Raw genomic sequence first — 144,179 nt, 5'->3', positions numbered from 1 at the left:
CGCATCTAGGCATTAGAAAGACTAGTGATAGAATCCAAGCAAGATTTTACTGGCCTGGGATGGGCAAAGACATCAAAGAGTATTGCAAGTCCTGTGTGATCTGCCAAAAAGCAGGCAAAAGAGCGGACAAAACGCGAGGCTTGTTACAGTCTATTCCCGTAATTACTGAGCCCTTTTCCAGAGTAGGAGTGGACATCCTCGGGCCTATATCCAGAGTTACAAAAAGGGGGAATAAATTTATTTTATGCCTCGTGGATTATGCTACGCGCTATCCAGAAGCAATACCTCTAAAGGACATTGACTCAAAGACTGTAGCAAAAGCCCTCATGTCGGTGTTCTTAAGGCTGGGATTCCCCAAAGAAATTATAACAGATTTAGGGACATCCTTCACGTCCAAGACCATGGAAGAGCTTTTAACCCTTTGTGGGATTAAGCATGTTAAAACTACGGCTTACCATCCGCAGTCGAATGGCTTGACGGAGAAATTTAATTCGACCCTGAGCCGGATGCTAAAAACCTATTCCATCAATCATCCTAACGACTGGGATGAGAGGCTGCAACACTTCCTATTTGGTTATCGCGAAGTGCCGCAGGAGAGCACAGGGTTCTGTCCTTTTGAACTCCTATTTGGACGACAGCCACGAGGACCCCTAGACTTGATGAAAGCAGCGTGGTCAGGGGAGGAGCAGATCGACAGCCCTGATGTTGTGACGTATCTACAGGAGCTACAGAGCGACCTTCAAGAGCTACGGGAGCAAGCTGCTCACAACTTGCAGCAGGCACAGCGTCGACAGAAGCAGTGGTATGATGCACACGCAAGAGACAGATCTTTCCAGCCTGGTGACAGTGTGCTCGTGTTAAGAACAAGACGTCGAAAGAAGTTGGAGATGTCGTGGGACGGTCCCTTCAAAGTGGTCGAGAGGATATCAGCGGTGAACTATTTGGTAGAGTTAGATGGGGAAGGGAACCGATGTAAAAACTTTCATGTAAATTTACTTAAGCCTTATTTTGACAGAAATAAGTTGGTGTTGCAAGTAAAGGGGAAGGTGACACAAGGAATTCATTTAACTGGGTGGGGAGAACTAAGTAAGGGCACAACTCTAGCAGAGGTGTCATTCGATGAAAGTCTGACCCCAGAGCAAAAGGAGCAGTTAAAATTAGTCCTTGCTCAGTTTGCTCAGATCTTCTCAAACATCCCAGGGAGGACCAGCCTAGCAACTCATAAAATAGATACGGGGGAAGCAAGACCCATAGCTACCCCTCCTTACAGAGTGACGGGGGAGCACGCCGACTTGGTCTCTTCAGAGATCAGGGAGATGCTTGCACTGGGATTGATTGAGCCCTCTTACAGCCCCTGGTCATCGCCCCTGCTCTTGGTCAGGAAGCCAGACAATACCTTTCGTCCCTGTGTAGACTTCAGTAAGTTGAACCAGGTGACCGTGCCGGATGTTTACCCCATGCCACGGGTGGACGACTTGGTTGAGACCATAGGAAAAGCGAATTATATATCTACACTGGACTTAACAAAAGGGTACTGGCAAGTGGAAATGGATCCCTTAGATAAGCCCAAAACCGCTTTCATCACTAGAGATGGGTTATTTGAATTTAAAGTGCTGCCTTTTGGGTTAAAGAACGCGGCAGCCACGTTCCAGCGACTCATCGATAGGATGCTAAGGGGTCTGAATACGTTCGCCCTTGCTTACATTGACGACATAGCGGTATTTAGCCCATCGTGGAGAGATCACTTACAACACCTAAGTGTGGTTTTCCAGAGGATAAAAGCGGCAGGTTTAACAGTAAAAGCGGCTAAGTGTCAGATGGGGAAAAGACAGGTTAAATACTTAGGCCATGTTCTCGGAGGGGGAGTGATCAGGCCAGATACTAACAAAGTGGAAGCCATCAGAAGCTGGCCGGCTCCCAAAACTAAGAAGCAGGTGCGTGCCTTTATAGGAGCTATAGGTTATTATAGGCGTTTTATCCCCCAGTTCAGCACTCACGCGGCTGTGTTGAGTGACTGTACGAAGAAAAGCCGCCCGGACAAGATTATCTGGACATCACAGTGTCAACAAGCTTTTGAACTTTTAAAGGCTGCTCTGATGACAGAGCCCATTTTAAAAGCACCTGATTTCTTTTGCCCTTTTGCCCTTTTAATTTAATGACGGACGCTTCAGGTGTTGGTTTAGGTGCAGTGCTGGCACAGGAGGGAGAAGGAGGGTTTTTACACCCAGTATTATATATCAGCCGGAAGCTATTTCCCTCTCCACCATAGAACTCGAATGCTTTTCCCTCTCCACCATAGAACTCGAATGCCTAGCGATTTTGTGGTCCGTAGGTAAACTGAAGCCTTACCTGTGGGGCCGAAAGTTTACCCTATATACCGATCACTCACCGCTGAAATGGCTAAACCAAATGAAGGGTAACAACAGCAAGTTAATCAGGTGGAGCATGCAGTTACAGGATTACACCTTTGATGTCAAGCACATAAGTGGGAAGGAAAACATCATAGCGGACGCTTTATCCAGGTATTTTTGAGAGGTATAGAATGGTGCAAATGATTATATGAAACGGTGATAACCCTAGCAGAACATTTGTGCTTAGGCGTTATAATCTGACACATGCCAAACATGGTTTATCTGTGTACAAGTTTATGAGATGTTAATTTAGTTGACTTTGTAATATGAATGTTATAGAATGCATTGAAGTATTTTGGACCCCAAGCCCATTGCTTTGGCATTGCTCTAGTTAATTAAGAGCAAGCCGACGCAATGTCTTTGTGGTGGGGGAGATAGGAGGCCTTAGTCTAGCAATTGCCTCTTAGCTTAGACCACCTCTGCCACAAAGAAAAGATGAAACTATTTCTGGCGATGGAGGTTATTTGTTTTATTTTGAGGAATTAATAGACGCTGCACATGCTAGGGTAGCGCAACGTCCTACCTTAAATCCATTCCCTCCCCCATTTTTTTTTAAATGTCAGCGAAGTAGTTATCATATTGTTGTTATTATATCAGGTAGAATATGAAGCAGCCTCTCCCTTCCCACAATGCCAACAGACTCATGACTATGACTGTTAGCAATTCTAATTTAAAATTTAAAAACCTTGACACACCCCATGCTCTCTAACATGCAGAAAATGGTGGGGCCAACGGGCCATTGCTGCAGTACAGGTATTTGGGAACTTCTGGCCTGTGGGCCAAATTAGTCATTTCCACCCACTCCCCAGCCATGCCCATTTGCCCCACACCAGCCATCAGATATGGGGCTGGTAATAATAATAATAATAATAATAATAATAATAATAATAATAATTTATTTATACCCTGCCCTCCCCGGTTTAAATACCGGGCTCAGGGCGGCTAACAGCAAATATAAAACATTGATTAAAACACAACTTAAAAACAGCACAAAACAGCATAAAATACAACATGAAATGCAGCATCAATATCAATAAAATTCAAAAATTCAGGGGTCATTTTCAGGAAGGAAAAAAACAACAACCAGTCAGTAGACATCAAATGATCACCAGCCAGCAAGGAGACCAGGGAAGAATTTAAATGTGGGGTCCCAGAAAGGGTTTCTTAATAGAAGAGGAAAGGGGAAAGGGAATAGAGGATCAGGCTAATTCAAATTGAAGGCCAGGTGGCAGTGGTGTTGCAATGGGGGGCAGTGGGGGTGGTGCGCACCCGGTGCCACGTCTCCGGGGGTGGCAAGGCGGTGCCCCACTGCGACAGTGCGAGCAGCCATCACTCCACCGCAGCTGCATGTGGAGGGTCCTCCGCGGCTACAGCCACAAGCAGAGGATCCAGGCACCGCGCTGCCGGCAAACTGCTATGTAGCGCATTTGTGGGGTGTTGCTACGTACGCCGCAGGCATCGTACGTAGCGATGCCGCACATGCACGCTATGTAGCAACGCCCTGCCCCCCAGGTGCACGTCATGTTTGCCGCTCCGGGTGCCCGAGCGACTTCCTCCGCCACTGCCAGGCGGAATAGCTCTGTCCTACAGGCCCTGCGGAAGGAGATCAAGTCCTCCAGGGCCCTAGTCTTGTGGGGCAGAGCGTTCCACCAGGTCGGAGCCATCACTGAAAAAGCCCTGGCCCTGCTGGAGGATAGTCTGGCTTCCTTAGGGCCCAGGACCTTTAAGATACAGTGGTACCTTGGTTTACAAACAGTCCCATTTACGAACACTGCGGACCCGGAAGTGTTTGCATCCGGGTTCCACAGCGACGGATGCGCAGACGTGATCTGCGCAGCTCGCGCATGCGCAGAAGTGAATTGCGCAGCGCATGAGTGCGTAGAAGCGCTCTATCAGCACTTTGCGCACGCACAGAAGCATGCCTTTGGGGAGCGAATGCCTCTGTTTACGAACGCCTCCGTGGAATGGATCGCGTTCGTAAACCGAGGTTCCACTGTATTATTATTCATGGATCTTAGGGTCCTCTGAGGGACATACCAGGAGAGGTGGTCCCGTAAGTACAAAGGTCCTAGGCCGCATAGGGCTTTAAAGGTAAAGCCACAACTGCAAGGAACAATCTGAAGTGTTAGAGTGAGTGGTCAGTTGTTCTTCTGTGAGTGGGACTTGGGTTCAGTGCTGTTAAAATTCAGCACCTAATGCAAGTCTGTTGATTGGAGCTCAAGTGCAGTCAATCTCTCTTGCACGCCAGGCAATACAGAATTTAAATTCAGTGCCAAGCGCAAGCCCAACTTGTGACAGGAATCTTTATTTGCAGATGCAGCTTAATATATTTAAAAAGTTCCTTTGTGAGTGTGGCTTGAATCCTAGCTACAACTGCAAAGGAAAAAAAGGGGGGGGTCAGGAATATACTCCCAATCTTTTCCCTTTAAGTTAAGTCACTTGACAGCATGCTTTAAGCAGAAGTCTTAACTACAAAATAACAAAATATTTTGTCAAAAAAATAAAATAAATAGAGATTTTAAAAAATTGGCTCAAGGGGCAAATAAATTCTTCTATAATGTTTCTATTGTGATGAATCTGGAGATACGATAATCTCTGCTAAAGTAATCTGTTGACACACACACACAAAAATGAGTTGTGAGGAGCCAGCAACCACAGTTATAAAACACTCTTTAAAAATATCTTAATAGTATATCTGTTGATTCAGTAGCACTAGAGTCGGAGCCAGTCTAAGAAACTGAGTCAAATTTCAGCCTTGCTAATTATTCAAGGGGTGGGATGTTAAGCTGTGTCAAAATGTGAACTGCAGAAAACCTCACGAACTGCAAACTCAATAATAAAAGTATTCATTTCAAAAATAAACCACTTTTAATTTTGTTTTATTATGTGTCCCTTTGCATCCCACTTTTTTCTTTTTAATATTCACACATAGGCTTACTTTAGTACTTTATTTAAAGTTACATCTATGAGGTATCATTTGAAGACATTCAGGGGAAGTGGGTGGTTGGTTTTTTTTTACACATTCAAAAACAAATTGACCGCTAGGACAGCATATATATAAGGCAGCACAAAAGCACTATTCTCAAGGTAATATGAGTTCACCACTGGCAGGACATTTTCTACTCCATATAAACAAAATATCTCTTGTCTGTGGTTTCTTGGGATAGAAAGTCTATGGTTACATCCTGGAGCAGAAATATAGGCAACATCCTGCTTTAGGAAAAAGAGAATTGTCCTGATATGTTAAACATTTTCTTATACCTGATCCTCTGAGCAGTTGAACTGGCCCAGAAACAGAGATGGCAATGGTGGAGCATCCCAAGGGCCTTCCGAGAACCTAAGAAACTGAATCCATATTGAAGACCTACATGAGTTTGTTTCTGTAAATGTCTTGTTTCTCTCCCCCCCCATACAATTTGTTTCATACAATTTATACACTGTTTGACTGCAAAAACAAAACTCAGTTTTAAAAACCAGAATAGGGAGTTTGTCATAGGGCTCGTCCACACTTTTGCTCGACTCGCATTTTGATCGTGTTGTAAATTGATTAATTCCCCTGTGTCCAAGAGCTTTTCTCATTCCGAAGCTGTGCCTTGCGAAAATTTGATCTCACCCACTGAACCAGAGCTTGCTTCAGCAAAATATCTCTTTGGGTTTTCCGCACATACAACGGGTAAAATTGGATTTTTACAAGGCACAGCAGCAGAACAATAAGAAAAGCTCCAGGGGAATTAATTGGTACATGATATGATCATAACATAGGTTAGGTGAAAATTTGGATGAGCCCATAGCAAGTGGCTTCATTCTCTTCAGTGTAAACAGCTGATTGTGAAGTCCTAAAGCTGTTGGGGATGGCGGAAATCTGAATGTGGTTTAACCTGTCATCAAAAGCCCTGCTGGGTTTCCAAAAGTTAAACAGGAGAGTGAGCTTGGACTCAGGGCCAGCCCAATACAGCTGGGCACCTGAGGTGAACGCCAAAATAGCACCCCCTCCCTGCCAGGGCAGAAGGGGTCAGTGAAGATTTACATCTGAGACAAGGGGCGGGGGATAAAGTTTGACATCAGGATCTACAGCTGCTGGCAATCCTTTCCCCTGAGGCAGTCACCTCACCTAGCCTCGTGGGTGGGCCAGTCCTGCTCAAACTCCTCAATTCTTTTATGTCCCCCCCCCCTTTCTTAAATAATGGATGGATTTAAATCTCTCCTGAGCTCTAGGGCCTGTCGGTGGACTGCAGTAGCTTTGGATCCTTTGGGTCCAAGCTGTTTCCCATTCCTCCCTTAGCATGTTCCCCTTTTGACCCTACCAATTTTGTAGATCCAGCATTGCTTGGTCCAGGGTGCTGAACATTTCTGTGGCAGTAGGGAGTGGGGCACTGGAAGGACAGATCGTGAAGCTGAGGCTCCAATACTTTGGCCACCTCATGAGAAGAGAAGACTCCCTGGAAAAGACCCTGATGTTGGGAAAGATGGAGGGCACTAGGAGAAGGGGACGACAGAGGACAAGATGGTTGGACAGTGTTCTCGAAGCTACCAACATGAGTTTGACCAAGCTGCGGGAGGAAGTGGAAGACAGGAGTGCCTGGTGTGCTATGGTCCATGGGGTCACGAAGAGTCGGACACGTCTAAATGACTAAACAACAACAACAACAACAGGGCGTGGGGCTACAACACCACAGCTTCTTTGGTTTCCCCCCTTTCTCAGCCACGCCAGGGTATTACACCCTTAATGTTTTATATATTTATTATTAAATTTATACTGTGCTTTGAATTCAAAACATAAGGCTGGCTTGGAATAATAATATTGGTGTTATTTCTGGTTTCTATGGAACTGGAAGAACCATTAGCTTAATAACAGGAGATCTCCAGTGATAATTGACTCCACTGAGAACCCATTAAAGCCAACCTATTAATTTGTAGGCTGCTGCTGCTGCTGTTGTTGTATGGCAACCAAAGAGGGTTGTGATGGAAAAGTTTGTCTTTGCTGGGCAGGTTGGGTCAACAAGTGCTTTCTTTTTCTTTTTCCCTGCCAGCAAATGGTTAACGAATGGCAGCTTATGATTGGCTGGGGTTCCAGGAGGGGGAGGATTTGGAGAGAGGGTTTTTTTAGGTTGAGATAGAGGTTGGGAGAATAGGTTGGGAGATAGGGAGTGAGAGGAGAGGGAGTTGGTTCTGGGTGGAAACATCCACTCTGAGGAATATATCAAAAGCTAGAGAAGGAAGTCTCTGAGCTTAGTCTGAAGTGTGTGGTGTCCTGTAAGAGTAATAAGTCAGGAATTAACTGGGAGGCTGAGCCTGGAGAAGTAGAAGCTGTGAGGATACAGTCTACAGTCATACCTCGGTTTAAGTATGCCTCAGTTTGCGTATTTTCAGTTTAAGTACTCCGCGGACCCTTCTGGAATGGATTAATCCACTTTCCATTACTTTCAATGGGAAGGTTCGCTTCAGGTTAAGTACGCTTCAGGTTAAATACAGACTTCTGGAACCAATTGTGTTTGTAAACCGAGGTACCACTGTACTTAGGTCTCATTCCAGCCAGGAGGGGAGAGATTCTTCTACAAAAAGAGAAGACTCCCAAACCAGTTAAGAGGGGTGTGGAGATACCTTGGGTCTGTTACATGGAGTACCTCAGGAGTAGGGTTGTCTAGGGGTGTGTAACTGACAGGAAATGCCACCTTGTTTAAGAACCAAAGTATTAAGCGGCAACAGCTGTGCAACAACTGAGAAAGAACTGAAGTGAAATTGCATTATAATCTGAAGTATCCTATGTTTTACCCACTTGTGTCATAAACTTCCTAGGTTTAATAAAATCTTTATTTGATCAAATCCTGCCTGAGACTCCAAATTATTAAGTTTTCCCTCACACAAATCCCCCACAAGATAATCTGGGGTAGTTAGTAGGAATTCGTGGAATTTGTATTCTGTGAGGTGGGCGCACTATAGTTCAGTGAGGGCGGGCCCAATGGCGCCAGGGGAAAAAGTGCCGCCACACCATCGCAAGGGCCATGACGACCTCATGCCTGCACTTGCAGTCTGTAACTGATCATTCTGCTTTGAGCATGTACACCTTGTGCTCCATAATACTGCAGAAAACCTCTAAACGGAAAGTGACAGGGCAGGATACAAGCACCACTAACGCAAGCACAAAATGAATGGTATCCTCCCCATTTCTCAGTATGATTGCCTGGAAAAAAATGCAGAGCCCTTCAAAGCACAATGCTTGAGCAGGAGGAACCAGGTGATAGGGAGGGGGGAATTCAATTCCGTTTGCATTTAAAGGTGAACTTACCTAACTAGCACTTCCTGAGACCAGAAGAACAGCAGTCATTCAAAACTGCTACTTCTCACAATTTTGCAACGCATCCTCCCGCCAAGTAATGTGTACCAAAAAAATGCATACACTGAGGTAAAGTTTGCATATAAATACGTATATTAGTGAAAGCAGCATACCAAAACCACATTGTACTAGGGAAACCTGCTTTGCAAAAAATGTGTACATTAGAGGAAATTGCATTTAAAAAAACCACGTGTATTAGGAGAAATTCACAATCAAATGCTACCGAATTTTCACGAGGACTTAAAAGAAACCACAGACTGCAGTGAAAATGTAGAGAACCAAACTTAAAATGGGGAAAATGAGAAACTGAAATATTTGCCCACCTGGTGCTGACAGTGTTTCCTAGTTTACTGGCACAAGCTATTCCTGCAACATCCCATCCTGTTTATTATTTTGTATCCCACCTTTCCTCCATGGTGCTTCACATGTCCCATCCTCCTGATTTCATATTCGGAATAACTCTGTGAGGTAGCTACTAGTGACTTGTTCAACTGACCCAGTGAACTTCAGGTTTTAACAGGGATTTGATCTCCCAAGTTTCCCCAATCTATGCCCAGCAGTTTATTCACCCAGGTTCTCTATTTTGCTTGCAATCTCAGTATACTGCCACTGGTTATATGATTAATAAAATCAGGGTCATTGTGTCCCATCCTAAGAATTTATTGCTGGTTTGGTGATTCTAGGATTGGACCTGTATCCAAATTCAGTCCAAAAGCTTATTCATACTCAAAAGCAAAGTGGCTCAAAAAGAGAGGAACTGGGAGCTGAAAGTATGGTTTCAAATGCTCTAATTCTCCAGGAGGGCAAAGAAATCAGGTGAGAGATAGAGAACATTCTCAGGAAAAATTCCAATGGTTTCAGAGCATCAAAATAGTTGCAGATAAATTTGTTGCGTACCACGGGAATGTGGTAAAGTCTAACCTAGAAAATGGTTTAGTTTCATTTTTGTCCAGGTTCATTTTAATGAGGGAAGGCCAGTTTTGGAAACCTGAGTTTATTTTTTAATTTCCATTTAGAATATGTGGCTTTGCATAATACATGGGGTTCTTGGCTGCTGTAAAACACTCAGAAGAAAGCTCTGCTTGAATATAGGAATCGTTAACTGAGGTGTAGAATTTCTGGTTGCGCAACACAGAAGGAACCGGAATGTGACTTGTATTTTGAAAACACACTCGTTTATTTTAAATGCTAATGTGAGGATCCTGCAAAGATTTGCCATGTTTGCTCAAGTAATTAAATGAAAGTGAACAGTCAGAAAAGCAAGCAGGCAGTTGAAGTCTTTCTTTAGATTGTTGATGAATTATTCCCCCCCCCCCCCCGGTAATATAGACTTTTAAAAACTAGATCACAATATGGTTGAACTAATACCTGTTCTTGTTTACTCCAAAGACCTATTTCTCTCTTCCTGTTGTTGTTGATATTGGCTTGTAAAGTATCAACCTTCGAAAAGAAAAATGTTTTATGGAAACACTACTGGATCCCTGAGAAAACATTTAAAACGAGTTCTGAGGTATTATTTGAATTCCACTGAGCTCACTCTGCTCTTTTAAAATCAATATGGGGTAAACATATCCAGTAAGATACAATCTGAATCAAATCTGGGCCAGTAAGATACAATCTGAATCAAATCCCTTATGAATACACAGTGGAAGTGAGGAACAGGTTTAAGGATTTAGATTTGGTGGACAGAGTGCCTGAAGAACTATGGATGGAGGCTCGTAACATTATACAGGAGGCAGCAACGAAAACCATCCCAAGGAAAAGGAAATGCAAGAAAGCAAAATGGCTGTCCAACGAGGCCTTACAAATAGCGGAGGAGAGGAGGCAAGCAAAATGCAAGGGAGATAGGGAAAGATACAGGAAACTGAATGCAGATTTCCAAAAAACAGCAAGGAGAGACAAGAGGGTCTTCTTAAATGAGCAATGCAAAGAAATAGAGGAAAACAATAGAATGGGGAAATCCAGAGATCTGTTCAAGAAAATTGGAGATATGAAAGGAACATTTCGTACAAAGATTACCATAATCAAGGACAAAAGTGGTAAGGACCTAACAGAAGCAGAAGACATCAAGAAGAGGTGGCAGGAATACACAGAGGAATTATACCAGAAAGACATGGAGGTTTCGTACACCCCAGGTAGTGTGGTTGCTGACCTTGAGCCAGACATCTTGGAGAGTGAAGTCAAATGGGCCTTAGAAAGCACTGCTAATAACAAGGCCAGTGGAAGTGATGATATTCCAGCTGAACTATTTAAAATTTTAAAAGATGATGCTGTTAAGGTGCTACACCCAATATGCCAGCAAGTTTGGAAAACTCAGCAATGGCCAGAGGATTGGAGAAGATCAGTCTACATCCCAATTCCAAAGAAGGGCAGTGCCAAAGAATGCTCCAACTACCGCACTATTGCGCTCATTTCACACGCTAGCAAGGTTATGCTTAAAATTCTACAAGGCAGGCTTAGGCAGTATGTGGACCGAGAACTCCCAGAAGTGCAAGCTGGATTTCGAAAGGGCAGAGGAGCCAGAGACCAAATAGCAAACATGCGCTGGATTATGGAGAAAGCTAGAGAGTTCCAGAAAAACATCTACTTCTGCTTCATTGACTATGCAAAAGCCTTTGACTGTGTCGACCACAGCAAACTATGGCAAGTTCTTAAAGAAATGGGAGTGCCTGATCACCTCATCTGTCTCCTGAGAAATCTCTATGTGGGACAAGAAGCTACAGTTAGAACTGGATATGGAACAACTGAGTGGTTCAAAATTGGGAAAGGAGTACGACAAGGTTGTATATTGTCTCCCTGCTTATTTAACTTATATGCAGAATTCATCATGCGAAAGGCTGGACTAGATGAATCCCAAGCCGGAATTAAGATTGCCGGAAGAAATATCAACAACCTCAGATATGCAGATGACACAACCTTGATGGCAGAAAGCGAGGAGGAATTAAAGAACCTTTTAATGAGGGTGAAAGAGGAGAGCGCAAAATATGGTCTGAAGCTCAACATCAAAAAAACCAAGATCATGGCCACTGGTCCCATCACCTCCTGGCAAATAGAAGGGGAAGAAATGGAGGCAGTGAGAGATTTTACTTTCTTGGGCTCCTTGATTACTGCAGATGGTGACAGCAGTCACGAAATTAAAAGACGCCTGCTTCTTGGGAGAAAAGCAATGACAAACCTAGACAGCATCTTAAAAAGCAGAGACATCACCTTGCCGACAAAGGTCCGTATAGTTAAAGCTATGGTTTTCCCAGTAGTGATGTATGGAAGTGAGAGCTGGACCATAAAGAAGGCTGATCGCCAAAGAATTGATGCTTTTGAATTATGGTGCTGGAGGAGACTCTTGAGAGTCCCATGGACTGCTAGAAGATCAAACCTATCCATTCTTAAGGAAATCAGCCCTGAGTGCTCCCTGGAAGGACAGATCGTGAAGCTGAGGCTCCAATACTTTGGCCACCTCATGAGAAGAGAAGAATCCTTGGAAAAGACCCTGATGTTGGGAAAGATGGAGGGCACTAGGAGAAGGGGACGTCAGAGGACAAGATGGGTGGACAGTGTTCTCGAAGCTACGAACATGAGTTTGACCAAACTGCGGGAGGCAGTGCAAGACAGGAGTGCCTGGCGTGCTATGGTCCATGGGGTCACGAAGAGTCGGACACGACTAAACGACTAAACAACAACAACAAACATATCCAGCTGGCCACCTCATGTGGATATTGGCCATTAACTGTTCTCAAGTGTTTGCAGTCAGATTATTATTTTTTTGCCAACTGAAGATTTAATGAGCTCACTTTTTGTCCCCTGTACCCATGTTATTAATCAAAATATTGCACAGACCCATGGCCAACCTTTGAAAGAGTCAACTTCATCTCCCTCCTTTCTCTTATTATTGATTGCTGCTAGCATGGGGAATTTGCATTTTCATCTAATGTTTTTTTTTTTAATTCCCACATCCTCTAATGATAGGATCTTCCAACATGGTGTCCTTGGAACCCCTTGCCACCTAGCCAAACCTCCTGCCCTCCTCAATTTATATATTTAAGATAAAAAAATTCAAAATGGTTCTGTTGGCTGTTTGGTTGGTGGGTTTCAGCTTTTTGGTGGTGAGGTAGGAGTATTGCCTGTTTTTTTTGTCCATGTTTAATTTGCTGAGGGAAGATATCAGTGTTCTTCCTGTTTTGGATTGGAGAACTGAGCATCACCGCTTTTTCTTCTGTGAAATGGGTTCTTTTGTGGTGCCCACGACTATTTTTTAGATTTCCGAATGTTACCCGGGACTCAGAAGGGTCAGGGACACCCACTCTAGGGCAAACTAAGAATTCTGTTAAAAATCAAATGCCCAGGTCAAGATCCCTTAAGTTAACATGTGCAATATTTGCATGCTTTAATGTTTTTATTGCATTTTTTTAATCTTCTCTTTTCCTCTAAGGAGTTCAAAACAACATGAATAAGTTTTCTCTCCTTGGCCCCTGAATGTTATTTTCACAACAACCCTATGAGGAAGGCTAGGCTGATAGACAATAATTAGCCCAAGATTACTCAGTGACTTTCAAGACTGGGGGGGGGGGGGAGAGATTTGAACTTGGTTTGCCCTGGTCCTATGCTGATACCTAACCACTGTGAAACACTGCCATATATGGGCTACTCCTTTTGGAGCTACTTTCTCTGTTGAAATCAGTGTGGCTTGGGGGACCTGTCTGTGGAGCCTGAAGGTCTCATTTCCTGCACAAATTTCTAGATTGAGGCACAAGGACCTTATGTCTTTTTCTTGGGTTGTTTCTGGTGCCTATATTGTGCAGAGCAGCTGTATGCCACACATTTATTTGGATTAATTCATATTTACAGGACCACCTCTCCTGGTATACAGTATACTGTATTTTATGCTGCTTTTATGTTGTACAGTGGTACCTCGGTTTACAAACACAATTGGTTCCGGAAGTCTGTACTTAACCTGACACGAACTTTCCCATTGAAAGTAATGGAAAGTGGATTAATCCGTTCCAGACAGGTCCGCGGAATACTTAAACTGAAAATACTCAAACCGAAGCGTACTTAAACCGAGGTATGACTGTATTACAATTGTTTTAAATTTGTTGTTAGCTGCCCTGAGCCCGGGTTCCTGAACCGGGAAGGGTGGGGTATAAATAAATATTATTATCTTTTTTATCACCACCACCACCATCATCATTCCCTGCTTTACTCTTTAAGACTGACAAGCAGATGTGTCTTCATTCTCTTTCTGTCAAGTTCTTCTTTAATGGGTCTTAGGTGTAGCTGCATCAACAAAACATTCCTTTTTCAATTGTTTTAGATACATCTAAAGCTAAGTAACGAAAAATCTTAGTTCATATTGTGCTTGTCATGCAGCACTTGATATAAAAACCCAGGAATTTTTCATGGAAGCGTACCAAGTGGAGATAGGGTTTCTTTGGACATTTTCCCCCAAGAGCTACCAGGAAAGAACAAGCATGGCAGACCCAAAGTGACAGGTCAATGTGAAGGTTTGCCATTATGTTGGCCTCTGCAGCGCTCTGTGGTCTGGAAAGAAGCAGTACTTAAATGTTTATAGTAGGTCGCTTAGATCTTGCTGCATCCAAGTGTGGACGTACCTTATTACTCAAATTAGACACAATTTGCAAAGCACCACACCATGCTGTGCCAGTTGTCACATATCTAGGGCCTTGGTGATGGAGTAAAAAGAATCAATCTGGTTTTCATCTCAACGAGAATGCGCTATGATTCATACTCACATGGTAAATAGGCTGTTGTGCTTAAAGTTCAAGAATGAGACCCATATGGCGATGGGTGTAGCTTCCCATCCCATGCCAAATAAATCACTTTAATTCCCCCAGTTCTCACATCTTTAAACTAGGACATACACATGTGAATGAAGACAATTAAATATATATATTAAAGTGGCTGGTTTCATGGTCTGCATAGAGTTGCACCGAATTGGCAAGGATTCATTTGCAGCCAGCTTAAAATTGTCTATTTTGTTTTGGTTGCATTTCTGGCAGGGAGCAAGATTATTTTGTTGGCGACGAGAATCAAATCAGCTGCCATTTTGTCTTTCTCAGAAAGCCCTGGCCTGAAGACCTTTTTGAATTGTGCCATAAAACGATGGCTCCCTTCTTCGCCACTCAGTGGGGGTTGGAGCCATTGTATTGCCGTGATTCCACTCTAACTTGCAGGGCCGCTCTAGGGAACTACTGCTCAGAAGTAATACATTTATGCTGCTTAACATCTATATGGAGCTATTGGGATGGCACCCAGATCTAGCTCTTCATGTGAATTAAGAGAGGCTGTTCAGGTGCTGAACCAATGTCTTGGAGCAGTGATGGGTTGGGTGACATCCGATAAACTGAAGCTAAATCCTGATATGATGATGGTCTTGTGGGTCAACAGTGCTCAGGTCTTGGAATTGAGATGTCAGCCTGTTCTTAGATGGGGCATCACTCCACCTGAGAGAACAGGTATGCAGCTTGGGGTACTCCTTGATCCTATGTGTCTCTTGAGGCAGTCTCAGTGACGAGGAGTGTTCACTTAGTAAACTGGCAAAGTACAGTGAAACTCGTATGATTTTACCCCAGATCCAATGGTTTATGGGTTGCTATCTAAATACAAAATAACATAAGAAACTGACTGTCTACAGAAACACAACATTGATTAGATGATCAAGGCAACCAGAGACTGGCTGTCACCATTCTAACTTGCGTATAGTCTTCCAATAAGCAGTTCATTGACCACTGTGGATCTCGACATAGACTGTTCTGGTCTGTTCCAACAAGATATTCCTTGGGAGGTGAACAAAATGACTGTGAGTGTTTGGGAAACAAGTGGAGTGCAGCAACAACACATGTTTTGGCTGCTTGATATGCTTTTATATGTTTCCTATGACAATATTTTTTGTTTCTCTTTTACAGCCAAAGTGCTGAAATCCTAAGATTCTTTGCTTCTAATCAGTTGGATCTCTGTAAAGATTTTTAAGGTGAAAAGTTCCATCTAAAGTTTCCCTAGCCGTCTGATGCTCCTGTTTCATCATTTGTTATTCATATGCAAACACTGCACTATTAGTTCATTGAAATGGTATGTGATTAAAACGAAAATTTTCTTAGTATACTGGCTGGAACCCCAAAGACTTTAAGCTTTTCGAAAAGGCTCTAATTTTACTGGCTGAGCAGAATCGACCTTTTCTTTGAGGTCAAAGCTTCAGGGTTTTTATTTGGGGGGGCTGGGGCCGGGGCTGGGAAAGGTGCCTTCAGGGGGCCCACCGCTTTTTCACTGTTGTCCATTTGCTTGCCTTTCTCTTTGGATCCATTTCACACAGCGGGAGAGTGCAAGGTGAACAGAAGCTGCTCCTTCTCTTTGCTCCGGTCACTCCCCACTTGTTTAGGAGAAGCAGATGAAGATATAGTGAATATCAAGCAGCAATTGGCCAAGAACTTCCAATGGCGCCGCTGCTGGGATGTGGGTCTTAGCAGGTGTTCTACAATACAGACCCTTGACATGAGCTCTTGCCTTGGACACCTGATTCCCCCTTGCCATCAATTCCCTTTCCCAAATGTCTGTAGCTCTGTGAGGGGTAAACTAAAGTTCAGATGATTTTGGTGGGGATGCCATGACTGTTTAACTGATACACATGTGCTTGAAATGTATGACGGGAATGTGTCCTTTCTTCATCTACACTCCAGATACTTTGCTTAAGGGGGTTTTAAAATGGAAGGGAAACAAAGGGCCTTTAAGTTATTGAGATAAAATTGAGGATGGAAAGCAGAGCAATAAAGGGCTTGGAAACATACATAAAACTAGAATGGGTAGGAAAGTGTCAATCAGGGATAGGGAACCTGTGGGTCTCCAGCTATTTTTGGATTACAATTCCCACAGTCCCTGATCAGTTGCCAGGCTGGCTACCTGGACTTCAGCAATATCTGGAGGGCCACAAACTTCCCAGCACCCTTGTGCAAATGATTAATTCATCACGATATAAAGGGAAGTCTTCTTCTGCCTGCAGAAAAGTGGCTTTGTGGATGTAGTTATTCTGCTGGATTAAATTATTGCTAGCAATATTTTAGCATTCCTCTTCAATATTAGACTAACTTTCTTTGGGTAGGTGGACAAAGCGTTTTATTCAATAAGCAAAGAAAACAGCTCCAGAGAATTCCTATCAAGCGTCACCAATAACAAGGGCTAAAAGTGATGGGCAGGGAGGAGATAGTATGGTCCCATTTTACTTATGGATAGCTATTTTGGCAAGCTTACAGGAAACATTCTTATGCCATTTGGAAGATTACAGGCTTAAAGGCTTAACAGATTCTATTAGAATGGGGACAATTCTAGAAAGTACCTAGCAGGCAATCAGTTCATTTCTTGAGGAGACCCCCCCTACCCTTTTTGGCTATATATAGGAAACTGCTGTAGTCAGTGGTCCTTCACTCCCAGTTTTATCTACTGTAAGGCTGTGGCGGCAGCTTGCACCTGACTCTACATGGCACAAAGTTTGACTTGACTAGATGTAGACCCAGGAAAGTGCAACATGGTGTTGTGTGGCGATGGCTGGTCATTGTCGGTGCTCTTGCCTCCCATACCAGCATATTAAAGGCCAATGAGCTCTCCAGAGTAGCAGCTCTCCAGGCTTTCATGCAGGTTTCTCTGCCACCTGAAGAGGCTTGGGATTGAAGCTCAGACCTTTTGAGTCAAGCATGTGCTCTGATACTGAGCTAAGGCCCTTCACCTAACATATATCCAAAGAAAATGGCAGTAGTAAGAAAAGAACTAAAGCCGCAAAGGACCATGTTGGGCAACAGGAAGTTTTGTATCAGATCTTCTTCCCATATATCTAATTTTCTGTGGAGTAGGAAAATCCTAATTTGTGGGCTGCAGCTGTGGATGTGTGCTTTAAAATGGAAGGGAAATGAAGGGCCTTCGTATTAAGACATTGCCCTTAGAGATAAAATTGAGGGTAGGAAGCAGAGTAATAAAGGGGTTGGAAACAAAGGCAGAACTAGAATGGGTAGGAGGGTGTTGATCAGGGACTGTGAGCCTCCAGATGTTGATGATTAAAACTCCCACATTCCCATACCATTTGCTAGGCTGGCTGGCTGGAGTTCAACAATAACCAGATGCACCAGGGTATATGCCACCTTCAAAACAAATAGCTCAGTGACAGAGCATCTGCAATGTCTGCTGAAGGTCCCTGGAATCTCCCAGGTACAGCTGGGAGAGTACATTGGCTAATATCTTAGAGAACCACTGCCGGTCAGTATACTGAGTTAGATTGCCCAATGGTTTAACTCCGTTTTCTATGTAATATCTCAGTTATACTCAGGTCCTTAGTACTGAGTAGCTTAAGTACACTATCATCTTTTTTTATTTAAAACTCACAAGAGGCGACTCTCCTGCCCCAATTATATAATTCACAGCTCCTTAGAAAATATCCTAAAGTTTGTCCACCAGCTTCTGGGCTCTGTTGTTGTTGTTGTTGTTGTTGTTCTAAACTCTCCAGATCATCTTTTGCAGGCTTCAGGGCTTGATGCCTCTACCAAGCTGATAAGATGGCCTGCTGTACTGTTAAATAATACCCTATGCTGCTGTGTGCTCTTATGGCTTGCCAAGAAAAGCACTGTTGCTTACCAAAATATCCAGCGAGTCAACATAAACATATCTCTGGCCAGCCTAATATGCTGCTACCTTCTTCTACTAAGAATACATTTAACTTTTATTTTTGTTTTAAAAAGCTATTAGCATCTTCCCACAAATCATTCTAATAAATACAGTTCAGACCACCAGTGAAAAGCAGTCCAGGAAAATGCCATCTAATTATTATGATTTCTAAAACACATTTAAATCCAAGGCAGGCTGTCCCTGCAGCTTACAGACTAACAGACCTGAACAGAATCTGCTGGTAGAATCTAGAGTGAGGAGATAAAAGCTAAGATGTTTGCATTGAAAATTTATTTGAAAGAGCAGGGGCATCTTACCCAGGGCCGGCTCTACATAGCCCCCCGGTGGCGCAGTGCACCATGGCGGGGGGCTGGTAAGCTGGGCGCCGGCCTGGCAAGGAGGGCGCCGCGCGGCAAAGCCGCGCGGAAACAAATTGCGCCCTGCAAGGGCGGGGCGGGCGGCGGAGCGATCTCCGCCCCTCAGCACCAGGGCGCGCAATCTGCTCAAGACGGCCCTGATCTTACCCATAGAGGCTAGTGGTGCGGGGCGCCAGGGCGCCAAGTTCTGGAGGGCACCAGGGAAGAGGCGGAGGCTGGACGCAGCGCCTCCCGGCAGCAGCTCGCCATCCTCGCTTGCCTCCGTCATGCCGCGCCAAAGCAGCGCCGTGCCCGGAGCCTCTATCTGCCATGGCCACCGCGGCATGAAGCAGCCAGATGAGCCGGGAGGCGCCATGTCAGCCTCCACCTCTTCCCTGCCAGAGGAGCCCTCCTCCAGTCCTGCCGGCAGCACCGTCCTCCCTAAAAAACTCTGGGAAATTGGGGGGGGGGGTAGAGCGCCAGAGGGAGCTTTGCACCACAGCACCAGATATGCTTAAGACGGCCCTGTTAAAGAGAGATTGTTCACTGCAAAATTCCCTGTTGTCCTCTGACCTTATTCTCACATGCAGAACCTCTACAATCCACTCACTTTATCCTCCCTCCTTGGAAGGGTTCCCAGGTCTCCTGCTTTGGCCCAGTGCATCTAGACCTGGGGCCCAATCTTTGGGCTATCAAGGCTACAGCTCAAATGTGAAGATTGTAGGGGCTGTCCTGGAAGACTGAGGGATGGGGGAAGGTGGTAAATGGGTGCCACGCCATGCCGTTTCCCTCTCTTCCCTTTCCCGTTTGCCAGCATCACATTGTTCCTCCTCAATCCACATGAACTGTTTGCCACTGTTTTGGAAAGAGAAGAGGAAGTGGCTTGACACACTGTCAGCAGTTGTAAAGGAGAAGGGGTACAGTGGTACACGTGAGCGTTCTGCACACCAGTGCATAGCCAAACCAGTGCCGGATTTATGTATAAGCTAAACAAACTTTAGCTTAGGGTCCCACTCTCTTGGGGCCCCAAAAAATATTTCAAGGAAAAAAACCCAGATGTACATTTCCAAAATATAAGATAAAAAACAAATAAAATAAAACCTACATACAGCAACAGTGTTTTGTGTTGTGTAGGCTCCTATGGTGTAAGTAATGCTAGCCTGCTAGCCTGCTCCCTAAAATATCACTGGTTTGCTCATTTCTATATACAATGGTACCTCGACTTACTAATTAAATGCGTTCTGAACGCACATTCGTAAGTCGAAAAAATTTGTAAGTCGAATACCATAGGAATGCATTGGGAGAAAAAATTCGTAGGTCAAAAAAATCCTATCTAAACCGCATCCAAGATGGCGGACGGAGCTCCGTTTGTAAGTAGAAACATTCGTAAGTAGAGTTATTCGTTTATTAGGTCCATAAATTACCATATAGCATATATTCAACACAAAAAACTGACAATTTGTTGTTGACAAAGGACAGCTAGACATATAAAGGGCCCCATTACCTTCAGTAGCTTGGGGCCTCATCAAACCTAAATCCGGCCCTGAGCTAAACTATGAAATTCACTTCCACAAAATGTAAAGGATCACACAAACTCATGGTGAACAAGGCTATCAATTATTATTATTACTGCTGCTATAACCATAACTGGATCATTTTAAAAGAAATCACAAACTGATGTGTAGATGTGAACTCAACTCAATACTGGAAAAAGGGGAAACAGAGAGAAGCCAAAACCAAGAGACCTCCCCATTCCTAATCGCTATACACAATTATACACACAATAGAATGAATCATATAAGCTTCCTGACTTTGCTGCTCAGTTCAACCTCATGGCATGGTCTTTATATGTACTGTGGTGTTTTACGTATTATGATCTTTCTGCTTTTTGGTGATTTTAGTTTAGTAATGATTTATTGCAATTGTTGAGAGTAAATTATTTTAAATTATTATTTTCTGATATTTTGAGAGTTAATTTTATTGTGCAATATATTCAAAGTGGATTATCAAAGATGACCTTATTTCATATAAGTTGCTTCTTTTAAAGTAATATGTTTTATTGTGACTTACTTGTATTGGGTCAGATTGTCAGAGGACGTGTGATCCTTGTTGTGTATTTTGTTGCTGCTACAGCTTGTAAACGGCTTTGTGTATAGCAGGCATGTCCAACAGGTAGATCATGATCTACCAGTAGATCACTGGATGTCTGTGGTAGATCACTGGTAGATCACCGGCTCCCCCCCCCCAAGAAGCCCTGCACCCCTAAAAAACCGGGCTTTCCTCCCTAAAAAAAGCTCAATAACTTTATCCTGAACCACCCAAAACAGGGTTTTCCTTCCTAAAAAAAAAGCTCAGCATCGCTTTCCTACTCCCTAAAGAAGCTCCACAACTTTGACCTGAATCCCCAAAAAGGGGGTAGATCACTGTCAGTTTTTAACTCTGTGAGTAGATCGCAGTCTCTTGGAAGTTGGCCACCCCTGGTGTATAGAAAGGCAGTATACGAATTAAAAGTGAAATGAAATGAATGCAGGGGCTGAGACCGTATTTGCATGCATTCACTCCACCAGCATCCGATCGCAGAGATTTCATTTCTGAAGACTCGGAGATAGAACTGAAGCCTGAAGCCTGGCAGCTGAAACAAACAATGGCAAGACTGGTGACTCAAACCAGTGGAAGGTGAGAAGGCTTTCCCCCACTCCTTCCTTTTCTTGTCAGGCTTTTTCCTTGCCCTCCTGTTGGTTACAGACTGGTGTAGTTTTCTCCATGTTCTGGGCAAATGAGGGGGCCTTGAATCCAGAAGATCAAAAGTCTGCCCCTGACACGCTCCCCAAATAACTCATTCTTGCCTTTATTGCCTCCAGAGCAGCTTGGCAACAGCACAGCTTCCCATTACCTATCATGGCAACTGGCAAAAAGGCCATTGCCGTTTATTAAAACTTAAGCTCTCAAATACATAGATGTGAACCTAGGATGCATATTTTAGAAGTTGTTATGTTCTGTTTGAATAAAAGTACATTGTCGTGATTTTTTTTAAAAAAGAAATGCTTTTTCTTTTCTTTTTTCTTTTTAAAAATGTCACCGATGTATTGACTTACTGTAGATATGGAAAACGTTAGGTGTACATTGTGATTAGAAGGCTGTAAGCCACAGCAGTCTTATTCAGAGGAGGAAAATCCAAAGGCGAGTGCTGTAAATTCATACAAATAATTAGGCTTGGCAGATCTTTTGTTTTCGTTCTGTAGGTAAGACAAATTGATCCAATTGAATATTATACCTCTCTTAAGAATGCAAAACTCTTGAGAGAGTAAATTGCTTTTATAATACAGTAGTCTGTTGTTATTTTCTTAATGATTCTGGAGATTGGCAATCAAGTTGCACCAAAACGAAGCATTCATCTAGGATATTTGAAAGGCATCATTTATGCCCATGTACATTTCTCCTGGAAATTTAAAGCAAATTAGAGTAGACAACACAGAACTTTTCGGAATAAAGAAACAAAGGAAATATTCAAGTTGTGTGGTCATTTTTGGCTCATCAGGGTAGCACTGTAGAATTGTTTAGTTACAGACTTCAGATGGAAGCATGGATTTTAATTCTGTTGGTTATGGCAAGGCTTGTGCTTTTGAACAGATTTATTTTTACATATAAAAAAATAACAGTTGGTGGTGGGGGGGGGAAGAGACTTTCTTTTAAAAAAACATCCCATGCTGCAATGAATCAGCTTGATGGGTATATACCTCCTAAAATGATTTATGTCAAAGGAACATAAGCAGAACAAGCTGAATACCTATTTAAACACAGAACTAAAATGAAAGTACGGTATTGGCCCGAATATAAGCTGCACCCGAATATAAGCTGCACCTTTAAAATTCAAGGGGGAAAAAGAAGAAAAGACTACCTGAATATAAGCCGCTCCCTTAAAATTCCACAGGCACTCACCCCCGTTTCGTTTTACCATATGTCTGTTTCAGCAGCGATATCATAAAAGCCAATTTTTGTAAGGTCGCGAATTTAAGCCGCACTTTAACTTTTCACAGTCAGAATTTGGGGGGAAAGTGAGGCTTATATTAAGACCAATACAGTAATTAACGTCTATTCATAGGGAGAAATGGTGGTAGGACTTCTGCAGCACAATATATTTTATTTATAAGAATAGGCAAGCTCATAAAAAGCATCATGGTGGTATACAATAACACCATTAAAACATCATAAAATTCTAAAATAATACAAAGTAATCCCCCCTGAGGAATGGGTAGATTTGGGCTCCGTATCGGGCCAGGACTGCTTATGAAATCCATTTTAAGCACAAAAACTAAAGATTGCTAAAGAAGCCACAGTGTGTTGGCAAATAACATGGGTGTTTTCATTTTTAGTGCAAATGCAAAAACATACTACCAGCTCTGTCCATACATCCTCGGAGGAATCCAAACAGAAATGCAGCTGGAGAAAACCTTGGAAGAAAGAGCTTCATGGAACAGCACAGTCCCACCCCAGAGACCATTGTTTTGTAGTTGTGTTCCTGGGTGCTTTTTGCAACTGGTCCTGGTGCTTGCTGCCAAAGAGAAGGAGTCCAGTCTCCCCAAATGTTCCCATGGCAAATGTTAGGTAACTCTTAACGACAAAGAGTCCTATTGCTTCAGTGCTGGCATGATTCAATAGATCCCAGAAAACTTGAGGTCAGTGATAGTTCATAGCATCATAATTCGCCTTCATGAGCGCCAGGCCTACAGGAAGCGCATTCAGGCACCTGATTGTTGCAAAAATATTTTTGTAAACCAAAGGCTTCTCTATTCATTGTCCCAGAAATGTTGTTTTGGAGTTCAAAAGGAATGTATCTGATCGCAAGGCTACAGAGCCAGGTATTAGGGGGTGGGGAGAGGCGTAGATTAAACTATGTATTTCAGATGCCAAATTTGAACCTTTTAGAAAGATGCTTCCATGTGTCTGTATTAAAAAAAAAGATAATCTAAGTGCTCAGGGTAGCCAATGTTCCGGAAAAGCTCTCAGCAGGAACTGTAATATGGAACTCACTGTTGCTTCGTTGCTCAGCGTCACCTCAAGACATCTGCTAAAAATAAAGCTATAATGGGTACACTGTTCTTGGACTTTTGTTGTTGTTAAATAGCCTGTTACTACACTATGGACAAATAAGGTTCTTCTTGGCCATCAGTCCATTTCAGCTATTACTTCTTTTTACCCCACTGAAACGCTGATTACCAAGCTTCCCAGCAACTTTTCGCTCAAGAAGCCCAAGGAGCCCATGCTATTTTTGATATCTTTAGCAACTATTCAACCCATCTACCCCTTAACTTCCCCCCCTGGGTTGGTTGCCACCAGCTATTTCTCTCTCTGTCTCCTTTCTTCTGTATCTTCTGCACCCCATAGTGGTCATTCTGGTTGCCATTCTTAGTCCCTTACCTTTCTCATAGGAAGGTGCCTTTACTAAGTCAGACCATTGGTCCATCCAGCTCTGTCTTGTCTACACTGACTGTAGTAGCCTCCAGAGTTTCATGCAGGGGTCTTCCCTAATGCTGAGGTCTGAACCTGGGACTTTCTTCATGCACAGCAGATGCTCTGCTGCTGATTTATCACCCTTCCTATTGGCTGTATATTCTTTCCATTCAACTTTCTGTTGTGTTAGCTACACCCTTATTCTACACCTGACCTTTCCTCAGCTGCTATGTTTTGTGAGTCTGCTTCACCAGTATTTCAAGCTGAGCCCAAAACAAAACCCAAAGGTCCCAAATCTTACCATATTAATCCTCTGTGTCCAACTTCTCTGTGTCATTGCCAAAGTGACACAAAGCCCAGGATGAGAGAGTCCATGGAAGGCTTGGAGTTGTCACCGACCATCTGGTAATTCCTCACTGGCCTCCATCTGACACTTTCAAAACTGTGATGGTAAGGCACTGGCAACTCTAGTAAGATGGACTGTAAATGTGAAAATTAATGCTAATGTAGAAAGATAAGATGAATATTAAGACTCGGTTGATTTTTTAACTACAGTAAATGAGAATCCCCTGTAAACAGAATGGGTAAACAGTACAGTATATCTGCTTGAAGTTTCAAAGTGTTTCTTTGCACTCTAATGGATGTTCAAGGTGTTAGACTGTCCTGAGTGTTTGTGAGATACAGTCAAACCTCGCTTCCCGAAAGGCTCCTGAATGCCGATAACCCAGAAGTAAATGCTTCGGTTTTCGAATGTTTTTCAGAAGCTGAACGTCCAAATTAGCTTCTGCTTGAGTGCAGGAAGCTCTTGCAACTAATCAGAAGCCGCGCCTCGGTTGTTGAATGTTTCAGAAGCTGAATGGGCTTCCGGAACTGATTACATTTGACAACCAAGGTTTGACTGTACAGTGGTACCTTGGGTTACAGATGCTGCGGGTTACAAACTCTGCTACCCAGGAAGTGGTTGCTCCAGGTTAAGAACTTTGCCCCAGGATAAGAATGGAAATCGCACGCCAGTGGCGCAGCAGCAGCAGCAACAGCAGGGGGCCCCATTAGCAAAAGCACGCCTCAGGTTAAGAACCATTTCAGGTTAAGAACAGACCTCTGAAACGAATTAAGTTCTTAACCCAAGGTACCACTGTATTGTATTTGAAAATGGTAGTCATGAATGGTGCAGGGTTTTGCAAATAAAAGAAAAGGAATTGGCCTAGGCAGGAAATGGAAAACAAAATAAATGCTATATATAACATCATAAACAGGAAGCATCTATCTATAATTTTAACTGGACGAATATATTTCATTATTAGTAAGTGTAACATGCACTTTACAAAAAGCTTCTAGGAAAAAAGCCTGTCTCCTTCTTAGAAAGACAGTTTCCACCAATGAATTTTAAGGCATAGTAAAATTATACTTTTTAAAAAAATAATAATACAAAATTTATTAATAAATTAAGGACAAAAACTGTTGCTGGGGAATTTAATTGCCAGGGTATTTATTTCTTCAGCCCAAGGTCAGAGTCAGACTGTCTTTTATACCTTGGAATTGTTTTAGCGACTAGAACAATAAGTTTATTAGAAACAAGAGAACAAATGTAGGTCCTTCTGAAGCCAAAGGATGGTGTCTCTGGACACTCAATTAATTTCTACGCCTGGCATTTTATCCTCAGGAACTTTGGACACCAAATACTGCTGTCAGTTTGGACAGACTGCTGGCTCGTGCCTTTTATCAAGCACCAACATAGGCATTTGCATGGCTGACTCCTTGTCTCTTTTGAGGCCACAAAAGAAAGTTACTATGTCCTTACGGAATTTAGAAGTCATGCCAGTATAGATGAATGGGTTGTAAAAACTGGCAGATTTGGCAAAAAGGCTGGCTAGGCCACTGGTGAGTGCAGGCACCTGAAAGCCACATGCTGACCACATGGAGATGACCGCATAAGGAGACTATGCCATGAGACAGGCTGAACAAATTACAAATGACACCTAGAGGAATAGAAAAGAGGTTGAGGGCACCAAATCTGTAAATACCACATTTCATTTCACATCATATGGCTATTCTAGAATTACTGCAGCTTTTGGAAGAACATCTTAGTTTTATAACTACGGAAATATCCACTCTAAAGGAAGGAAAGCTTTTCAAAAAACCTCCATGCATTAACTGACTAAATGAAAGGCAGATTTGTTCTCCCTCTCTCTGTTCAAAAAAATCATATGAAAAATAAGAAAAAAATGGTGTATGTGGCAGCAAAGTTGGCATCTGGGTTTATTGCAGGCTCTGGTACCAGTGTCCATGTTAAGTCTGTTTGCTGTATTATTGTGGGTGAGGAGTTGTTTAAGATTGGGTGGTTGTCTGTGGGCAATGAAAGGTCATCCTCCCAGAGATTGATGCCAACTTCGCTGCCACATACACTCAGACAACACCATCACTGGACCCAACAACATCAAACATACCATCTCAGGCCTATTCAATTGCTCATCTTCTAACATTGTGTATGCCATCAAATGCCAACAGTGCCCTTCAGCTCTCTATATTGGACAAACAGGCCAAACCCTACCCCAAAGGATAAATGGACATAAATCTGACATCAGGAATCACAAGACAGAGAAGCCAGTAGGAGAACACTTCAATCTCCCAGGACATTCGGTACAGGATCTCAAAGCAGCTCTCTTATTTCAAAAGAATTTCAGAAATAGACTTGAAAGAGAAGTTGCTGAATTACAACATATTACTAAATTGAAAACTACAGAGAGAACTTGTCGGAATAGAGATATTGGATTCTTGTCTCATTACATATGCTAAAGCTATTTTTGGTCACCTGCATACTATCACCTGCTTTTTCCTTTAGGACTAATTGTCTTACAGGTTTACCATACCCATTGAGTCAATTACCCATCTCCTACTATCCTTCTGAGAAAAACCCCATCCCACCCTCCCACTATATATAAGGGTCTGGTGACTTCTGTTTCAGTGTATCTGAAGAAGTGTGCACGCACACGAAAGCTTATACCAAGAACAAACTTAGTTGGTCTCTAGGTGCTATTGGACAATTTTTGTTTTTTTGTTTTTATTTAGTCTGCGTCAGACCAACACAGCTACCTACCTGAATCAAGAAAAAATTGTGTTTTTTAAAATTTATTTCATTGCATATGTATGTTGTACTGATCCTCTATCCACTATTTAAGGGATAGAGGTTAACAAGTGAAGGACGTCTAGGTGAGATTTTTCTTCTCTTCCACCTACCCACCATCAGATGGGGAAAGTGCTCCTTATTTAATCTTTGTTAACTAAGTGTGGCAATTCCAGTTATTTATTTGCAACACATGTATCAAACTCTTCATCAAGGACTTCAGAGTGATATGGCTGGGATTTCCAGAAAGCCTTCCCTCTAGGTACTTGCAAGACCAGCATAATATCATGGACAGAATTAAATGAGGAGGTTTCAGAACAACCTCAGATAAAATTAGGGTTGCCATATTTCAAATAGTAAAATTCCTGACACCCACAAAGTTGTTGAGCATTTTTTGGGATCAAACCCAAATTGGTGAACTTTTGGGGGGAAACCAAATGTGTGTGTGTGTGTGTGAATTCAGTGGTTGGCTTTGCACCATACAAACTGGTATTCTACAAATCTGAATGGGATTTGACCTAAGCAGAATGCAAGCAATGCATGACAGGTAAATGAAAAAATAGGATAATTTCATCTAGTTCAGTCATGTCAGGCAAAATTGATGTGAACAATATGCCACTTTTAGGACATGAGAAAAACACCTATCTTAAGTTGATTATTCAGAACTGTACCCCCAAAAGGTCATCCTTTTATTTTTGAATGAAACTCTCTAATGATAAAATCCTTAGTGTAAAGTATGCTTAGGTGAATGTTCGCCTGCATCTCAGCTATTTGTACAAAGCCTACTAATTCTGTTCAAAGTCAGCCTAAATATTTCCCAAAACACTTGATGAAATCTGCAAAGCAGCTGGAAATGTGATAAATATATTATTCCATGCTTCTGAAATATCTGTAATTATAATTCTATTTCTAAGCCTAAAAAAACAAAAACAGAGTGTGAAGTTTTCATAAACTGGATGAAATGAATTCAACTCTTTCTTGAGGCAAAGGCTTCCTTGAATTCTAAATAATTTTGTGTTTTGGCACTTGATCATGGATGATGGGAGGTGCAGTTCAATAGCATCTAGAAGGCCACAGCTAAACCATGCCTGTTTTGATAAAAAAAAAAGGATCAACTTCTATGTACTCCTATCTTTTGGGGAAGCTCTGTATTAGTTTTGGACATTTTGGGGGTCCTTTTCACAAAATGGCTGCAGTCTGGAAGCCACTTGGAAATGTTCTCACAAGGCAGTTTCCTCATGGAGTAAGCCAACAATCCACACCTGGGTAAGGTTGCTTCCTATGGGCCTCTAGCAAGCAACATTGCAAAGGAGACGTCTCTGTGCTAGAGGTTCTTAATCAATTTAGACAAAGGTCATGGGAATTTAAAAGGCGAGGTGTGTATGTTACGTCCTTATAACTTTCACCAGAGAGTCCTTCTCTACACAGAATCAAATTATCTCCCGTTATTAACTGTTTCTGATCCCATAAATCACTTCAGTGCAATTTGTTTGAAAGGCATATAAGGCACACCTCAGGGACCTTGGCACAAAAAGTTTCCTTTGTGATCAAAATGTCACACCCTAAGCTTCCCCTCAAACTTATTTCTGTCCTTATTCTCCCATAGCCCCATACATAGGGGAAAATGAAACTGAGTAACAAATCGGAGCATTTAGATCTTGATTTCTGAATATATATATATATATATATATATATATATATATATATATATTCCATTGAATTCATAACCTGGAAAATCATGGTCCAGATTTTCTAGAACCCCCCTTTCTTTTGAGCAAAGTCAAATATGCCTTGTATGACTACTCAGGAAAACACAACAGGAACGAACTGTCTTCTTACCTAGACAGCCTTCCAGTCTTCTAAGACTTCAAAACGAGACCTGTTACTCTGCAACAGGCGGGAGCTGTCCATCAGCACTACCTACTGTCTGTAGCAGCACACCTACAAGTCAGTGAATGAAGCACCTATTGCAACTATGGTATGCTATAACTGCCTATCTGAGGGGATGGATGATGCAATGGCACATTCTGACAGTTGCTCTACATGACTCTAGAGTAATTAGTAGCACCATAAATGCTGGAGGCATTAGAAGTTTCGAGGTCTTGACGTTCACAACTGTCTCTGCGACCCAGATCTGTCTTGCAGGGCAAGCAAAACAAGGTGCTTAGGCGAAAGTGAAGCAGCCATTCCAAAAGAACTTGCCCTTGCCCCCAGCCTCAATTTGTATTTAGACTAACATAATCCAAGTCTGGAAGGGGCAAAGATAATCTAATGCCTTGAGCGACCTTCCTCACCAGCCAGCATTTTGCTTCTTCCTCTTCAATATACCAAATCTTTTTGCATGCAGCAGCCAGAGAACATTAGTGAAGAATATTCCCAGTGCTTGAGGTAGGCCTGCTCAAATGCTAAAACAGCTTTAGATAGCTCAGTGCATTGTGCGATTTCATACATGGGAAATCCCCCCTTGGCAAAAGGATACAAATAGACTGACATGCAGGGGAATCAACTTGATTGGGGTGAGGATTGCTTTTCCAGCCCAAGAGCTGCATTCCCTTATGGGCAGCCTTCAGGGGCCTGCATGCCAGCATTGGGCAAAAATTTGCAGAGGCAAAAGTGGGTGGCAAAAGAGACAATTCTTACCCTTCTACAATGAGCTACATTCTAGCCATACAGTAGTCAGAGGTTTCTACCTTTCCCATTCTCGCCCTCTTTCTAGAGAAGCAAAAGGTATTGATACGATGGTTCGAGGATCCGTTCTAGCCATGCAAAAGAAACCCAGGAGGTTGCAGAGTGTCGCTGGCGAGAGGCGTGGCCTTGGAAAGTTCCAAAGGCTGGGTAGAGCGCCCTGGAAAACCACATTTGACCCTAGGGCCTGAGGTTCACCATCCCTGGACTACATGCTTATCTTAAAGCAAGATTGTCTCAAAATTATGGCACCAGTCCATCTAACCTACTTCTGAATAACTTGGAACCAGGTTACCTTCAAGCTTATATTGTACTAGTATCTCGAAGCCCGTTAAATTAATGGGTGCTGGAACATGCAATTCCCCCCGCCCATTCCCCCCTCTCCCCCTCCCTTCTTTTCTCCACCCACACGTGCCAGGACTCTCCTGGGCTGCCACCGGCGCTGCTGTCGCTGCTCCGCCTCCTCCTCCTCCGCTGCTGTGGTCCATGCCTAGGCAGGGGAGGGGGGAAGGTAGGGGCGGCCAGGGCCCTCTTTCCTTCCTGCCCTCCCCCTGGGCTCGAGCCTGCTTTTGCGAAGGGTTAGCGGGGAAGAATGAGCAGCATCCCTCCACTGCCACCGGCTTCTCGCTGAACGCAGCGGAGGCACGGGGTAGCAGAGGAGATGCTTCACGGAGCAGGGAAAGAGGGGCGGGCGGCTGCCACCCGCCCCTCCTTCCCTGCTCCCTGTCAAACATCTCCTCCCCCCCCCCGGGCTGCTCTTCCTCCCCATGTGCTGTCCCCGCTTCTGTCTGCCTCTGACCCTGCACCGCGAGGGAAATGGTAGGCAGAGGGGTGGGGGGGAGAGCGAGCGCGTGTGCGTGACGCCCGCTTGCTGCTGGTTGTCTGGGGGGAGCGTAGGAGAGAAAAAAAGGGGAAAAAGCAGCCTCCTTCTCCTCGCCTTTCCCAACCCACCCAGAGCTGAGCCCGCCACACGCTGGGTGGGGGGAGGGGTTGGGGTGCGGCGATGGGGTGGGGGTGGGGAACGGCGGCGGGGACATGAACGCGGCGGCGGCGGGGAACGCACGCTCGTGTCTCAATCCCTCATGGTCCCTTCCCCTCTTCCCCTCGCGCCATTAATCGGGAGGCGAGGCGCGGAATGGCAGTTTGGAGGGGAAGCCGTTGAGGGAGAGAGAACCGCATTCCGCCCCCCCCCGGCTCTGTGTGCGTCCAGTCTCTGTGTCCAATCCCTGTGTCCTTGGGACACATGCTCAGTAGCGCGGAAAATGGGACACACGGAATCTGGATGCAGAGACACAGGGACTTTATTATATAGGATAGCCCTACCTGGTTAATTTGATCCTTGGGAGACACACTTTTGGGCTCTATACTTCTGAGGTTTATTTTATGCCCACTAAGACCAGAACCTGTAGTGTGACAGTATCTGCCTTTTGATATGCACTTCCAATTAACACAAGGCAGGCAATTACTGTATAGGCATTTATTTACCGGCATAAAACCCACCTGTTCACCCAGGCTTTCCCTGAAGGATTCACAGAATCATAGAATTGTAGAGTTGGAAGGGATCCATAGGGTCATCTAGTCCAACACTCTGCAATGCAGAAATCTCAACACAGAGTCCCCCATCCAGTTTGAAACCATGCTGGACTCTGCTTAACTTTGCAAATGTGCTGGTTTTTATTATTGCTGGACAGATTCAGCTATGTTGTAGTAATTTAATTGACTTGTGATGTATTTTAATTTCTTTTATAAATGTAATCTTGTTGGTGATTTTATGCTGGCTCTGATAGCTTTCTTGATGCTGGTACAGAAAATCTTGGAAATAACAGCTTCATTTTCAAAATGCAAATTGTGATACCTAATTTCCCCAGGTTGATGAGTGGCCTATGAAATCTGGATGTACCTTTGTTTGAAATCTGGATTATCATTGCCTGTGATGGTAGGAGCATTTGGGGGGAGAGGGCAGTGAAAGATTTGAAGAAAATGGCAGGGGCATATACACACTATAAGGGTTATTTTATAGCCTTGGTAAAATGCTTGATATATGTTTGATCATACTTTACTCCCCAATTTTAGAAAGAGTGTCTGAATGGATTTTCATTCAAGTTTATATTGGAGTAAGAGATGTGTACATTGCAATTAGAGATGCTGCAAGTTGTGGTGTACTGGTCTGGAAATGATCTTGGTAATTTGGGATTAGAATTCTCCTGAATCTGGGGCTTGGATTAAAATCCCAGTTTATTTTCCACTCATCACCAAAATGGCTGGTGGGGGGGGGCAAAGAGCAGTTACTTCTTGTCCCAAGAATTTTTAGTGGCAGGTTGCTATTTGCCCCCCCCCCCTCTCCAGCCTGCCATTTTCAAGGCTGCAGAGCCCTTAAATGTGTTAAAACCATGCCCTTGGATAAATTTCACCTACATCTGTAATCAATAAAGTTGTGGTCATTTTTAATCCAGATCATTGTCTGTCTGAGTTATTAACCATATATTACATATAGACACTGACCGGGGAAGTGGGGCAACACTGAGACTGGGCCTGCAACTAACACTCCAATGGCACAATGGACTTCTGTGCGTGCAAATGAACTTCCTCTACTGTTCCCTCCAGCCCCTGCACACATTCAAAATCAGCTTCAGAGTGCTGGAGGATTGTTTGGAGCAGATTTGGGGGGCAGATAGGTGTAGGAGAAGAAATGGCAGTCCCATTGCACCTGGGGAACTACTGTATGTGTGTGGGGCATCGGCAATAACTCATAGGTTATTATAGGAATATATGGTAAATGTTCACAATCAAGACTCATTAGGCTGGTACAAAAGTCTCCCCCCGCCCCGACTAACCCCATGCAAAATGAAGTGTTTCCCATATCAAAGGCTTTCGAAGGTAAGAGAAGAACTGAAAAGCCACCTTGTACAAGAAAGATGAATGATTAATAATCTATGCACACACAACTGAATGCCTTCACAGCTAGATAAAATTACACAGCTGAGCTAAAATGGAACATGTTCCTTAGGAGGGATCTGAGCTTAATTTATTCCAACAAATTAAATGAGAAATATTAGTACAAATTACATTCCAGATGGAATAGCCTACCGATAAATTATCACTTGAATCTAACAACATATAAACAAATTGAAGAAATATCACAGCAGGCAGAATCCAAGTGTTGTGGTTTATTTGATATCATTCTGCATGTAGTATGTCTTATATATATAGAAGTACAGAATATCCTTTAATAAAAATTATCAGTTTAAGGGATCAGTTGAGGTTTAAATACTATGCACAGGTTAAGCTGTTACATGTTGCCATGATCTTTTCTTCACATTTTGTCAAAAGGCCAGATAATCTTTTCCTATTTCTGTCCAAGCTGGGAAAGCTAAATATAAAAAGATAAGAAAAACATTAGATTACCCATTATATTCCAGTTTATAAGGAGAAAACTGACTTAATCCAAATATTGTGTACTAATGTATTACTAAAGAGAAACAAAATAGGCAATATTTTCAGACTGAAAATAATTTATTTTCTCAAGAATGTTTCATAAAATAGAGCAGGGTTGAGGAATCTGTGGCTCTGCAGATGTTGCTGGACTCTCATCCTTAGACAGGATGTCCAATAGTCAGGGATGATAGGAATTATAGCAGTATTTGGAGGACCGTAAATTCCCCACTCCTGAAACAAAGCAATATTTTTAGTTAAGGGATCATTCTTTCCTGTGGATGCACAGTCTTGTGCATGGAGAGAGGGATCCCTGCAGGATTTAAGAGAATCCCATTTGCCCTTCTCTCTTGAGCATGACACGAGACAGCACAACTGTCTGAATGGGAGACCCGGATGTGTGTCATATCCACATCATACTCCATCTCTCCACTTAGACAAGTTGCCTGGGACAGATCTTCCATTTCCAAGATTTCCAGGGGATTAAGGCAAACAGATTTATTTTAAGTGCTACAGGGATTCATCTGCATGTAGGGTACTGTGTGCCCACAGACAAAAGGCTCACGGGGGGAAAACCCCAAAATAAACACCTAGTACTGTAAAGGAAAGCGGGTGGCACTGTGGGTTAAACCACTGAGCCTAGGGCTTGTCATTCAGAAGGTTGGCGGTTCGAATCCCCGCAACGGGGTGAGCTCCCGTTGCTCTCTCCCAGCTCCTGCCAACCTAGCAGTTTGAAAGCACGTCAGAGTGCAAGTAGATAAATAGGTACTGCTACAAGTGGGAAGGTAAACGGTGTTTTTGTGTGCTGTTCTGGTTCACCAGAAGTGGCTTTGTCATGCTGGCCACATGACCTGGAATTTGTACGCTGGCTCCCTCGGCCAATAAAGCTAGATGAGTGCCGCAACCCCAGAGTTGGTCACGACTGGACCTTATGGTCAGGGGTCCCTTTACCTTTTTACTGTATAGGAGTGAATCATGCTCTCATGTCTTTGCAGAAGAACTCCATTATGGCTACTTGTTATGTAATAATGATGATAATAATAATAATAATAATAATCAATTAAATTTATATACCACCCTTCTTCCAAAGATCACAGCGTGGTTTAAAACATCAAAACTTAATACTCAGATATTACTTTGCTCTAATACTACCACAAAAAGATTTAATATGCACAAAACATCTGGAAGGGGAAGTATGACCACCAATGCTAAATAAGCTAAGCAGTTAAACCTTCTGACAATCAGGAGAGGAAGTTATTTTAGCACTGCTACATAGTGGAGGGAAAATCACTTGAATAGGGTCACCACTTTTACTCGCTCCTGGTTTTTCTAAGGTGCTGTACTTCACACTGCCCTCCCTTCACACTGGATGAGCAGGCTGCTGTTGAGGAAACAAGTAGCAGCAGGGTAAGTGGAAACAAATTTTAGAGGCTTGTTCTACACCGAGTTTCTGGTTCACTTGGGAAACATGCCAATAGGTTGGAAAAGAATTTGCAAATTCATTGGAGTCGGTGCTGGCCCGCCCAAAGCAACATCTGAGAGACTTGCACAAATAACCCCACATTAATAAAAACATGCCTCAGAGAGCTGTGAAGTGTGCATGCCAAGTGTGTATTCTGCCCCCTCTCCCTCCCTGCCAGCTCTTGTTCCCTCTATAGCACTCCTGTGAGCAGAGAACATCTTGCCAAGCGCAATGAACCAACAAACTTGATGGGCCTTTCCCGGGTTTACGATGAATACCACAAATAAAAATACTTGTTGAGAAAAACTGCGTTATCATTTAAATTCTTACCTGTTTTAAAAACTGTGCAGCATTAAAGAGTTCACTGCAGCCATATAAGACATGTTTACCCTGCTTGCCCTATGTGAGACAACACAGATTTCATCAAAACATTGCTCAATTTTATATTAAGAAGGCCATTCTATAACTTCGGAGAACAGAGGTGTTTTTTTTAAAGAACTGCAGTGTAGCAGGAAGAGAGCTCAGTTTCCCCCCATTCTAGTTACAGGTAGGTAGCCGTGTTGGTCTGAGTCGAAGCAAAATAAAAAAATTCCTTCAGTAGCACCTTAAAGACCAACTAAGTTTATATTTTGGTATGAGCTTTCGTGTGCATGCACACTTCTTCAGATACATCTGTATCTGAAGAAGTGTGCATGCACACGAAAGCTCATACCAAAATATAAACTTAGTTGGTCTTTAAGGTGCTACTGAAGGAATTTTTTTATTCCCCCCCCCATTGTTTTATATAAGCAATTAACAACTATGCTGCCCATCTGACTGGGTTGCCCCAGCCACTTTGGATGGCTTCCAACAAATTAAAACACAGTAAGACCTCAAACATTAAAAGCTTCCCTACACGGGGCTTCCCTATTTAGCCTGTCTTTCTGTTAAAACATTTTCAAAGCATTTTTTAAAATGAACAATATAAATAAAACCATAAAATCTATTCACAATCTAAATTTTTGAACCTGCATTTCAACCCTCACTTATGTTTTAAACATACCACAAGGAAACGTGATTCTTTGTGGTGAAAAGTTAAAAGAAACTGAAGAAATAAATCACTGATGTTACTATGATATAAATGACCCGATGTATTTATTTCATTCCCCCCCCATTTTTTTATTCATTTTATAACAACACAAGTACAAATTACAAGTACAAATACAAAAAACAACAAACAAAACAAATACAAATAAACTCTTATCATTCCATCTCTATCTCTAACCATTGTCATGTGGACTTCCCCAAGTCCCCTCTATCTGATTCTCATTTCAACTCATCTTTAGCAGTTTCATAAATCATAAACTTAAACATTTTTTACAACTTAACCATTACTATAAATCTGATGTATTAATTTCATGTGTGTGCTGCTACCTTCCCATTTACTTCAATGGAGGGGGAAGCTTTATCTGTGTACACATATATCTGTGTACACATGTCTATACTTGTGATTAAAATGAAAAAGGAAGTCCACTTGTGTAGCCCAGAGAGCCCCCCCCCAGCATGTAAAAAATGCAAGAAGAGATATAATCATAAAAGAAACTCATAATGTGGTCACATACCTTTACATAATCAATAAGATTTTGGTATTCGATGTAATTGCCTCCTCCAACTACAAAAACAATTGCCTACAATGCAAAAACAAATGAAACAAGTAACATTCTGTAGCTACTGCTGCATGCTAAGCTTACTGCAGAAAGAAGATACAATTTTTTTGTATCATACTTTTTTATGTATGCATATTTTTAAAACGGCTGAATTTTTGTTATTTGGATGAATTTCAGGGCATCAAAAAGCAAAGCAATGAAGGTACTCTGCTTGTGATGGTAGAGACAGAACTTTTCAGTTGTATAAACCTTTAGACTGCATCTCAAAACATGGACACAGCAATCCTATAACCCTGCCAAATCCTTTTGGGGAGTGTAAAGGTAAAGGGACCCCTGACCATTAGGTCCAGTCATGACCGACTCTGGGGTTGAGGCACTCATCTCACATTATTGGCCGAGGGAGCCGGCGTACAGCTTCCAGGTCATGTGGCCAGCAGGACAAACCAGAGCAGCACACGGAAATGCCGTTTACCTCCCCACTGGAGCAGTACCTATTTATCTACTTGCACTTTGACGTGCTTTCAAACTGCTAGGTTGGCAGGAGCTGGGACCAAGCAACGGGAGCTCACCCCGTCGCGGGGATTTGAACCGCCGACCTTCTGATCGGCAAGCCCTAGGCTCAGTGGTTTAACCCACAGTGCCACCCGCGTCCCTATTTTGGGGAGGGCAAGATGGGGCACAAATGTGGATCCACTAACTCAATGATCCACCTGCCATGGGGGCCTTGGTATGCCCATGGAAAAGCTCCGTGGGTATAGATATACTGCTGGAAGTAGATCTCAATCAGGGACTGATCTTGAATCTGTTAAATCTAAAGCTGCTTTGCTACTGTGGACAGTCCCCTGGATTTGGCTCATTGGCTATGCCAGCCGGAAGCAGTGCAGTTAAGTTCCCTTTCATTGGCTTTAATAGGAAGGCTTTAAAAAGCAACACCAACAGTGAGAAATAAGAGGAAAAAAACCCCTCCTCTTCTTTTGCTGGAGTGAGCCAGCAGGGCTTTGGAGGTGGGGTAGCTTCTATCACCAAACCTCCACCTCCAGCTTAGAGAATCTTTTATTAACAACATTAATTTGTGTGTGTGTGTGTGTGTGTGTGTGTGTGTGTGTGTCCGTGTGTATCCCCCTCCGTGTGTGTGTGTGTTTATTATAAAGACAGAATAATCCCAGGCCTCTTTAAAATTTTTGGGGTCAATGGACCCTTAATATAATGTAAGATTAGCCACTCCTGTTCTAGAAAATGATTGATTACAGTGGATAAACAGTCAAATTATCTTTTAGTTCTCCAAGGCACAAAAGGCCCTTTTAGTAACAAAATGTCAGTTTAAACATTTATTGTGATTTTAATTACTTTTTTATTTATTTAAGGTATTACTATATTTCCCTTCATAATATTTATCTCAGGACAGAATGTGTTTTGATTTACGCCTTATGGGACTTTTTATAGTGGAAATGCAGCATCACATTAAAACTAGATAAATATACAAACATATAAATCACGGGCTTCATCCAATGCTGTCCACCCATGAAGAGAACGGACTTCCAATTGCACAACGTGACTTCACCTACCTCTCTTCCTTTCCTTGTAGTCTCCTTCATGCCGTCAAATCTGCTCTGAAGGGCTGAAGGGCCCTCTAGAGTGGATTTTATTTGGCAGGATAGGTTTCTAAGGGTCCCCACACAACGACAGATTGTGCCCCGTGTATTTTGCCAAAGGCAGCTAATTATCCACACAACAATTTATTTCGCCATAGGGTTTAAAATTTTTATTTTTACAATTAAGAGCATTGAACTATTTATATTTGATCCAATTCTAATTTAAAATAGCAGTTTCATGACAAAATAGTCATTTAACAGGAAAGTATTGAATCATATTTATTTCTTAAGTATCTGCAGGGAAATACTTGACACCAATCAACATCAAAATAATAAACTTCATCTAAAAAAATGATAACCACACCAATGATAAAACCTCACCAATAAATCAAAATTTACATTAGATAACATTTTAAAACACTGCAATTTTACTGCGTGCTGGAAGAAGAGCAGAGAAGAAGCCCGGCAGGGCTCCCCTGGAAAGGGCATTCCATAACCTTGGCACCACAACACAGAAGGCCTTGTCCTCATGCCCACACTTCTGGAAGTGAAGGAGCATAGAGGATGTAATATTCAATTAACTTCATTCTGTTTGACCATAATATTGGAGCTGTATAGCAACATATTTAAGCTTAACCATTTCTACATTCTATTACAAAATATGACCAGAGAAGTCAAAACTGTTTTTTGTTCTTAGCAACTGCAATATAACATTTCCCTGTAAAGATAGGGATTTTGTAGGAAAGATATATAAGCAGTAGGAATCAGAAACCTAGTCTTCTGTTTGAGAACTACTTCTGAACTGTGCATTTCATGTGTTTTTCATGTGCTTTGCTTCATGTGTAATTCTCTATAGAGGAAAACCAGTTACTGTTCAAACAAGACCTTCAACTCCAATATTGTACCTGGGAAAGACTGGGAAGAGACTTTTAAGCTTGCTCGCAGCTCTTTTCCCCAAAACAGAGAAGTGAATGACCAGACCAGGGCCAACATTAAAAACAAATACTGATATCTCCCTTGTGCAATGTTGTTTGCACAGGGCTATTACGCTGGGACTGCGTCAAAGTTAGGAGAGAGAAAAATGGTGCAGAATGTGTATTTTTAGTGTTTGCTATTTTCAGCAAAATGGTGAAATGTTTTTTTGAAGTTATACTTCACATTGCTCCTTAGAAGTGACATTTTACATTCTAAATTGCTCATCAAGCAAGAACTTAAACACATGTCTTTACAATTAATTTCTCCCAATATCTTAAGTAAATGTGCTTAAGGCCAGGGTGTTAAGAATGTTGGAAAAGATTAGCTTATGCTTACTTGACTCTTTGAAGATGAAAGGAGCTTACAATCTCTGTTGGATATCATTTAACAAAACTGTAATCAAACTAATGATTTCATATAACGGGATCCAATTTTCTCTAAGGAGTGACCAACATCTATTACATTTAAAGCAAATGCTCATACCACTGATTTGGAGAAGTACGATCTGTTCTTACCTCCTGAAATGGATTTTTGTTTCTTGGAACTGAGCTGAAATAAATAAATAAAAACTTTATCGAAAGCTCAGTTAACTTTTAAACATCAAGCATTCAATATTCATAAACACCTTGAACTATAAAACAGGAGTGTTTGTCTTACCGACAAGGTGTTTGTGACTGGGTATTAATATTCCTCTAAGTGGGACTGTTTTCCTTCTCCTGCTTTGAAGCTCTCCTTAACCTTGCCAGGTTAAGGGCTCAGGGCATTTGTGTAAGGGCTTACTCTTTGGTGACGACGCAATTAGAGAACCTGCTGCTCTAGAGAGCTTCAGTTGACCTTTAGTGGTTCACAAGGCAGAAATTGCCACTGTTCAAGCTTCTAAAAAAAGTCTAAAGATGACTACTGTACAGGTCATCTTTAAAATCAAGCACATATTCTCAAAGTAACCATTTCAGGGTTTTTCAGGAACAGAACTTTCAGCCACCAAATGCTTGGATTAACAGGAATGTTTTAAAATTTCTCCTAAAAGTTCATAGTGAGGAAGATGGACACAGCTTATTAGGGAGGGCATTCCACAAATGAGGGAATGTCAAAGGCCCTGTCATTGGTCACTGCCAACCAGGGAACCCTTAGTAGTGGCTCTTCTGCTGATCATAGGGCCCAAGATGGTTGATATTGAGAATGGCACTCGGTCACCTAAACTTAAACGTTAGAAAAGCACATCCCCAAACACATGAGCTGTAGTGGAGCTCTGTTCAGACAAGAGGACTTTATCTTTTTCTCCTCCTTGTGAACTCTCAAAAACTTGGGCCAAGTGCAGATTTTGGCATGTGTACAGGAGGCTCCAGATAAGAGAATGGTTTCTTTACTCTTTTATTTAATGTTACATAGACTGCATATTAACTATATTTCAAACGGCAGGCATTACACTTACGGTAACTAAAATTGCATGGTAAACTCACCTGTCACTGCCTCGCAACATCTTAGGGTCAAAATACCTGTAGTCATCTGTTTCCTATTCAACAAGAGAAATCTTTGTAACAATTTATTGCTATGTTCAGTCCCACAAGTTTGACTACTGTGGCTTCTATTAATCCATTTCCCAACTTACAAATATGATAGTATTCATACAGTCACATAAAAACAAGCAAGCAAACATGTATGCTAGCTGCCACCAGTATTCATTCAGTCACATTAGTAAAATACCTATGCTAGCTGCTGCCACCAGCTGGTGGGTGGGTGGGTGGGTGGGTGGGGAGAAGAGGAGGCTCACAGGAAATTTACAACTCCCAAACTTTTCAAAATATACTATTTGCGTAATATGTTCTAGCTGTGAAGCAATATATTAATGTAAAGATGTCACTAGTTTTAGATCTCACACTAGGTCCCCCAACAGTTTGTTTTTTTCACATAGTAACCAAGATTGCCTGCTTTCTTTTCAATAATGTAACGGCAATGAATGTTGAAATGATGCACCAGTCAAATTTACTGTACCGTGTTTCCCCCTTTTTAAGCCGTAGTCATAAAATAAGCCAGGGCAGGATTTTAAAACTTTGTAAAATATAAGACATACCCCGAAAATAAGCCATAGGTCTACCTGCAGGGTCGGCGCCCAGCAGTGCTGCGCCGCATCGAGGAGGTTCTTCTATCCTACTGCCTTTTAGACTGTGGCCTGCTGGCAGCCTGCCGGGTCAGCACCGATCAGCGTCGCGCTGAGCACCGGATCGAGCAAGTGGCCTGCAGGGTCGGCGCCCAGCAGCGCCGCACGGAACACCACCTCCTCTATCCAGCACGGCGCTGCTGGACGCTGACTCTGCAGACCCGATCGAGAAGGCGGCCTGCTGGATTGAGGAGGTGGTGTTCCGTGCGACGCTGCTGCTTCCTCAATCCAGTGCTCAGCGCGGCGCTGATTGGCGCCGACCCGGCAGGCCGCCCGATCAAGGAAGGTGCGCCGCCGGGGCGACTGGCGGCGGCGGGAGCCCTGCTGCCGTAATATTGTGGGCCGCATGGCCCGAGGCAAAGGAATCCGTCCTCTCGCTTTTTTGGAAAAGGAATCCGTCCTCTCGCTTTTTTTTCAGCAAGGCATCCCAATGCAACGGCTTGAGTATCTCCTCTTTTACGTTGCAATCTGTGCCAGCTTTTGCAACTGATAGGGCTCCAGTGCCGGCACCCAGAGCGGATCTATCTATAGACAGTTCTTGCTTCATAAAACCCAAGTCTTGTAGTGCCGTAAATAAAAAAATAAGACATCCCCTGAAAATAAGACACCGTGTGGTTTTTTGAGGGAAAAAAGTTATAAGACGGTGTCTTAAAAAAGGGGAAACACGGTATTTCAGCCCATGATTTACTAGTACTATTAAAGCAAAATAAGTTTGTTTTTAGAAATTGTGAGGCATTACATTGTTTTTTCTGTTGACATCATTATGATATGAAGGATTTTTTCCTCTCTCAAAGACACTCAATATTTTTATTGGCAAATGGCATCAGTTTTTCTGTCTCTACTTTTGCAGTTACTTTTATCAAGAAGGTTGAACAAGAAGTAACTCTCATTAGGCTATATTTCCCATATTATATCTGTAGAATTAAAAAAAACTCTCCTTCCAAATGAATCCACAACAATTTTCAGGAAATTAGTTTATTCTTGTGCATACCAATGTACAAATTTTTTGAATGGAATTATCTCATAGATAATTCCACATACACCAAAATTTATGTGTCCTCAGTTGTGTTTGGGAACTGTTTTTCATGATACAACCTCATAGATGTTGGTATTCCTATGGAATTTACCATCATGATGGCATATTTGTGTATATATCTACACCCACACAAATAAGGTAATGAGATATTGAAATACTTGTTGAACTTCTATGTTTTGGTCAGCTTCATCATTCTGTTAAACTATAAAGTGGTGCATGCAGATTTACAGATATGATATGAAAAACAATTTCTTCCTATAATGTTAAAATTAGTAGTAGTTCATGGCACCAAAATTGTGTATATCAGTATTTTAAATAATATTAAATTTATTGCACACCCTTCATTAGCAGGACCCAGAGTGGGTTACAACAATTCAGTATTAAAGAACTTAAAACAAATTACAGTCACAGGTATAGGGTGGACCTGGAAAACACACCTCAGGTTTCAAAGGCTGGCGTAAAGGGACTTTATAAATAAAGTCTAATGTGCAAGTTTGTTTGCTGTACTTACAGGATTGGACTTCATCTCCATAAGGTTGTCCAAAATGCGGGTGACAGGAAGATTCTATAGAAGAGAGTACTTAATTCAAGTAAACTGCAGAAATTGTTGTTCAATGTAGCTTAGGAAAGAAACAGGCACAGACACAATTGGATCACTTTCCACATTGCTATTGGAGCCCTTCCTCATTTGAAAAGGAATACAGTTGGTCTGCTATATATGCCTCTGCCATACTAAAATAAACACACACTATCTGAGTGTTTATTCCCAGGATAAAAAAGAAAAAAAGAGGCGATTCAGATATTGCATTTATTTATTTATTTGGTCATTACCCACCCTTCACTCTGATGGAATAGCATTGGACATACCAGGTAGAATGGCACACAGGCGGTCTGGATATTAAGACTGCCGGAACTGCGCCTAAGTTAATAGCTACTGAACTTTGAGCCTCAATATTGGGGAAAGCAGCTTCAATCAGTTAGCCTGCAGCTTGTCTTAAACCACCTTTTTTTTTTCTTGCAAAGCTCTCACTGGGTGCCAACTCACCTGCCACCCTCCTTCCTCGAGAAACAGTCAAGAAAGAGGAGATAGAATAATAGGTAGTAGTATGGAGACCAATGGGAACACACAAGTCTTCAGAGATATTATGGAACTGTAGTAGATTATTCTTTTAATTGTATCACTTATCAATTTCTTTAAAATTCTAGGTGTTCCATATGAACTACTGAATGCCAAAGAGTTGTATGCGACTTGAGAAACAGTTTGCCCATCCTTTAAAGTTTCTTGTTGGCAGTCCAAGAAATCTAACCCATGCTTATCTAGTTATACTGTGAAATATCATTGGTTTCAAATACTAGAATATGAACATGCTTAATGTTCTTCAACATAGAATTTACATTGTTAAACACACCTGTTGCTTTAGCACGAAATTCTTGACTCCTTCCATCACAAACTGGGATCCTGTATTCATGACACGTGAGAAAAGGCTAAAACATAAAGAGCACATCGAGCATGATTTTGTGTGCTTTCAGGTGTTAAAAGAATAACAATTATGGTGAACTATACCATATGAAGGTAAGAAACAGAAATTAAGCATCAAAGATATGAAGAACTTCCACCACTACCTTTTGTTCTGTTTCAGATTTATCTGAATATCATTTATTTTTTTAATGCACGTTTTGCTTCTTTGTTCATTTTTTATTTTGTTTAAATGAATTTTAAAAAGGAAAAATAAAATTAATTGAAAAAAACCTGTGTGTGAAATATTTTACCACACTTTTATTCTATTCGCTTAGGATATACACAATCAGACTATTAGCTTTTTTTCTTTCTTTTTTGCATGGAAAAGAAATTTTGCATCTACTTTAACCAATGTAATGCGTGGGAAGCTCTGTATTAAAACAGCCTCTAGAGAGTAGAGCAAGGGTTGCTGGTGGGAAACTGCCAAGCAGTGAAATCCTAAATCTTCAGCAAAGCTTCTGCATACCAATTCATTACTACAACTACTACTATGAATCTGCTTTTGAATTTATTTTTCTGTTGCTTTTACATATATTATACAATTTCATTGCTGCATAATATTTGTTGAATTTTGTTTCACTCTTTGTTGTTCTAATAGTAAACCACTTTGGGAGTCCTTTGGAACTGAAAGCGCAGGGCAGTAAATTAAATGAATGAATGAATGAATGAATAAATAAATAAATAAATAACCTAAGAGAAGTTAAACCTCACAGGCAGAAGCAATCAGAGGCATCGCTCAACTTGTTCCCAGTAAAAGTGAAAGGCTTTTCAAGTAGCAGTAACAAAATGTACTTTGAAACTTACCCCAGAGACTTGGCTGCACTGTTTCCATAGGTAGTTGGAGCTGAAGCCATCTTGGCAAAAGCTCTGTGAAATAAGTAAGTTAATATCTACACACTTAATTTATTTTCATCAGAACACTACTAAATATACCAATTATACCATGAAAGAAACATTAAGTTTGAAAATCTAGCCTTTCTAGTCATTTGAGGATGGAACTGCTCTTTACTTCACATCAGAAAGGCAACATGACTAACAATTAAAAAGCACATACTACAAATAACACATGTCTCCTCCTTTACTACCTCCCAAATACTTCAGCTTCACAATTCACAAAAATAAACCATTTTGAAAGTATTATAGAGAAAATTCTGTGTTCAAAGCAGAGCAAACAATTGCAATATATGTTCAAAGTCAAAGGGGTCAAGGGGGACAGGAGGGAATAGCTTAAAAAGGGAAAAAATGTATTTTTCAGAAAGAATTGTAATAATCTTATCTATTACACTGGCTATCATCCTGAACCTATAAAAGTTTTAGGCCAGTTTAGTTTGGAAATGTTACCATATATTCTAATACTTTAAAATTTCTGTAATCACTACAAAGACACTTCTCCCCTAGAGATGTGACTAGGCTACTGAACAAAGTATTACAGCAGATGCTGAATCTGACTGCTGCTCCACAATTGTGAGAATCTGGGGCACTACATTTTTAAGCAGAATAAGTTTTTAGTGTGCATGGTAGTATCTAATGCACTTTTTGTTGAATTTTTTGGGGGAAAGAGGGGCAGGATGAAATGCCCAGTAACCAGACAGTTGACATTTTCTTGAAACTCCAGGTCTACGTTTTTGCAATATATAATTTCATTGCTTTATGAAAACAAAAATAACTTACTTCCATTGTTTAATGTAGTTTAAGGGACTAAGATTACACCCTGCATCTGTCAATGCTTTTTTGTATTGTTCCAGATCTGCCTAGAATCAAACAGGAGATTTGAGATGTGTTACACGTCTTCTAAATTTAGCAGTAAAATTCCATCATCATTTGCTAATAATAAATCTAACACTTTTACTTCAGGGCATAGAAAAATTCGCATTATCTTCTAAATAATCATGAATACAAAAGGCACTGGATACATGTAGACATATTAACATTTCATTCAGAACAAATCATGCACGATTGCTATGAAACTGCAAATTAAGAAGGGTCTTGAAATAAATGAACAAAAGCAATCATTGCCTTCTTTTATGCATCACTTGAACCTATGGTTAAGCTTCTTAACTATGGTTTAAAAGTGACATATGAACTGGGCTACTATCATGTTGTCACCTTACAATCTTTGAGAAACTTAAGCCAATGTAAGTTTTAAAAAATATATTCCATGACTCATTACATGAAAAATCAATGCACAGTACTCTCTGTACTATAGATTATATTCTGCTTTCAAATTTCAGGGGTGACTCCCTGCCATTATCCCCATCCCCATACCTCGCAGGATGCAGCAAAATTTCATCCATTTTACTTGCCCCCTCAGACCTCCTCTCAGGCTAATTAAGCAATCAGTTGAGTCCTACACATTACTCTTTGTGCTGAATATTTTTTTTAACACAAGGAAGCATTCAAGTAAGGATTCTCCACCAGCAGGCTGAAGCACCTGATCTCACTGCATGTGTCAGTCTGCCCCTATGAAATACACTTTAGAAAGGCTAGCATTAAAAGAGCTACATTCTTCCCTTGCTGTATTACAGGGCATGTTTCATGACGAATTTAGCTTCAAGTGTGGCGGCTGGGGAAGCTAGAAAGACCATATGAGTAAACATGTTATTTGCCAAGCAATTAACTTTTATAGCATTCTTTCTTAGTGGTATAAAACGCTTTCTTGAGATCCTCAACATTGCCTACCTTTACTTTTCAGGACAGTACATGCTATAGACAAGAATTTCGCACTTAACACACTGAAGTTGCTCTGTTTCTTTGTGCCCACAGAGGCAAGCGGTGAAACAATGCCTGCACATAGTACTGGAGTGAAAACAGCAGACTGCTTGTAAATCTCTTACTTTTAAACTCCAGAAGAACAGTTGTCTTTCAACCTGACTCAGGCCCACATTTTCTATGCTCTGTCTACAGCCAGTGCCACAGCATACTACCAAGTAAGAGCAAAACATTAAATTGGGAACACTTCCTAATGAAATTGTGTGACTGTTTCATAAAAATCCATACCTCAGAAGGGCACTGCACACAACTTATGTAATATATAAGAAACAGTCGCATCTTGTCCTCTGCAGTTCCCGCTGAGGAAAGAAAAGCTTTGAATTAATTTTCTCTTTCTTAATAATCATCTGTAATTAAAAGCCATTCAGTATACAATATCATAGGCAGGAAGTAAAACTTTGAATTGTTTCAATGAAGTGAACTAAGTTTAGTAACATACAACAAATGTTTTATATACAACTAAATAAGCAGCCCTTTAAAAAAAAGAGTACTGTAAACAGTTAAAATCTTTGGCAGGGATGTAATGACACTTGTAATGTGGAATTATTTATGATATTATGGTTATATAACAGATGGATAATGGTAAAAGATGCAGCAAATTTAATCTTAAACATGGAATCCATGGAGGGAGAGAAGGAGGTCTGAAGGTTCAAAAAATGTTTGAAATGGTTATTTTAAATATGTATAAGATTATTTTAAAAACCAATTAAAATTATAATAAAAAATAAAAAGAGTACTCATGAAGCATGATATTAAGCCTGAACTATGGGGAGTTGCCATCAGAGGAGGAGGATTTGTCAAGACAAAGCTATCGCCCTGGGAGTGTGACACAGCTATCACATCCCTGAAGGACTTTTCCACCAGTTGTTCCAAGTCTTGGCCTCAAGAGAAGGTACTTGTTGCCTGAGGGCCAGGATCTCATTGCATCGAGGACACATCCACGACTTCTGTCCAGCAGGCACATAGTCATATGTGTGACATTCTGTACAATACACTGGATATCCCCCATCCCTGTTGTTTTTCAACCTATCTGTTTTTGTAGTCTAGGGAGCTTAGAATTTGTTAGTTCATAATGGAGAAGGGCAAAGTAGTCTGCCCTAGCCTTCTCACCCTGCAGCCAAACTCGCCTGTTACCTTGGCTTGATGCTTTGTAGCCCTGGCTAGCATCCTCTAGTTGCTGAAGCAATTGGACCAGGAGTTCCTGAGGCCTACCCTTTGACTTTAGCTTGTATGCTGAATGTGCAAACTTTAGAAGACTGGCCATTTTTAAAAGGTAAGACATTTAAAGAATAAACATAGCAAACAATATCATACAGTGATATGATATTGTGTATGATATGATATCCAACCGGCAGTGGCATTTCAAGTTCCCAGGCAGAAAGTCTTTAATAGCATGAGCTTGCTTATATGGCAACAATTCTCAGAATGTTATGAACAGAAAGAAACTTTATAGTAAATTATATTTTTTTACTTACCGTCAGGATCAGAAATCATGTCCAAAAGTGATTTATCCAAGGTGGACTTGCTCATGATTTTTTCTTCATATTCAAAATACAAATCTAATTTTCGTATCTTTAAATTAAATAAAAACAAATTTGTTGTTAGAATATCATTACTGTAGTAGATTTGATTAGCTACGTTTAATATATGAAACTGTTCATATGGTGATTTTCCTCAACCTGGGATAACCTATGATTAGAGATTGGAAGCAGGTCTCAGAATCATATTTGTACACCCCTTCCCATCGTGGGAGAAAAAAAGTCTGAATAAGGGGAGTCAACATTCAAATAACCACACAATAGGTGAGTTTGGTCATTCTCTTCTTCCCGTGATCAGATGTGAGAAAGTAGCTTTCAAACCTGTCTTAAGACCTGTATTAATATAACATCTATATGCCACCTTTCTTCCATGAAACTCAAAGCAGCATACATGAAGTGCCCAGGTAGTCTCAAAACCAAGCACTTATCAGATTCAAATGTGCTCATCTTCAGCATGGTTGCTGCTATACTATGTGCCTTTAGACTGTGCTCTGGGGTCTTTGCTATTGTAGTAGATATGCGATTAGCTTCTTAAATACTATCAGACTATGTACAGAGTAAACACTAAACAATGTCAAATTGTTTAATGTGTAATTAGGTTGATTAGTAAAAAGCTGAAGTAGGACTAATCTACACTGGTGAGTTTTACTATTATGAATGCGTTATAAAAATGTGACACTAGGGGGTGCTGTACAGCAGTCAATTGAAAATTGCACTGAGAGCTATATAACTTTTTTCCCCTTAGTGTTTTTTTAGATCAGTGTAGATCTAGCCGTACTCTAAGGGGAGAATAAAACCCACTTACATTTCAGGAAAAGATAACATCTACAAAAAGCTCAACTTTCTGAAATCGTACCTAAAACCACTTGGAACTTGTTTGAAGGTTATTTTTTAAATTGACTTGAACATTATTTCCCCAGTCTTCTCCATACTAAGAACAGAACACAACCAAATCAAGTTGACTTACCCTACTCTACTAAGAATTTCTGCTTGAGATTCATGGGGTTTCTGTTCTCCACAGAAAAATAATTTGATTTTTCTATTGTCAGTCTGTGCCCTTAAGAGGAAAGTAAATACCAGGATCTGTTCTGGAGCCCTGGCCGCTAGCCGAAAAGGACGCAGGGCAAAGTGCCATGTCTGCGCACACGTGCGGAGCGATTTGTGCTTTTGCGCATGTGCGAAGCGTGATTTAGCGCTTCTGTGCATGCGCAAGCGGCAAACCTGGAAGTAAGCCGTTCCGGTACTTCTGGGTTTGCCACAGACGTTCTCTGGAATGGAAACGTTCACGGAGGTATTATTGTAGTAAGGTAAAGGGACCCCGACCATTAGGTTGAGTCGTGACCAACTCTGGGGTTGCGGCGCTCATCTCGTGTTATTGGCTGAGGGAGCCAGTGTACAGCTTCCAGGTCATGTGGTCAGCATGACAAAGCTGCTTCTGGTGTTTACCTTCCCACCGGAGCGGTACCTATTTATCTACTTGCACTTTGATGTGCTTTCAAACTGCTAGGTTGGCAGGAGCTGGGACTGAGCAACGGGAGCTCACCCCGCCGTAGGGATTCAAACCGCCGACCTTCTGATCAGCAAGCCCTAGGCTCTGTGGTTTAACCCACAGCGCCACCTGTGTATAAGCCCATAAAGGCAAGAGCCCCTTGGCACGTTCCTTATTAATGACACTTATATCCAGTGCTATTTTTCTAGAAAAAGAGGTGCTGGAACTCACCATGAACACCTCCCTCATTCTCTTAGGATGACAATGGCGCCCACCTGAGAGGTGCCGGAAAGGAGTTCCTGTGAGTTCTCGCTGAAAAAAGCCCTGCTTATATTTTGCCACATAACCAATGTTTACTGGGCAGTTTACACTAAAAATGTTAATACACAACCTAAAACCATAAAATAAAAAGCAGCATAAAAAGGATCTCTCCAAGCAGGTGAATGAATGGTAAAATAGCAAATGCAATTCAGTGTAAACCAGGGGTCAGCAAACTTTTTCAGTAGGGGGCTGGTCCGTTGTCCCTCAGACCATGTGGGGGGCGGACGGACTATATTTTAGGGGGGGAAATGAATGAATTCCTATGCCCCACGAATGAGATGCATTTTAAATAAAAGCACACATTCTACTCCTGTAAAAATACCAGGCAGGCCCCACAAACAACCCAGAGATGCATTTTAAATAAAAGGACACATTCTACTCATGTAAAAACATGCTGATTCCGCGGGCTGGATTTAGAAGGCGATTGGGCCGGATCCTGCCCCTGGGCCTTAGTTTGCCTACCCATGGTGTAAACAAGTTCAAAATGATGCATTTTGAGGCAGAAAATCTTCATTTTATATATACAGTACTCTTATGAGGCCTGAATTGGTGGTGACTGACCAAAACGAGATCTTGGGGTCAGAGTGGATAGCTTGATGAAGATGTTGGTTGAGTGTGTGGCAGCTGTGAAAACGGTAGCCCAGAGTTTAGTGCTATGCAAGAGGCAGACAAACAAAATGACTTTCTAGAAGGGCCTTACGCCCCTGTGAAGCAAGAAAGTACTTGATGGCCATCGTACAGGGGAAGGTGCTAATTGTTCTGCAAACATTTCAGGTCTTTAACTACATCCACACATTCTATGATGCTAGAGTAGTATTTGTCCAATAGTCACAATCCTTCTGTAAAACTATTTGTTCTATTATATCTTAAAATAAACTTGTAGAAAAAGTCACATATCTACATTATTGTTTTTGGAAATACTATAAATCCATGAAAAAATTCAACAGAAATCAGAACCACAATTAGATTAAAATAAGGAAATACTATACCCCGAGACTTCAACCATGTACCCACTGCTTATGCTTAACTCTCACTGAAACTAGTGGGAATGCATAAAGGTGCCCAGAACAGCAGTATAAGAATGTTTCCAATAAAATGAAACCTTTTTTAAAAAACAAAAAACAAAAAACAAACTCTGTTTTGGCTATGATTCTTAGTTGCCAAACTCCTAACAGCTTAAACAATTAACTTAAAACAAGGTTTCTTTTCTTCTAAGCTTTACCAATAAATATTTGCTAATCCATCCTGGGAAATACTGGTGTGTTCTTTCCAGGATTTTGCTCAACACTGAAATATGCCAAAAAACTGCCAGGTTCCATGAGCTGGTGATTAATCTCACAGTTCCTCTTGCTGTGCCTTCGAAAATGATCTAACGCAATGTGGAAAGCAGCTGCAAACTGAATCTAAAAATACCACTATTACACATAGTATGATTTTAAAATTACTTCTCAGATAAAGTAGAAATGATTAGATCAGGTGATACTACACTGTACGAAGTAACACCCTTTAAATATGTCTTTGTAAATCTTTAACTGCAACTCTGTGCCCAATTACTCTTCTCTAAACTACACTGAAGTCAAAATGTATGTTTGTGTGTGTGCATGCATGTGTGCACATATATGTGCAGTCTTAAGACACAGTCTAATCTAAATACTTTATACTAAAGGGTTTTTACCATCAGAGCCTTGTGCCTCCTTCCCAATGCCCAGTGCCTTCAGCTTTGGGAAGGCAGCATGAGGTCTGAGGGAGGGGAGGTGAAATTTTGGCCTTCTCCTCCCCCATGGCACAACGAGGCTTGCAGGTTCCATGCTGAAGTGCTCTTGTGGCCCACTTGGTATGAAAAGTTGGACTGCCCTGAGTTAGATGATAGATCTGTCTTTTATTTTTTCTTTAATAATCTCCCATCTTGAGACAGAAAGGGGACACACTAATAATTTATTCTACCTCTGCAGCGTCAGAAGCATCCACTTCAGAAAGGACATCAGATTTCTGTGCCTTGGAAGTGGGAGATAGTCAACCATGCAATTATTTCCAAACCACATCCTGCCTTGGAATTTGATCGAAGTCCAATGTAAAATGGTGCTGTCAATGACCTGCCACCACTTTTCCAGAAAAAAGAGGTGACAAATAAGGCATCAAATAAGGACTCAACGTCACCCACTGCACATTTGACTTCAATTAAATTCTATGGAAATACTGCACTATTATTCAGATCTCATAAAGCTGTCAAAAATGTTCCATGTCAAACAATGCAGGAAAAAAATGATATTGTTGTCAAATCCAGAGGAGGGGAAATAGTGTGTAAATAATAAAAATTCTTTCAATTAAAATTACACTAATTAGGTGCATTGCTGAAGGTAGGTATTAATCCATGGTATTGTTTCGGGTTACATAGATTGGGCAGCCTGTGATCACAAATTTCCAAAATTCAACCGACATAAATTATTCTTTGTGAAGTTATTCTCAAGAACCAATAGGCTTTTTTAAAGGGAAAGTGGTGGATAAAAATTGCTTGTGTTAGCTATTTCTGCTATTGTAGTTGTTCTCTTAATAGTAGCATGATATACAGGCATGGCCTTCTGCTTAAACCTTTTTCTCTCTTTTTTTTTGTCCGTAAGATGAGAATATGATCTGGCAGAATAACAGCTTGTGTTTAAGATCATTTCTGAATAAGATAAAAATAAGTTTCTTATTCATTTTTATTAAACATAAGATGCTGTAGCTGTTTCAATTTTTGTTAACACTGCACATTCCAAAAATTTTTAGGGAAGAACACTGCTTTCAGAATACTTAGTATGTTAGAAAGCTTCATGATTAATGAGCTTCAAATGACTCCATTTTTCATACCTTTATGTGTTCCAGAACAGCTGTTGCCACATTTGTATGAAGATCTATGAGCCTTTTCTTTTCTAGAAGCTCTGGAAGAGAGCTGAAGAAATTACATACAAACTAACTGTTCACACTATGTAGTCCAATTCAACCCCATATTTAGCATTACAAAAGCAACCCAAAACATGATATACCTATGAGGGAACAAGATAATACTTTTGAGAGACAATAGTACGCTCAAATCAGCAGCCTCTGGGATACAGGAGATGGATATCCAAAACAAGTTTAGGAACTCTGTGCCAAGACACACTTTAGACCAGCCTTTTCCAGCCTGGTATTCTACAGATGTTTTGGATGACAACTCCCATCAACCTCAGCCGACATGACATCACGAAGAACAGAATTGTAGTCCAAAATGTCAGGGGGAACCAGGTTGGGAAAGGCTGCCTTAGGCCCTACCTTGCTCTACTCACTGGCTCTGTGATAAGAGTTCCCAAGTATGTGACTTGGGGACAGCGGGTGGGGAGGAACTTGACTGGAGTCACCAGCCACTGAAAAGTTTTGGGAAGCAAGCCAACAATAACAGTACCACCAGAGAAGAGATATGGAAGCTTGCTCGGGTGAAGGCAAACACATAGGCAGGCAGAAGAACAGGCTATTTAAGCGGGCCATACATTGTGGCTCCCTGGCCACTGCCAGCACAGCGCAGGCAGGCAGGCAGACAAGAGTGAAATGTGCTGTGCTGGCAGTGGCCAGGGCATAGCTGCCAAGTTCCAGATTGAAAAATCTGGGACCAGCAGTGGCGCGGCACCGGAAGTTGCTTCTACGTGACTTCCGGACATGCGTAGAAGCAACTTCTGGTGCCGCTCTGCCCATTTCCAAAATGGCCGTGGCGCCAGAAGTCGCTTCTACACATGTCCGGACATGCGTAGAAGTGACTTCTGGTGCTGCGGCCATTTTGGAAATGGGCAGAGCGGTACCAGAAACATGGCCGCCGGCAGGAGCTGCTTTCCGGGGGATTTACAGGATATAAATCCATTCGGGAGACCAGAAGGAAACGGTGAGAAAATACGGGGGTTTCCCGTGGAAAACAGGGTACTTGGCAGCTATGGGCCAGGGAGCTGCAATGCATGGCAGCCTCAAAAAATCTGAACTTCACAATCACAATCACTATCTCAATCTGAACTTCATGCCAGTTTCAGACAAAGAATCAAAATATCACCCAGCTCTAGCACAGGATCAGGATACTGGATATGTAAATGCTATTTCTGTGCCCCTCAGCAAATGTTACAAGATGTAATCTACACTGGTATGATTTCAATAATCAGACTTCCTAATCTTCCCAGCCTATAATTTGGCACCCATGGTATCTTATATCATTGGGCTACACTAGTGTGTCACAGTGTTATGCTTCTACTATGGAACACACTCTGGAGAGTCAGTCAAGTATCCTTAAATCTGAGTAAGAAAGAAAATTGATTAAATGACAATTCTTTTGCAAGCACTTAAGAATGCTTCAGTAATATGCTTACCTAACAGCTGAAGTTAGCTTAGCTGTGTTATCAGAAAGCATACTTATTGCTCCTTCATCTTCACCTTCTAGTCCCTGGGAAGAAAAACAATTTCAAAAAACAACAACCACCATATATACTTGAAGAACAAAAATATGGTTAAAATCCAGTTGAGGTATCAAACTTTATAACAGAAGAACCACAATTCAATTTTACACAGGTTTTGGAGAAAGATAAATCTAGGCCTACTTGTTTATATATTTGTTTCAAGCACAAAAAGGATTGAAACATTTTCAAGTCTCTTCTGTGAATAATGGCCCATGGCTCCCTAAAATATGATTACCAACACAAGGGGTGAATGCAGACTTCAACAAGCCCTCTGCCAGACCTTAAAATTACCTCAAAATATAGATATTTTGTTCACTGCTTTCCTAATGTTGTTGGCAGCTATCTGTATCAAAAGATAATCGAGTGCGCCCCCAGGGATGAAGTCAAACCACTGGATAATACCAGCACCTGCTGGGGGCTGCAGAGACCAGTAACTTGTAACTGCTGCCTCCTGTGTTTTTTGCTGTGTTAGCAGCACCAAAGGGATTTCTTTGGGGCACAAGCCTGGACAGTGTGTATGGAGGTCCTGGGCTGCTCAGATGACAAGACCCCCCTTTCAGCCCTGCTGACGTGGTCCAAAGGAAAGCAGAGCAATACATTTGGCACAAGTTTGGTTGCAGGAGTTGTCTTCCATTTGACTCTTAAAAGGGCAACCATGTTAGTGGTTTAAATTCCAGTCCCAATAGGACTGTGCTGCATTGCCTCCCAGGCCCTCCAAACTCCCCCTTCCTGTGCATTTACTTTCTGGAAACACCCAGTACATTTCTTGAATGCCAACATTTTAAAGCACTGTATAAATTCCAAGAATAATATTTTAAGTTAGATATAAGCAAATCTTACCATTATACTTTTAAGCCTCTTGACTTCATCTTCCTGAGCTCTGTAAGATTCTAGCTCTTGCTGAACCGACTCTGCTACCTCTGGGAAAGGGCTAAAGAGATTATGTAGGCACTGTTTAAATCTACACTTTAAATTAACACAGCTTGTAAAAAATAATGGCTTCCACAGTCCTTTATTCACTTATTTAAAATGTTTCAGCCCACCAACCCCTTCATCGCAAACAGACCCGGGACAGCACACAATAACTCAGTACCCATCTCTTTTCTCCTTGCTAAAACTGTTTCTTTTTTAAAAAATGAACCCTCACTGTCTCTCCACCCCTGCTTTACTCAAACCTCTGTTGTTGTTCAAAACCACAATTTTCATCTCAATGTCCCTCTGCCCCTGCTTAACTTCTGCCATTGTTTGAGGAGTCCAGCAAGAAAGGACGCTGAAAATTGGCTGTTTTAAACCTCTTCTTCTTCTATTCCTCAGCTGCTTCATGTGAAAAAGATAAACAATGTGAAGCCTTCAAATATTTCATAGTAACTTCCCACAATTATTTCACTTCTCGTACCCTGTGTTGTCTTCGACATGACGTTCTAGGTTCAATGTAGTAATTTAGAATAGATATTTTATTAACAAGCAAACACCAATCTATGAGTAACACCCATCAAGTGACCTTAGTCTTCTGTAACTGAATAAGCTAACTGACGGATTTGCTGTTAAGATTTTATTCATCTTAAATATAGAGCAAAATATATCATCGTGGTGTGCACGTGTAAAGAAGGTTCCAAAATTGGAGAGAGGTGGAGGCATGAATAAGGGAGTGGTCTGTGTGCAAGGGAGAGGAGGGTGGAGGTGCAAAGGGGGATAAAAAGGAGGGAATAAGAGGAAAGGGAGTGGGGTTGAAGATGAAAGCAGGGGCATGAAAGGGTCTGCAGAATAGAAGGGGGTGGCTTCATAGACAGGCAGAAGGTGAAAAGGCTGCTCAGTAGTTGCAATGTGTGGGATGAGAAAGATGCAGGAGGCTACTATGGGGGTGATTTGTATGCAAGGAAAGTTGCACAAAAGGAAGTTGGGGTGAAGGTGAAAATGAGTGCAAAGCAAGCCTGAAGAAGAGAGAGGTGGCTTTGGAAATGGGGTTAGGAAGGTGAACAGTGACCTTCGTAGTGGCATGAGGTGGGAAGGGGTTTGATGTGGTGGGGAATGGCAGAAAGGTTGGTAAGTGGAGTGAGCAGGGGCAAAGACCCTAGTTAGTAATATATCTTGAAGCAGAAGTAGTTAATTTAAAATATTCAGCTTACCTTCCTTTATGCTTCTGCCAAAATTTATCAGCTGCGGTTAAATCATATGACTTTTTATTTTTTTTCTTTGGTCTAGCACCTGCTGGGGAATTTTCCATTCCTGAAGACTCTTCCAAAACAACTCTGTTCAAATGAAAATCCTTTAAAGAAAATTATATGGATTAAACATTTTTGCCTGCTGCCCCACAATGGAAAGCAGAATATTCCTAATTCAAAATGGGATTATGAAAAGGGCAACTGTTACATTGAATGTGATTCTGAATATGCAGAGCAAATGAAATGTCATATTCTTTCTATTAAATATGACATTTTAGACGCTGCCTCATATTGTACTAGCTTACTTGTACAGTCTATTCTTTGTACAAAAGCTTAAGAATAGATATTATTATTGGTTTTTTTTCATTGGGCAACTGTTGCAACTTCTTAATATCACAAAACATTATTTGGCTATGTTTCTGCAAAACATTCAGAAGCTTTTTAATTTGCCTCCTTCCTCTTTTGCTCTGAGAATGCCCAGGCAATCCAAGACAACCTGGGAAATGGGTGGGGTGGGGATGGAAGAAAATATACATTGAAAGTGGGAGAAAATAAGGTTTCCTTTTTTCCTTGCTGTGGATCTCATCCTCTGAACTGGAGATGGGATAGAGAAAAGAGAAACCAAGGGAGTTCTTTAATTTTGCCCATATCTATCTCCTCTCATTCCTGGAACCATTTCGGGCAACACAAAGGAAAGGTACCTCTAGATGATTATTATTATTATTATTATTATTATTATTATTATTATTATTATTATTATTATTTATATGCATTTACACCCCACATTTCCTAGTAAAGAACTCAAAGATATTAATGTGAATTATGGGGAAATGTCTACCCCACTCAGGAGAAGAAAAATATTTTCTGTACTTTCACAGAACACAACTTTCTGACTCCCAATGAACAGAGTAATGCAACTCTCCACAGATCAACTTGTTTATAAGCAGCAATTGTACAGTTATTACCTAAACAGATGAATTGCTATAAATATGTAGCTGGAATGGCATTTGGTTCAGCATGCCACAATCTCCCTTGAGTGCATCAGCCGAGAGAAAAATGAACATTGATTTACATGAAGAAAAAAACTTATGTAACTTTTTCCCATTAGAAAAAAAATATTCTATAAAAGGGATAAAATGCCTCTAAATAAATTATACTAGCTTTCTGAATTCTGAATTCAACTTGTATGTCAGAAATGTTAGGAAAACATCTATAAACTCTATTTAAAATGTTTCCCAGAAATATGCTTTTAAGAAGTGGTTATTATTGAATTTCAAAGGTAACTGTATCCTAAAAACAATTCCATATTTCAGAACCTCCACCTGCTTTAAGACATAATACATAGTACATTTTCTCGAAATAGTTAATTTTTATTAAGATATGTGATCAGCATTCTCCATAGGCAAGACTACAATGAGTGTCTGTGCAGATGGAGCATTGTAATAACATACTGTTGAATTCCACCCATATTTTATTGTATTACAATTTGAATTCCATACAAATCAAAATATTATAAATTAAAAGTAGAAGCAAATATACAATTAAAAATCAATATGAATGTTTAATGTGATGCATATGCTATCTTCAATCACAAATCCACAAACATACCGTGGACCACCTGAATAAAGCTCGCAGACCACTAGTGGTCCATGGACCACAGTTTGGGAATCTCTGGTTTGGGTTCATAAACAAAAATGAAGGATTTTTCAAAAAGAAAAGTAGCATGCCCAGATCAGTAACAAGGGGAATTGTGAAGTCTTAAAAGACTGATAAATTTATTATGGCATAATTTATGTAAGTGGACTCTAGTCTCCTTCAGATGCATAAAGTTACATGTAGATGGAGAGGCCTGAAATAGTCTAAGAGAGCTATATCCTCTGAAAATTTTAAAATCAGCTCTGGTTAACAGCTATCCATAATTCTTTATGTTTTCTTTTCCTAGTTAAAAAACAGCAACTTGGAACAAGAAGACTGTCTTGTTATTCTTTGAGTTTCTTAATATGGAACATCTACACCATCTTGTGGTGATGAATAATATTTTAATGTTGATAGTTGTGTTATGAACTGAATAGTAATTATAAAACAGTACTAAATATTATTCTGGTAATAATAATAAATGAAGCTGGTAATAATAATAAACGAAGAATACCGGTATATAGTGACAAAAAAGTTTCTTACCAGTACATCATGCACTAAGGCTTGGTAGGTCCATGTATGGTGTAGAGGAGTTGCCAAATCGATGTTTCTGTCAACAAGTACTAAGAGAGGTCTCTGGAAACTAAATAAAAATATTAAGTTAATAACCTGAAACAAACCATCACATATTTAGAATATTTCTGTGGCCAAATTCATAGCCAAACTCTGCAGAATAGTTATGAAATATGAAGCATTTTGCCATTTGATGCTACATTTTAACAACAACAATAACAACAGCAACAATTTTTATTTATAGCCCGCCCATCTGGCTGGGTTTCCGCATTTTAAAATCATTCCATCATTTAAAAATCATGTACAATGTTTTTCTCTCTTTAGGATTTTAAATCCCAATATTGCTAAATCTTCAAGCTAATCAGATAAAAAGTAATGACATGATGCAAGTCTGTAAAGCACAAATACATATAGGACTTTTAAAAGGGCTGCTGAAAAATATAAGTAGATGTTGATACCTGAATTGTCCTGCCCCAAGTGTGTCACCTGTGAAAAGGCTGTTTCTGGCATCTCTGAGGTTCTCTCGGAGTTTCTTATCTAGTTTCTGAAAAAGATTTATCAGAGCTTTCATATATTCATAAAGATAGCTAAATATAACAGAATGAACCCGTCGATTTCCCCACAGCCTATATGAGGACAAAGATGAAAATAATGAGAAAATGCTCCATGATGAAATAATGGTAGAGAGATAACCACCTTGAGATTACCTTCTGGAATTGAAAAGGTAGGGTATAAATATCTCAATAATCAATGAAAGCTGGCTGAAAGATCCAAACTTGAGAATGGAGCATTTTAAAGTAAAAGCTTAGCAGCCAGCCCTCACATCCTGCCTTCTGTTCCGGACCTGCTGCCAACTTGTTGCAGACCTTATGGAAGTGAAAACCGACAGACAAAACCAAGAGGAAATTCAAGAAGAATCATAATCAGGAGGAGAAGAAAATACTATGAAAAGGCATGACAAAAGGTGATGTCTGACAGGTTAAAACATTGGAGAAATTGCCAATATAAAAAGGAGCCAACTGAAAAGGCAAGGTCAAATAGAAAACTGGATGCCATTCAACCACAAGGATTTGTCAGAAGGTTTCGTGTGTGTCCCCAGAAGCAGCATTCATATTATTCAAGGGTTTGTGCTCTGTGAGAGCCCTTCAGCAACCAATGGTGCTCAAGCTGTTCGTCATAAACCAGGTAACTGTGCTATAAATCTCCAAGACAGAACCATTAGCAGAGTAAGCAGCAAATGCTGCTGAAGTCCTGGTGGAATGAGCTGAGCTGTGATGTTCTGTGATGTTTAAAGGTGAGGGATATGTTGGATCTCATAAGCCACTACAATAGATGTTGAACGCTTTGCTAAGGTGGAGCAGGACAAACAGGATGTAACAAAGGCATGTGGCACTGTGGTAAAATCAGACATCAGATTTCCTGTACTGTTTCTTTTGCACAGCTAATCTTATTTCTTATTGTTTTTCCCCCAGAAGGCATCTTGAATGCCCAGGCTGAGATAAACTAACCTATTCCAAACAAGGCAGGGAAAGGAACTGGAGCTAATATGAGGGGTGGCTGCTAAGCTCTTTCATTTTATTCTTCCTGTTTGTCTTTGGATGGGACTGAACCCATTGTTTACTGAAGGGCTCCTGCATGCTCATAGAGAAATGCCATTTTCCTATGAGCCATCAAAATTTTGTGATAATGGTTACATTAGATGTCCCACTTAGCTAACACTTCCATTGTTAGTGTGATGACTATGTGAACAGCATAGACACCTATGGTGTCACTGATGACAGACATCAATCCCCTCCACTGAAGACTACCCTTTTATTGCACAGCAATGCTACACCATTCTGCAATCTTTTCTTTTTCATGTGTTACTGTCTTTGAAGGCTGAGTATTCATACACTCCCTCCAAAACAATTTAAGTTCATCTACATTCTGCCTTTATTCTTTCATGGAACTCTTGGAAGTGTACACAGGGTTCTAATATTCTCTCCTATCCAAACACTAAGGCGATCCAAATCTCTTCATAAGAAAGCTTGATGAAATAACAAAGTTTTAAGTTGGCACCAAAACTCAGTACAGACTGTGCCAGATTGCTTTTCCTATATAAAGAGTGCCACGCTATTTCCTGTTGAGGACAGTCTGACACTGCAAGTCACCACTAGACATGCCTGAGTGGCAGATTGCAAAGATTAGACCGGGTATAAGGAATAAGGTGATCTTTTAAGTACACTAGCCCTAGTTCATGTACAAATACACTGTGTTCTCAGTTCATGCCCTTGAGAGGCACCAGAGTACATACGGGCCATTTTTAAAAAGGGAACAAACAGGCCTTTCCACTTTACATCACAACTATCTCCTCCCCTCCCAAGCATTGCTGTTTTAAAAACATTCCCCTATTGTTGCAAGCTAGCATAAGCTCAGTACTAACCCCACCATCTTATGCACACTTAACTGGAAGTAAGTCCCGCTGAATTGAATGGGACTTGTGGCCAAGTACATATGCATAGGGTTATGCTGGACCAATAAAGAAGCTCTAACTTACAAAGAACTCAATACAATTTAGAGTTCTTCCCATATCCTCAACCTTGTCTGAAGAGACAACATTTTCAAATGCCACTAAGCTTTCCTTCCTAGACTATAGGGGAGGGCATGTCAGGATGTAATCGAAGACACATAAGACACATGCACCTAGAAGCAAGGGGGCACTGCATACCCAGGCCAGTTAAGAGGCAGCTAGCCAAGAACAACATACAATCCAAGACATGGAAAGTATTCAAAGGTGGTGGAAGACTCCATGATGGAGAAACCACCACATCAACCTAACCTCTGCTGGCTTACCATTAGCAGGAGCTGGTTGAGCAGATTTTCTAGGCTCCTTCCTGATATGGCCATTTAAAAATATTCCCTCCCATTAGAACCAATGGGAGAGAAAATAATTATGCCAAGAGTTTGCATACTTCTTAAATTGTGCACAGAGTGCACAAGCTTAAGGCTGGTTTATGTAGCAATAAACCATAGCTTGATGCTATGTCCAAACCCAGAAATTCTACTGCACGTCTTCCTAAGAATTGCAGTGGCTAGAAACATTCTTAGATTGTGTCTGTTTAGCTTGGGACACACAAGTGGAGTTACAATGACAATGTAAAGCTACATTGACTGTTCTGTCTCCTCTGCTATATAGCTCAGTAAAAACAATTGCCTGTGCTGTTCGGCTTTCAGTTAAACCAGTGTTTCTCAACCAGTGTGCCTCCAGATGTTTTGGGACTACAACTCCCATCATTCCTGACCACTGGTCTTGCTAGCCAGGGATGATGGGAGTTGTAGTCCCAAAACATCTGGAGGCACACTGGTTGAGAAACACTGAGTTAAACGGTGATTCTCCCTTCATAATGCCTGTCATACATATTTCAAAAATTAATTCAGTTGGGATATTTCACAACTCACCACTGCCACCATTTCTGCTGCTGTTCCTCTTGAACATCGGATTATTGGAATAGCTCCTATTAAAAAATAAAAATTGATTTTGGGGGGGAAATGCTGTTATAGAGTCCACTATGTTTCTTTTAGGACAAATGACTTTTATATTGCCTGCTACCATGTTAATTAAATAAATATGGGTTAATCATATTTAAACAGCTTCTGAAAACATTTTAAAGTCCACAGAAATTCCCTTATTCAGAGGGAATTTTTGAGCATTTTTTAAAAGGCTAGCTAATGGGAAATAGCTAGACACCTCCCAAGCTGTTAAATGTATTTCTTAGTTCTCCAAAGGGATCACTTTGCAGACCTAATACAGGACATATCTACTTTATATCTTCCAGGAGATTTAAGTAATTGAATGGTTTGAAACCACATTCTGAAACGTCACAGCTTGAGTGACAGATTATCACAGTCATGGCAAGGCACGCAGACCTAAATAAGGAAGCTTTTTCTGAATAATTCTTAATTTTTAATCTTTAGCCAAACACAGATGGGTAAATTATAAGCTCTGAGGTCAAACAATTCATATATTAAGAACATCCAATATCTATCAGTATCTTTAATCCCTAAAAATTATTAAATGTTCAAAGAAAAGAACGTGAAATCATATCATACTGTTGCTGTCCTCGGTCTAGGTCCCTGAAAATGTGAAAATTTCTGCACGAGCAAATTCACTTAACCATTGATCTGTACAATTCCTATGCTTTCTTCTCCTCTCTTCCAGCTGAATTCACCCTCACTTCATGTGTCACTACTATTCATGGTGCAAAATTATATGTGTGCCAATGTTAATTCCAAGCAAGATGAACCAGCTTCAAATTCTTTTTTGAAACTCTGCTTTATAACAGCATTTGAATCTGGTTTGCAAACTCTAGGAATAGGTAAAAACAATTCAGGGCACTGGGCATTTTTGAGGAAGAAGTGGCTTGCTTTATCCTAACCACCTCCTTCTAATGACTTATAACCAAATGAAGAGGGAATTTCACAGCATTCCTTACAGAGGCATGATATTTAAGAAACCAACACACTTACCAAGTGTAACAAAAAAACAGAAAAGGCTGTCTACAATTGTATCCATTACAGTCTCCATTTCTGTGTCTGTTATATCTGGTCTGTTGATGGCTGCAGTATCAAAAAGGGAGAGGAGAAAAAATCAGATTACTGTATAAATTATGCCTATGTGTCATTCACTCTAGACTAAAAACTGAAAATTCTAGCAGATCAAAACAACTTTAAAATTCCAGGGTGTATCCAATGCTGTCTGTTGTGTGAGAGGTTATCACCTTCATCTCTTACCCCTGCAGCCTTGCGTGCACCCTCAAAATTTGCCCCAAAGGGATGAAGGAGATGAAGCAGATTTGGGGGACATGTAGATGGCTGCAGGGATGATGAGAGGAAGCAGCAACCTTGTTGCATGAGCAGCAGTCTGATTGCATGTTGGATTCTACCTTCCGCTTATGTTTCTTGCCTGATAATAAAGATATATATCCTGGGTCTATGACACAAAAATAAGTTACTCAGTCTAAACAGCAGAAAACACTTTATGCGCTTACTTTCATAAATTTCAATAATCCGTTACAGCTCAATAATAAATGTAGGCAAGTAATCAAGGTGAATAATGGAAAATGAAATCAGTAGCAAAAGCCCACACCGTCACCAGCATTAGAATGTCTGTGTGCACATACAGAATTACATTACAGTCATACCTCGGGTTTCGAACGCTGCGGGTTGTGCATTTTCGGGTTGCGGACCGCGCCAAACCCGGAAGTACCAGAACGGGTTACTTCCGGGTTTTGGCACTCGCGCATGCGCAGAAACACAAAATGACATCACACACATGCGCTGTAGCAGCGTTTCAGGCTGCGAATGCTGCGGGTTGCGAACGAGCCTCCCGCACGGATAACATTCACAACCCGAGGTATGACTGTATACACCATTATGTTCTCTTAACATGCTAGACATTTAACAAAATAACTGTTTTTAGAATAATCCACCTACCACGATACGAAACAAGCTCCTTGTTTTGATTGCACAATAAAAACATATCATCTTCCAAAGTAATGAAGTTGAGATATTGGTCAAAAACCTATACATCAAAACAAAGGGATCATTAGTTAGAATAACATTTAAATGATTAATTTATATTAAATCACTACTATATCAAAACATTATTTTTATTTAATGAACAACAAGGGCTTATATACAATAACAGTATTATCTTTGCAAAATAGTTCAACCTGCACAAGTTGAAATACCCAGTTTTGCCAATTCCCCACTTAAGAACCCCACACTCCAAAAAACTTGTTGAATCAGTTTTGAAAGTAACAAGTACTCCAATATGAATGTTTGGAATAATGTACTTTACCTTAGCTACTTGTGCTACTGCACTGGCACCCAGAGCAGCATTTGCAATATCTTCCAGTTTACTTCTTGAAATGGCAGAAATAAAATTTAAATAATAATATTCGTAAAGTTGGTTTCTGAGATCCTGAAAGAAAAAATGAATATGAAAAACACCAGAATTTTTAGATAACAAGTATACTTTAAAAATGAAAGCCTTTACTATATAGTGCTCCTAAAATTTAATCTCCTATAAGGCAGCATAACCCATGCCAATAGACAATAGAACAGGAGGTGTGTCTTGCACCTAGCTCTAGCGCTAGGCCATATACAATACAAGGGAATGTTGCAGAAAATGTTCTTCTGAGGTGCCAGTGTTTAATCTGCAGTGTCCCAAAGCTTAGTTTGAGGTGCACATCCCCAGTTCTATATTCATTTGCATGTATGCAGATATGCAGACATGTGGAAATCATTCTTGAATGTCTCATGCAAAAAAACCTAAAAAAACTGGGCAGAACACAATGGTATGTGGTTTCATTTGTAATGGCCCCAAGTTTAGTTAGAATTCTTGCTCCTTACTTGCCAGTGGCCTAGGGTAATCATTTGTCAAGTTCACATTCCACAAATACAATCCTTTTGGCTGGTGAGAATGTGTGCATCTCTAAGTGGACATCACTCCTGGTTATTAAGATGTCTAACATGGGATAGGGTAAAGCTTATTCAGAAAAGCAGTAATTCTGAAAAGCATGGGTAAAGCAGTTTCCCATTTAATTTTATGCAAGTATCCACACTTCAAACCCAAAATTAACAGAATATGCCATTTCTTTATTTAACCTGTTTTGACCCCAGTAAGAAGCTTTTCTGCAGAGCTCATTTGGGTAAATTTTGAATATGTTGATCAGTTCATTTTTCTGCACATTGTGTTATTGCATCCGTCCTGGATTAGATCTGTCTAGAACTCAGTCTGAGGTTTGAGTTTAAAAGCCTCTGCAGTGTCTGCATGTGTCCTGCAGGTGTCAGCAGTGTTAAATTGATATGCCAGACATTCTCTAAAAATTGCAATCTTAGATTGCAGCAATACAAAGGTTGTGGCCTGCCCTGTATGGGCTTTGATGGGAGAAAATATTAACCTATGCAAACTGATCATATATAATTCCACTAACGCCATCTGTTGCCTCAGCTTGTATAATATACATTAAATCTACAGGAATGGGGCATAATGAATCATTTTCATGGGCATGGTTCCAGAAATCACTCCAAGAGACATCTCAGAATATGAAATGTTACATTCAAATCACCTGAAAGGCTTAATCAAATTAAGAATGCTCCAACAATTCTGGCTCATTTTCTTTACAAAAGGTGAAAATCATATTGTCATAATGCTCAGAGGTTGGGGTAAAAGAGAATGAAGGTTTTTTCCCCATGTGAAAAGGAGATTTGAGTTATACCTGATATTCACTGCTATATCAATTTCTGGATTTTAAGAAAAAGTTAAGCAAGTCAGCCAGTGTTACAAACTGAGATATGAAAGCTAGGAGCTAAATGCACCTTAAACCTAGGTTATGGGTGCAATAACGGAATGGCTAGGCACACTTTTTTATAACAAGAATACAAAGCTGAAAATGAATGAACTGCAGCTAAAATATTATGCTCATTTTTCACATGATCTGGTCCTTCCGCTGCCCATCCCCTTAATATTCTTAAGAGGGTCTCTTCTCCAGTCTTCAGAGAGTAGCTGGAAGTGGGGAGGCAGAAAAAGGTCTTCCTTTCCTTCCACTCTGCAGTTTGAAATCTTAGGCACAGTACTGCACCCACAGCTCAGAAGCTGCTCATGCCAATGAAATTCCCTGTCGGAAAATGTGCCTAGAACAATGGGAGCTTTGAACACTTGTCACCTAATATATTCATAGACACTAGCACAGGTAGTAGACTTTAAAACTGCAAGGAAAGGTAGAGAATAATTATACAAGACAACACGTTTGCAGTGGCTACAGAAGTAGCAAGGTGTCTCTCCTTACTGCCAACGACATTTAAGAACCTCTCTGATCCATAGCATAATCATGGAAAGTGTTGTTGTTGTTGTTTAGTTGTTTAGTCGTGTCCGACTCTTCGTGACCCCATGGACCATAGCACGCCAGGCACTCCTGTCTTCCACTGCCTCCCACAGTTTGGTCAAACTCATGTTTGTAGCTTCGAGAACACTGTCCAACCATCTCGTCCTCTGTCGTCCCCTTCTCCTCGTGCCCTCCATCTTTCCCAACATCAGGGTCTTTTCCAGGGAGTCTTCTCTTCTCATGAGGTGGCCAAAGTATTGGAGCCTCAGCTTCACGATCTGTCCTTCCAGTGAGCACTCAGGGCTGATTTCCTTCAGAATGGATAGGTTTGATCTTCTTGCAGTCCATGGGACTCTCAAGAGTCTCCTCCAGCACCATAATTCAAAAGCATCAATTCTTCGGCGATCAGCCTTCTTTATGGTCCAGCTCTCACTTCCATACATCACTACTGGGAAAATCATAGCTTTAACTATACGGACCTTTGTCGGCAAGGTGATGTCTCTGCTTTTTTATGGAAAGTAGTAAGAGTATTTTCTAGGCAGTTGGCTCATCACTGGATTTGCTGATGTGGAGTACATGCTGCAAACAATGAAGTCACAGCCCTAACATCCATGCAGCTGCAGCATAAACACTACCTTTTATCTGGCAGTAAGACAAAGTCCAGTTTCTTTTCCTGTGTTACAACATAAATTTTTAAACTCTTACAATGGACATTAAGCAAGTTACACTACCTGGCACAGCCTGTCAATATTTTCCTCTGTTGGCATTACAAAATATATTGCTGGAACGTCTGGAATAGAATCTCGATCGGAGTGCAGAAGACTGGAAATAAAAGAACAAGCTTCATTTGTGAACTGTTTTACTCTTTCTTGAAACAAATGGAACAACAACAAAAAGCCCTAGAAACAAAAAAGGCTTCAACAGCTTCAATCCTATGCACACTTGCTTAGGGCAGAGCCTGACTGTGCAATCAGCCTTCTTCCAAGTAATCATCTATTCATTGGATTGGGCACACGGCACTTTCTGCATAATTTGCTGATGCAGAAGTAATGCTAGTTTTTCTTTAATTGCAATTTAATTGAAAGTTTGCCTAAGAAAGGTGTATTCCTTTTTCTCCTGATCCCTTAACTATAGTTAAGCAGTTTGTTTGTTGACCACACATCATGAATTGCAATCAAGGTTAACCACGGCATCTCAGTGGCTTGTATGATTCGTCTGAAAAAAAGGAAAGGGAGCTGTCTCAGGTGTTTCAAAACTATGACTTGAAAAGGCAGAAAATATATTTTTCAGATATGCTCTTACTGTATGCTCAGTAACTTGCAAAATTAAAACTGCTTTCAGCCTTCTCTTAATTTTGTAATCAATGTAATGGATTTATGTACAGCTTTAGGTAAAGACTGGCATACTTAAGACATGCCAGAGCTTCAGTCTGCTATTTACAATAGAGAAGACATCATTTTAAGCATAACTAGCATCCTTCAGCTTCCCATTATTGACCAGTTACCCAGCTGGTGGTTTAACATGCAACCTTATCCTCCTCACCATAAAAAACCACACATTTTTTCAAACAACATATAAAGTAACACAACTGCAAAACGTATACATATAGATACATACAGATGTAAAGTAATGCCCATGTCTCTTAATTCTTTCACTGACAATAATGGAGATATTATATCTTGACCAAATCTGTCATAAATGAGAACCTGCAACAGAAAAATACCTATTAGCATAATTCCAGTAAGGAACTTGACATATTTGGGGGAGAGGGATAGGACTCTTTTGAGGTCAACCAATCAGAGAGGAAGAAGAAAGCTGTGTTCAGGTTTTATTAGTTGTATATACACTAAGAAAACTAGAAAGTAGTGTCAGTGATGGATGGCTACTGTGCCATCACCATTCACTTCAGTGGGGCCTGAGCAGAGGTTGTGCAGCAACTTTATGTCCATTAGCTTGCAATTATTTAACAGATAAAGGAGTCTTAAGCAACATTTCAGATTTGAAGGTGTCAGTCACATTCTCATATGCTTTAAAATAAATAATTTTCTTTAAAACAAATTATTATTTTTAAAAAATATGAAAACAACAGGAAAGAATTTAAAAATATTCTTTGACATTGCCTTTTTTTAAAAAAAAAAATAAGGGCAGCCTGTCATACAAAAACAAGAGAGAATATTTGGACATCATAACTAACCATGATTTATTGTGAAGGGAATAATTCTAGATAAACTATGGGCTAAAATGCTTTTCCTGCTCCCTCCAGTGCAGTTGAATTCCCACCCCCCATGTTTTTGATTAAACACAGTTTAATGTCTAAATCAATCAATCAATCAATCTCAATGTTATGTCTCAAGCTTAAACTGTATTTAATGTTAATTGTGGTTTGTCAAAACCTGGCAGCTTCATAATATATAGCTTGTTTCAAGCAAATCAGAGTTAAGATTAACTGGAGTTTCTCAGGGTCACACAACACAACAAGCCTCATTCAAATGAAAGAAAGAAAGCAAAAGCTTCAGAGCTCCTCATTGCAGCCATGCCAGAGAAGGAGGAAATGGGGCAGTGTGCATCTGATGCTCACCTAGGCTAGCTCCTGTCAGAATTAAAATGTTTTATGATGACATCTGGACTTAAAAACAACTGGAAAAAGTAGCATGCACAATAAAGGCTGAAATGGTTCTATCATGCAACATTAAAAACACAGTCACAAACAATGTTTCTTAAACCATTAGTACAGTTTCCTCAATAAATCCATCACAACTGTCAAATACACTACCAAAGTAATTACTTCTATCCACTCAGTAATGTTTACTTTCACAGAGATCTTCTTTATGCAGTTCTATATAATTCAAACACTTTCCTTTTCATTATCAGCAATTGGTCCAAGTCAACAACCTATTTCCTAAAGTTATAAAATGTCATTTTCAAGAACAAGGCAAATAAGTTAATTTGAAACTAGAAATGATTACCATGAATGTAAAATTGGCATATAGTTTGACTTACTTTCCATACTGGTTCACCTGTACTGTTTTTAACTGGTGGCACATTGAAATTCAACATACGTTTTAGAGCCACTGAAAACGAGATAAAAACATTATATTACTATTTTTGCAGTTTTACGACGACAGTGACCAGTATTTTGAATAGTTTTGAAAACGTATGACTAACCATATAAAATCTATTGAGAACATGTTCAAAATACAGTATTACAATATGCCTATATGTTATTTAGAAATAAACAAAGTTAGATTGTACTCAAGCAGTATATAAATTGTTTAAATAAAATAAATAAAGAGGCCATGGCTGCTGTCTTATTTAAACTGGTAACAACATTTGTCAAGATGTGTGGATATTGTAGCAACTGAAGAGATAAGAACCTAAGAACAGAAACCTGGTCTTGTAAAACAACAGTACGTTTCCATTGTACTTCCTATGTACCAAAGCCTTCTTATACTCAAGTATGATGAAAATTGATGTGAAAGCCGTATTAGATATTCCCAAGGCTCTGTCCTGAGACTAAATTTTTTAAAATAATCCATGAACAAACACGAAAATGGGAAAGGAGATTCAGTAGAAAGTGTAAAGTGTTGCACACCAGGGCATTGAATTTACACATATGCTGTGAAGTCTAAACTGGTAGTGACTTCTCAATATCTCTGACACAAGAAGAATAAAAAATGTGTGTGTGTGTGTTGAAGTCTGATGAAGAAGTTTAGTCCTAAACCCAAACCCCGATGTGGGTGAGTCCGTGAAGATTTCATACACCTTTGCAGTATGTGTTCCAGACTGGCTTCTTGAAACATTTCTTACTGATAAATATATGTTCAGTATGGAATGCTTTGGTAATTACAAGCCATTGGGACATACTACACCGACCTGCTTCCGACTGGATAACATAGACAAATCTATTTGTTTGAAACAACCTTCCCCAACCTGGTAACCCCCAGATGTTCTGGACCACAAGTCGAACCAGCGCTGATTGCAGCTAATGGGAACTAGTCCAAAAACAATTGGAGGACACCAGGTGGAGGAACTCTGACTTGAAGGGCTGTGCTTCAGTTTGGAGTAGTAACACCAGCCAGTAAAATCACAGAAAAACACCCACCCTAAAACCATCACGATCACATCGATGACATGTTCAGAACTCCTTGGAGCACAGCTTGAAAAGATGGAAAAAATGCTGACTCTGATAAACCTTATATTTTCCTTTGAGCATGATGCGTATAAGGTACTAAAGGGGCATTTCTTGGCGATCATTTCTTCTTGTATCTTCTAACAATGCCTTGCAAATTGCTTAACACGAGTAGGCGGATGCTGCAAAGGCTGCTTTTAACAACTAACAGCATGACTCCACTATAAGTTTAAAGGCTCCTTTGGAATAACTTTACTATGAAACTATGACGGCAGTCTCTCTGTGGACATGGGTGGGGTGGGGTGGATTTCGCCCCCTCGTTTGTACCAATTTAAAACTCCGTAGTCGTCTATGAAGTACCTACTGTCCTATAATCCCAAAGTGTTGTTGCTGTTATTATAAAACCGGAGAGTTGGAGGCAGCGAAAGAGGAAACACAGCCGCGCCAGGAAACTAAGCGCAGGATGCGGGGTCAATACAGGGAACGCGGAGTCATTCCCACGGCGCCTTGTCCGTCATGGGGAGAGCCCCTCCCCCCCCCCAAAGTAGGACAGGGCTCCGCTCCTCCAGAAGCGGGTCGGCTAGCCAAAGAGAGCCTTCCTCGCGTGGGTTTTAAAGGAAGAGGCCACGCAGAGGATACAGAAAGTAGCAGGCCGCGCGTATCCTCCGTGAGGTAACGAAGACGCCGCGAAACCCTCCCGCCGTGGCGGCGGCGGCCCCGCCGCACTCCGCGAGTTCCCAAGCAACAGAGGGCCGGCGCCCCTTCGAGCCTGTCCCCGAGAGAAAAGCGGGGAACTCACCCGTCTGCTTCTCCCGGATGCTGGCCGCCATCTTTTCTGCCACTCAGGCCGGCTCCGCCCCCGTCGCCGCTACAGCAGCCGGCAGACGTGGCGGCCCGGCGTGGAGGCCGCTGCTGCCGCGAGCGACCTGAGGCGCGGCGGGCGGAGCCTCCTCCTCTCCCGGCGTCCCCTCTGACTCTTCGTATATCCCAGCCGCCGGCGCCGCAACTGGGGCTTCTTAGTTATCTTCGGGGATGGTTGGGAGAGGAGAGGGCGGCGGTTTCCCCCTTCTGCTTCTTCCCACCGCCGGCTCTTTTCCCACTGAGGCGCTGGCGGCCCTCACGCGGGACGGGGTTCGCGGTGCCGGATGGGGCGGTTCTGAGGTGAATTGGCAGTTAGGAGCCAAAATATAGGGAAGAAGGAGAAAATGCCACGCTCAAGAGTTGCTGCCTAGGGGCCGGTAGCTTCTTACGCTTGAAACAGCTGTTAGGAAATATACAGTGATTCGTAGGATAGGGCTGGGCATCATCCTAGATCTGACCACCATGTACCCCCCCCCCCAAAAAAAAACCCCTTTTCTGTCTCTCCAGTAAAAGACTCGCATAAGATCATCAGTGTGTTGTTGTTTAGTCGTTTAGTCATGTCCGACTTCGTGACCCCATGGACCAGAGCACGCCAGGCACTCCTGTCTTCCACTGCCTCCCGCAGCTTGGTCAGACTCATGTTCATCTCCTTCATGGATCACTGCCTTGTGGTGGCGAAGGGGCTTGAATAACTCAGAGAAGCTATGAGCTATGCCATGCAGGGCCACCCAAGACGGACAGGTCATAGTGATCCACCTGGAGCAGGATCCACCTGGAGCAGGAACCGGCAAGCCACTCCAGTATCCCTGCCAAGAAAACTCCATGAACAAAGACAACGGACATCAGTGTATGATCTTAAAAATATTCTCAAGGCTGCAATCCTAGCCCCACTTACTTGCTAGTAAAACCTCATTGGATTCTACGGGATTTACTTCTTAGTAGACGTGGGTAGGCTTGCAATGCTTCCTAAATTACGATTTACCTCCAGGGCTACCACTGATTTTATTATTCCTTTGTGATGGCTGCAAAAACCAGACATTGTTACTAAACCCAATAGTCACACAGAACCTCTGTTGTCAGAGGTCCAAATATTAGTGGAAAGAGAAAAAAGCCATTGTGTTAGTAAGAATCTGGCTGACATTAAGCCATATGCAGAGTAGACCCACTGAAATGAATGGAGACATGATTTCAGTGGATTTGAGTATGGCTTAATTGGATATGGCATTGTATTTATATTATTTTGCCATACGTATACTCTTTATTTTATTTAGGGCTTGTATTCCTAACTGGATAGTCCAGGTCTGGCCTAAAGTCACAGTTCTCCAGGTTAGCTTGTCAGAGAGGTTTACAAAGTGCTAGAAGTTGACATTTGGTCCTGTACACAAGCACTGATGTTATTTAGGGAAGCTTTTTAACGTTTATTATATATGACTAGCTGTGCCGGCCACACGTTGCTGTAGCTCATCCCTGTGACTGCCCCCAGCCTGTTCCGACCCATGACCTATTCTGCCCCTCCCCCCACCCCGGCTCATCCCTGTGACTCCCGCCCCTGTCCTGACCCATGACCTATTCTTTTCCCTCCCCCCCAGTCATCCCTGTGACTTCCCCAACTCTGTCCTGACCTATGACCTATCCCGTCCCCTCCTCCCCCGACCCCCTGGCTCATCCCTGTGATTGGCTCCACCCTGTCCCCCTCACAAACCCCTGCGGCCTGGCCAGTTCTCTTGCATTGGTTTTTTTTTCTGTTAAAGGCCCATATTCAGTTGGTTGGAATGTTCTGTTGTGATGTCACTGATAGTATGCAGCCAATGGCAGCAGGTGAGGTGTATGTTCCTTTGACGTCCAGTGGAGGGCATTATATTTTTGGTTTTTGAGAAAATTCCATTTTTTACCTGCCAAAGGTTTGGCACGTGTGGAATCTAACGTTATGTTGGCACTCACGTATTGGTACTGGACGCTGTGTCCAAATTTGAACACAATCGGTCAAGCGGTTTCCGAGAAAAGTGGAAGGTCCCAAACATGGACCCTTTACATTTATATATAGATGGAAGCTGCCCAGAGTGGCTGGGGCAGCCCAGTCAGATGGGCAGGGTACAAAATAATAATAATAATAATAATAATAATAATAATAATAATAATTAATTTAGTCTACCACAGCAATTCACACACATACAAACCAACAAAAAGATCTGCTTTGGTCCCCCTGTAAATTGGCCACTGTTGGGAGACAGATGGAGGAATGTGACTCTGTTGATTCTTCTTGATCTCCCAGCAGTTTTCAGTACCATCCACCATGGTATCCTTCTGAGGCAACCGACTTGGGGCTTTGAAAATGGTTCAGAAGCTTCAGTTAGTCAGAATGCAGCTGCCCAACAGTTGACAAGTTTGAGGCAAAGAGATCATAGAATACCAATTGTGTTGGAAGCATACAGGCAGCCAGTGTGGTTCTACGTAGATCCAATTCAATGTGCTGCTGTTGACCTATAAAACTCTATGGCTCAGAATCTCAGTATATTCTGGCATGTCTATCCCAAACATACCTGCATCCTTCTCCAGAGCCCAACCCCCTCTTTCGGGATGCTTGGAGCGTGGTAACAAGGAAGAGGACCTTTTCAGTTGTGTTCAGTTATGTTCCAGTTGTGTTCAGTTTTTAGTTGTGGTTTCATTGGTTTTTAATGCCTTTTGCAGTGAAGTCCACCTGGCATCTTTGTTTCAGCACCAGACTTATCTCCTACAGCCAGCTTTTGATCGATTACAAGTGGATGTTTTGTTACTGCTGTGCCAGCGATTTCCTGTAGCTATTGTAGGGATTGTTACATTTTTGTGGCATAAAGTATTACTATTTGTTTTTAATGTGTGATAAGTCGCTTCACGATCTTTGGGTAACAGATGACTGACAAGTCAAATAACAGTATTTATGCTCAATTTCCAGCATAATTTTCTGGCATAATTTCCAGCATGTTTGTGTCACTGGGATTTCAGGGTGTGTTAGGATTCAGGATGTGTGCTTCTTCATGGTGCTGCCCATTCTCAAGGCCCAGCAGGCCAAACATTGCAATTATGTCCTACCTTCCAAGGAGCTCAAAGGGACATAGAGTTTTGCTCCTCCCCCATTTTATCCTCACAAAAACCCTGTGAGGTTATTCGGGCTGAGAGTGAGTTATTGGCCCAGTGTCACCCAGGGAGCTTCAGGGCAGGGTAGGGATTTCAACCCTGGCCTCCCAGGTCCTAGCCCAATGGTTTATCCACTACATCACTAGCGTAGCCTTTGTGAAGTGCATAGAAGCATTTTCAGAGGCATGTTTTTGGTGGAAGGGGGTAGTCTAAATTTGGGAAGTTTTCTGTCTCATCCTTCAACCCCTCAGTTAAAACACTGAGGATAAAATTGCAATTTTAAGTTTAGTTTATAATCTTTTCCATAGGTACCTGAACAGGAATCATATAAAATATATAAGAATGGGACCCCCCCATCACGCTTCAGGAAGAAATAAATCAGTGTCATTTGTGAATCTTCAGTTATAATATACCAATTTTATTTGTAAAGAAGTTAGGTAAGTTACACTGGACTATGATATAATATATTCCTGTTTGCACTATTCACATCGTATGGTAACATGAGGATTATCATGAATCCCAGATGAAACAACACCATTGTTGCACATGAACATCCTCAAAAGAATAAAGTCCAACTACATTTGAATGCATATATATTTAATACTGTTAACTGACACATTGCTGATTTATTGCACTTTATATACAATACATGTAAATGACGGTTCTCCCATAATACATTGCTACAAGTAATAGAAGAGCAAACAGACATGGGAAGCCATAGAAAGCCCCAGGAAATAGATATAACAGTTTTTAACAAAAACTAATATTTACAAACTTATAATTGTACATGCAAATTTGTATTCCATACTATTTCTACATAATGCTAATGGTTTAATCCCCCCACCCATGAAAGAGTTGATTCATAAAGAAAGTGTGCCTTCCTTTAATCCAAATTACAGAACAAAAAAAATCAATGAATTTAAGAATGCTATGATAAAAGCATTCAGTTAAGTGTTAAAGGTACCTGAGCTACCATAAGGAACACTGTTGCCCTGAACTGACATCTATTTTCAGATTCCATTCATCTGCAGTTTCTCTTACTTTTGCTAGTATAGATGTAGCATTACAGTACAAATCTAATAAAGTAGTACATATTCAGATAATCACAATTAGGAGAACTTAAGAGGTTCACATCCTGTGCACAGAGGTTTTAAGACACAGATAGCACAACAGAGCGTTTTCTTTACTCTTAGTACTTTAACCCAACAAATGGCTAAGCTAACAAGGTCATAAAATCACAAAGTGCAAAAAATAGATTGCCAGGATGCATCAATCATGGGAAGTAAATTAAATCCACAGATACTGCAATATTAAATACAATGATCAAGACTTGTGTAGAGAACAAAGATTATACAGTAGACCAGTGGTGTCTAAACTTTTTTCAAAGAGGCCCAGATTTGTTGAAATGAAGGGCTGTGAGGGCTATTGACCTTTTTTAAGGATTGAAGTTGTGGAGGTTTTTTTAGGATTTTACCCCAGAAAATAAACTGCCACAGGGGCCAAATTAAACCGGCCGGCGGGCCGGATTAAGGCCCTGAAACGGACTATGGACATGCCTGCAGTAGACCAACATGTTTATAAACATAAGAGGGTTCTGTTCCATGCTGTATGAACAAAGCTTCTCTGCCCCCAAACATCTCCAGGCCTTCTGGAGCAGATTTTGAGGGTGTGTGTGGGAATGCAGGGAAGAGGGAGGAAATTCCATTGTGCAAATGGAAAAGCTTAATTGAATACAACCCACAGCAGCCCAAAATCCTTTCTTCCAGTAGCCTACCAATTTTTGCTAGTTTGGGTAGCCAGCAAAATCTCTGCATTCCCCAGTATGGGAGGGGAGCTCATTTCCAATGCTTAGCATGACATGGGAGGTCTTTTAAGCAATTCTCCCTGTTCTTCAGCTCAAGGTTTAAAACATGTTTATATGATGCTCATAATGTACCTGGAGGATTTTTCAAAGTGCAGTGCAATTGCAAATATCTTGGCCTGCAAAACCCAGGGCAGGGAGCAGGACACAAAGAAAAGCCATATACAATCCAACAGAAAACACTGGAAAATTATCTTTTTTGAGTAAGTGAAATACTTTAAGGTGGATAGCTCAGTTGGTTAGAGCGTGGTGCTGATAACACTAAGGTTACAGGTTCGATCCGCCTAAGATACAGTTGCATATTCCTGCATTGCAGGGGGTTGGACTAGATGATCCTCTGGATCCCTTCCAACTCTATGATCCTATTCTAATAGTCTATTCTAAGGTTGTATACTAAGGTTCTACAGTAATTACAGTGTAGTATGGAATGTTTAAATGTAAGGATCTATGCTACACAGAGAATAATTCCTGCAACACTGCAATTCAAGATGTATCTCTACATATAGTTTGTTGCCATTCTCATAACAGGCACATACAGGGCCTTCAATGTGTGAATTTCTGCTTGCTTTCTTTTGAACTTTGATAGGGTTTGGAGATACTAGAACAGGGTTCAGCAAACTTTTTCAGCAGTGGGCCGGTCCACTGTCCCTGAGACCTTGTGGGGGGCCAGACTATATTTTGAAAAAATATATGAATAAATTCCTATGCCTCACAAATAACCCAGAGATGCATTTTAAATAAAAGAACACATTCTACTCATGTAAAAACATGCTGATTACCGGACCGTCCACGGGCCAGATTTAGAAGGTGATTGGGCCGCTACTGACCCCCGGGCTTTAGTTTGGGGACCCCTGGTGTAGTGGTTAAGAGCGGTGGACTCGTAATCTGGCAAACCGGGTTTGCTTCCCCGCTCCTCCACATGCAGCTGCTGGGTGACCTTGGGCTAGTCACACTTTTCTGAAGTCTCTCAGCCTCACTCACCTCACAGAGTGTTTGTTGTGGGGGAGGAAGAGAAAGGAGATTGTTAGCCGCTTTGAGACTCCTTAAGGTGGTATATCAAGTTCAAACACTTCTTCTTCTTCTTCTGCACATCCTTTTGACATGGCCGTTCCCTTGAAGTCAACCTCATCTTTTCTCTCAAACGATTGACATCTAAGTATCTATATTCTTTCTTAAGTCACTTATAACTAGCACATAAGAATTTGCTTATACTTTCTATGAATTGCAACACCTTTACACACACCAGCCCATTTTTCTAATACTAAGAAAAATATTTGGAATGACTGTAGAACGGAAATTTAATTGTAAAGCAGCTGGGATTCTGCGCCACAGCTGTATTCAGTGTCATAAAGCCCTGTTATTCTTTAATATATATATATCTATATATATCTGACTAAAGTTAAAATGAGGTATTATGTTTAGCTTCCTTATTATAGTTCATAAGTAATAGCTAGGATACTTGAAATTCACTTAGAATGTAAAATATTCTCTCATCTCAACAAACCAACAAGTCAAAACTTACACAAAAACATGATTTTCTGGATATATTACAAACCAATGTAAAAGGGATTTGTGAATCTAGTTGTCTGCTAGTGTATATTTGATTATAATATAAATGGATGGATGCTACAGTACACCAGCAGACAATTATGTCACCAGTTGCCTTGTGTTATGAAGTGGGATTGTGCTAAGGATGAGATTAGGGCACAGTGTTAAAAAGAAACCAAATAATGCAAAATGGTTTGGAAAGCTTTGTTTGTTCATCATTTTGAATCCAAGTTCAAAATGTAAAGACGATCAAGTTTCAAGTCTGTGAGGATGAACATGTGTGTTATCCGGTAGCAGCTAGCAAGCTTCTTAAATGCTTCATCATTCAATTTTCAGCATCCATGGTAGTGACTAATGCACTTCTGATTCTAACCTTAGAGTACTTCTGATGGTGCAATCCATAATTCTTTTAAACTTCTCGTAAGACTTTGTTATTGGAAGCTCTAAACAATTAAGGCGTCTCTTTCCAACAGGGTATTTTATATGCAGAAACTTAACTGCAGGCTCAGGATCAAAGCCAATGGGTGGGATATCACGAATGCCAGTTGCAAACACTAAGATGTCCTCTAGAGTTACTGCTGACTCACCACCTAGACCAAGAACGAGGAGTTTGATTAGCTGAAAACAGCTTTTACACGATTTCCACATTAGAAGTAAGAGTGAGTCAAGCTAATGATAAATTGACTGTAGTTAATCATTACTGCAAATGTAAAGTGAAATTAAAATTCATCGGCAAGGCTTGTCTTAAGAGTTTGATAAATAGGAACTGAAGTCTTTTTTTAAAGCCCCCAACATATTCCAGATTCCTAGTTCAGATTCACTTAGGTGGGTCCATTTTTTCTTACCTTCTGTTTCCTGTAAGTAACCCATCCAGAAATCTAGACTTCTGGCTTTGTCTGCTCCCGGTACACAGTGGATAGCAAAGAGATCACCAAGAAGTTTTGCTGTAAGTTTCTCAGGCTTGTGACATAATATGCTACAGAATGCATCAGGATTCATCTGCATTTTTTCCAAAACACCAAGTGTTTTCAAACCTTGTCTAAAGCTAAGGGGGAAAGAGACAATGCATTGAACCAAGAAAGTGCTATGAGGTTTCTTTGTTTTTAAAAAGATAGAAAAAAAACTGCCAAATTCATTTGCATAATACAAACACCACTTTAAATTTCTAGAAGCAGTAAATCCTTAGGGCTTTGCTGGAATTATTAAAAACAAAACAAAACAAAACAATTTACTGATATATTCCTGATACATATACTAGTCAGAATACCCTTGCTGGAGCTGCAGATTCTAATCAGTAATTTATTTTATAGGTTCTAAATTTTCCTGAAAGCTACTCAGAACAAAGAATGGTGTCCAAGTGTGGCACCCAGCTTACAGAAATTTCCCTCTTTCCCCTTCCCCCAGGCAGCCCCAGTCCACTCCCTGAAACCGTTGTGGAAGGTTGTGGGATCCTGAAGGACAGATTAGGCAGCAGGAAGGCTATAGAGGCAGCCCAAGGGGGGGGGGCAATCCTGTCACATCCACAGGTAAAATGATACAATTCGCCCCAGTTAAAGAAAGCTGCAGAGCTTCCTCCCTTGGGACACTATTAAGTATATTTAAGTATTCATCCAACAACTCAGTTTTTCAAATTTGAAATATCAAATATCTTTAAGCATTTTTGAGTAACAACATACCGTAAGATGAACAACATTAAGAACAGGCCCGTGGCTCACCTAGGATCATATTCTCACAGTGGCCAAACAAATGTACCAGCAACAGCACTCTGCCTACTTGCAATTACCAGCAATACATCTTTCACTTGGTGTCGTAATAAAATTTAATATTTTCAGTACTAGTAAATGAGAGGGGAAGCCACCACTAGAACAATAAATTCTTCATAACACGTGAAACTTGACTTGTAAAATTTTAATTTATAAATGCAAAACATGAGTTACTTCACATGGAAAGTGTGTGGCTACAGAACCCTGGAGTATAAACTGGAAAAGTATAGTAATGGGTTCTATGTGCAAAACAAACCTTTCAAAAGGTAAAAGTGTTCTCTTTATGACATGGTAATTCAATATCTCATTCACCAACGCATCCTTATCATGTAGAGCTGTTACAGGTTTCAAACATCCAGCAATGGCGAGATATTCAGAGCAATCACTTATTGCTGATTCTAAGCTGCTCAGAGTTCTTGCAGATTTTATCTACAGTAAGAAATCAAACATTAACTAGTTAATTTGATGAATAAATGTACCTTCCAATTCAAATGGATGGATGCAACTTCCTCTTTGTTTCAGATCTTATGTCTGATAACTTTTGGCTGACAAATAAGTGGCACATATATCATGCCAACTATTTCTGAGAAAAGATATGCCCTCAATACCAAATTGATTTAAAATTAAGATGTTAAAAGAGAAAAATACCAAGACCCATCCCTATAGTGCTCTGCAGTTGTAGAACAACTTACCTTCTCTATTGTCTGCAGAACAGTCACATCAGCAACATCTTCAATAGTTGGTTTCACATTCTCTGTGCCATAAACAAGGCAATCAAACAAGGTCTTGGAAAAGAAGCTAGGAGATGGCCCTCCATGAACCAGAGAAACTGCTATCATTTTTCCAGCTTCATAGTATAAATTATCTTTAAGAGCTGAAAGTACAAAGTATGAAAAATAACTATGCTTACTAAATGCAGCTGGGATGAGCCCCAATCAATCTAACCAACTGCACACCTACTTCAATATTCTGTTTCCCATCCAATAAAATGCCCCTGGAAGCCCAGAAAAAGTGCACAGAGGCCACAGCTCTCTCCCCCATTTGTTGCCAGCACTTAGTGCTCAGAGGCACCATGCATCTGAACAAGTGCCCATCTTCCAGGAATTTATCTAAATCTATGTAAGCCAACTGTACTTATGGGATACAAAAGAAATGGGCTGGACATTTATGCTTAAGCACCAGGACTTGTCTGTTTCCCTTCCCCACTGCATACCCAACCCCTGTGGTCACAAAAAGCTGCCCTGGAGTTTTAGTCAGAAAGGAAACTGAGCCATCAACTCTACTTCAAGAAACAACTGGGGCAAATGTTCAGGGTTCTTTTTTTTTTTTTGTATGCCAGGAAATATGCTCACCAGAGGTTAACAAAGGCAATTTTCATTACCCCAAAGAACCATGACTTAAAACTGTATTTAATAGTTCTCCTGTCCCTTGACACATAGTAAAACACTAGAACAGAAGCTGCCTCCTCTACTTGTATTGGTTTTTGTTACCTGGACAGAGTCAATAAAAACTCAAAAAGACAATTACCAGCACCCCTCTAATTGGAGTTGCTCCATCCACTATTACCAATTTTGTTATTTCTGAGCAGCCTAAACAGCAAAGAGAGTAAGGAGACTCCTATATAACAAAGTGAATATTCCTGTTAATATCAATAGGAGTATTTGTATTATTGAACTTGCAGTACACAGCCAGTGTGGTGTAGTTGATAGTGTTTTTGAATTAGATTGTGGTAAGATCTAGGTTCAAATTTCTGCTCAACCCATGCAGTTTGTTAGGTAGGAAGACACTTGTTTAAGATTCACCTCACAGGCTTGCTGCACACATCAAGAGTGCTCAGAACGCAATGGAAAGGGAGAAAGAAGCATACAGTCATACCTTGGATTTCAAAGCTGAACAAATCGGATCCTAAATGATCGAAACCTGGAAGTGTGTGTTCTGGTTTTCAAACGTTCTTTTGGAAGCCAAACAGCCAACGGGGCTTCCGCGGCTTTGGCTTCTGGACGTTTAACGAACTTCCGGAACGGATTCCGTTCAACTTCCAAGGTACGACTGTACCCACTTTCCTCCAAAGCATTTCAAATATTTATAACTAGCTGGCCCGGCCATGCATTGCTGTGGCTCAGTCTGTTAAATGGATCCTCAGAGTCCCCCTTCAGACTCCCCTCACCTTCAGAGTCCCCCTTCATTTTGTTGAAATGTTTTACGCGTGTTCTGTTTACACAGGGTCATCCCTGTGACTCCCCCCACCCTGTCCCAACCCATGAGCTATCCCGCCCCTCCCCCCTCCCCCACCCAGGTGAGCCCCCACCTCCACTCAGCCCAGCCTGGAAAGCTGAGCCGAGATGCTGTGGCGAGGGAAGCTTTCCTAGGTGCAGTACCAGTGTAGCCGTCGCTACAGGGCACTGTTTTGCAACATCTCCTGTGCTCCCAGCATGCACTTGAGAGTGATTTGTGAGTTCTGGAACACAGGGTTTTGGGGTTTTTACATGGCCCAGGTGTGACATCTGTCTACGCAACCTGTATATGGTCACTCTCATATTCGCTTTGGATGTTGTGTCAAAATTTGAACGCAATCGGTCAAGCTGTTTCGGAGAAAAGTGGACACCCACCCACATGCCCAGTTTACATTTATATATATATAGATTTAGGCTTACCTTGAGAATCAAAAGACAATATTTTTGAGGAATCGCCTTCAAAGAGCGAGGAGTTCTGAAGGTGACGAATCAGTAATAGAAAAAAATCTCCCTTTGATGAATCCATATGTGTTTTTGTCCTGCAGTTTATGTACTTTACTTCAATAGTATTGGCAGGATTGAAGCTCCGCTTCTGAAATCCCTTTAAGGCGCTATCCCAGATGTTTCGTCTATTGATATTCAGTCTTGTTCGTTTGGTATTAATTTGTGATCTTAATTCCCTCAGAATATTGGAAACTTTTCTTTGCTGCACTACAAGTTGCCTGCACAATATAAAAGGACTGTTTTATTAGCACAGCATCTACTTAGGTATGTACAGCAATAGTTCTGGATCTATATAACCATGCAACATCAAGTTGCTTTTTTTTATAGAAAAAAATACTAATGGCATCCTAATAATTAGCTCACTGAAATTGCTAACAGCATGATTATCTCTCTCTCTCTCTTTTTACAAGGAACAAACTTACTACTCAAAACAATTCAATAACATTTAAAGAAGGAAGCACAAAGCTTCTTGTTGAGAACAGGGTCAGACAAAATGCTGATATACAGCTGTGCATCATCTCTTTAAATACTATGTTCCCCACTCAGTTATGTATCTCAATAAAATCAGTGTAGTGGATTGTATCTAATACTATACAAGCAGACTTCCACTAGTATGATGGGACTTCTCCTCCTCCTCCTCCTCTACAGCCCCCTGTGCATCTCAAAAATATGCTCCAGAAGGTGTCCCAACCTGGAGCAGATTTTTGAAGGTTTATGGGCGCTTCAGATGCAGGAGAGGAAGAAGCAGTTGCATATAACCCCCAATCTTTAACCCAGGCACCCCCAAACTGCGGCCCTCCAGATGTTTTGGCCTACAACTCCCATGATCCCTAGCTAACAGGACCAGTGGTCGGGGAAGGATGGGAATTGTAGTCCAAAACATCTGGAGGGCCGAAGTTTGGGGATGCTGCCTAACCTTAAAACAATGGTATGGATCAAAAGAATCATTAAACTATTTCCACGAGCCTATCTAATTGTGATATCTTCATACTGCAATGAACTTCTATTTGTGCAAATGTTATTCTCCTGTCCTTTCTTCCTGCCTTCAGCCAAAGAATCTGCTCCGGAAGGTCAAAGAAACATTTTGAGCTGATTTGGAGGCCATGTGAGAAGGTGTGTGGGCAGGAGTAGAAGGGAAAGCCCCATCATGTATGCCAGGCATGTCCAACAGGTAGATCATGATCTACCGGTAGATCACTGGATATCTGTGTTAGATCACTGGCTCCCCCCAAAGAAGCTGAACAACTGTGGTTCCCTTAAAAAAGCCTCAGTATTTTACCTACTCCCTGAAAAAGCTCAACAACTTTGACCCGAACCCCCCAAAAGTGGGTGGATCACTGCCAGTTTTTAACTCTGTGAGTAGATCGCAGTCTGTTGGGAGTTGGCCACCCCTGATGTATGCTGACATGACACTGGATCTTGCTCAAAGTTGTTTCATACTTGTTCTCCTGCCCATTGCAGTCCCCAGTAGAAGGTAAAAATTCCACTGGGCTGCTAGCTCAAGTTCATTCCCTGCCCCCAAATTCAATCATCCAGTATAAAAAATAAATTGGCTGACAATTCAACATTTACTTACGTTTTTCTTAGTGTCAGATTCCTCACGGAAGGACTAATCACGGAGGAAGGGGATATCAGTCTATTATTCGAAGAGGGGAGATCTAGTTGTGAACACTGAGTAAAGCCACTGGGGCATATCTTTGGGGACCTAGAAGGGAAGAAGCCCAACCACCTTGTTAGTTGAGTTAGCCTCACTCTGACTCAGAAACAGCTGAGTCAGGGTACAGGTATCTCCAGCATACAATATTGTGCATGTCAAGTGTACAGTTAGTAAATTACATTTGTTTTTTTTGTAAATGAGTACTTCAGGCATGGAGGATTACTTCTAGATGCAAACAAAATAAGATTTGCAGCATGTCCTTAAACAAATTACATGCTTTATGCTACTCCCCACTCAAAGAATACATTGCAGGCTGCTTCTGAACTTCCCAAGTTTCAGAACAGCTTGTTGGATGGAATGAAGTGCTGCTCCAAAAAAGTCTGGAACATTATGTGGAATTCATGATTTAGCCCTTTGATCAGTTATTATTTTTAGGCTCTAACTATAATTTGATAGTGCCGATGTTCACACAAGCTTTGCCACATGAATGAACAAGAATGAGAGGCAGCAAGCCTTAAATTTGATAGCACATCCCCACTGTCCAATCCCAGTGCAGGCTGGAGTTCAGGAGCAGAAAGTTTTGCTTTGGATTACCCACCATTTGCCACATCCTCTGAATCTGAAATTGGGGTTAGTCTTAACCACAGTTAAACATGTCAGCTTCAGTAGCTATGGTTTGAAGCTGGCACTGAAAGAGAGTACAGGGAAGGTGGCTGCTTGGTGCTAAAAGGCAAGGAATTCCATAGTATAGGTGCTGCCGCACTAAAATATAAATTTCTTACGACTGTGGAATGAATATTACGTGACACCTTTAATAGTGGCATGTACGGAATAAGGTGATGCCGCAAGGAAAACATTCCCAAGCTGTTATGGACTTTATATAACAACAGTTAAACCTTAAACTTGGCTTGAACAAATCGGCAACTAGTGCAGATCTCTGAGCAGAGGCATTATGTGCTGACAGGGCCTTACTCCTGTCAGTAACTATGCTGCAGCATTCTGCATTAACTTGCAGTTTCCAGGCAAAGTGCAAGGGAAGCCCCACATAGACTACACTGAGGTAATCCAATCTTGAAGTCACCAGTGCTCTCCCAGCCCAGGAACAGCTGAAACTGTCGTACCAAATGTAGCTGGTAAAAGACACGTTTAGCTACTGAGGCTACCTGGGCCTCCAGCGGCAAATCTGGATCTACAAGTACCCCCAGACTGTGCATCTGCTCCTTTGGGCATGGGGGTGGACCTCAGCCAGGACAGGCAACTGACCAATGTTACAGACTGCATAACCAAAAATGAGAACTCTCAACATCTCCCAGTCATGTGGGAAGAGTGAGCATAAACATGAGGTTCACTGCAGCTCATTCCTGTTCATTCATATTGGGCTCAACTGTGGTTTAGCATGATGTGTGAACACTGCCTGTTTGTTTCCATGCAGCTGCAAATGAAAGAACATCACATGCCTGACAAGGAAGCCAAGATGGGATCCAGGAGACTGTCTGGGACATTTGGGTGATGGCTCTTCCAGCAAGCTATCGCCAATATCTGTATTTTCTGGCATACTCCGAGAACGCTTTCGCCATTTCTGACAGTTCCCTGTGTAATGAAATTAACACAATTTCTCATCCAAAATCTTTAAAAAAAGTTTAAATTAATTCAAGTATAATGGTGAACAGTTTCATACCAGTTGATTTGGCAAGGATAGTTCTACATTCTATGCATTCCCAATTTTGCTCCCAACTTGTTAGTGAGGAACATGCCAAGTGAGTTCCACTCGAACCACAATATTGACAGCGCTTTATTTCCCATTTGCTAAAAGAAAAGAAAAATGCATTTTAAAAATTAAGACTGTTAAACTTAAAAAAGAGAAGAGTTAACTCAATGTAACTAGTTATGACTTCACTTTGCATCGGTATATTTCCCAAGATGGGACATAAATTTAAGTTACAACATATATGTGGTAAAATGGGAGGTGCAGGTCAAAGATTGCCAATATTATTTTATATTTAATATGTTTACCCTGGCTCTCTTTAGCAAAGGATAAAAGATAGCTAGCAATAATAAATAAGTTACAGGTAGGTAGCCGTGTTGGTCTGACGTAGTCGAAACAAACAAACAAACAAAAAATCCTTCCAGTAGCACCTTAGAGACCAACTAAGTTTGTCATTGGTATGAGCTTTTCATGTTTCTGAAGAAGTGTGCATGCACACGAAAGCTCATACCAATGACAAACTTAGTTGGTCTCTAAGGTGCTACTGGAAGGATTTTTTTTATTTCAATAATAAATAATACACTTTAAAAAAGAATCAAACATAAATCCACAGCTGCAAAAGCACACTGGGCAGGACTCAAAGGTTCTATTCCGCTCACAGAACCTAATGGTTAGTTCAACCTAATGGTAACTCAGCTCTACAGTAGTCAAAGTATGCCATCCCCCAATGCCTTCTAGAAAAGCCACCACTTCATTTCATGGAATAAAAATAACGATGAAACCTTCCTAGTGATGGCATGGGACATGGACCAGGTCCTCTAATGTTGTTGGTTCCCCCCCCCCCCGGTCCTCTAATGTTGACACACACATAGGGTGCATGCTTTCCTGTTTCTTCAGAGTTTCAGATTTCTAAACATGAAGACCTAATGACTGGCAGCATAAAATCAATATGCCAATATCTTCTTATTACAAGGAAACAAAAACAAAAACTCACCAGGAAATTTAAGTTAAGGATCACTAGTTTTCTTGTCTTAGTATAATTCCATATATAGAATAAGATGATCAACATCTACTAACCATAACAGTTATGTTCTACCTCCACAGCTGGCCCTATAATGGGGCTTCCTACAGACCTGGGGAAGGTCATTGTAAGAACAGGATGCTGGATTAGATAAAACTGATCCAGCAGGCACTTATGTGGTCATCATCATGTCCAACTGACTTTGAATGGAAGCAGGACAAGATGACATTGCTATAAACTACGAGCATATTTAACATACTTATGTCCAAGGACCACATTTATAAATACCTATCAGGCTCATTGTAGTTTCTTCCATTTTCGCAGAGGCAGATATTGATGTCACAGTGTTGGTAGCACTGAAGAAGGTCCTGGTATGCATTCTCTTCCAGTTCCCAGGAGGCATCTCTGGAAACATTAAAACTCATTTGAACATTTCAGGCATACACTGCAGCTTTCCTTGCTTAAATACCGGTAGTAATACAGTGGTGCCTCGCTAGACGAATTTAATTCGTTCCACGGGTCTTTTCTTATAACGAAAAAATCGTCTAGCAAATCCCATAGGAATGCAGTGAATTTTTTAAAAATTTTTTTTGCCCATAGGAACGCATTAATTGAATTTCAATGCATTCCTATGGGAAACCGCGATTTGCTAGACGAATTTTTCGTAAAACGTATTCGTCTAGCGAGGCAACCTCCGCTAGAAAAAAAACCTTTCGTTAAGCGGAAATTTCGTTAAGCAGGGCATTTGTTAAGCGAGGCACCACTGTATATGATTTTACTATTATCAAGAGAAGATGGACTCTACAGAAAATCAGTAGCTGTTGGATAGTCTATGCTTTTGTAATTCAGATCTCCCGTCTATCAGAGCAAGCTGATTAACCCTTGGCTTCCTGAACAACCATCATTTACAAAATTTGGAAAACTTTAAAAAAAGATTTCCCACATCCATTTCTAGGGTTAAATGCGGCTTTGTATTATGTGTGTCTTGACAAAAATCATTTGTCTCCTAATCTAAGTCTCTGTGCCTTCGTCTCTTAAGAAATGAGTTGTTAAAATACTTTGCAGTAGCTAAAATGTTCAGTTCTTTCCATCTTGCATCTTATTTTCAACTTTTACTATTAAAACTAATGAAAAACATAATGCCTCCTGCTCTTAATATAAACCCATAAAAAAAGCTTAATAGAAAAATGATACAAAATAACACACCATAAATTTCCAAAGAGAATTAACCATGTATATCTCACTCTTCTGTTAAATATACCTAGTGGTATATAGCTTTAACTATAAACCTGTACAATATATTCTTAAAAATAAAACAATATTTTGGGAGGTACTTACCTTTCTGGAATATGTAAGCCCATTCTCAACATTTCATTCTGAAATTTCTCTTTATTATTACATACAGGGCATCTAAAGAAAAATACCCCTGCACTTAGCGCTTGACACTGGATCCAAAAGAGAGAAAAATGATCAGTAAATCAGACAAGATGCTGGATGCTTTTGAAGATGAGGGTACAACACAGTATCTGTAGTAGGCTATACTAATGACAATTTCTTTAATGATTATTACCATTACTATATTTATATCCTGGCTCCCCCACCCCAGCATGCCTTTGCAAGTGAAGATCCCAGAGCCCACACCGGTTCATATAAGAAAGAAAAACTTTCAGATAGTCTGGACCTAAGCTGTGTAGGACTTTATAGGTCATAACCAGCACTTTGATTTGTCCTTGGAAACAGACTGGTAGCCAGTGGAGCAGTTGTGAAATTGCATGCTATATATCCTGTTACTTTTGCAAGTGCTTACTAGTTCTGAGCTTGTAAAGCTTCCAATGCAAAAAGCACATTTACTCCACATTATCAATAGTTATGGCTAAAGAGTACAGGATGAGTTTGGCAGTTCTATCCTAGTTACCAACAGAAAACTGATTTTCCTAAGTACATGTTACTGCATTTGCTCATATTCATTCCTTTTATCATCCTCCCCAATCTTACTGATGACATTTAGATTGTAAACTTCTCTGAAGTAGGGATCTGGATTTTTTTTTAATGTTCATGAATGCTTATGCTTCTCTAGGAAACACCACTAAAACCTTAGACAGTAGTTTGCTCCCATGCCAGTTATTATAGAATTTGTGACTCTTATTCCAGTTAGCTTTTAGTGCAGGGGTGGGAAACCGTTTCTCCCTGGTAGGCCAGATCTGTCTTTGCCCTACCCTCATGGGTCAGATTTGCCAGGTGGGTGGAGCCATCACCTACCAATCATCTGATGTCGCAGCGAAATCAGGAAACAAGCCTCTCTAGGAATGTACTAAGTGTGCATCTATAGAGACTTCTCAGGTTCATGAAGCAGTTTGCATGGAAATATTGCTAAATATAAAGTTCTTTCTTCAATTTTAGCAGGGGTTTCAATGCAAACTGTTTCATGATCCTGAAGCAAGCTATACTCCCACTGCCCATGAGCTGATCAGGATCAACTGCTGGGTGGTAAGTGCTCATCTTGCTTCAGCAAAGGAACAGTAAGGAACTCACTTTAAAGTTGTTTGCTTGAAGCTAAATTGGTCCCCAACCTGAAATGAAGTCTCCTGGAAGAGGGCAAAGCTGGCTGGCTCCCTGAACAGGAAAATTCAATTCTGCAACATTTTTATTGCAGGTCCTACTTCCATTAAATGACACAAGTGCTTTCCATCATTGTACAGCATACTTCTTTTTAGTATTAAAAGGAAGTACTAATATTTTGGTGTTCTGGACATACCTGCAAACAGTCTCTATGAAACCAAGCATTTTTGCAGCACGGACTTGCCAAAATGTTATACGATGGTGCATGTTCAACCAACTCTAAACATATGGTACACTGTGATGATCCATTAGAGGTTGGGGAACGTTTTTGTGTGGGTCGGTGTTTCCAACAGTATGACCTGAAAAATACAGAGCCAGAGTTCCATATCACCACACTTCTTTTAAAACATACTACTCAGCTTAACCGTATAGTTAAAGCTATGGTTTTCCCAGTAGTGATGTATGGAAGTGAGAGCTGGACCATAAAGAAGACTGATTGCTGAAGAATTGATGCTTTTGAATTCTGGTGCTGGGGGAGACTCTTGAGAGTATCATGGACTGCAAGAAGATCAAACCTATCCATTCTGAAGGAAATCAGCCCTGAGTGCTCACTGGAAGGACAGATTGTGAAGCTGAGGCTCCAATACTTTGGCCACCTTATGAGAAGAGAAGACTCCCTGGAAAAGACCCTGATGTTGGGAAAGATGGAGGGCATGAGGAGAAGGGGACGACAGAGGACAAGATGGTTGGACAGTGTTCTCGGAGCTACGAACACGAGTCTGACCAAACTGCGGGAGGCAGTGGAAGACAGGAGTGCCTGGCGTGCTATGGTCCATGGGGTCATGAAGAGTTGGACACGACTAAACGACAAAACAACAACACAACAACAACAACAACTCAGCTTAAAATCTAATGCTTTAATAAAAACAACAGTCTAATGATTAGATTAATAATTGATTTAGCATAGAATCATTCAAGACAATCTCAAAACCTACTTAGAAATATACTGCAAGGTTATTAATTATCTGTAAAAGTTTACTGACATTCCAAGCATCAAAGAAACGTGGGGTAACTTAAAACCAACAAATTTCTCTTCGTATAAGCTTTTGTGGGCTGGAATCAACATCAGATATGTAAAGTGGTCACCTAAGTGGGTGTGTACAGGTAAAGGTAAAGGGACCCCTGACCATTAGGTCCAGTCGTGACCGAATCTGGAGTTGCGGTGCTCATCTCGCGTTATTGGCCGAGGGAGCCGGCGTATAGCTTCCAGGTCATGTGGCCAGCATGACAAAGCCGCTTCTGGCAAACCAGAGCAGCACACGGAAACGTCGTTTACCTTCCAGCTGTAGCGGTACCTATTTATCTACTTGCATTTGACATGCTTTCAAACTGCTAGGTTGGCAGGAGCTAGGACCAAGCAATGGGAGCTCACCCCGTCGCAGGTATTCAAACAGCCGACCTTTTGATCGGCAAGCCCTAGGCTCTGTGGTTTAACCCACAGCGCCACCTGTGTCCCTAAGTGGGTATGTACAGTATGTATAAACAATGTGTACAGAGAGAAGGGTGTTTTTAAGAACCAAACCAAAGTAAGCCAAATAAGCAACCAATGAATGAAATAGCAGTCAAGGTGTTGCATTACTATGCACAGCACAAAAGTTCTAGCCAAATTGTCCTGCACTAAGAGAATTACTCTCTGGAATGTATAGTTCCCAAAGCTTTAATGGCCAAAACATGAGAAAGCTGGGCTTTTTTAATAGTCAATTTGTCTTCTGCCCCACAACCACGGATCTTAGAAGGAACAATAAAACTGCACAAAGCCAGACTCCTTATCACAACAAAACAACAGAGATACAGTCAGCAATATTATTTGCCAAAGGGCCCCCCCCTACTATTTTAACTCCTGGGTAGGAGATATTCCCTCAAGTACTTGGGTCTCAAGTTGTTCAGAGCTTTATATGTTATCTGAAAATCCTTGAATTTGGCCCAGAATCATATTGGCAGCTAGCACAAATCATTATGAGTGATATGGCTGTGGCTGGTAGTCTCACTCAAAAGATGAGCTGCAGCATTTAGCACTAGCCAGTTTCAGAGTAATCTTCCAAAGTAGCCCGATATAACACACATTTCACTAATCTCAACAAGAGGATATCAAAGTATGGATCACTGTTACTAAGCTCCCTGCCCAGGAACGGCATCAGCCGATGCACAAGTGAGAGCTCAGCAAAGTCACCCTGAGTTATGGATTGTGTCTGTCTCTCTCCAGTGAAAAACTTGCATCCAGGAATACCCCAAGATTAGATGCCTGCTACTAAGCTGGTCTCTCAGGATTTGGAAGGTGTGTATGTGGTTGCAAGATGAGAGATGAGCAAGAGGGATTTCTGTTTTTATGTGAGTGGAAATCTGTCATGCAAATGGGACGCCACAACTAGTTATCACCTCAGGTTACAGATGCTTCAGGTTACAGACTCCGCTAACCCAGAAATAGTACCTCGAGTTAAGAACTTTGCATCAGGATGAGAAGATAAATTGTGCGGCGGCAGCAGGAGGACTCATTAGCTATAGTGGTACCTCAGGCTAAGAACAGTTTCAGGTTAAGAACAGACCTCCAGAACGAATAAAGTTCTTAACCCGAGGTACCACTGTATTGTATTTAAATAACTCCACATTAACAGGAACTTTGGAAATTGCAGCTTTTTGGCTTAAATAACTAGTTAATTTTACTATAAAGTTAATTAAAATAACTTACGGAAAATTTTCCCTGAATTGGAAAATGCATCCTCTCTCTACCCCACAAGGAAAGTGGTAACTTCGTTTGCATCTGGATGCCACACAACCAATTGAAGCACCTTTTTTCTTACAGATAGCACATTTCTAAAAACAAATACCACCAGTTGTTTTAATTTTTTGTTTTAGTAGTTATTCTAAAACTTATTTTAAGCTCTGTTTAAAATAAGAAGCAGTATATAAATGTATAGTAAGAGAAATGCACTGTTGAATAATTCATCACTACTAGTCAAAACAATAATGAGCCTTTTCTCAAATGTCCATGATTTAATATACAGGTAGTTCTTTTTTTATTATGTAAATGAAAATTTAACTAGCTTTCTTCTCTCTTTTCTCATTTGGTTCACTGCAAAACCAAGCAATAATAATCCTGTCACCTGCATAGCCACTCATTCAGAATTGTCCATTATCACTAGTATTTTGTATACACAGCATCACTAGTATTTTGTATACACAGCTAATGTGATCATTTAAAATGCTGGTTTTTGATCTTTCAGATTTGCAAATAACTTTCTATAACAGAACAGCATTAAAGACTCTGTCTTTAAAATATATGCAAGTATCTTACTCCCAATTCCCACTTCAGTACTTCTAATTGTAGTAGAAATTTCCAACATGCTTTTGGCATTTCCAGAACCTTTAGTTTAAGATATTTGATTAATTTTGCTTAACACCAATCACAGGTGTTTTATACAGTTAATTCTACAGGTTATCTGAGAAGTGATTTGGCTTTCTTATCTTCCAAAAAAAAGCAGCATTGTTTACTACAACTTTTTTTAAAAAAAACACCCTGGGTTTTATCCACTGCTATCCTAACCATAGCTGTCAAGTTTTCCCTTTTTTAAAGGGAAATTCCCTTATGCTGAATAGGCTTCCTCGTGAGAAAAGGGAAAACCTGACAGCTATGATCCTAACCGTTAACTAGAAATGACTGCTTAATGCTATACAGATTTCTTTAACCAAAACAGTTGCATCAATATCTGCCTATAATGCCAGAGCAAGACTATAGCCTTAGTGAAACTCAACTATATCATATTTTAGCATATTGTACTGGTATACATGATGCTATGTCCTTCTGGTCAGACAACTCTTTGGAACAGACTCAACATTCAAGATATATTCTTACCAGTCTTGCAGCTCGATTAATTTCTTTTTGGATGTCCTCAGGTAAAAACCCATAAAAACCTTCTTCGTCTTCACCTCTCTGCCAAATCCCACTTGACATTAACTACAATAAAGGAATGGATTGCTGGTAAGTTATAAAAATGATAACTTTCCACTTGAGAAAAAACATTACTGCAGACACCCACGTACACATGCTCTGCTCCAGCTGATCATAATACTACCCAAGGAGGTGTTGGTTTTCACTGTAGCAAAGTACGGTACTTAGAACTTTGCAGGTTAAAAAGAAAATACTTACCACACAGTAATAATGAACAGTGAGATTGTAATCCTCGTAAGTCCTCCTTTCCCCATACTTTTCAGGACGGTCATCAGCCCGTTGACAAAATTCACAGGCTAAAATATTAAGAAGCAATTTTATATAACGTGTTAGTTCTCTGAAATGCCACTTTTTCTTTAGATGTTTAACAGATGTTTCAAGTTGTAAGATATGCCCTTCCAACACAAAGCAACAATACCTGGACACAATGGGTTGCATCCAGATCCCTTCTATTCAAAACAGGGACTGAGATCTAGCGGATGCTCCTGCTAGAGGAAAGTGGGGGGGGGGGCATTGTGTGTGCCCCTCCTTTGCACAACTGGGAAGCACTGAATGAGGGCAGCATGACCCTGAAGGTCCCTGTGCTGAACTACTGTATGTTTTGGCACAGAGGTCACCATATTTCTGGAACAGTGGCAATTCACAACCACAGACACATACACTCCCTCTTGAAAAATACGGAAACATTGCATCCAGTTGTTGAGTTCAATAGGAAGAATCAGCGCTAAAACAAAATTGCTAGAACACTGAAGATTGTCCAACATAGGGGTTTTAGTGACTGATCCAGTATGGATAACAAAGCCAAGTACATGACACATAGATGATGAAGCATTCTATGTCTGAAGATTTGGGGAAGGAATTGCAGGGGAAGGACAAATCTAATCGCAAGGTTAGGTATCAGTTTAAGTAAATATCTTTCAAATTCCTTATTGCCGTGCTTGTTTGTAGCAGGTCAGTGTGGTACAGAGGTTAGATTAGGACCTGGGAGACCAAGGTTCAAATTCCATCAGCTAGAAAGCTTACTGGTTGACCTCAGGCCAGTTGCCCTCTCTCAGCCTAATCCACTTCACAGTACCTTTTGGAGGATAAAATGGGGAGGAGAACAATATATGGCACCTTTAGCTCCTTGGTACAGCTAGGCTTGTTACCGTAAGTATGGGGCAGAGTGACAATGTCCAATAATAGTTAATTATCCAGTCCCTGAAACAATGGTTACATGAATTTGAAGTGGCAAATTGCACTAGCATTAAAAACAGAGTTCTTTTTTGTACAAATCCATGATTGGCATTTGCGTACATTAATTCAGGCTTCCTCAACCTTGGCCCTCCAGATGTTTTTGGCCTACAACTCCCATGATCCCTAGCTAGCAGGACCAGTGGTCAGGGATGATGGGAATTGTAGTCTCAAAACATCTGGAGGACTGAGGTTGAGGAAGCCTGCATTAATTGTTGAAGCAAACATACACGGTACTTACTCAGTTTCTGAAGGCAGCCAACAATGTTATCACTCATCCTAGCGTTCTCCTTCCAACTGTTAAATATGGAAGGAAAAAAAATAAGTTGCAGCATACCTGATATTAGTCTTTTTAGTCTAGTACCATACCCAGTATTCTCTGTTTCGAATTAAAAAAAGTACAGGAAACAGAATTACTGGTTTAACTACTCAGTATACTTTTCTGCTGTCATGACAAATCTGGTTTCAGGTTTTGTATTAATCAGTAGTTCATTGAAATTCACCATTATTTTTGAAAGTAGCTACAACAACATTTTTAGAATAAACTTAACATTTAGAAAAGCAAATACATTATCTTTTCGGTGGTACAAAATTATCTGGAAGAAAATAAGCTCCTAGCGTCCTTGCAGTTAGCTATTTTGTCTCTGTGAGTCAGCTGAGAGTCCTGGCTTCAGCATTCATCCAGAAAAATAAGATGATAAGGAACAAGTGAAGAAAAAGAAAAAAAGAGGGAAGGAGGGGTAGGGGAGGGGATGAGAGGGGAGTTGAGTTTTTGTGTCAACTGAAGAGGCAAGCAGTGAGATGAGATAACAGGTCACAAAGGTTAGTACTTTGGAGCAATTAGGTCATAAAGGCTGTTGCTCTGGGGCAGTATAGCTGTTATTCAACACTCCAGAAAGGTACCTCATGAGCCAGTAAGCTTATAGAAAAGGGCATTTTGCCATTATAAATGCCTCTTGCTCCCTTGGAATGACACTTCTAGTAGATTGATACCCAATAAAAATATCAGTGGTAAGTTGATTTTGAGGATGAGATGGTTGGGCAGTGTTCTCAAAGCTACAAACATGAGTCTGACCAAACTGTGGGAGGCAGTGGAAGACAGGAGTGCCTGGTGTGCTACGGTCCATGAGGTCACGAAGAGTCGGACACAACTAAACGGCAAAGTTGAATTTCTAAGCCTGTAAAATAAGACACTTTGCAACACAGCAAACCCCAAGATGCAAGTATCTTTCATGCCTAGTGTAAAGTTAATACTTTGCTTAAAATCTTCTTCCCAAACACAGTATGTCAGATTAGGTTAGCCTCCAACGTCCCACTTCTCCAGCAAGCAGAGATATCATAACAGTTTAGTTGGGCTAGCTGGAAAGGAGACTAATGAATTTGCGCCAGTATCTATTGCTGCATTACACTGACCATGTGTAAAGATCTGAATTAAAAGCTAATGTTATTTGTTTTAGGAATACAGTATGCACCAATAAACAGTTCTGAAACAGATACTACATAGAAATCCTAGTTATAAAAACCATGCAGGATCACCCATCTGGGAGAAAACAGGTCTGCAAAAATAAGGCTTTTGCCTGCTGCTCAAAAGATAGCTTGCAGGGATTTTATTCCACCAACAGAGCTCCAACACAGAGATAACTCTCCCCTCAACCCCAATTCAGATGATGGCTTCCAAGAGGGACATTGGTTTGAAATGGGAAAAAAGCTTCTGCCTTGGCAACAGTATTTAGCTGACTATATAAAACAACCAAATCACAAATCTTTTTTGTTTTTGTTGATAATTGTTTTTAGATTACCCCTCCTGAAAAAATACTATTTTCCCCATAATGTCCCAAGGCATTCAAGATCCACAAGCTCTAAGTATTTCAACAGTGATATCAACTGTATAGTTAGGGTTTCCTGTGCAAATAATGGATCACAGCATTTAATTGTATCTAGAAAAAGCATCTACAGATAGCATAGACAGAAGCAGATGGGAAAAGTTACAGCCTTAACTATCTTCGATCATTCCCCTTGCAGAAAAAGAAACTGGGAATATTTTATTATCCTAAACACTTGTCTATCCAGAAATAAGCAAAATACTCCTGAGTAAGCATGTTCAGGATCACAGCAGGATTCTAAATTCAGCAGATGGATAAAGAAAGGTATGTATGTGCATAGGGTCTTAATGATCTTTAGCAAACTTATTTCCTCTGCAGGCTTTTTTGTGGGGTGGAACTTGGGTTATCCGGATCATGCTAAGTAATCAAAACACCAATTTAAAAAACTTTATTTTTCTATTTCCAGACAGGTACAACATGGGTTACAAAGATACATTTCATAAGTCAAGGCTGATACTTTTTTTATCAAAAATGAATAAACATAATAAGGCAGGTTTTAATTCAAACTTGAGCTGGTGTCATGACTTCAGATAAAACAATGGCAGAGAAAAGGATCCAGCTGGGGGGCTGTATCCTGCCTGAGCTTCCCCACCTCTGGCAAGCCACTTTGACAGGTGGGTGGGGCTGTCCACCTGTCAATCACCTGATGTCACCATGATTTCTGAGAACCTACCTGCCCCTTTTGCTGCACTTCTTCAAATCTATGTAGCACTTGAAGTCATTGCCAAACACCATTTTCTTCACACCTTGCTTTCAAACAGGGACAAGCTACATTTTGGAGTTCCCAGTTCTCACTGGGGTTTGAAGTCACACCAAACAGCTGATTGGCGCTGACTCCAAATTCCAATTTTGTCAGGGATGCACTCCACCTGGGAGCTCTGATTGAGAATTCCTGAATGGAACCAACCCTAGCAGGTCTTGGAAGCCCTGCTTACCAAGAAACAAGCAAGAGTACATTTTACAGCTCCCAATTGTTCCTTTGCAGCCATGTTTTTACCTGCCCCACACCTGATGTCATATAAACGACTTTGAAGATTTTCCCGAATCAAGTGGTACATAAATTTTATGAAATAAAAAATAAATAGAAAAATGACGTGGGGCATGACTTGGAGAAAATGGCTTTGTGGGTAAAATTAGGACCCCTGCTGGGCCAAAGGTTCCCCTGCAATAGAACACCTGCAGCTAACAGTCACTTTTGAGAACTATGGAAAAAATGTTGTACTAAAAAAAAAAAAACTTATTTTGGAGCAACCTCTGATTTCAAAGTCAAATCTACACTGCCATAGTCAAGTCACTTTAAAATAAAACTAGCTGGCCCAGCCACGCATTGCTGTGGTTCTTTCCTGTGATTCCCCCCACTCTGTCCCGACCCATGAGCTATCGAGCCCCCTTTTCCCCCCACCCCCGGTTCATCCCTGTGACTGTCCCTACCCTGTCCCGACCCATGAGCTATCGAGCCCCCTTTTCCCCCCACCCTCCGGCACATCCCTGTGACTGTCCCCACCCTGTCCTGACTCAGGAGCTATCAAGCCCCTTCCTCCCCCACCCCCCATCTGAGCCTTCTGTTGTCTCCGGGGAATGTTGGCCCCTCCCCCTTGTTTCTCCATACCTTGGCCCCCACCCTTGGAGAAGGAACAGTCAGCTTCTGGGTTCTGTTTCCCAGCATGCACTTTTGTCTAACCCCTCTGTTGTCCCCGTGGATTGTTGTTCCCTACCCCCTATATTTCCATACCTGGGCCCCCACCCTTGGAGAAGGAACTGTCAGCTTCTGGGTTCTATTTTCCAGCATGCACTTTTGTCTGAGCCCTCTTTTGTCCCCGGGGAGTGTTGTCCCCTCCCCCCTGTATCTCCATACTTTGGCCCCTGTGCACGCATTGTGAACATTTTTATGTACTGTATTGAGATTAAATGTTTTTGAAATAAGAACATGAGAAGCAGAAATTATTATTGCTTAATTTTATTTTTGGGGATGTCATTTATTTTGGTGGGTATTGTATGATTTGGGCATTGTTGTGTTTTGTGGTTTTTTGTTTTTTTGTTGTTTGGATTTTTAAAATTTGGAGTAGGTGTTTTTAATGTAGGATGTGGTTTTGGTGTTTTTTTTATTATGATGTTGGTGATGTTTTATTTCTCTAGTTGGGGTTGTCATTTATTTTGGTGTGTAGTGTATGATTTTGGTATGGGTGGTTGTTTTTTGGTGTAATTTTTTGGAAAGCAGGATGGGATGTATTTTGTTTTTTTAATGTGTTGTTTGTAACTTTTTTATTTTTATGGTTTTTATTGTGGGTATAATTGAGGAGTATTTGGTGTTGAGGAAGGTGGGGAGAGGTCCATTTGGGCGAAGCCCAAAGCCAGGGGGAGAGGTCCGTTTGAGCAAAGAAAAGGATCGGGGGTGATGATGCGTCCCGGGACCCAGAGAACTACTTTAAAAATCCCGACCAGGGGTGGGATCAAACAGCGCAGCCCCACAGCCTCGTAGCAACAGATGGCGTGTTCCGAAGCGCCCCAGCTATTTGGTTCCATAAAAAAACCCAGGAAGTGGCATGCGGAAGGTAGGGGATTGTAAATCCGGGGGGGGGGGGTGTTGATCACTGCAAATATCCGAGGACCGAGGACTTAAACTGGGGAGAGAAAGTGCATGGTTGTTGTTTTGTTTAAAGACACAGAGGCTTGCAATCAGTCATAGTATGAAGCCTAGGTTAAAAGGGGCATGACTGCCCTTACTTAAAATGGCCGTCAGAGCCTCACATATGACACGCCTGCTAAATTAAAAAGCAAAAACCCCTCGCCATGCCCCCAAGTGTGTGTTAGGGGAAATGATGAACACTGCCTAATGCTGCCAGGCGTTTATTAAACAGAAAGCACGTTCCGAATTCGCCCCCCATCCCCCACCCAGGCAGGCCCCTACCTCCACTTGGCCTAGTCTGGAAAGTGGCCTGGTCTGAGAAGCCAAGGCAAAATACTGTAGAGAGGTCGGGTTTCATCCCTGTGTCTCCCCCCACCCTGTTCTGACCCATTACCTATCGCTGCCCCCTATTTGGCCCTCCATCCCCCCCCCCAGGCAGGCCCCTACCTCCACTTGGCGTAGTCTAGAAAGCAGCCTAGTCTGCTGCGGCTTATTCAATCTGCTGGGCAATGTTGGGCCTTGTTGCTGCAAAAGGCCTGTTTTCAGTTGGTTGCTGTGGAATTTTGTGATGTCATCTGGTGGTGTGGCTTTGGAGGCAGCAGTGTGCGATCTGCCTTTCTATTGGATGCTGCTGGAGTCTTCAGAGCTTCTGCTGGTGATGTCTAATTTGTGCACCACTTTTTGCGTTTAACCGTTATTTTAGGTGTGAAAGGTGTGGTTTTTTGATAATTTTTTATGCCAGATCCCTCCCTGATGGGATGGTACCTTGTGGCCAAATTTGTTCCATTACGGTTCAGCAGTTACGGAGAAAGGCTGTGACCTCTGCGCGCACAATGCCTACATTTTTATATATATAGATGTTCTAAATCAAGGAAAGGAGACAGAATTTCAAATGCATGTTTTCCCTTCTGTTAACAGGCAATAAAGATAAGCTTTGCACTTCAGGAGCTTTCACAGATGCCATTTCATTTCACTGTATGTGTCCTGAATTTAAATATGAAATGGTCTCAAGTTCACATTGTGGTTTGTGACAGCCTAATGCTACCACTTGAACGGAAACCACTGGGCTATTTGTTTAGCAAATCATATTCAGTTTTTAGTGGAAATGCTCTCTAAATCCAAGCAATAATAACCAGCCTGCATGTATTATACACTGCAAATCTGAAATGGCTTAACATTCCTGAACTTAGGAAGTATTTTACAGTCTTTTAGCTCAGTTTACTCAGAACTGTCCACTGAATTCAATAGGACTTGCTTCCTAGTACTTTGGATTTAACAATATATAGAAATATAGAAATACTTTATTGTCACTGTACCACTTGTTTACAGTGAGATTAAACGAGCCCCCCTCCCCCCAATCTCTCAGTCCTTGTTACACTGTGTGCTGTTGTATGACCACCAACCCCGAATGTCAGCTGCAATGTTGCTGTCTTCCATTCAGCAGCCTCACGGCCCATGGGTAGAAACTGTTCTTTAACCTGTTGGTGTGACTCCCAGGTATGTAAAGGAAGAGACTCTCTCCACACAGCCCCCCCCCCGATATACAGCGGGGCTAGCTCCCCTCTCTTCCTCTGAAAGTCCAACACCATCTCCTTTGTCTTGTCAATGTTTAGGTTACAACTTACAAACCTACTTAGACTGGAACCCAAACAGTAACTTAAGAAATCTTACTAGAAAAAGGAAGATATTTCAGCCTAAGGTTCTGGGGTGTTCAGTGGAAACAGGGAAGATGAAACAGAAGCACACGTGTAATATATGGATGCTGAAATATGTCAACTGCCTCATCCCTTTCACTACTTATAGAAAAGAGTGCTCCAACCATAAACAGTTGCTAAGTCACAGTGATCAACTTGACAGTAATAATAATTTTATTATTTATACACCACCCATTTGGCTGGGTTTCCCTAGGCAGCTCACAGCATATATCAAAGCATAATAAAACATCAGAGGTCTTCTAAAAGTTATGTAGTTCTTTATCTCCTTGACATCTGAAAGGCGGGAGGTGTTCCACAGGGAGGGTGCCACTACCAAGAAGGCCCTTTGCCTGGTTCGCTGTTACTTCACTTCTTGCAGTGCGGGAACCAGCAGGACCTCAGTGTCTGGGCTAAACAATGGGGGTAGAGACACTCCTTCTGGTATACTGGGCTGAGGCTGTTTAGGGCTTTAAAGGGCCAGTAGGGAAGAGTCAGTAAAGGGGTGTTATCTGCTTAGGGCAGTGAATGACTGAGAGCATCACAACAGTGGCTGGGAAGAGACAAATGAGAAATGAACTCCTTGTCACCTTCCAGCCTTGCAAAATAATGACACAAAGGGAAACAAATGTTATTCTCTTTTCGTGCTTCCCTGGGTTGAGTTGCTTTTTTTTATTTCTGGCATCGACACCTGTGTGGCACACAGAAATTCAACAGATAAAGCTTTTCCTGACATAAAGGAAGTGATGGGAAATGGTTTGTTTGCACCAGCTGAATTCCTGTATGACATGTTTCCAGACTACAGTGGTACCTTGACTTACGAACGACTCAACAACCGAATTTTTCGACTTATGAATGGGGGTAATGGCCGCATGCTTACAAATGTTTCGACATCCGGAAAAAATCCGCAGCGGTTTTAGATAGGGATTTTTCGACTTATGAATTTTTCCGTTTCCAATCGCGTTTCCAATGGTGTTTTTCGACTTACAAATTTTTCGACTTACGAAGGTGCCTTCGGAACGGCTTAAATTCGTAAGTCGAGGCACCACTGTATGGACCTGCCTGCTCTTTAAGTTCTGCATTCCAGGCTCTATTCCTAGATGTCATTTTCAAAGCTGAGGTGGGTAACTGGGATTTAGGGACTGTTCAGTGATGCTGTCCCAGTTGTGAAATAGCCCCACTTTAGTGTATTACACTGATGCATAGGGAAGGCTGCCAGTGCAGCGCAATTGTAGTTGATGATAGGCATTCTTCTTTCCCATTATCTTCTTTCCCATTATCTGTGATTTCGTTCTTCTGCTTTAAATTGTTTTAATTTACAATTTTACCTTCACAAGCAACAGTATAAAATGATTAAATTAATGAATTTAAATTTTTGACAGGTGATTTTTTTTATTTAGAGCTCTGAATGAAAAAACCTATTGTTGCCTTGTTTCCCCCTCAAACTTACTTTGTTTTAATTGTTGTGTTGAATTTAAGAACGTTTTTAAATATAAAATGCTAGCTGTTAAATGTAGAAAGAGGAGCCCTGTCACAAAAATATATATGTGGAAAATCATATTCCTGGGGATTTCAAGCATATAGAAAACAGTCATCAGTGGGAAGAAAGAGGGCCTGTGCAAAATAAAATCCTCAGTAAACAGCCCTTTAAAGCAAACCAATAGCTTTATCCTACCTTAAAGCTAATAAACTTACTTTAGCATAATCTACTTTGAACCAACTTCACAATACTTTACATGTTTATTTATAAGCACACCTAACTGAATGGGGCTTACTTTCAAGTAAGAGTGCATGACTAGGGAGTTAGTCTTGCACACAACACAGCAAGTCTGATATGCATAGGATAACACTGTAATTCATCAGCCTTAATGGAATTTTCTGTAGCATGGCTGTCCCTCAAAAAAATAATTCTTTTAAGCATGTTACAGATTCTCCTACTGTGTTTCTTTGAGCAGAAGTAACTCTGTCAACCACTAAAAAACTGTTACTAGACAACAGTATGTTGCCATCTGAAAGAAAAGCTGGGAGGGGGATGTATATCTTTCTTCTCTTCCTCTACCCTGCCACGAGGATGGAATAAGGTACAGTATTGCTCTGCAAAGAATAGACTCCAGTTTTGAAGTACACAGAGAACTGAGAGAGCACTGAATTTTGGGCTCTGGGGGCATTAGTGTGTGGTTTCTCTCTCTACAGTAGGATGTGGAATACTTATAAATATACTCCAATATTATAGAACACCAGAAAAACGTCTATTGTCTGGCACTTTAATTACGGTATATACCTTTAGGTAGCAGGCATAGAACATTCCTCTTCAACCAGCCTTTGCTTATTTACATTCAATTAACTGTAGTGGGAGGGGAGATTTTTTTGGTTTGCTTTTGTTCCTATTTTATTGTGCATTTTGTCTTTTTTATATTGTATTTTTACGTTGTACTGCGCTTCATCTGTAGATCTCAGGGCGGTATACAAATGTAATTAACAATAATAATACCAAAGGAAACTGAAGTCAGGTAAGTGCTGCATTCCTACACCTTCTCACTGTGCGTACAATGCCCTGTAAGCAGGAGAACTGCGACATACATCCAGTGGAGCTGTATGCACACTTAGTAGAGATATGCAGAAAGCGAGATCCAGCAATGAGAGAATGAATTATACTCACACTCACCACTCAGACCCTGGGATGCGCCCAACAGCAGCAGCATCACCCTCCTTTACCACAATGATTTGCACCCGGATCCTAGTGCATATTTGGTCAGAAGGAAACCCACGGGGAGAAAAAACACAAGGGCCCTCGGGATGAGGCCAATGGCTCACCTAGTCCAGCATTCTGTTCTCACAGTGGCAAACCAGATGCCTGCGGGAAACCCGCAAGCGGGACCGAGCACAAAAGCTCGTCCCCCTCCTGTGGTCTCCAGCCATTGGCATTCCGAAGTAAATCCTATGGCAGTTTACTCTCGTGTAAGGATGCTGCAAAACTGCAGTTAAATGCCAAAGCAGCTGCTGTGCATGCAGAATGTCCCACGTTCAACCCCCGGCCTCAGGGTTGACAGGCGCTCCCTGCCTGAAATCCCGGAGAGCAGCTGCCAGTCAGTGCAGGCAATACTGAGCTGGACGGGCTGATGCTTCGGCGTCTCCCGGAGCGCCGTGTGAAAGACGAGGAAAACGCCCTCCCCGCGCTCGCCCTTCTCCCAAGCCCCGAGGCCACCATTCCTGCCCCGCGCGCGTCAGGCTCACCTGCGCGATCCGTAAAGCAGGCGGTCGCGCACCCTTCTGCTCGCACGTCCACTCCAAAATAACCGCCGGAGCATTCAAAACTCCAGCATCCGCTTGCGTCACAAAGGCGGCCAAGGATGCGAGGAGGAAGCTCCGCCCCGCCCCGCGTCCTTCCGATTGGTTGGTCGGACGCTCGGCTGCTCTTGCCTTAATAAAGCAGAATTCCCGGATCTCCGAGGGACATCTGTTAATCGGACGCTCGGCTGCTGTTGTCTTGGTGCTCCTCTTCTCTCTCCCTTTCAGTCTCTTAGCCGCTGCAGGAGGGAGGCGGTTGCAGCGCTTTCGGGGCGACGCGGGGTCGTAGCGGCGAAGCCTCTCGCTCGCGGGAAAAGCGGCCGCGGCGGGGGACTGGCTGCAGTTTGAGCCTGGCTTGCTCGCCGGGGACGTGCATTTTCGCCCCAAGTTACCAAAGCACAGCCAGGGAAGGTTGCGGGGGGAGCGGAATCGCAGCCACCGAAACGGGAGGAGCCTCGCTCCGCTATACTGTACTGTACTTGCGTTCCTGCTAGTAAAACCCCATTGCTTTTTCGGCGAGGTTTGCTCCTAAATAGATGGGTGTAGGATCGCAGTCCTAACTGCTTGCGCGGAAGCAAGCCCAGGAGATGTACTCCCTGGGGGAGACGGGAAGGATCGCAAGAGAGGCGCAGGGTGCACACATTTTACAGCTTGTCAGTTTGCGCCCCAAGCTTTGCAGCATAAACAAGAGCAGAAACACACGCACCCCGTCACTGACGAATAAACTCCTGTGTGTTGGCTTCCTATACGGCAAGCTGAATTATGAAGTCTTAACTCAATTAAGGGTAACGCTTCTACTGCGTGAACAGGCTGCTGGGCTAGATCCAGCAGCAGGCTCTTTTCCTGTTATATTAAAGTTGTATAAGTTGTAAATTAAATATTGATTCCCTGAGGTGTGCTGTTCTCATGTGCTGTTTTCTAAAAAATGGAGTGTAATTTGTGAGAACGCTACCGTTTCATTTTAAAATCTCGGAAACTGATTGTGAGAGGTAGGGTGAAAATTCAGTGCACAGTACAGTAATTTAAATTGATAGCGTTATAGAACTGTAGAATTGGAAGGGACTGTGCAATGCAGTCCCTTCCAATGCTATGGTCCATGGGGTCACGAAGAGTCGGACACGACTAAACGACTAAACAACAACAACAAGTGCAATGCAGGAATCTCAACTTAATATTTTTTTATTTGTACCCTACCCATTTGACTGAGTTGCCCCAGTCACTCTGGGCAGCTAAAGCATCCTACATCTCTTTGCTCCAGGGATACTATTTTCCAGAGATTTGTTCCTTTAATGATGAGATGTCTTCATTTGCAAAGCAATTCATTAGCACCCCTACTGAGGCTATAAAAGGGTTTTCTTTTTGTCTTTCTAATGCACTGTAAATACTCTGTCTCTATTTCTCTACCACATACAAACTCCTCATAGTTTACTTTGGGTTTTTTTGCTTTTCTGCCACTACCGTATAGCAGTTGTGACCCCTCACCTTCCTCATCTCTTGCATTTTTTCTTCTGCATTTAAAAGCATTAGGCCCATGCAGCTATTGGTGCGCTTCCAATCTGGCCATGGTTAGCTGATCACTAGTGTTACAGCTGCATTGAGCCTTGTTAGGTTGACTGGAAACAAGATGCATAACTAGACATTCAGGAAATGTGCTACCACATAGATGTTTGATATATTCATAACAGCCTTACACTGTGTTGCCAAGAGTTCCTTCTTGACACAACTGATACTACAAGGTAATCTATTTCGTCTCCAAAATAGCAAGCACAACATTCAGATAAAATGCTACCTGTGCAGCTCTGCCCCAAACCTTTAAATACATGTTTTTACAGAGAACCATAGATTGTTTTCCAGTGAATAAGTGGGCAAGGAAAGCCTTGTAGCCTTAATTACAAAATTAAAAGATAATTCCTGGTACAGTATGTAATATTTTAGACAGGAGATCAATATTAAACTGGCTCACCTAATAATTCTGGGGTAATAAAGTTTCACATTTTCAAACTTCCAACTTACCACTTCTTAGGTGTATCAGTTTGATGTTTGCCATAAAATATAACTTTTTAGAAATACAGCCCTCTTCTATTATATTCTTACATCCTTGTGTGAGTGTTTTGATCCAGAAATAACCTCTGGCTGTGCTGGGTGCCTTTTAAATTCAAACATGCCACCTTCTTAGCAGCAGGAATTTTTTCACAAAACAGCAATTTCAGGTCTCTTGTTACAGGGTTGCTCGGATAATAAGTAGCTACGTGAGCAGCAGTGCCTGGGAATGATATTTCCCCTGCTGTGTGACCATGCGGCTTCACTGGGGAGAGCTCAGATGTTGCCTGTACGTTTGCGTTACTTTGCTCTAATGTGGGTCACAAGTATAATGTGTTTATACGGATGCAAGATCATTCTGCCACATTCCTTGGGCTTTGAAGCACGGCACAGGCTCAATTGCTCTTCATTTCCCTCTTCCTTGTTTCACACTTTTAATGCTTTGTCTTTTCAGATGCATTTGAATGTGAGTTTCAGATTGATCAGAAGCCCAATTAAATGTGAGTCAACTGAACACAGGTAGCATTTGGCTTGGTGCGGCATCCAACTGATACAATTTTTGTTTCTTGCACCTGTGCTTTGAAACTAGTCATTCGGGTTTAGCTGCAAACTAAAAGATATTTGGGCTGAGGGGACAGTCTAACTTTAGGTATGCAAAATAGTGATAATGATTAATATAATTTCCAGTTGTTTCATTAATTTATCCATCAGATGAGTCACAAGATTCCCATTGTTAACTACAGTGTAGAGATAAATGCTAGCAAATGTCACATATCTCCTCAACTTCCAGCCAACCAACTAAAAGACTCAGCTTAAAAATATGGCTGCCAGACTTCCTTGGCATCTGCAGCGCTGCACTCACCTAGGTGATGTTGGCCGTGACTACTAAGATGTGACCAGTAATTGCCAGATTTCATTTTGAGATACAAGCAAACACAGTTTGTCTTACTACAGATCCCTTCAGATATCCTTTCCAGTCCCATTAACCACTTTTCTAAAATCAGTTTTACAGTGTTATAGCACTATAAGACTTTTGTTTTTGAGTTGTATTTCACTATTTTTTAAAAAACATTTTTTATTGAAAAGAAAACTTTAAACAATACAAATTACCAATAACACAACCAATTACACCCCCCTTTCCTCTCCCTCTCCCACCCTTTAAGGACTGCATTCAGCTCCCCTCTCTGTTTTGTTTGTACATATTGTTCTTTGCATGTTATAAAATTGTACATATCATTGCTTTATACTAATAAATTGTGGGTGTTTATTCAAAACCTGCCAAGGAGTCCAAATCCTTTTGTTGTCTTTTTAAATAATTTGTAAAAAGTTCCCATTCTTCTTTGAAGTCGCGATTGTCCTTCTCACGTACGTAGTTTATATGTCAACTTTGCCAACTCCACATAGCTCATCAGTTTTTCTTGCCATTGTTCTTTCGTTGGGATTTCGTCATTCTTCCATCTTTGTGCTAACGAGACTCTTGCCACTGTTGTAGCATACATAAAAAAAGTTCTTTGTTTTCCTTGGCAGGTCTTGTCCTAGAATCCCTAACAAAAATGCATCTGGTTTTTCCACAAATGTCATTTTGAACATCTTTTTCAATTCATTATATGTCATCTCCCCAAATTTCTTGACTTCTCTACATTCCCACCACATATGATATAAAGTACCTTCTTTTTCTTTACATTTCCAACATATGTTCGACCCAGTTTTGTACATTTTTACCATTTTTATTGTTGTAATATACCATCTGTACATCATTTTCATGTAATTTTCCTTCAAAAGAGAACAGTCTGTAAATTTCAAATCTACTTTCCACAATTTTTCCCAGGCCTCAAATTGTATATTATGTCCTATATCTTGCGCCCATTTGATCATAAGTGATTTGACTTCCTTGTCTTTCATTTCCCATTCTAGCAGAATGCTATATGCTTTCTTCAGTAGTTTCACGTCTTCTTCTATCACCTCCTTTTGAAATCTAGAAATTGTATAGCTAAACCCTTTTTTAAAAATCCTCCTTAAACATCTCATTTATTCGTCTGTAATGCAACCAACTTGAAAATGATCTTTAATTTCTTCATAAGTCTTTCAATTTCCATTTTCTTTCTTGATCTTCCAATAAATCCCTACATGTAGCCAACTTTCCCTTTTTGCCAAGTGGTTTGAGTAATGAAGCATCTATTGGTGATAGCCACCAAGGTGTTTTTTGTTCTTTTAAATCCTTATACCTTTCCCACACTCTCATTAATGATTTCCTAATTATATGGTTATAAAATCCTTTATTACTTTTCCTTTCCCATACCATGAGTATGCATGCCATCCATATCTATTGTCATGTCCTTCCAAATCTAATGCTTCTTCCTTTTCCAGTTTTATCCAGTTCCTAATCCAAGCCAAGCATGCAGCCTCGCAAAATAATTTAAGGTCTGGGAGGGCGAAGCCTCCTCTTTCTTTTGTATCTGTAAGTATCTTATGTTTGATCCTTGGCCTTTTGCCCCCTCAGACAAATTTGGAAATTGCCATCTTTTGAGGCAATTATCCTTAACCATTACTGGGACTGCCTGAAAAAGAAAGAGCATTTTCGACAGCACATTCATTTTTATCACCGCAATTCTTCCTAATAGGGAAAGGTTTATTCTACTCCATTTTTCTAGATTCCTTTTTATCTCACACCATACTTTTTCATATTGAGTTTGTAATACTTCAATTGTCTGCTTTACTGACTCTTTGTTAGCTTTTTTCTTGCAGTTTCCTTTTAATTGAATTTCATTGTATAAACAGTCCCCTCATCACCGCCTTACTTGCATCCCAGACCATTTGTAATTTAGTCTGACCCTGGAGGTTTATTTCAAAATAATCCCTCAAGGCCTTCTTTACTTTTTCTATAAAATTTTGACCTTCCAATAAATCTTCATTCATTCTCCATCTAAATGAAGTTTGACTTTCTTTTTGAATTTCCATTATCATGGAATTGGGATCTGAGAATGTTCTGGGATTAATTTCTTTTCTTTCTTTCTTTTTTTACTTTGGGCTCCAACTCTTTGGAAATCCATAAGACATCTATCCTCGAACTGCTATCATGGAGACGAGAATTAAAAGTGAACTGTTTATCAAAGAAATGTTTTGCTCTCCAAATATCAGATTTAAAGTTTGGACGAAGTAAAAAAAAAGTTTTTGGTAATCTGCCTTCTTTTGTATCTTTTTCCCTAGTTGAACTATCCTTTTCTAGTTACAGGTAGGTAGCCGTGTTGGTCTGAGTCGAAGCAAAATAAAAAAATTCCTTCAGTAGCACCTTAAAGACCAACTAAGTTTATATTTTGGTATGAGCTTTCGTGTGCATGCTTTTCGTGTGCATTTCGTGTGTATCTGAAGAAGTGTGCATGCACACGAAAGCTCATACCAAAATATAAACTTAGTTGGTCTTTAAGGTGCTACTGAAGGAATTTTTTTATTATCCTTTTCTAATGACGGAACTCCATTTAAAACTCCCATTAGCATAATCTTTTAATCTACATATTCAAATAATTCTGTTTTCAGGTTGTTGGGTTTTTTTTAATTAAAAAAATGCTTTTTTCTCATTTGGGGTGTATATTCCAACTAAAATTATGTTCTCCCCTTAAGTTTTCATTTGTACTATTAAAATTCTCCCTTTCTCATCTTTATGAATCAGTTTGGGTTCTAGTGCTGGATCAATATAAAAGACAACTCCTCTCTTTTTTTGCATTATCTGCTGAGATGAAATCCATTCCTGTTTTTTTGTTAATTAAAACTCTTTTATGCTTTTTTGCAATTTGTGTTTCCTGAAGGCAAGTTATATCCAATTTTTGTTTTAGAATTACTTGTCCAATTCTGTTGCGTTTAGCTTTGTCGTTCAAACCATTAACATTCCAACGTAATATTTCAAGATTGGCCATTTTCAGAGTCACTTACAATATCCATTCCCCCCCCACTGCGCCTTCCAATGACAACCGCCCCAAAGCAGCTCTTTGTTCTGCTAGTGGGTTTGTTTTCCTGCCATGTCCGGTGTCTAGGTCTCTTCTGTGTTTTTCAAAAAAATTCCAAAAAGTTGTATTTCACTATTGTAATATTTTGAGAAACGTAGCTGAAAAAGCATTCCCGTACTAATTAAAAGATTAAAATGTTAGAAAGGCATGGGATGACAAAACTGCTCCCATTGCAAAGTTAGAGTGAATGTATGCTTAGTTTTAAACAGCCATTCAGGTAAATTGAACCTCCGCCACTATGGCAACTACGTTATCCCCACTGGTTTTAGTATATTGGATGTAACTGGATGTACATATAGAAAAAGGATAAAACTCCCAGCAGTCAATTGCAATTCCACTTGATGGGTCATGATTTGGTAGCCCTAGCAGGCACTTATCTGGAAGTAGTAGCCTAGTAGCTAGGAAGCATTTGTGTATTTCTTTATCTCGTTTTCCCTTTCTCCCACTTAGGATTCTCATTTTAAATATTAAATAATACATGGCAGTCAGAGGTGTGGATACTCAGTTCCAGAGCATTGGTAAGAGCTATCACAAGTCTTTGATGGTGACCGCCATTGACAAATAGTCCTTGTTACCAACAGGTTGGGGACGCAGGTGGCATTGTGGGTTAAACTAGAGCCTAGGGCTTGCTGATCAGAAGGTCGGCAGTTTGAATCTCTGCGATGGGGTGAGCTCCCATTGCTCGATCCCAGCTCCTGCCAACCTAGGAGTTCGAAAGCACATCAAAGTGCAAGTAGATAAATAGGTACCGCTCCAAGCGGGAAGGTAAACGGTGTTTCTTTGTGCTGCTCTGGTTCGCCAGAAGCGGCTTTGTCATGCTGGCCACATAACCTGGAAGCTGTACACCAGCTCCCTCGGCCAATAACGCAAGATGAGGGCCGCAACCCCAGAGTCGGTCACGACTGGCCCTAATGGTCAGGGGTCCCTTTACCAACAGGTTAAATAGCTCCAACCCTGTCAACTTCCAGTTTCAACCTCATGCACCTGCTTTTCTCCTCCAATCAAAACTTACAGGAGAAAGACTCATAAAACTGTCCATTGCATGTGTTTTGCTAAATATGAGATCTTATCTGTGAACAAGAAAGAGCAAAGTATGCGATAGCTTTGCCTCCTCTTCTTGTTGCCTTGGGACTTGCAGTGTAGATAAGAAGGGCTTGTGCTTTCACAGAGGATACACATTTGTCTTGAGGCTTTACATTATGAGTTATATTCAGCTAATTTTTACTTATAGTGCACACGTTGACATAAATTGACCCAAGTTCATTGCCATTCATTTCAGTGAGTCTACTTGAGTAGTAGTTTCCTGCAACCCTGTTGGTTCACTCTCTGTCCGTTCTCACAATTGCCATGTTATTATTCTCCACTCAGGTCTGGTCTAGTTACCATATTTTTCCATGTATAAGATGACCTTTTCTAATGAAAAATTTTAGTGATAAATTGGGGGTCATCTTATACACGGTCTAATTCGGTGCCAGAGCAGGGGATCATCGGAAAACAGCTCAACAGCTCAGCAAACTTACAAAAGAAGCTCAACAACAGTTTGTTTTTATTTTTTTGCAATTTCCCAAAAATAGGGGTCATATATAATAATAATATGTATTTTATATATATATATATATATATATATATATATATATATATATATATATATAATATAATATAAAAATAAGGGGTCATGCTATACATTGAAAAATAAGGTACGTTATAGAACACTCCCCTTATTTCAGCATTTTTGCCAGCTCAGAGTTTCATAGAGACTTTGGTAATGGGACCACTCTTATGGCACATATAGTTTGATGCAGTTGACAGTGTACATATGGACACATCTGATTTTCTTCTTGGAAGAAGTGATAGTGAGGGTTGTTTAAAACCCTCCATAAAGCAGCTTTGTAGAATAACCAGTCACCACTAGATGGCATCAAAGAATTTCTTAGTTATCAATGGCAGAAGAGACACCAAGAAAATTATGAATTACAGTAAAATAAGTGATCTATGCTGATAAGCAGTGCTTTTTTCTGGGGGGACGCAGGGGTACATTTGTGAATCTAAGTTTGGCTTCATTGAGGGGCAGTATTTCAATATGAGTAGGAAAATGAAAGTACCCCTAAACATTTTTTAAAAAATAGAAAAAAGCACTGCTGATAATTGAAAAGTGATAATTTAAGTGAAGGTATAAGGATTCATCTGCCGAATTCCATTAAACTCTGGAATTTGCTCCTGCAAGAAGTACAGATGCCCACTAACGTGAACAGCTATAAAAGAGAATTAGACAAATCAATGAAGGGGAAGGCTATCAGTGGCTACTCGCCATAATGGTTTTGCTTTACCTTCACTGTCAGAGGCAGGTTGCCCCTGAATACCAGTTGCTGGGAATCAGAAGAGGGTAGAATGCTGTTGTGCACACACTCTGCTTGTGGGCTTCTCATAGCTGCCTGGTTGGACAGAGTGAGAATTAAATGCTGGACTAGATCAGCCATTGGCCTGATCCAGCAGGACTTGTCTTAGGCTCTTATTCTCAAAGCCATGATTCAAGTATGAAGGTATGGAGAGCAGATACCGGTAGTCTGCTGTTGTGACTATGCTCTTGCACTGAGCATTAAAAGACAGCAGTTAATACCTTCCATGCAAAGAGAGAGAGAGAGACTTTTTTTGGCCCACAGTCAGACTCAGACTTCAGGCTTTTTGAGAGCTTGGCTTAATTTCTGCTTTTTCTTTAGTCCCTAAGTAAACCTCCCTTTCTGCTATCAAAGGTAGAACACAACTGCTTCAGAAGCAATCCCTATTATGCACGATTAGACTTACTCGCAGGTCGGTGTGCATAGGATTATAAACCTTTGTGTTTTAAAAAAGCACTCCTTGCCTTGCTCAAGCCTGCTCCTACTTTGATCCCTGGCCCTGCAAATGTTCCTATCATTCCCACTACTTGCTTCTCTCCCTGCATCCAGCGGCGTAGCTAGCCACTTGGATGCCTGGTGCGGGGGCATGCCCTGCACCCGGGGGCGGGTTGAGCTACCCGTGGGGGGCGGGGTGATCCACCCATGGGGCGGGGCAAGCCTCTCCAATGGTTGGAGCCTCTCTGCCGCCCCCCTTCAGCTGTAGGGCGGCTGAGGGAGAGGCAGTAGGCAGACGCAAGTCCCACGCTGCTGTTCCAGGCAGCACAGAACCTGCAGGCGCCTAAGCCACCATGCCACTCCTAAAAAGTTTTGTCTGCCCAATTTTTATTTATTATTTATTATAAACTCATTTTGTCAGCCCCCCCCTCAGTGATGACACCCGGGGTGGCCCGCACCCCCCGCACCCCCTTCCTCCGCCACTGCCTGAATATGCCTCAATTGCCTGGATTGCCTTTCTGGAATTGACATTATCACCATCCTCATTGTATTTTTAACAGGTGTAGAACAGGAAAAGCAACATCCCAATTACAAACGAGAAAGGGAACATAAAAAGTGACGAGAAAGCAAACATAGTTTTAGGGATGTATGGCATACAAAAGGCATAATGGACAAATGTGAAAGTTGGGTTACAAAAGAAGATCATCAGGATTAAACTCAAGAAAAAGACAGCACCAAAACATTGCATGATCCAGTCAAGTATATTTCCACATATGCCAAGCTTGTGATGACAATTGTCTAGAAAATAGTGTTATCAGTTTATAGAGTGCCTGGGCTCCCCTTCTCATTCCTGGGTGCCAAACTCTGGATTTAGCATGTTAAACTGCAAGCCAGGAGCCAGCTTTGTATTGTGCTGCTAAAGATGGGCCATTAGCAGGGAACAAGGGCAGGCAGATGGGTTACCAGCAGAGCAAAGACTATGTGCCAGCAAATGGTTTGCAGCCCTTCCCTGAGCTCTGGGTATTTAGCAGAACACAATACTAGAGTACTGAGGAGGGAGTTTCAGGATTGCAGTTGAGGATGATGCAAACCGGATGGGAACAGCTGCAGCTTGCAAGCTGCGGCAAGTTGGAGAGTAGGTGGCCAGAGAACAATGTGGGCTGACAGTTTGAATTGGATGCTGGAGCAATGGGAGAAACGGAAGCTGCTTGGAGTGCAATGTTTGAACCCCTCCGTCATAAGTTCAGGTTGTTCAGGCAGCCCTGTTCAGGGAAGTTTTTTAATGTGTGACATTTTAATGTATTTTTAATCTTTGTTGGAAGCCGCCCAGAGTGGCTGGGGATTCCCAGCCAGAAGGGCGGGGTAGAAATAATAAATTATTATTAATTATTAATTATTAATTTTATTATTATTATTAGTATTAGTATTAGTATTATGTAAATAAACCATACAGTGGTTCCTCGGTTTATGAACTTAATTCATTCCTGAAGTTTGTTCTTAAACTGAGGTGCGGTTTCCCTAATGAGGCGTCCCGCCGGTGCCTTTTCACTGTTCAGATTCCGTTCTTAGGCCGAGGTAAAGTTCACAAACCGGGACACTACTTCCGGTTTTGTGGAGTTTGTAAACCAAATGTTTCATTAACAGGACTGTTCTTAAACTGAGGTACCACTGTATGTCATAAAGACACCACAATCTCCACTGTGCCTCATTTCCAAAGGAAACACAAATCCTGGACCCCTGGAATTGCGCATCATTGGGAGATTGGGATAGTGTGTAACAATATATTGTTTGCTGTAAAATAAACAACGGAATGTTACATTATTTAAAGTGAGTCCGGTATTCTCGTCCTTGTCTAAATTTTAAATAATGTATGATTTTTTTCTGTAATTGCCATGTTCCATAGAGAACGATACCACCTGTCCAGCATGAGATCTTGAGCTGTTTTCAATTGAGTTGTAAGAACAAGACGGGCTGCTACAATCATATAAACCATTATTTCCTTTGATAATATGTTAGCTTTCTCCCCATCAAAAATATTTAACAGCATCTGTTTAGGCCAACATATAATCTGTTCCTTAGAAATAGTAATCATTTCTCAACTTCCAGAACTTTTTAACAATGGTACAATCACCATTGGTTGTGGCATGTGCCATTGTGCCACATTGCCTGAAGCCTCTCCAACATAATGGTGGTATTGATGAGAACATTTGAGATAGTTGCCTTGACTTGCGATACCACCTGTGGAGTAATTTGAGTGCGTTTTCTTGATACTCATTTTAATGGGCAAGCTTCCCAAAATTTGTTCAAGTCATTAACCTGGACTGTTTTTTACCAATGTCTGATTCCCATACTTTCATAAGTATTCCCATGGAGCCGAAATTACAGTTAATAAAATAGGAGTTTTTTTTAAGATCATAACTTTTTCACCTCTTCTCATTTCGGTCATTAGGATCTCAGTTTGGGTTCATGGCCTCAGGGCTTCCATATAGCATTTTGTAATGAAGCTGAAAATTTGATTGGAAAATATCCAGATTGTGTGGAAGCTGTCTGACCTCTTTTTGAGTCTTGGATATTATTATATTTTTGGCGATGTGCACCAATGGACAACCTGAGCGTATTGGGTTCCTTTTTCCCTTTTCACATTCAGCCGGCTGAAATTCTTGTACCATTTTTCACTCATGTGCTGGACTTCCCTTTTCGGTTTATGAAATGGCATATGTAAAGTATGAAAAAATATAAAGTGCATTTATAGCCCTCTTTTTTCCATGAAGTGGTTTACATACAGATCCCAGGTAGACTATGTACCCATTGACAGCTCGAAATATGGTGAGGCTTTTCCCTTCAGCTGTGTTTTAAGTCACAGTCTTGTGCTGCTGTACAGACCAAAGGGGGTAGGTGGGAAAGTTTTGACCTCATGCTCATTAGCTAATTTGTTTTCCTGTGCCAAACGCCAGTTCACTGAAACTGTCACCTGCGCACGTGCTATAATCTGTGCATATGCAATGGCTGCATGAAATGCGCACATTTTCAAATCAGATGGAAACTGGTTTAAAGAAAGCACAACAAACAGGATCATTTCTCGAGAAGATACCTATGGAGAGTGGTTAACATCTTGTAGTCCTTGGCTTTAAACACCAGTGGTGGGAGTGCACTGGAGTCAGAGTACGCAGTAATATACACACAGTCTCCCATCCAGGCACTGACCACAAACAGTCCTCCTTTTCTGGAGCAAGGTGGCTGCAATATGAGCCCTTGATCCATGTACTTGACTGAGGTGCACCTGTTGGTTTGATTTAGCTAAATGTACCTCTTTCTGTTCGGACCATTGGCAACCTCCGATAGCCACACTGTACATGTGCTGGTTTGCTTCCACTGGATAAATTCTAAAATTGCACCAATCGGAACCGACATGTTCTCTTTCTTGCATGCCTATCTGTGACCAAGAACTTTAATCGCTCGCTGTGAAAGCTGTTCTCTCCCTTTGTGAAGCCAAAAACATGTGGGGTTTCCTACACCTCCTCTTGTCAGTCTAGATGATTCATGAGGCAGAGTAGGCTGTGTGCCCTATATCAATACAATTACATAATCAGTACCTGTAAGTTAAATCACTCTTCACACCCACTAGTGAAAAATATGACAATAAAGCTATTCTCATCATGATTTTGCTCCATTGAAAGTAATTATATATAGCTAGAAACTATAGTTTCAAGCATTATCTTCACCCCATAGCTAAAACTTTTTGTTCTCCATAGGTAGTGTGCTGGAAAAAAGAAAGCCCATTTCTGAAGAGGCAAAGTATATAATTTTTTCCCCCATGGCACTATAATAAGGCAGGAAAAAAGGAGGTAAGAAAGGGCTTGATTAGTTAATTGAAGGTCCTGTAAATGTCAGCAGTGAGTTCCTGAAAACTGGATCTTTTGATTTAGGGGCCACTTCCGCAATGCAAGCCATAGTTAAACATTAAGTGTGTGTGTGTGTGTGTGTGTGTGTGTGTGTGTGTGTGTGTGCGTATATAAAATCTCTCTCCTATATATGACTTTTCCCCAAGCAAAGGGTCAGGTACCTGTAAAGATATTCCACAAAAGATGCTTATCGTTGGGGTCTGATCTAGATGTTACACTTTACCAAGTGTTATTTTGGAAAGTGATTTTGGATAGTGTTGATTGTTTGCCTTTTATAGTCAGTTGTAGATGTTTGGCTATGTTGTGTGGTACTTTGAAAAAACAACAACCCAGTTCTTTGGTGCTGCTGTCACGGGGCTTCTTTTCCCATTAGGGACTTTGAAGAATTCTATCCCATGAGTCCTTGCTAGCCTTTGAGAGGCAGTTGCTGAAGAGGTTTCTGGAGGTTTTGTCCTCAGTGAATAGGGTGCCTCTGTTGCAGAATGCGGGAGTTTGAAGTTCTGCCTTTCACACCCCCTCATTTGTTAGGAGTCCCCCTCCCACCCATGGTTTTCATGTCATTATTACTGTTTTCCAAATTACAGTGCAGTATGGTAATTAAAATTAGGCTAGAAGGTCAATGCAATGTGTTGAATGTATCTGTACATTATGCTGGCTTTTAAAAAGTTTTAAGACAGGAACATAGGAAGCTGCCTTATGCTGAATCAGATCAATGGTCCATCCAGCTCATTATTGTCTACACTGTAGAGGAGCAGTTCCTGAAGGTTTCAGATGGGGTCTCTCCCAGTGTTACCAAGAGCTGCTGCAGACTGAACCTAGCATCTTCTGCATGCAAAGCAAATGCTCGACCACTGAGCTATGTTCATCACTTCCCTGTAAAGATTTTTTAAAATGTTTAAAAAATCAGACATAGGCAAATGATTTAGATGCTTCAATCCAGAAGAGATGCAAATATGGAAGCAGACTTTGATCACTTGCTGGACCAGGAACTGTATGTGTGCATTCGGACATGCAATCAAGTGCGCATGTTGCCTATCAAAAGGTTTTTATAGCTTTCGGCACAGGAGTCAGCGTGGTGTAGTGGTTAAGAGTGGTGGACTCGTAATCTGGTGAACCGGGTTCACTTCCCCGCTCCTCCACATGCAGCTGCTGGGTGACCTTGGGCTAATCACACTTCTCTGAAGTCTCAGCCTCACTCACTTCACAGAGTGTTTGTTGTAGGGGAGGAATGGAAAGGAGATTGTTAGCCGCTTTGAGACTCCTTAAGGGGCGTGAAAGGTGGGATATCAAGTCCAAACTCCTCCTCCTCCTCCTCCTCCTCCTCCTCTTCATCAATGCTCATTCCCATTCTGCTAGAACCAGTCACATGTTTCAAGACCATTCTTTTGCATACCTTGAGCATAAATGGATGCTGTCACCATTTCCTCTATTTCTAACATTCAGGCTGTGACTGCCATTACTTGTGTAGAGAAATCTCTTATCAACTCACAAGAGGCAGTTATCAGAAGGCTTGGGGAAACCTATGGGGGGGAACAAAACAAAAGAGGAGGAGACTAGTGAGGAGAAGAGAGTATGCTCAGTGGATGCAGAATGCTGATTGGCTGTTTTGTGTGTATGTGAAATGGATTGGGGTGGGGGTGGGGCAGGGAGTAGGATAATGAAATGGAATAGTTCAAATCTTGAAAAGGGAACACTCCAGACTGCACTATTTTGTTGCAGCAATAATGAACAGCAATAATGTGGTAACACTAAGGAAAGATTGCAGAACATATAATAAAGCAGAATAAATCTACCACTAATGCACTGTTATTGTGTTAAGACTTAAGAATATGTTGCAGAATACAGTGGTACCTCAGGTTAAGGACTTAATTCGTTCTGGAAGTCCGTTCTTAACCTGAAACTGTTCTTAACCTGAGGTACCACTTTAGCTAATGGGGCCTCCCGCTGCCGCCGTGCTGCTGCTGCTGCTGCTGCACGATTTCTGTTTTCATCCTGAAGCAAAGTTCTTAACCTGAGGTACTATTTCTGGGTTAGCAGAGTCTGTAACCTGAAGCGTCTCTAACCTGAAGTGTCTGTAAGGTGAGGTACCACTGTACATCCACAACAAAACGCCAGTCTGGAGGGGTTCTGAATGACTCTCTGTGGGCCTTGAGTTTCTTTCCTGTTATAGGCTGGGAGCAAATTGCAGGAATGCAGTTTCACTCAGCTTTACACCCAATGTTCCCAACTCCTGGCAGATAATAGAGGGATGCTTGATTTGGCCTGATATATGGCTAGGAAAGACTCATGCTTAAGCAAAACTCCCATGCTGGAAGTGCTGCTCTGGTCCTTCTGGCTGTCCCAGTTATATCCAGAGCAAAGTCAAGTCTCTGTTTGAATTGCAGATGGTAGATTTCTAGACTTCTTTTACAGGGTCCCTCTTTTATGATCTAGGACAGTGGTGGTGAACCTATGGCACGTGTGAGCCCTCTCTGTGGACATGCGCGCTGTCACCCCAGCAGGGCTGTAGCTTCCATGCTGGGGTTGGGGGAGGAGGAGGAGAGGAGGGTTTGTGTGTGCCATCCAAAGCCTGCGGCACCAGGGGCTGCTGAGCGAGCGAGGGACTGAGCAGACATTGACTTTTGATGCACCAGGGCCTCCCACCAGTCTGTTTTTCCTACTTGAGAGTAAGCTGCCTTGAGTTCAGCAGGGCTTAAATCCCAGTTCAGTAAGCATATAAAGGCTGCAGCCTAAGAAGGGGCTGCTGGGTTTACATGTTCGCTGTGCTTTGCCACGGAAGCCTACAGAGAAATTCTTTCCGTGGAGGCTGCGATCAAATGGCAGCCGAAGAAACGGTAAACAATAATAATAGTAACAATAGTAACAATAGTAGTAGTAGTAATAATAATAATAATAATAATAATAATAATAATAATAATATATTATTTATACCCTGCCCATCTGGGGTGGGTTTATTTATTTGTTTATTTATATTTATTGGTATGTGTGCACGCGGACAATCATTATTATCTCATATTAAAAATTGGGAAAGGGTGGCTCTTAGTACAGCTCTCCAGTGTACACTAGTGGCCAAAACTGTGGGACCTTCTGGAAAAAAATGTATTTCTGACATTTGATGGCTCATAACATCACTTTGTTTTGGAGTACTGTCATATCTCGGGTTACAGACGCTTTGGGTTGTGTGTTTTCGGGTTGCGCACCGCGCCAAACCCGAAAGTCATGGAATGGGTTACTTCTAGGTTTTGGTGCTCGTGCATGTGCTTTGGGCATGTGCAGAAGCACCGAATCATGACCCGCACATGTGCAGACGCAGCGCTGCGGGTTGCGAACGTGCCTCCCGCACAGATCACGTTCGCAACCTGAGCGTCCACTGTAATGTTCTGTGGGGACGCAGGGGGATGCATACCCCTTAAAATTTTGTGAATTTAATGGGAGAAGAAATTCACGGTATTTATTTCCCCCGATTGGAGTTGTATTTATTTTCCCCCAGTGGTGATTTTCTTGAGTCAAAATGAGAGTACCCCCTAAACATTTTTTTAGAAAAAAAAAGCACTGAGTTATACCATAAAATTATATATCACTAGCTGACCCGGCCACGCGATGCTGTGGTTCTTTCCTGTGATCCCCACCCCACCCTGTCCCGATCCATGACGTATCCTGCCCCTCCACCCCGGCTCATCCCTGCATGCAATTTTTATTTCCCAGCATGCAATTTTGTCTGAGCCTTCTGTTGTCCCTGGGGAGTGTTGCCCCCCCCCATGTATCTCAATACCTTGGCCCCCACCCTTGGAGAAGGAACTGTTAGGTTCTGGGTTCTATTTCCCAGCATGCACTTTTGTCTGAGCCCTCTGTTGTCCCTGGGGAGTATTGGCCCCTACCCCCGGTATCTTCCTACATTGGCCCCCACCCTTGGAGAAGGAGCTGTCAGTTTCTGGGTTCCATTTCCCAGTATTTACTTTTGTCTGAGCCCTCTGTTGTTCCCTCCCCCCCCTGTATCTCCATACATTGGCCCCTTCACATGCATCGTGAACATTTCTATATATTTAGATTAAGGATCGGGGGTGATGATGCGCCCTGGGACCCAGAGAACTACTTAAAGAATCCCGACCGTGGGGGGGGGGGTGTCAAATAGCGAAGCCCCACAGCCTCTTAGCAACAGACAGGTCCAGACAGAAGGAGGGGGGTCATATGGGCCACTTGGCGCAGGCCTCCGAATCCAAAGTGGGCCTAGGTCAGCATATTCACAATCAGTAAAATGAAAAAAGTAACAAAAGGGTTACTGCAAGGGCCTGGCAACAGAAGACGCGTTCTGAAGCACCCGAGTTTTTCAGTTCCATAAAAAACCCAGGAAGTGGCAAGGGGAAGGTAGGGGGTTGTAAATGGGTTGGGGGGGTGGCCACTGCAAATATCTGAGGACTTAAACTGGGGAGAGAAAGTGCATGGTTGTGGTTTTTTTTTTAAAAAAAAAGACACAGAGGCTTACAAAACAGTTGTTTCTCCTAAAATAAGACATACCCTTAAAATAAGCCATAGCAGGATTTCTAAGCATTTGCGCAATATAAGCCATACCCCGAAAATAAGACATAGTGATAGGCGCAGTTCTGGAGGGCCCCAAGGAAGAGGCGAGGCTGGACGCGTAATAAAAAAATAAGACATCCCCTGAAAATAAGCCACTGTGGGTTTTTTTTTAAAGGAAAAATAAATATAAGACGGTGTGTTATTTTCAGAGAAACACAGTAAAGCCTAGGTTAAAAGGGGCATGACTGCCCTTACTTACCTATGAGAAACAGGGTAAAATGGCCGCCGGAGCCTCGCATGTGACACAACGCCCACTAAATTATAAAGCGAAAACCCCTCGCTGTGCCCCCAAGCCAGGTGTTTATTAATGCAGCCGCTGGGAGAGGCTTTGGGCTTGGGCTTTGGGGGGGTGGAATGGCTGTTTTGGTGGTTGTCAGATAGTTGCTCCCCCCACCCTACGTCAGCCCATGACCTATTTGGGCTCCTCCTCCCCCCACCTCCCACCCAGGGCTCCATTCAGGATAGTATTTAAAGGGCTGTAGAGCTGAGGCCTAGTCTGTAAAATGGAGCCTAGGGAGTGGGGGCCTGACAGGGGCCTACATAAAACAGAGGCCGTGCTGCGGCCTGTGATCCATGCACTTGTCCTCTCCCCCCTGGGCCTAGTGGGGGCCTGGCAGGGGGCTACATAAAACAAAGGCCATGCTACGACCTGCGATCTAGGCGCTCGCCCTCTTCCCCCCCCCCAGGCCTAGTGGGGGCCTAGTAGCCTGACAGGAGCCTAGGGGTCTGATAATGGCTGCCTTGGTGGTTTCAGTTGCTTGGTTGATTATGTCATTTGGTTCGTGGGTGTGGCTTAGATTTCACAGGAAGGGAGGGGGTGGAGGAGGGTATAACGCCACTTGAGGGCTCTGTTTGACTTGGTGGAAAATCAGGTTTCTACCTGCCCAGATGCGAAATTTGAGGGGTTTTGTCCCCAACAACCCTTGGGGAGTGGCCTGGATCGTTGTGTCAAAATTTCAGGATGATTGGTCAAGCGGTTACGGAGAAAAGTGTGGCCGACAATTTCAAGATTTTTACATTTATATATATATAGACTGGAAAGATAGTTTAATGAAGAATGTAATGCAATAACTTTTATGAAGGATTATTTATTACAACAGCAGTCATAAAGAAGAAACGTGAAACACACAGAAAAAATGAGATATACAAGTTAAATTGCCGTGTTGGCACTTTGCGATAAATAAATGGGTTTTGGGTTGCAGTTTGCGCACTCAGCCTCTAAAAGGTTCACCATCACTGATCTAGGATTTTTGTGATGGTCTATACTTTTTGACTGCTTCTCCTAGACGAAGTTCACTGAACTAGTTCAAAAATCTCTGAAAGTAGTTTCCGTAATTCCCAGGTGAACTAAAAATGAATTAAGTTCATTTTAGGGTACAACTTTTATAATTTATCCTCATGGTTCATCCCAGCCTCATAGCTTTCATTTAAAAAGAATCACACAGATGAAAGTTAGAAAGCAAAATGTGGAGGTAGCATCCTAAGGTTTATTAGGCAGATACAGAGATGCTGCTGTTGCTAAGGCTGCTCACTTAGTCACTTAATCACTGCTGAGGAATTGGAAGGAATGTGATGCATTTCCTGGATCTTCCTTGCTGAGGAGATTTCAACCACGCCATACATTTAAAGCACATTCAGCACACATTTAAAGCACATAACTTCCCCTAAAGATTCATGGCAATTGTAGTTTCACTAAAATTCCCAGTTCCCCTAATAAACTATGAGAAACTAAAAAAGAAGCCAGGGTAAGTGATAAATTGAACATATGCAAAAGAAGAGAGAGCCCCTGTATCTTTTAATAGGTACAGTATGTAGAAAAAGAAATTGTTGTAGCAGGTGTAGGTTTCCAGGTCGTAATACTGCCATTACAATACAGAAGACCTGGGTAGGAATTGAATTCAGGGCAGGAATAAAGCAGTAGAAGGAGAGATAGGGGAATCCAGACTAGAACAAGAACCAGGGGGAAAACTTGATTCAGGTATGGTGGAGCATGAGCAGGCAGACTTACAGACAGGGAGGTTCTTTTACTACATAATGATAGAAATTAGATTGAGTCTCATTATTCTTAAATCAAATGTTAATCTCAATGGATTTGTGTGACCATATGCTGGATGTTCTGTTAAATCACAATTTGCTACCAGTTATGCTGCCTTGTCACTCAAATGGGAGGGGAAGGTCACATCACTGTCCGGTTTCTTTACTGAGCCCACATCCTAGGCCTGATTTGCCCCTGTCTTGCATTGGAAACCTATAGGCCTGTCCAATTTCACTATCTGTTTCTTTGATTTATTCTGAGGTGAACCACAGATATAAGAGCATAAAATTAAACTCCATTTGAACTGTGCAACTGATTGATTAATTTTGCGAGGAAAAAGAAGTCAAGGGCGCTAAAGAACAGGTTGTTCAGTGTGCAATGCAAGTGATATTTATGAACACATAGTAGGTGTGCGTAAAGAGTATGTTTGTGTAAAGTGGTATTTTATTGAAGAATGTGATGTAGGTTGTCATGGAGATTAAAAGCTTTGAAGTGCTTTTCATTGGTGCTAGTTATGGTTGCTGGGCACAAGGATATTAGTTCTGGCACCCTGAATCTTTCATTGTTGCAAAAATAATTGCACTTTCATCTGCGCTGCAAGGGCTATTGAAGTAGGATAAATAAATGTAGACACATGAACACATCTAAGTTTAAAGGTAAACACGGTGCCCTTGTGACACGTCTCTGGTCAAAATGATGTGGCTGCAGCTTCCACAAACCACTCAAATGCTTGTTTTCTGTTGCACGGCCGTTCAGGCCATTTACAAGATGTCATTACAAGCTGTATAGAATCGGCACTTGCTTCAAAAGGCAAAGGTGACGGAGAGGTATCGACAGCCTCTACGTTGCTGGTAAATATAAGGGGGTCTTTTAGAAGCAAAAAGGCAAGCTGAATGAAAAGCTTGTGTTTCTGTAAGGAGAGCCTGGTATACGGTATTTGTATAACAACTCCAGCCTCACTTACAGCTTTTTATATATATCTAAAAAGCAGAGCAATTTCTCCAACGATTAGGTGGAAAAATTACATTGACAAGTTTTACTTCTGTGAAAAGCTCTGGACTGTCTGTACAGGAACACTGTTGTTTTGCCGAAATGCTTTGGATAACTTCTTAACCAATAAATCAATGGCAGGAGCTGCAACTTGAAGCGGCAGGCGGCCACAAGCACAAAATAGACATCAAACGAGTTTTCAAAACTGACTAAAAGTGATGGTGATTAACTAGAATTATAGATATTTATATTTAAACTGACACCACAGAATACTTTTGAATCTTGACAGATATGTGGAATATTTAAATGCAGTAATTGCAGTTACGGGACCTCCTGGGATTAACCTGTTCGAAGGGTAGTGACATATTACAGGTTTGGGAAGAAAAGAATGCGGAAAGGGATAGAAATGAGATTAATTCATGCATATACAAGTATTCGGCGTTATTAGTATTCTGTTCTACTCTACCTCTTTGAAAACACATAATGTTTTAGAAGTTTTCCTTCATTCTCTTGTAGTGCAGTCATGTGAGAGTTTACTCAGATGAAAGGCCCAGGGTGTGTACAGTGGAGCTTATTCCTAGGTGGTTGTGGATAGCATTGTGATAAAGTAGCATAATCTGTAGACTAGTTGACAGTTAACAAAACTACCACCACATATCCTATATCCAAATTATGGTTTTGTTCTATAGTCAGAATACTTATACAGTGTCTTCTTCTTTGGCGATCACTCGTATCTGAGTAAGATTGTCTTCCATAAACACGGTTTTAACAATGGGTCGGTAAGTGACAGTGGAGGCCAATTCTGGATCCACATCCTTCCACAGTGGGGACATTGGTTTCTGGGCGGGAGTTGATCACAGTGTGGATTTGCTAAGCATGCCTTCCTCTTAGCATGTTTCTCCCTTGCGTCCTGAGATCGAGTGTCTTCAAAGCCCAAGACACCTTTGGTAAAGGCTGTTCTCCAACTGGAGCGCTTGCAGGCCAGTGTTTCCCAGTTGTCAGTGTTTATACTACTTTTTTTATACAGTGTATAACCTCTCTCTCTCTCTCTCTCTCTCTCTCTCTCTCTCTCTCTCTCTCTCTCTCTCTCTCTCATCTATTTTTCCTGGAAAGTTGATCCTTGTTCTAAATAAAAGGGGTGGGGTGGGGTAGAATTATAGACTGGCATTTGGATGTCAACAACTTATTGTGGTCGTCACAAAAAACTTGCATGCACAAGTCACACAGAAGACGCCTTCATTGAAGCACCCATAGTGCCATCATCCTATTCAGTGGAAATAACATTTCCATGTTTTCTGATCTGGGATGAAGAAGGAAGTCACTTTTCCACAGCTGGATTTGTGTGCCCTTTATGTGGCTACAGCTGCACAAAGGAATTATACGAGACCCAGGACTAATCTATACCGATCAGTTAAAGGTAAAGGTAAAGGGGCCCCTGACCATTAGGTCCAATCGCGAACGACTCTGGGGTTGTGGTGCTCATCTCGCTCTATAGGCCGAGGGAGCCGGCGTTTGTCCGCAGACAGCTTCCGGGTCATGTTGCCAGCATGACAAAGCTGCTTCTCGCGAACCAGAGCAGTGCACGGAAACACCGTTTACCTTCCCGCTGGAGCGGTCCCTGTTTATCTACTTGCACTTTGATGTGCTTTCAAACTGCTAGGTGGGCAGGAGCTGGGACTGAGCAATGGGAGCTCCCCCCATTGCAGGGATTCGAACCGCCGACCTTCCGATCAGCAAGCCCTAGACTCTGTGGTTTAACCCACAGCGCCACCTGGGTCAGTTAAAACGTTATAAATGCGTTATAAACGTGTGACACCAGAGGGTGCTGTAGAGCAATGTAAACTTGTCAATGTAAAATTGCATTGAGAGCTACATAACTTTTTAAAAAAGCATTTTTACAATCAGTATAGATCTAGCCCCAGAAGCACGGCAAAATAAAATGCATGCTTGTCATTTTTGAACTTTTTCTGTTGCCACTTCTGGGCAATGTGTGAAGTAGCTTTTCTGGTTGCAGGGAAACAGAATGCTGAATATTACCCACTTGACCAGAGTATTTTTTTATTGCCACTTTTTGGTGATACATACAACCACAGGGAAGAAGTGGAATTGTGCTGTATGTCAATGTGCAAACGGCAAATCGCAAACGGACTCTGTAGCTCTCATGTCCTCTCATCACAGCATTCAGTTGTGATCATTAAAAGAATCCTTTAGATGTATTTGTTTGGAAATCAATTCTGGAATTTCTAGCTGGACTTTCTAGAATATAATCAAGGCGGCTTACAAACATTAAGACAAACTGTGTAACAAAAATATCTGGTGACTATGAGTGTACTAAGGGACTGCATCTCAGTGGTAGAGCACTTACTTGCCATGCAAAAAGCTCCCCATCATCTCCAGGGGAAAAACCCTAGCCTGGAACACCAGAAACCCATTGCCAGTCTGCATTGGCAGTAGTGTGTTAGCTGGATCAATGGTCTGACTTGGAGTGAAGCAACTTTCAATGTCCCTCTGAACTGCAGATTTCATTATATGATGAGAAAAAAAGAGCTTGTTATCAAACTTCCCTTAAACTGCAATCTTACGCATGTTTCTTCAGAAGCAAAGCCCTGCTTTATTCAAAGGAACTGACTCCCAATGTGTGTTTTTAGGACTGAAACATATTCGCCTCGCTGTCATCCTACTATCAGCTTGAATGGAAGTTCATTGGCTGCATTTTATGTTCTACTACCCTGCCCATGACAACAACAACAACAACTGTTGTTGTTGTTGTTGCTGCTGTTATTTATTTATTTAAACCCCACCCATCTGACTGGGTTTCCCCAGCCACTCTGGGCAGCTCCCAACAGAATAATACTGATACTGATGATGATGATGATGATGATGATGATTTGATAAAACATCAAACATTAAAAGCTTCCCTAAAATGTTTTTAAATATTATTTTATGTTATTTTGAAGCAGATTGTTTTACTGCATTGTTGTTTGCTGCACTGGTGTCAAGGACTGGGCAGAGGAGGAAGAATGGTAGAGACCGCCTCCCCATCCCGCCTCCCCATCCCGACCCTTCTAGGCTGGAGGAAGAGGACGACAGTATAGATTTACAACAGTGGTTTGCAGGAGGTCACAGCTCAGAGGCAGATGAGGGGAAAAGTTGGGAAATAATGGGAGAGGGGGAGCAGGCAGAGCTGGAGCAGCAGCTGGCCGACACGTCATTAGAAAGCATTCCAGACCCACCTTCTCCCAGAACCTGGCAAGCCTTAAAAGTAGAAGAGCAAAAAGCTCAAAGTGCGAGGGCACATGGCAGCACCCATAGAGGAGACACTGTGAATGACAAATGAGAAAGTGGGAAAGAAGGGGATGGAGATTCACTCGGGACAATGCCATTATCCAAGAGGCTGAGTTCTAGAGCAGGCATCCCCAAACTTCGGCCCTCCAGATGTTTTGGACTACAATTCCCATCATCCCTGACCACTGGCCCTGTTAGCTAGGGATCATGGGAGTTGTAGGCCAAAACATCTGGAGGACCGCAGTTTGGGGATGCCTGTTCTAGAACTCGGCCTCTTGGATAATGGCATTGTCCCGAGTGAATCTCCATCCCCAGCCGGGAGCTGCTGACAGCATCCTGACACCTGAGCTCTACTGGGAGGAAGGGGAGACTAGAAATTTATTAAATAATAATAACACAACTTCTGGAGGGCTGTAGGTTCCCCATCCCTGACCAGCACCACATTTATTGTTGTTATTTAGAATTACATTCTTCAATCAAGTGATTATTTGGGTGCAGAATTTAGTGTCTAGGCTTCTTTCATAATAAAAAATGGGAAGCAATTTATAGCTCTGCAGTGCACCAAGAATGAAGATTGTGGTAGGTATGGTGACTCACAGTATTAGAGGCATCAGAGCTGAAAAAAGCGAATAGACATAACGTCACATTTTATTGCATTTTTAGCTTGTCACAGCCTTTGCGTTTCTACGGTAAATGTAGCTGTATTTGCATTTATTCTAATGCTCTGTGCCTCGCTTCAGAGTTGTCCAAATGATGTATGTAGGCGTTAAAAGCCTTTGGGGGAAATGGAAGTGTTTGGATAAGACTTTTGGTTTTCTAGATGTGTCATAGTTCAAAGTCATTAGAGTCTTGATTCTTTCAGATTACCTATTTTCTTTTCCAAAAAAATAAAAAATAAAATACCGACTGCAGATCTTAGGCTTCAAGCTTCCTCAGATTCCCTTGGGAAGGCACATTGACACTGAGAGCAAACATGACGTGCTCAGCTCATATTTTAAGACAAGTTACAGCAATTGGGCTTGCATTTCACTACTTTTTGCGTGTGCATCCTTCACTCATGTGCTGTCAGCTGCGGAGTATGAACACAATTCAAAACTGGAAGAGGGTTTTAAATTAATGCACCGCATGAAGGCTGTAAGGCACAGGTCCTATGCAAATGATTTAGTTTGAACTGACTTAGTGCGGTACCACATAAGAAACATATATCGGCTGCCACAAAATAAGGCTTGTATTGAGTTTCTCCTTCCTCTCTGGAATGTCCAACGCCGCTTATCCTGTGTCTTGAGTCTTGACGTCATTATTCTGAAAGCCTATATCAACGGTTGGCCGTGTAGCACAGGCAGGAGGTCATCGCCCACCTGCCTTCACAGTCTTGAGCATAACTGCTGCAGAACTGGATTTATGGTGGCAAGGACAATCCCCCCACAGGGGGCTGAGCCATAGGGCACTGATCCAAATAATGATGCTGATGCTGAATGATGATGAAAACAGAAGGTGAGAAGGAGGAGGGGCATGCAAGTAAGAAATATTGAGGGGGTGCCAAATTTTGTCCTTGCTCAAGGCCATATTACCAAAGTATGACCTGACTGCTAGCTCCTATGAGATAGCGGGGTGAGGCATGAAGAACTCAGTCCATTGTGGGTGCTGAGGTGGAGCCAATCCAACACTCCTATTATGTCTGTGCCACTCTGAGTTTCCGATGTTCCCACCTCTCAGGAACTGGCAGTGGAGCCGGTGAAGTCAAATGCAAAGGAAAGTTTAAGTTGTATCATATATTATGACCAGTAGAGGGTATTCAACATGGGGGTTGCCATTTTTGGCAGTAGCCTCCGTGTTTTTGAAAACCTGTATCTCTTCCCTGTGAGTTTAACTTTTTAAAATTAAATTTCTGTTATACATTTTAGAATATTCACTTAAACAACCTTAAATTATCAATGACTTCGCCTCCTCTCTTTCCGTGGTTCATTTTGCACAACATAAATCCCTGTATCTATATATATAAAAATGTAGACACTGCGTGCGCGGAGTTGACACCCTTGCACTGTAACCGCTGAACCAAATTGCATCGAATTAGGGCAAAGCGTACCTTGCCCATCAGGGAGGGATCTGGCATAAAAAAATTCCAAAAAAGCACAGCTTTCACACCTAAAATAATGATTAAACACAAAAAAGTGGTGCCAAAATTATACATCACCAGCAGAAGCTCTGAAGACTCCAGCAGATCATGCGCTGTCACCAGCAAAAGCTCTGAAGGGCGGCACCAAATAATGACGTCATAAACCAAGCAACTGAAGCCACCAAGGCGGCCATTACCAGACAACCCACAGAGTCAGGCTGGGGCCAAGGAATGGAGATACAGGGCGGAGGCCTCGGCTCACATATAAATACTAGCCTAAGCCAAGGCTGACAGACTAGGCCTCGCCTCTACTTTAAAGCCTACAAACTAGGCCTCGGCTCTACTTTACAGCCTACAGACTAGGCCTCAGCTCTACTTTACAGCCTACAGACTAGGCCTCGGCTCCACTTTACAGACTAGGCCTCAGCTCTAGAGCCTACAAACTAGGGCTCTACTCTACTATCCCGAGTGGAGCCCTGGGTGGGGTGGGGGTGGGGGGAGGAGGGGCCCAAATAGGTCATGGGCTGACATAGGGTGGGGGGAACTACAGGGTGGGGGAGGGGGACAGCATACCTCATGGGTCGCTACAGGATGAGAGTAATCACAGGGATGAGACACAACAATGGGGGGGGGAGAGGAAAAAGCACATAGTCCAGGGGGGAACGGACACACCCTCCCCCTTTCCTGGGAAACAAGGACCCTAAGTCAGGCACAGCAATCAATCATAAAAAACAAAAATAATTAAAACAACAAATCCAAGGACAAAGTTCATACATCCAGAAAAGCATATTACATCAAAACACTAACCAAAAACAAGTTATGTAACCATTACCATTCAAAACACAAATGACATCAATACTCTCCCCCCCAACCCCCCCCCCACAGCAATGTGTGGCCGGGTCAGCTAGTATGTTATATAAACTAAACCATTCAGTATTCCATTACTACATCCATCAAAACTTATTTACACTGTTGAATTTATCTTAATGCGGCCCATGTTTTCAAATAAACACAAATTTCCTCCATATATTCAATAAACATTTTCCAATCTTCTTTAAATGTATGTTCTTCTTGTTCTCTTATTCTATATGTTAGGACTGCAAGCTGCGCATATTCAATCAATTTAAGTTGCCAATCTTCTTTAGTTGGGGTGAAACACGAGCCACGGTAGTGGTATAGATAAAATAAGTATCTCTTCCCTTTGTAGCAGGTGCGCATTGTTAGATCCAAATACTATATCTATATTAAAGATAGGAACCGAAGAGTTAACTATTTCAAAATTAAGTCTAGGTGTGCAGCAATGCTGGGTTTTACTATGAAAGAAATGAAAAATAAATTAGCTCTCAGTGGGGTTTCCACACTGAGATTTTTGCATGGGTTTTGATGGATAGAACTGGAGAGAGTAGGAAGACGATCAGTTGAAATGATCTGTGTCATGAATCATCCTCTTATGGAGAAATCAGGGCAACCGTATTTCCTTTTTCTTCTTTACCTGAGGAAGGGGGAGAGAAAGGGGCATGACAGAAGCATATGATGGTAGGATGGATACATAGAAAGTGGATCGAGATAATGACTAAATCTCCCCAAACATCAACAGGGTCTTTCAGTGAAGCTGGGAAGCAGCAAATCTGGGATAATGAAAAGGTTGCATCACCATACTAGATGGAACATATCATAGAAAGTTTTTTTAAAAAGGGTGGTGGTGGTGGATGGGGCTTGAAAAAAAAAGCCCAAGATAAAATGCCTTTTGTCTTCCCTACCTTTGCAATGAAAATATGCTGTGCTTTCATGTTGCTGAATCAACACATCTATATATATATAAATGTAGGCATTGTGCGCGCGGAGGTCACAGCCTTTCTCCGTAACTGCTGAACCGTAATGTAACAAATTTGGCCACAATGTTCCATGCCCATCCGGGAGGGATTTGGCATAATTTCCCCCCAAAAACCACACCTTTGACACCTAAAATAATGATTAAACACAAAAAGTGGCGCCCAAATTAGACGTCACCACCAGAAGCTCTGAAGACTCCAGCAGCATCCAATAGAAAGACAGATCGCACGCTGCCGCCTCCAAAGCTGCGCCACCAGATGACACCACAAAATTCCAAAGCAACCAACTGAAAACAGTCCTTTCCCAGCAACAAAGCCCAGCTTTTTCAATAGGCCACAGCATTGCCAAGCAGGAAAACCTGAGTAGGCCGCACCATTCAGTAGGCCACAGGCAAAAACAAACAGAATAGGGCCTTTCACAATGGGGGAGGGGGCACAGGGATGAGGCACAACAAAGGGAGGGGAGAAACACATAGCCATGGAGGGGAGGGAGGACCCTGAGTCAGCCAAAGCAGTGGGGTGTGTGTGTGTGGGTTGGGACAGGGGAAACTGAGTAGGCCGCAACATTGCCCAGTAGGTCACAGGCAAAAAACCAACAGAATATGGGCCTTTCACAGGGTGGGGGAATCACAGGGATGAGGCACAAGAATGGGGGAGGGGGCTCACAGGGATGCGGCACAACAAAAGGAGGGGGGGAACACATAGCCATGGGGGGGGGAGGTAGGACCCTGAGACAGCCAAAGCAGTGGGAGGTGGGGACATTTTCAGGAACACGCATGGGGGGGGTGTTTTATTTTTGAAACTTACAGTAGGAGAGTCAGGGTTGGGACAGGGCAGGTGAAGGGACTCTAAAGGGAGACTCTGAAGGTCCATTTAACAGAAAAAGGTCCATTTAACACAAAAACCCACAGCAACGTGTGGGTTAGCTAGTATAATATACTGTATTATAATTGAACTTTGAGTATTGAAAGCAGCTGCTCCCTGCCCCTTTCTAGCTATGTTTCAAAGGAACATAGGTGGAAAGCCTGCAAAAAGAGCACTTAAACTTTATAGCAGTAAACATCCCAGCCAGTATCTCCCATGTAGCTCATGAAAGGTCTCAGTCAATACTCCTTCAAAATCCACAATACAAGAGAGACTGTTTGCTTGTCCTGCTCAGTTCCTCTCATTGAAATATATATCTATTTTGCCCAGTAACTCCCCTCCCGCCACAACATAGACCACAATCTACCCCCACTGAAATGAATGGAAGATATGCAAAAATATTACTGATTTGGCACAAGAGAAGATTCCAGTGGATTGTGGCCATAATCTTATCATATATCACTTTGTATTTATAGTAAGTTTGAGAAAGACAAAGAAAAGGAAGAAACTGTTTTGCTTAGTATGAAAGAAAGCCACAAAATGAGCATTCAGCATGAGGAGTATGTCAAGGAACAACAGTACCTTATACAACACTCTGGAAAAATGGTAAAAAGTACAAGTGTTCACACCATATTGTAAAGTAAATTCTTTAGAAATTGCTCTGTTATCTCAGAGGTAGCAGACATACCATATGCCGTGTCTAGCAGTTGCTATGGTAACTACTCTTAAAATTTTAACACAGGAGAAATGGTTGCCTAACATCTCCATGGCTTGGGAGGCCATATTCTGCTCGATGGTTAATGCCCTGAGCTTCATTAAGAATCTTAATGCAGATTTAGAGTTCCATTTAAAACATTTGTATTTAAATTGCATCATAATTGTGGGATACGGTAGTATTTGATACTTCTGGTTTTAGGTAGGTTCACACATTACAATTGTGGTGACGAACCTGCCTGAAACCTTATTTGCATTGTGGCTCCTAAATATGGGACCTGATGTGTGCAGTGTGGTGTATCTTGTATGCATGTATTGATTGCCCCAGTCATGGACAGTCTCTGTCATCGCCCAACTATTCTAGAAGTGGCACACTGCATCCAGGAAGCTATAGCAGTGAGATGGGCTTGGCGAATATTGCAAGTCACTCTTATGACCACCATTTTATTATTATGCAGAGGCTGTTTCAAGTGGTCTTCACCTGGCTATTGCACAACACACATTTTCCCATGGGAATGAAACAAACCACAATAGACTTAGCTAAACAGCTGCAAATATAAGGTTTTAAGTGTGTTTTAAGTGCATTATACAAATGAGACACTAGTTGGGGCCAGTGAGCTGATGGCAAATTCTACATATATTTTAAAACTTTTTTTTAAAAAAAATTCACAGCATTTTTTATATACAAGTAGATGAGTCCTATCTACATTTCCTCAATCACAGCTTGAAAAAAAACATTGTGAGAAGCAAGAGCAGCCCTTAGCTAAATTGGGTGGTGGGGTGTGTGAAGTGGCTGTTTTGGGATACAGAATTGGTATTTTCCAAAGGAAAAGAGTATGCTTATCTTTATAATATATTCTCTAAAATGGGCTCCCTAAAAACATTACGTAACTCAGAATTTTATGGCTGCTTTCTTTCCTCACAAAATAGGAGTACCCAGTTTTAGGAGAATAAAAAATACTGGTAGTTTTCACAGAAGGAAAAAGGATGTGCATAACAAGGCCAAAACCAAACGGGTCAAGGGGTCAAAACACCTCCTCTGTGAGGAATGGTTTAAATGTTTGAGGAATTTTAGGGTTTTTTGGGGGGGAACAAGTAATGGAAGTGGGGATTTATAGAAGTTTGTAAAATTATGCACAGTGAAGATAAAGTACATAGATCTCTCTCTCTCTCTCTCTCTCTCTCTCTCTCTCTCTCTCTCTCTCCTGTACTAGAACCTGAGGTCATCTGTCAGAGCTATTCTCAAGATAGAGAAAGAAGAAGGGTTTCTTCTCAAAAAGCACACAATGGAAATCACCACCCAGGCCTGGCTCTAGGTAAGGTCCCGGTGGCGCGGGGCACCAGGGCGCCAGGCCGGCAGGGATGTGTGTGCTCGCGGAAGCCGTGCTGTGCACTGCGAGGGTGGGGGCGCCGGAGCGATCTCCGTGCCTCAGCGCCAGGGCACCCGACCTGCTTGAGACGGCCCTGTCACCACCACAGGATGAAGTATGGCTACTCACTACCACAAGGTGAAGTTTAAAGCCAACTTAGATGGCTTTAAAAGGGGGCATTAGACAAATTCAAGGAGGATATGACTATTAATTGCTGCTTCTAGAAGTGCTGCTAGCTCCCGGATCAGAGTCAGCATGCCTCTGAATACCCTGGGGGACTAACAGCAGGCGAGTGTTGATGGAGTTAGCTGCAAAAACATCTATATTTTTAGACAGTGATACAAGATACATATAATGGCATACATAGGGTCACAGAAACACGCAAGGGTTATACTGCGTAGGGATGGATGAATCTGTCAGTTTTGGTTTCTATTTCTCCCTTTTCAGGTCTCATGTTGGGTTCACCTCATTTCCCCATGCTTTTCTGAATTTTTCATTAAACAGCCACATGAAAATTCACATATATTTTCCTCTGCATTGCTGCTAATACGCACAGTATAATACACAATTTTGTCTAGTATATGAATATCAGAATGCATTTTTTTATTTTTTATTTTCATTCATGCATGAAGCTTTGCATACACTTTCCACTAATCTAGGCAGTTTTGTACGCATCCTTTGGTTGGAGAACTGCATCACATAATCTGGAGAAGCGCAAATGGCAAAGGAGACCTGTGTTTCGCCTCATATACTGTTTTGCGAAGTATGAAAATATGTTCATATTAAAATGCGAACATGATCTCCTCCATCCCAAATTGATGTAGTCAATTGCCCATGTATAATCACTTAAAAATATCAAGCAGTGGCCCCATCTGCAATGCACATCTGAAGCATCACCATACCACTTTAAACAGCCATGACTTCCTACAAAAAACCCTGGGAACTGCAATTTATTAAGGGCGATGAGAGTTTTTAGGAGACCCTTATTCCCCTCAAGTGTGCCTCAGAATTTGAGTTAGTTGTGGTAAAAAGAACAATTAACCCATATGGTCACATGCGCCACAAGAATCACCACAAGAAATTATCAATATTTGAGTAAGCAGTTACCAGATCATAGACTGAATGATTGATTGATTGATTGTATTTATATGCCATCTTTCTGCGAAGTCACCTAAGGTGGTTTGCAATTTTCAAAAGCCGAAACAAATAGATCAGGCACCCCCAAACTGCAGCCCTCCAGATGTTTTGGCCTATAACTCCCATGATCCCAAGCTAACAGGACCAGTGGTTGGGGAAGATGGGAATTGTAGTCCAAAACATCTGGAGGGCCAAAGTTTGGGGATGCTTGAAATAGATGGTGCAAAATATAAAGTTGGCCCTGGGGGTTGGGGAGGGACAATTTGACTTTAGTGGGCCCTGATGTTGCCCACATTCACACCATAAATTTAAAGAACTATACCACATTAAACCATCATGGCTTCCCCCAAAGAATCGTGGGAGCTGTGGTTTGTAGAGGCTGCTGAGAGTTGTTAGGACACCCTTATTCCTTTCCCAGAGCTACAGTTCCCTGAGTGATTTCACAGAACAGTCATACCTCGAAAGTCAAACGCCTTGCGAGTCAAACGTTTTGGCTCCTGAACTCCGCAACCCTGGAAGTGAGTGTTCCGGTTTGCTCTTTGGAACTCAAACATGGGAGCTTCCTGCAGCCAATTGGAAGCCACACCTTGAATATTTTGGAAGTCGAACGGACTTCTGGAACAGATTCCATTTGACTTCTGAGGAACGACTGCATTTTAAATGTTTGGTGTTAATGTGGGTGTTGTCTTTGCATGCTCTCTTCTTCGTTCACACATGTTCTCCCCATGAGGGGACAGTTTGACAGGAGCAGGCCCTGATGTTGTCTTTGCCTGCCTATCTTGTTCTCTTCTTCCTTTCCACAGGGATATTAAAAACCTGGTAATAACTAGCAGCCTCCACAGTGGACAATACTACATTGCAGGTACATTTGTCTATATATTAAAGATTTCTATCCAACCATCCAAATGGGCTTTTTTTATCTCCTAAATGTTGGTGCATTTGTGAAGGTCTGTGGCAGAGGATGGGCCAAATACACACCAAGTCTCAGAATGTGGCCACCCTTGCCCACCCCTGATTCTGGACAGGTGTATTACCTGCTCCCAAATTTGCTTTTTGGGGTGAAAAATTGATGGGCAAAAACTCTGGGGAGTTCTGAAAGCACATCAGTTTGATTTTGCAAAATTAGGGAATCGGAACAACTAAACCATACTCTTTCGTTTTTGGCTCAGTTATATTCTTTCAAAGGATGTGTGAAAAAGTAATGGGCCACACAATTAGTAATTATAAAAGAACAGAGTTGCCTGTGGTTTTTTTTTGGAACTTGTGCATGGAGAGCTCTAATGTTATCGTTGCAGGATTTAATTTAACAATCATTTATTCCCAAACCCGACTGTGTGCTTTCATTGTTCTCCATGCCCTGTTGTGTGTGTGTGTGTGTGTGTGTGTGTATGTGTGTGTGTGTGTGTGTGTTTTAATGAGCGAATCATTGGGAATTCATAACATGTCCTCATCCCAATAAACACATTTTAGATCTGACATTTTGAGGCATTTAATCAGCAAGTATCCACCTTGTCTTTGAAGCTGGCTACCTTGGTTTTTGAATGTAATCCGTTCCGGAAGACCGTAAGAAGCATTTACTTACGGAAAACTCAATACGGAAGCTGTGTGGCATGTTTGACTTCCACAAAGCATTTGAAAGCCAAAGCAGTTACTTCTGGATTTTTGGCATTCAAAAACAGAAATGTTTGACTTCTGTTGTTGTTGTTTAGTCGTTTAGTCGTGTCCGACTCTTCGTGACCCCATGGACCAGAGCACGCCAGGCACTCTTGTCTTCCACTGCCTCCCACAGTTTGGTCAAACTCATGTTCGTAGCTTCGAGAACACTGTCCACCCATCTCATCCTCTGTCGTCCCCTTCTCCTAGTGCCCTCAATCTTTCCCAGCATCAGGGTCTTTTCCAGAGAGTCTTCTCTTCTCATGAGGTGGCCAAAGTATTGGAGCCTCAGCTTCAGGATCTGAAGCACCTCAGGGCTGATTTCCTTCAGAATGGATAGGTTTGATCTTCTTGTAGTCCATGGGACTCTCAAGAGTCTCCTCCAGCACCATAATTCAAAAGCATCAAGATGTTCAAAAACTGAGGTACTACTGTATAGGCTAAATGGTAGCCTTAAGCTGCCTCTGGTAGGACTGCCTCCAGGTCTGAGGGGCCCCTGTTGGGCCTGCTTCATCCACATCGGGTTGGGTCTGTGAGGCTCAGTGAGGCCTTCCACTGCCGTGGGGAAGCCTGGCCCCTCATGTTTGTGGGTGCTCAGCCCCATCCCCGCATACTTTGGTGCCATAGAGTTGGTTCCTATTGTTCCCAGGATTCTTTGGGGGAAGTAATGTGCTTTAAATGCATGCGGTGTACGCAGCCAGTGAATCATGCCAGTGCAAAAGGAGTCCCTCACTTATAGCAGGGCAGGGCAGCCCATTCTCCCAGAAAGAAGCAGTTTTGTGGAATGTCCTCTCCCAAGCAGGAGGGAGAAAACTGCAGCAAACTGTTCACACCATTTCATTTCTTCACTGTTTATCTGCTCTACACAGACCTATGAACGACTCTAGGGAAAGAAGAAGGATGATATAACTAACAAACATGATGTGACTGACAACTGGGCAATGAGGATGTACTTTTAAAAACACAATATAGAAATGGTGAGAATTCATTAAAGAAAGCAGTGGTAGGCAGGCTGATTGGATGAAGATTACTTCATTCCTTCTTGACGGTATGTTTTGCAATAATTTGCTGCTTGACATTGTGTTTGGGGCTGCAGAACATTCATGATTTCAGTCTGACTCCAGCAATTCCACCTCCTGCATGGAGAGCATTTGCTTGCAGGAGGTGACCTGCCGCTGCGTATACATCAAGGCAGGCACTGATGTTCACAGTATAGCTGATAACTGGTGGAAATGAAATAATCTGTATTGACACATTTGGAAGTTTCACATCTTATCCTACTTAACATGCTAACGTGATAATTGCTAGACTGATGATTTTTCCAGTGACACATCTCCCTTTGTCAATATTTAGACCTGTGTATAGAAAGCTTATCTAACACACCTGGCTAATTTTCACTTAATTTAAAAATAAATGGAACATGTTTAGCTTGCAGGGTTAGTGGAACAAAAATGAAATGGAAAAGGGAAGGTTTCTTTTTTACCATTTTCTTTCTTGAAATATATGCATATTGTAGAGTTACTGATACACAGGAAGAGAGAATGGGCAATAAGGATAATGGATTCTCTCCCAAATCCCCTCTTTTAAAAACTTCATTCAGGTCAAAGGTTGGGAAAAATTAATTCCACTGGCATAAATCCTGGCTCAGTTTTCACTGACTTGAGTGCTATCTATTCACCATTCTACTTATCAATTTGCTTATGAGTACACACACACACACACACACACACACACACACACACACACCAGAAATTGTAGGGAGGCTTATGAATACAGTGGTACCTCAGGGACCCAGGTGGTGCTGTGGGTTAAACCACAGAGTCTAGGGCTTGCTGATCAGAAGGTCGTCGGTTCGAATCCCTGCGACGGGGTGAGCTCCCGTTGCTCGGTCCCATCTCGTGCCCACCTAGCAGTTCGAAAGCACATATAAGTGCAAGTACATAAATAGGGACCGCTCCAGTGGGAAGGTAAACGGCGTTTCCGTGCGCTGCTCTGGTTCGCCAGAAGCAGCTTTGTCATGCTGGCCACATGACCCGGAAGCTGTCTGCGGACAAACGCCGGCTCCCTCGGCCTATAGAGCGAGATGAGCGCCACAACCCCAGAGTCGGACACGACTGGACCTGATGGTCAGGGGCCCCTTTACCTTTACCTTTACCTCAGGTTACAAACACTTCAGACTCCGCTAACCCAGAAGTAGTACCTCGGTTTAAGAACTTTACCTCAGGATGAGAACAGAAATCGTGCGCCGGCGGCAGCGGTAATCCCCATTAGCTAAAGTGGTGCCTCAGGTTAAGAACGGTTTCAGGTTAAGAACGGACCTCCGAAACTAATTAAGTTCATAACCAGAGGTACCACTGTAAAGTCAATTGAAGCCACTATTGGTGATTTTTACTGGAACTGTCAGAGGGTGACATCTGGTTTTGTCTGTCAGTGAGCAAACTGGACTCCCACATACAGAAATCCCTCTTCCTTTCCTGATCCTGCTCTTTCCCATTCACCCAAAATTTGCTCAGGGTGGGGTGTGGGGTTGGAGGACCCTCCTGAACAGATCTGATGTCACAGTGGGCTGCAGGCAGAATAAATTCAACTGGATAAGCAAGTTTCTGTTCACATGATATTTCCCAGAACATTTAAAAACTTGTTCCTTGTTCCCGGCACCCCAAGTGGTGGGATGTTTCTGGAACAGCACTCTTCTGTGTTGATTTCCTTTCGGAGGAGAGATCACTGTAAGCTTCTTGCATTTTTTGGTCTTGTTTTGTTTTAATCATCTTTATTGAATTAAAATACAAATATATATACATACATAAAGATAAAAAAAGAAAAGATTAAGACAAGAAAAGAAAGGGGAAAAACACTCACATACCGGTACCTGTACAAAACAAGAATTTGCATTATTATACAATCGTTCATTGAATTTCTAGATAAAAGACTTCCAATTCCTCTCATTTTACTTGTATTGTTATTCATGTTTAATGCACTGCCTTCTATTGTCCTAATTTGTTTTCGTATACTCTAACAAATTAACATTTGAACATTGCATGTTACAAGGATCAGTTTAATTCTGCAAGGAGATTGTTACAGTATTTGGACAATATGCTTTTAGGTAATCTTTGAATATTGTCCATTCTTGTATACTTTCTGGTTTGAGAGCCCTCTTACTTTCCCCGTCATCTTTGCCAGTTCGAGGTACTCAATCATAAGAGTCTGCCATTCTATTATCGTGGGTGGTGTTTCATTTTTCCAATTTCTTGCCACTAATATTCTGGCTGCTGTTGTTCCGTACATAAACAATGGTCATATCTTTTCTGATTTCCCCTGACATTATTCCTAAGAGGAAGGCTTCTGGCTCTTTTTCTGAATGTAAATATGAATAGCTTTTTAAATTCATTATATAATTTGTCCCAAAATTCCCAGATGAATGTGCAATTCCACCACACGTGTAAGTATGCCCCTGTCTCTTTTTTGCACCTCCAGCAGGTAGGTGATCTACCTTTATACATTTTAGCAAGCCGTGCATGTTCTCCCTAAGATTATGCATAGCAAAGCCTGGAAAAACTCTGAACAAACAGTATACTGAAGGCACAACTCTGTCAATAATGATGGTATCTTAGTGCAGTGCATAAACACAAAAGTGCTGCAATGGTACAACTCTACCAATAATAATAATAATAATAATAATAATAATAATAATAATAATAATAATAATAGTGCTCTAGTGCAGTGCAAAAGCGCAAAAGGTGTTGCAATTTCTTTTTTCCAGTCTTGGAAGCAGCTGCCTTATACTGAATCAGAGAATTGGTCCATGGCTGGCAATGCGTCTCCAGGATTTTAGTCAAGGTTTTCCCAGAGTCCTACCCAGAATTAATCCTGGGACCTTCTGCATGTCCAGCAAATGCTCTTCACTGAGCTATGGACCACCCTTGATAATATTTAACTTATTTACAAATATGCAAGCCATCAAATACACCAGCCTTCCATATAAAGTGAACCTACCCCAAAGTTTCATTCCTCCTTTTCTTTTTTTTGCAATTAGGACAATGTCCCATTGATGCCAAAAGGATTCAGAGTTTGCGTTCCCATTTGCGTAGCATTTCAGCCTGCGTTCTGCCAACACCTGAAGACATTTCTTCCCGACTAGTTTTTAATTTTGCTGTGATAACTATGTTTTTTTTACGTAGTTCTGTTCTAGCTCTCTTTGGTCTTATAACAAGTTTTTTTTTTGTTTTGATGTGAGGCTATTTTTATTTATTTATTTGCTGCATTTTTGGAGATTTTATAATTGTTTTCTTTGCTTTATTAGCCGCTGTGAATGACCTTACTTGGAGTGAGAAATGTAAGTTGTAATTTTTTATCATCTATCTATCATCTATCTATCTATCTATCTATCTATCTATCTATCTATCTATCTATCTATCTATCATCTGGTCTGATTTCTAGCCAGGGCAGCCAGTGCCAGGGCAGCCAGTGCCAGTGTCATTTGATAACAGCCTAGTGCTCCTGCCCTGAATGCTGGAGACATTGCTAGCCATGATGCAGCTGAATGAAACATATGAACACAAAAGAAAGATTCTTATTGACAACGTTAGTTTTCAAGTGGTGGGTGAAGTTGCTGGCATCCTGATCTAAAGTCACATGAGGATTGTCACACAAGGCAGGGCATTCTTAGTGGTAGCACCATGTCTGTGGAAATCTGTCCCAAATTAAATCAGTCCTTCTGAGTGTGATTGGTGTTAGGTAGGTAGTATCTGCTGCTATTTTTATGGATGTGGATCTGTTTGATGTTTCATATGTTTTTATGATTAATGCATTGTTTTATGTTGCTAGCTTCTCTGTGTTCCTTTTTGGAAGAAAGAGTGGGATGTAAAAATGACCAATAAATAATATAAAGGCGGGCTACACCAATAGCATTCCTGTATGTACTACTGAATTCAGTAAGACTTCCAGCTAGATGTCTATGATTGTGCTGTTTAATACAAGGAGAATGATGGAGAGAGGCAGAAAGAAGGAAAAAGAGACAAACAGATGGAGAAACTGATATACTTACGGTAATATTAAAAGTGGGTCCCTTGTCACAGGTTGGGGTTAAAGGAGAGTTCAGATCTAAAAACTTTAAAGACCGTCCGCCCTATAGAACATATGTGTATAATATCCCAGGATCTTGTTAGCAAGCAAACTTTTCAGTCATCTTGTATCTTATAATGCTTCACTGTTTTATGGTATAATCAACAACGAAAGTAGGTCCAAGATTTGGAGTCTGAGATTCCTGCTGCTTGAATTTTTCATCATTGGTAAATGTTTGGCAAATCGTGTCCTCCCTCAAAGAGGGCCCATGTTGCGGTGAGACCTGGCAACCAAACCCTTGTGTTGTGGGTGGGTACGATTGGATAGGCACAACACCCGATTGGTAGGTCCCTTGATGCTGGGCTTAATCTGAACAATGGGATGCTAGCCAAATGGATCAAGGGACCTATATATGCTTATGCATGTGACCCTGAGCTTTCTCTCTTGGTCAGTGCATCGGAACACCTGCCCATCGCTCCCTATATTTAGGGCTTGCACACTTGACCTTGCTATGCTGTCGTGTGTTGTCTGTTGTTGGGACAGGGGCACGGCAGGAATTTCCCCCACTTCAATGATTGGCTGGTGCCATTTGGGTTTCGCCTGCCACATAGCAAAGCATCACAACTTATAAGGTTGTGGATAGGCTCTGGTTCAGGTGATAGGAATGGGGGAACGCTCTCGCCATCCCTATGTGAAGGGGTATTCCATTAAAGGAATCCAGGGACTCAATGGTTTGGTCAACCCTGCGAGGGGTTGTGCCCATGCCTGAGTCCAGGGGGACATCTGGGTGGTAGACATAGCATGTCCCCGGCTTTTTGCCATTCCAGGTGTTCACCCTAGGCTGACCTATGCTGGTGCCCTGGGTCAGCGCTACCTGCAATGGTGCAGGGAGCCAGTCGAACCAGAGCCTATGCAACCACTCACTTGCTGTAATCAATAAAGTTGTGGCCTAAATTCTGCCAAAAATCAAACCAAAATTAGAGTCCTGTGTGAATTTATTTAAGGGGGAAGCTTAAAGGTCTAAACACACAAGTGCTGATTGCGATCAAAATATAAACATAATTTTAAAAAGAGAACTTGCATTACCTGAGTTTAGGCTGTTGTTTTTGTCATAACTTTGAGAAGGATATCAAATTCAGTTAATGGGTTAGAAAATAAGGTGGGGGTGCGCGGGCGTGAATATATTTATGTACAATGAAATTATGTGTTTTTAGGTCATTGTGAACCATTAAATCCTTGAAGCGCTCTTCTATCTACTACTTCATCTGAAAACTAATGCTTTGCATGGGTCCTAATGACTATGGCATAAGTGCAGAACTATAAACCACAATGTGACACTCTGAATGCAGATACACCCAAGCAATGTGGGGGATCATGAAGAAGCCAATGAGTTATTGTTCCATATAGTGTGCTATCAAGAAGAGTGTCTCTTCTCTTCTTACTGCT

General features: G+C 41.6%; 2 protein-coding genes across 3 annotated transcripts; both read right to left on the bottom strand.

Moving 5' to 3' along the window:
- Positions 1–33,170: 33,170 nt before the first annotated feature.
- On the bottom strand, positions 33,171–71,607 carry SCFD1 (sec1 family domain containing 1). Of its 2 annotated transcripts, none has more exons than XM_088671388.1 (25): positions 70,744–71,607; positions 69,642–69,712; positions 68,259–68,347; positions 67,373–67,463; positions 64,613–64,735; positions 64,246–64,333; positions 63,280–63,369; positions 62,212–62,267; positions 59,232–59,317; positions 58,744–58,843; positions 56,530–56,669; positions 55,244–55,334; positions 54,317–54,390; positions 52,803–52,884; positions 48,083–48,179; positions 46,836–46,906; positions 45,510–45,589; positions 44,643–44,705; positions 43,729–43,804; positions 42,831–42,884; positions 40,586–40,638; positions 39,641–39,674; positions 36,514–36,579; positions 35,243–35,311; positions 33,171–33,388 (listed from the first exon to the last, which is right to left on the bottom strand). In XM_088671388.1, exons 2-25 carry the CDS (start codon positions 69,696–69,698, stop codon positions 33,365–33,367), a joined length of 1,854 nt encoding a protein of 617 aa, XP_088527514.1. In that variant the 5' UTR covers positions 69,699–69,712; positions 70,744–71,607; the 3' UTR covers positions 33,171–33,364. The 2 variants fall into 2 exon arrangements, with proteins under 2 accessions (XP_088527514.1, XP_034966057.2); XM_035110166.3 differs by having other exon boundaries at positions 71,570–71,607.
- A 3,718-nt stretch (positions 71,608–75,325) lies between these two features.
- Positions 75,326–104,445, bottom strand: G2E3 (G2/M-phase specific E3 ubiquitin protein ligase). Its single transcript, XM_035110196.3, has 16 exons — positions 104,271–104,445; positions 95,078–95,133; positions 93,802–93,899; positions 93,508–93,609; positions 92,344–92,468; positions 89,794–89,956; positions 88,377–88,483; positions 87,327–87,443; positions 85,991–86,118; positions 85,770–85,902; positions 84,232–84,360; positions 82,572–82,873; positions 80,610–80,791; positions 80,174–80,346; positions 79,000–79,199; positions 75,326–78,744 (listed from the first exon to the last, which is right to left on the bottom strand). The coding sequence occupies exons 1-16, from the start codon at positions 104,342–104,344 to the stop codon at positions 78,506–78,508; spliced, it is 2,328 nt and encodes a 775-aa protein (XP_034966087.1). The 5' UTR covers positions 104,345–104,445; the 3' UTR covers positions 75,326–78,505.
- Between the last annotated feature and the right edge of the window lie 39,734 nt (positions 104,446–144,179).

Source organism: Zootoca vivipara, chromosome 1 (assembly GCF_965207765.1).
Source record: "Zootoca vivipara chromosome 1, rZooViv2.hap1.1, whole genome shotgun sequence".
Taxonomy (NCBI): Eukaryota; Metazoa; Chordata; class Lepidosauria; order Squamata; family Lacertidae; genus Zootoca; species Zootoca vivipara.
This window is presented reverse-complemented; position numbering and strand designations above follow the sequence as displayed.

Excerpts from the sequence above, each read along its gene's own strand:
- SCFD1 (XM_035110166.3), bottom strand. The coding sequence starts at position 71,600 with ATGGCGGCCAGCATCCGGGAGAAGCAGACGG. Across the intron at positions 68,348-69,641 it reads CAGGTGAACCAGTATGGAAA|GTTCTCATTTATGACAGATT; the intron begins GTAAGTCAAACT and ends TTTCTGTTGCAG. Across the intron at positions 63,370-64,245 it reads GGAGCTTGTTTCGTATCGTG|CCATCAACAGACCAGATATA; the intron begins GTAGGTGGATTA and ends TTGATACTGCAG.
- G2E3 (XM_035110196.3), bottom strand. The coding sequence starts at position 104,344 with ATGCTCCGGCGGTTATTTTGGAGTGGACGTGCGAGCAGAAGGGTGCGC. Across the intron at positions 95,134-104,270 it reads CTGCTTTACGGATCGCGCAG|TTGGAAGGAGAACGCTAGGA; the intron begins GTGAGCCTGACG and ends CATATTTAACAG. Across the intron at positions 84,361-85,769 it reads CATCTTGGCTTCCTTGTCAG|GTCCCCAAAGATATGCCCCA; the intron begins GCATGTGATGTT and ends CTTCCCTTCTAG.